At 40.8% G+C, this 144,179-nt stretch overlaps 6 protein-coding genes across 9 annotated transcripts; 2 read left to right on the top strand and 4 right to left on the bottom strand.

Moving 5' to 3' along the window:
* The first annotated feature begins 23,618 nt into the window (after positions 1-23,618).
* LOC132973793 (olfactomedin-like protein 2A) lies at positions 23,619-50,632 on the top strand. Its single transcript, XM_061037397.1, has 8 exons — positions 23,619-23,895; positions 35,955-36,218; positions 38,738-38,845; positions 38,966-39,142; positions 39,863-40,109; positions 43,640-43,933; positions 44,138-44,323; positions 47,558-50,632. The coding sequence occupies exons 1-8, from the start codon at positions 23,827-23,829 to the stop codon at positions 48,160-48,162; spliced, it is 1,950 nt and encodes a 649-aa protein (XP_060893380.1). The 5' UTR covers positions 23,619-23,826; the 3' UTR covers positions 48,163-50,632.
* Positions 50,633-76,264: 25,632 nt separating this feature from the next.
* LOC132973791 (uncharacterized) lies at positions 76,265-89,386 on the top strand. Of its 2 annotated transcripts, XM_061037393.1 has the most exons (6): positions 76,265-76,426; positions 80,671-80,743; positions 81,254-81,453; positions 82,447-82,695; positions 86,847-86,985; positions 89,262-89,386. In XM_061037393.1, exons 3-6 carry the CDS (start codon positions 81,273-81,275, stop codon positions 89,311-89,313), a joined length of 621 nt encoding a protein of 206 aa, XP_060893376.1. In that variant the 5' UTR covers positions 76,265-76,426; positions 80,671-80,743; positions 81,254-81,272; the 3' UTR covers positions 89,314-89,386. The 2 variants fall into 2 exon arrangements, with proteins under 2 accessions (XP_060893376.1, XP_060893378.1); XM_061037395.1 differs by lacking the exon at positions 80,671-80,743.
* Positions 89,387-91,383: 1,997 nt separating this feature from the next.
* LOC132973792 (uncharacterized) lies at positions 91,384-95,965 on the bottom strand. The gene is made up of 4 exons (XM_061037396.1): positions 95,043-95,965; positions 93,701-93,810; positions 93,357-93,575; positions 91,384-91,787 (listed from the first exon to the last, which is right to left on the bottom strand). Exons 1-4 carry the CDS (start codon positions 95,498-95,500, stop codon positions 91,582-91,584), a joined length of 993 nt encoding a protein of 330 aa, XP_060893379.1. The 5' UTR covers positions 95,501-95,965; the 3' UTR covers positions 91,384-91,581.
* Positions 95,966-101,199: 5,234 nt separating this feature from the next.
* On the bottom strand, positions 101,200-103,987 carry rpl35 (ribosomal protein L35). Its single transcript, XM_061037392.1, has 4 exons — positions 103,845-103,987; positions 103,223-103,359; positions 102,159-102,240; positions 101,200-101,386 (listed from the first exon to the last, which is right to left on the bottom strand). The coding sequence occupies exons 1-4, from the start codon at positions 103,845-103,847 to the stop codon at positions 101,237-101,239; spliced, it is 372 nt and encodes a 123-aa protein (XP_060893375.1). The 5' UTR covers positions 103,848-103,987; the 3' UTR covers positions 101,200-101,236.
* Positions 103,988-104,942: 955 nt separating this feature from the next.
* On the bottom strand, positions 104,943-132,473 carry golga1 (golgin A1). Of its 3 annotated transcripts, XM_061037389.1 has the most exons (24): positions 132,284-132,473; positions 129,882-130,186; positions 127,221-127,311; positions 125,385-125,459; positions 123,689-123,786; positions 123,568-123,600; positions 121,129-121,257; positions 120,254-120,423; positions 119,748-119,859; positions 119,544-119,627; positions 118,579-118,704; positions 117,220-117,315; positions 115,933-116,028; positions 115,430-115,525; positions 113,964-114,104; positions 113,734-113,808; positions 112,893-112,982; positions 112,605-112,707; positions 111,943-112,103; positions 110,021-110,179; positions 109,846-109,905; positions 109,190-109,414; positions 108,949-109,035; positions 104,943-107,620 (listed from the first exon to the last, which is right to left on the bottom strand). In XM_061037389.1, the coding sequence occupies exons 2-24, from the start codon at positions 130,008-130,010 to the stop codon at positions 107,540-107,542; spliced, it is 2,517 nt and encodes an 838-aa protein (XP_060893372.1). In that variant the 5' UTR covers positions 130,011-130,186; positions 132,284-132,473; the 3' UTR covers positions 104,943-107,539. The 3 variants fall into 3 exon arrangements, with proteins under 3 accessions (XP_060893372.1, XP_060893374.1, XP_060893373.1); XM_061037391.1 differs by lacking the exon at positions 121,129-121,257; XM_061037390.1 differs by lacking the exon at positions 125,385-125,459.
* A 2,238-nt stretch (positions 132,474-134,711) lies between these two features.
* Positions 134,712-141,937, bottom strand: LOC132973788 (serine/threonine-protein phosphatase 6 catalytic subunit). The gene is made up of 7 exons (XM_061037388.1): positions 141,809-141,937; positions 140,034-140,129; positions 139,831-139,896; positions 139,593-139,734; positions 139,401-139,480; positions 136,862-137,071; positions 134,712-135,653 (listed from the first exon to the last, which is right to left on the bottom strand). Exons 1-7 carry the CDS (start codon positions 141,881-141,883, stop codon positions 135,405-135,407), a joined length of 918 nt encoding a protein of 305 aa, XP_060893371.1. The 5' UTR covers positions 141,884-141,937; the 3' UTR covers positions 134,712-135,404.
* Between the last annotated feature and the right edge of the window lie 2,242 nt (positions 141,938-144,179).

The raw sequence follows: 144,179 nt of genomic DNA, 5'->3' as shown, positions 1-144,179 counted from the left end.
GGCACTAGAAGAAGAATGGAGCTCTCCAGTGTGTGGTCTCTGTTGCTAATCCTCATGACAGTTTATTGACCATTGTAGCCCGAGGCCGGGAAGGCTTCCAGCAAGCAGCCAATACAGCCGGAGCCCCAGCTCCGCTGAGGCCCCCATTGTGTGTTGACAAAGAAAGGCTGCATCTTTAACCCCCTCACCTCTAGAAAACCTCTGCAACCTCCGGCGCAGTCAGCTCCCAATCAAAATAACACACGGCCTCTTGTCTCCTCTGACTCCCTCCTCCTCCTCCTCCTCCTCCTCCTCCTCCTCCTCCTCCTCCTCCTCCTCCTCCTCCTCCGCACACAGAAACACTATGCATGCTCAATGTGTTATTTACCACAAGTGGCTCAGTACTGTATCAAGTAACAAAGCTGCGGCTCTTATACGAAGATTGAATGAAAGGTGAAGGTGGATGTAGGAAAACGTTTCTTTACTTCACGTGGTGATTTGAGCTCATGATTTTCTCCTCCATGACTCTGGTTCATTTAAAAAGACACTCACTGGCTGTCGAGCCAAGCAGAAATCCCTCCTCCTCAACGGATATATACCTGGAAATACAACTTTGTCCGATGCAGATGTTTTTCATTTTAGGTGTTCCTTTTATTCTGTTCAGCACCTCATCAGACTCCTTCAGTTTATCAGCCTGCTGCATGAGCCTGTCAAATGCACGTTTGAGTGCCAGCTGATGGTTTTACATTTAAATACTTTAATCTTATTTTTCTTTCTTTCTTCTACTGGTTCAAGGTAACAAATATGTTTATTTTGATCTTTGTGGACATTTCAAGTCCTAGAAAACAAGCGGAGCACCAACAAGTAAGCCTGCAGCAGCATGGCTCAAAGCACCCCCTGATAACTGATAGCACCCCACACTGAGCTTAAGAAGACAATCCAGACACCATCGTTTGTATTACCACACAGCAGAATTTACATTCCTAAGTCCTTAGAAAGTGCCATATGGTTGGACTTGTTGGTGCACACAAAGCCAAAACCCTCTGAAATCCTGATCCTGAAGCCACAGCTCTTGCCAAGGAATCCCACTTTATCATCCATCCAGCCCCCTATCTCAGTCCATCACTGTCCCTGCTCCTCTGTCCCAGATGGCCAGGGTTCCGCTTGGCCAGCGGAGGGCAACGCCAGCTTGTCATCCGAGTAGGTTGGCCTCTACCTGCCAGCCAGCTTGGCCGGCCATGGGCCCTGCTCTTATCTGAGAGCTATAGAGACCACACAGCGCCCGTCTCTCACGTGTCACTTTGACGCAGCACAGGATGGAAAGTGGAAACAGTGACAGAGACACAGAGAGGGAAATCAGTGAGTCTGTTTAGACGCAGAGTTCAGATGCCAGGGTCACCTGGATAATGTTCATGTGACAACTGAAGTCTGAATCAGGTCGAGCTTGTTCATTCAATCTCTCTTGTTTGCATAAATAAACATCTCAATACGCCTTCTCTGACCAAGAAACTCCTCTTCTCATCACAATGTTTTTTATGTCAACCTTCGCCTAGCTTTACCAACCACCACAGAAGTGAAATGAGAAGACGCTGGCCTAACAGTTACAGAGCTGAAACTTTGTTATAGAACTGCTGATTTACTGAACTTATATTGGAAAATGACAAATATCGTCTTACTGCGATATGAAAAACAGAGAACATCTAAGAAGATAAATGCAGTCTGAATATCTAAATATAGCAATTATTTAAGAGTGCATGTTATCAATAACTCTGAGTTTTGTTCTTTTATTTAAAAAAAACTCACTCCTAAACCCAAAAGAACAGGGGGGGGGGGCTTCAGACTGTATTTATTGCTTAAGCTTGTTTTGCCATAACCATGCTCATAACCAACTCAAAAACATATCCACTCTGTGATTTGTTAAAAATTAAGTTAAATACTTTACCAAAATGATTTCAGTTAAATGCCAATACATATAAATGTGACATAAATATACAAGTTTTAATTTGGTTTTATATTATTTATGTTCTTATCAATTCCTGTATTTCTTCAAGTTTCTGTTTGAAATTCCCATTTGTGTTTAATTTTACTATTTGTTGTTGTGGAGTCTTTATTGTATTTCTATTTATTGTTTCCTTGTAGTTCTTAAATGTATCAATTAATGTTGAAATATATACATTTTTGTGATATATTTATTAACATTTTAGCCTGAGTTTCCGCTTATTTATTTCTCAAATGTCTTTTCTATGCATGTCATTAACTCCTATTTAAATGTTTTGACGGCTTTAAACCACCACTTTAAGTCTTCACACATCTTGTGCTCTATTATTCATAGTTAAAGACATGTTCACAATCATTAAAGTATCAACACATTATCTAAAGGAAGGGACTGAACCTTAAGATAGACCCTGAGAACCTGTTGTCTGAAAGTTCAATTATCTGAGGTCAAAAAGAAATTTGTTTTATTTTTTGTTCATTCTGGAGAGTAACAGTCAACGTTAGTGAGCACCTAAATAGCTCTGCATCCTGAAGCTCGTTACAAATAACCAACAAATGAAGACAAAGGTTGAAGACGTCTCAAACTTCTTTTAAAGTGTTCTTTAAACCGTTCTCTGTATTTACAGATCGGCTGCTCCAGTGAGAACAGATGGGTAATGTTTTATAGGGTTACACTTGAACAATACAGTTGTGGGTTGTGTGATGTCAGCTCTTCACTCTCTCACTCACTCACTCACTCACTCAATCAATCAATCAATCCCCCCCCCCCCCCCCCCCCCACTGTAAGATGGATGAGAGGAAGCAGCAGCCACAGATACATCATTGTTTCCTCTCTGCAGCAGGACAGAATGAATCCTGTGCTGGCCGAGAGGTCAGAGCAGCAGAGAGGGCCGCTTTCCCCCCCGTGGGCACCACCCGATCCGACGGCCCCTCCAGCACAGACACCAGAGCATGACCGCAAGGAGTCTCGGTTTGCCTCAGACAGCCTTGGAGGAGCAGATGGGACTAGAACTAGAGTCATGAAACCACCTGGCTTTGGAGGGCGTAGACAACTCTATGGAGCCGGCTGCATTCAAAACAGTCAGAGTCAGGGCTGCTTCACGTGGCTGTGAGTTCACACCTGTCACTTTGAAAAGTCACAGTGAGGAGCTCAAACACTGTTCATATGTCGTACTGCTCTGCTCCAAGTTTTCAAATAGAGTTAAAGTAGGAGGTCTGATGGATTGTTCTCATTTCACAGCTTCAGGACTGATCGACTCAAAAAGGCTTATCACTGCTTATTTGAACGAAGCTAGGAGGCAACCAAAGTGTGCTAACATTAGCCTGCCAACACAACAAGGCAGGCCACAGGTGATTGCAGCTCGTGCCAAGGATGATTTATTCAGCCACTTGCGCTAAACTCCTTCATGCAAATGCGACTGGAGGCAGGTTGGAGGTGTGTCTCTGGAGGAGAGCGGAGGATTCAGAAGAGCGGAGGTGTGGCCAAATAGCAGTTTGTTTTGGTTTCATGCTGGAGCTCAAGGGCGACATCTACTGGATCATAAAGTCTCACATTCTTCTAATAGAAACTATTGGAAATGGCTGAAATCAATTTAAAAAATAACATCTATTTCAATATTTTAAACCCTGCCAATGTAGACGGTGTGCAGGAGATAGCCTGTAATTTTTGTTAATTAAAAACAAGAAATGACCCACTACTGTGTGCCTAGGACTTTTGTAGAAGTAACTAAATTGTTTGATTTTGACCAGAATCATATTGAAGTTTAATATTCTGGTATGGTACACAGTCTTTAATGCTCAGATCAGTCCAGGGAAGGTGTCCCAATAAGGATTTGTCAGATTCCCGACAGTCATCCAATAAGTATTCAAACCTGTGAAAGCAGTTGCACATGATTCCAGCATTCGAGCTCCCCATCCTCAGCAAGACACAAGAGGAGAATTGATCCTGTGTAAATCGAGTGAATGGCTTTTACCTGGTCCACCAGATGAACCCAGGTCCAAACTCTGTGGACCTCCCCCCCCCCCCCTTCAACATGTCAAACAGGCCCGGTCCTGATGAGCAGTCTGCGGCTCAGCGAGCGCTCCGTCATAGATATATGACAGATTGTGAAGGAACTCAAAGTGCTGGCTTCACGGGCGGCTCTGTGGTCATCCCTTTGACCTCTACACCTGACCTCTGACCACTGTGTGTAATGCAGCGCAGCACAATGTCTGCTCTGTCCTCCCCGCTGCTTTGGGCTGACAAAGCGCACGCCCCCCCGCGGTGCCGCCTCGCAGCGCCACTCAAGTTCACAGAGCACGATCAGAGCTCAGCGCGAGCAGGGAGCGACGGAGGGAACTGACTTTAGAAGGGTTTTATTTATTTAGGATTTTGAGACAACAAAATACTAAAACAGCTAAAACACAATCTTACATCCACATCAAACACAACTCGTGTTATTCTCTGCCCGATGCGTTACCACAAAGCATCCTCAGATCCTTTTAAGATGCAAGAAAAAGAGGACCTGATCTATGATACTTGACCTTTGAACCTTTGAAATACTAGTAGCATTTTGTCAACTTGAAAGCCTGTTTTTACCTTCATATACCTTTTTAATCTAGAAACATTGTTTTTTATATTTATTATTATACCATTCATTTCTATTTGAACTATGCTGCTAAGGGAGAAACTTCATTGTTTCTTTTTCTTGCACAATAAAATTAAAGACATAAATCTGAATCTAAAAATCTGAATTGTTTTTTTTTTCACTTGATGCAGAAATGTGAGACCCCCTCTTTTTTTGAACCAGGTCAAATGAAATGAGAAACATAAAGCTGCTACAGATTTATACATGCTGAGCAGACATTCAAAGATAAATATTGAACCTCACTTTTCAGCTGTTTGCGAAGAGAAAACAAAAATATTTTTTGCAATAATTCTTCACATAACACACCATCATCATCTACGCTGTTGAGACAAGATTATAAATATGTTCATCTTATAAATAAAAAGGTGTAAAAGTTAGGAAGTGGTCATTAATATGAGGAATGTTTGTTGCTATGGTTACTCCTGCACTTTCTTCTCTTTACTTATTTTAACATTTTATTTTACCTCTTGTCTTTTTTAATTAAGTGCCTTTTGTTAAAACACTTCATTGTAATGGTTTTCTTTGCCGTGTAAAACACCTTGAACTGTCTCTTTATTTAAAAAAATAAAAAATTCTATTCAGCTCCACCTGTAGCATCAGGTTTTCAGAAAACCACAGTACCACTATCAAAGGACAACCAGGGGACACTTCCTTACATTGGTATGACGCACGCACGCACGCACTGGAGGTGGAGATAAAAAAATGATTTATGTAAAAATCAAGATTCTTATCTTCTGAGATTTTAAATAGATTCATAACTTCCAAAAATCTTCTTTTTTTTTTTTTGGCTAATCAGTCACTCCATGCTAAGTGCTAATGCTAGCTCTTTAATGCAGTAGAATGCCAAACGGAGCAGCAAGAAATTCAGCCAGTCTCACAGATGACTGGAGTAGATCCTGAAGTTTGTACTAATTCAAAAACAGACTTTGAATCATGAATCCAGAATAGTTTTGATTCGAAAATAGATTCTGAATTGAAATCGAATCGTGAGACACTCATGGATTCCCAGCCCTGCTACATACATATCTGTTTTGCACTTGAATCATTTTTGAAAGCATGCATCTCATTCTGTATAAATGTGATGAATGGGTATTTGTATTTAATTGATAATAAACTTCAGGTTAACCCTTCTTCTTCTTCTTGGACGTCACAGCGTTTGGCCAGCCTTTCAAATCAAACAATGAGGTGAAGGCCACTTTTTACAGCCTCTGACTCTTCTCCATAGAGCAGCCATCAGAGTATGTTATATGTTAAACTAATGAATGTATGTCTTTATCTGTACTAATCCCGGCGGGCAGGACCAGGCCGAGGGTCAAACTGTGGTCAGGGGGAGGGGGGGGGGCTCCATCACCGCCGCTTGACACACTCAAAGGAGCAACTTCCCTTTCATCATACCAGGGGTCAGAGTTTTACTGCCTCATAGAGCCGAGCGGCGCACTGCACTGTGCAAACTCAGGCCTGCAGAGGCCATCTGATAATAATCATCTTACAACACAAGCAGCCGAGCCTGAAGCCAGAGGGATGTGACTGTGGAGGCACCACGTTACAAACATTACATGACAGGTCTGGATATATCAGACACAGGACGCTCAGAGTGCAACACTGCTGCTTCTGAACAGTCCGATCTCCGAGGGATCTCAGATTTGTAAAAAAAATAAATAAATTAAAACTGCCATGTCAGGTAGCGGCTCTTTAAATCTCTTGAACTTCATTGAAGCTTCGTACAGTATGCAAAGTAACTGCAGTCAGGGGCGATTAGAGTGTCCTGCAGCGTCCAGCAGGGCAATGAGACTGAGTTCAGTTGGGAACCCCTTAGGGAGGTTTCTTACCGTCATTGCAAAATGTGCACATTTTCGGCCGCTGCTCTGGGGCCCTCTAATGGTCTGGGGGGGGCCCCAAGACCGATACACGTACATGTACAGTTACTTTCCAGTTGAGTGACCATCCTGTCTTCATTATATATAATTTCCATAAGTGTTTGATAAGTGCATTCGAGGGATCAACACAATAAATGACTAAATCTATATCGATCTATCTCTACAGATCGAAGATAGATCTAAGAAAGATATCAGCCGATGTATCGTTATTGGATCCCACCCCCCCCAAAATTGATTTTGCCATCAGCCCCAAAAATCCCACATCAGTCGGGCCCTATAGTGTAAACTGGTACTCAACATTGGAGTGTACATGTGTCTATGCTGCAATGGATCAATCACATCCAATTTATCTAGTCTAAGAAAAATCATCATTAAAATAATGGTCAGGCCCTCAGTGAGGATCTGTTCCTTTGATTTGCTACTTTACTGTTTTTCTTTTGACATTTTACAATTGAACAGATAGATAGAGAGATAGATACTTTATTGACCCCGAGGGAAATTCAAACAAATAACCAACAAATGATCGAAATCGGAGAGAATGATCAGATACAGCCGCCTCCACGCTGCAGATCTTTACCACTGAACAGCACAGCAGTTAAAATATTGAGCAGGCAATCAGGGAATGTTTGCCCTCAACTGTGTGTGTGTGTGTGTGTGTGTGTGTGTGTTTCTGTGTGTGTGTGTGTGTGTGTGTGTGTGTGTGTGTGTGTTTCTGTGTGTGTGTGTGTGTGTATGTGTATTTAGGTAATGAGAACAGTCACTGTTTAGCAGATTCCTGTCGATGTGCACAGCTCTGTGTGTCTTTTCTGTTGACTGTTAAATGACTCGCGAGTATCAACAGGCAGGTATTAACAGATTCTCGTCTTCTCAGCATGAGGGGGCCTTCATGAGACACACAGATTGTATCAGCCTGTATGCTTCTGTCACAGATATATCCAGTTCTGCAAAGGTTTTCCAATGTGCACCAATATGAAAATATAAACAACATATCGGTATAAACGCAGTAAACAATGCTTGAGGTGAATTAAAAACTGCATTTTGCGTTAGATGGTCCAGCAGGGGGCGCTCTGACTCTATAGTTTACAGTAGTCTGCAGGATACGTCGCCGAGCAACACAGATAAGCAGACAGCTGTTCTGACTATAATGTCAGAAAGTCTTTTAAGACAGCGGTCTTCAGCATAGGAAAAATCCTCACATTTAAAGGCCTCATGCAGCCCTTCTAGCTAAAGAAAAAAAGTGTAAAAATTCACGAGCAGGGGATTTTTCTGCTCCATACACTGTGTTGGTCTCAAATGTTTAAAATCAGTCGGGCTCCACTTGCATTCAAACAGCTGCTTAAGGGTCGCTCTCCTCTCATTCTAATGTCTCAATAAGTGTCACCTACATGTAATGACTGCTGACAGGAGCCCCTGATCTTCCCTCTGAAATGGAAATAGTGTTTTCAAAACTGAAACTCCTCAGCTGCTCTTTTACAGCCCCCCCGACAACTGCGTCCTCTGGCTCTGCAGTTTTCACAGGAAAGCTACCTACATACCAAGTTCAGTGTTTTACAGCTGCCTGTAAACTCATCCTCCGCCCAAATTCAAACTCAAATTGAAGACGTTTACGGCCTCTGGCTATGCTATGTGTTGAATATCACAGAGCCTTGACAAAAGCTGAGCTCACAGAATGTCACCGGTGCACCAACTGTCCCCTGTGCTGATGAACGCGTCCTTTAAAAAATACAGTGTATAGCAGCTTCCTCCACCACACTCCCCTGCAGCTCATTAGCAGCTGTTAAGAGCCTCAGGTTGTGCCGGGATTCAGCCAGCCAACGCGTCAGGACTCACTGCCAGCCTCGGCCTGTAGCTCATGGATCAAGTGGAGGTTGTAAATACTTTCCCGGGTTACGTGGAGGTCAGCGGAGGAGCGGGCCATTAATGCTTCAAGAGCAACATCCCACTGACCCTGGTCACCGTTCCCATAGCGCTCACCGCCTCCTCCCCCCACGTGTCCTTCAGTCCACACACAACAACAAAATCACAAGCACAGCCTCGGGGGGAAGAGCTCCGAGATCAGCGAGAGCTGGAAGGTGTTTGTCGGCTGAAATGGAACGTTTAGGAGGAAGAAGAGATCTGATCAAAGTGATGGTTAGATTATCAATTCTTCCTTGAAACTCAGAGGAAGGATCAAAAGTCATAAATAGAGAATCGTTGTCGCATTTATTAACTGCATTGTTAGAGTAGGAGTGTGATACTTTCAAACCTGCACACACTTTTGCATACTAAGTCGCCTAAATGACGGAAAGGAGCCAACAGTTTCTACACTTCTCCAGTTTACTGCCTCTGATGGGTTACACCTACAAAAAATAATCTTTAAAGAGGACATATTAAACCCCTTTTCCACCTTTTCAAACAGTCCCCTGTGGTCTAAATGAAACATCTGTTCTGTGCTTTGGTCAAAATATAACATGAATCAAGCACCAGAGGAGGTTTGTGACCCTGTATAAACCAGCTCTCTCAGAACGCTCCGTTTTGGTGTGTGTGTCTCTTTAAATGAAATGACCCCCCCTGAGTTTTCCAGGTAGACATCACTCTAGAGAGAATAAAAATGGCGGACCTGCACAAATGTTTTGTTCTAGTCTGGGGGTGGAGTCCTGGGGTGGAGATATCAGATGAGGGGAGGGGATTTTTTTTACCAGAATCCCACTGTGACATCACAAGTTGAGCAAATTTGAAACAGAGCATTTTTCTCTGTGTTGTAAGACTTATGCAGACCACAAACAAAGGACTGGATGGGTTAATTTCAGATTTTGCGATAAACACTCAGGTTACCCAAATATATGTTCAAAAACACTGTAGAAGAGGATTTTTCATAACATGTCCCCTTTCATGTGCAAACAGCCAAATGTCTCAGCCCCGACTTTTTCCTGCAAGCCTCCTAGTAAAAATGTCAGTGTGACGTTCATGCAACACATGAGCGACTCTCTTTAATTTAATTATAAAATTAATTTTGTTTTTTACATACTTTAGGGAGCGCACCAGAGCTGTTGTTGGTTGGGTGCCTTGCTCTAGGGCAGATCAGCAGTGCTCTCCAGCTGCCAGACCAACTTCCATATTTTGGTCCTCATCGGGACTTGAACCTGTGACCTAAGTCCCTACAGACTGAACTACTACCGCCCAAGGGCTTCAGATGACTTGTAGAAAACTTAACTTAACTTTAAGGACAATTCTTAGAAAACGGCAAGAATCTAAGAGTGCTCTAAGAGTTTTTATCACTAGGAGTAACTCTTTATACTAGCTTTGTGAAAACGGCCCCAAGAGTGCATGCTTTTTTTTTACCAACACTGACGGTGCGTTCCATTTACCTCAGCCCTCAGAGCTAGGAATGGCGTTATACCCAAGTAAAGGGCATTGAGAACGCCTCCAGGAGTATCTTAGTTTTGTTAGCTAATACCAGGCGATAACAACTCACCAAGGCCCTGTGTCCACCTACAGTTTTTACCAGCATCTTTTTACAATTTTTTTTAAAATGAGGAGAGTGTTTGCAGCAGGAGGCAGCCGCCCAGATAAAAAAGCACAGTGTCCAGCGTCATGTATCCGAACGCTCAAGTTGAAAATCTTTCAACTTTTAAGAAAGGTGCTGTTGACGTCACCCGCACTCTTCTTTTAAACGTATGATATTCCCTGTAATTTAATAACATCCTCTGTGCTCCGTGTCAGCTGGAGTAAAAACGTATATATAAAATATACATGTAAAAAAAACATGCAGTAAAAAGTATCGGAGCAGTGGCTGTTGTCGACAGACTGTTGTCATAGAGACCGAATGGATATGCAGCACACTTCTTCTCAACGCACAAACGCTTCATACAAGAACTACCAAAGCGCACAGCCAGCGCTTTTCTGCCTGGAAAACATGCCAGGTGGACACTGGGCCTTACTATGACCACTGTTTAAATATGTCGTTCTAACTTAAATCATGGCCTGATGTTCCTCTAGATTTTTTTTTTCTATCCATTTTTTTAATGATGCTTACCAAAAAGGAAGCCATGAAATGATGATTTTTAAGATTTCCAACTTTAACACCTTGTAAGCTAGAACCCGCTGTTATCACATTATCCAGTTAATATGTGTGTTTGAGCTTTCCCCCCCTCCTCCACCAGAAGAAGACGGCCGCTGTGTGTTCCTGCAGAATGGTCACAGATTGATCTGAAGCGGCTGTGTTTATGAAGCGTTGCTGAGATGTGTGTTGTTGCTGTGGCATCACCCTCTGAACCTCTCCATCCTGACCGCACGCGTTGCCTGGAAACAGCAGCGTCAGGATGAAGGACGTTCAGCCGCTCAGGAGGACAGAGGACCCTCCTCGACATAACTGGCCTCATCCCTCACTGTTCACTGACCCCGTTATTTACACGTTATATTCATGTCTCTGGATCCTGTGTTCCCTCTTAAACCTGCAGCAGTCAATAAGAGAAAGTAGATCGTTCTGTCCTGTTCTGCATTTTTATTTTCTCATACGGCTAAATCCAAACACACGTTGTTTCAACTCAAAGTGACGACAACTACAACCAACGATAAAACCACATGTTGGACCAGCCAGACTAAAATTAAGAATTAGGAAAAAGAAAACTGGAAAAGAGGAAGAGATTTAAAAAAAAACTTTTTATCATGAAGGTACAAGTGGCTTTAAATGTATTTTCATGACTTATCTTTTGGCTCTGCAGGAGAGTTGGCTCTTATTCCTTTGAACGCTTCTCACTTCAACACATACATGTGTTTTATTGTGTTTTGATTTTACAGCACTTCAGTCAACTTTCTTCGTTTTTAAATCTACTTTATGAATATATTTGGATTGGATTTATGCTGATAGGTCCATTTTCTGTCATTCTCTGAGAATCATCAAGAAATCAAAACTCTATATATCAGTGTAGTTATATCACTTACATCTTTTAAAAATCGTACACTACCAACAGAAGGCTGATGCTTTTTATCTTTAAATAAATAAATAAATAAAAAGCCCCACAATGAATGTTTAAAAAACTGGATAAGGGACAATTTAAATTGATGAGTAAACCATACATTTCTTTATTTTTCAAAAGCAGAATGTAGCCTCTGCTCCTTTAAAAAAAAAAAAAAGAGTATCCCATTGTTTTCTTTTGTGTCGTCGATTCAAATCATCCCTTAGTTGTATCCATTTATGATCGTATCCCTCTGTATCAATTTATCCCTAATAAAAAAAACATCACTGAAAACTGAAATGTTCCTAAATGCTTAGACGTTCACAGAATACAAAAAGAAAATCCGTTCTTTAGAGACAGGCTCTGATTTGTTTAAAGATAAAACACATCAGCCTTCTGAAGATAGTGTTAGATAGAGTTGTTTTTTTACGGATTTATTTTGGGGCTTTTTGTTCCTTTATTCAGAGAGGGGGGGGGGATGATTGACAGGAAAGGAGCCACAGGTCGGATTTGAACCCAATCTGCCCGCTTGGAGGACTAAAGCCTCTGTGCACTGAGCACTAACCACTAAGCTAACGGCGCCCCTTAAATTGGAATTCTATAGAAAAATGAGAATGTAAAAAAAACTGTGATACAATCTGAAACACAGATCACTACACTGGGTTCAACATATTCTTTATGTTGAACCCAGTGTAGTGATCTGTGTCATATGAGAATCAGTCTCTCATCACTATGTTTTTATCGTAGTTTAAAAAGTGAAACCAACTCAAAGAAATCCGTCCAATCCTCGGGTTAGGTATGAATAAAGATTTGCTGAATTAACGATATAATTGCTTTAATTTAGATTGAAAAAAGAAGTCCACATTTAAAATGGTAAGTTGTTGATTTTGAACCTCTTCGCTGCTCCGTCACTCCTTACAGCACATACAGGAGCCGGCTGTGATAGCACATTTTAAGATCCCTCCATTCATCAAAACGTAGTCTTTAAATGGTTAACCATCTGCTGCGGAGCGTGCTGGGAGATAAATCACTTTGTTTGAAATGCTAATCAGCCTGGCGCAAGAATTTTCTCCAGTCTGCTGAAATTATCTAGTGAAGGGTGGAGTCCTCACGTTGGACTTCTTTGTTTCACTGTATGTGAAATCATCTAAAAGAACCTTTTCAGAACATTTCTCTTTTTCTTTGTTTCATGGCAACAAGGTTTCAAAACACCGTGTGAGGCCTGTTTCCAGATAACGAACCTGAGTGGTGTGAAGCAGAAAATAGAAACTGTAGAAGAGACGGTATTTACTGCTGGTTGTAGAGATGTAACGATGATTCAATTTAAATAAAAGTATGAGATTACTTCAGCTTTGTGTAGCCTTATAAAACCAACAACAATAACATGATTAGTTATGATGTTAAACATTTAAATCTTTTACACTAAAGGTGAAACGCTCAAAGCAAACCAGAAGAGTACACACTTTTAAATTGGATCTGAAATCTGTCATTTTAACTGTTTCTTTAGGACTCTGTATTGTTCTAAATGTATTTTAATGTATACTAATATAGTGTACTTTGGTTTTATGTGATTGAATGTTCTCTGTGTGTTTACCTGAAGGCCTTCACAGTATCTATAACGTCTGTGTGTGTGCAGCACATCAGTTTCATGCTCTGTGTTGAAAATATTTTAAATTGCATTGTCCCTATTTTTGAAATAAATAAAAATTCAAAATAACGGGGTCCCGGTTGCCTAGTGGTTAGTGTGTGCGCCCCATGTACGGAGGCTATAGTCCTCAAAGCGGGCGTCCCGGGTTTGAATCCGACCTGTGAATTATTTCCTACATGTCAAACCTCTCTCTCTCTCTCTCATTTCAGACTCCACTTTCCTGTCTCTATAGCCTCCCAAAAAAATCTTTAAAAAAAATAAAAAATAAAAATGATATTTTGGCCACAAGAGAACATTATCACTAGCTGAAAACACAGCTGGTTTGTTTTGATGTATTTTTTATTATTATTATTTATATTTTAATGATCTATTTTCATGTGTTTTTCAGTGTTCAGAGTATTAAAGTCATGACTGCATGTGGTGCAGATGTTGTAAAATCATTGAGTAATTGTGTTTAATAATCTTGATCTCAACATCTATTAAAATAATCCTGATTCTCATTTCCACCCTGATCAAGCAGCTGTACGTCAAAGTGTGAGCGTAATGTTACAAAGCTGAGGTGTTTGTGTTGTAACAAAGTCGCACATGGAGCCACAATCCTCAGAGTGGAATTAAGCCAATTGTGATTTCATCCTCTGCAACTCCAAACACTTCCCTCCACCTTCAGATATGTTAGCACAGAGTTCAAAATAAAGGTCAAGCTTTATATTTTACACCCAGTCAAATATTTGGAAATAGCCATTGTGTGTTTTTTTTTTAAATGAGGCTTCATCCATGTAGAGAAGATGACAACTGCTTTGGATTTGCATTTTCGGGTTGTGTGTGTGTGTGTGTGTGTGTGTGTGTGTGTGTGTGTGTGTGTGTGTGTGTGTGTGTGTGTGTGTGTGTGTGTGTGTGTGTGTGTGTGTGTGTGTGTGTGTGTGTGTGTGTGTGTGTGTGTGTGTGTGTGTCTCTTGTCACCTTGCTGCTGTTGACATAGATCCACTGATAGCTGACGGAGTCAAGTTAAGAGGAAGAAGACATGATGGATCACATCTGCCCCCCCTCCCTGCCTCCACCTTCCCCCAGCAGCCGCCCCTCCTCCTCCTCTACTGTACTCCTCCTGGCTCATCATTCAAGAATCACAGCAGGAGGGAGGGAGGGAGGGGGGGGGGGGTTATATCCTGTCCCTGCCCCACCCACTGCCAGCCGTCCCCTTCACCCCGAGGGACAGAAGTAACCCCTGCAGCACCAACCAGTGCTGGGGCTGACAAAGCACTTTCTTTCAGCTTAGCGGCCTCGCAGTGCCAGCCTGCAAACCCCCAAGGCCCAAACACGGCTCTACACAAACACTAACCCCCCCCCAGCCTGTCTTCAATCTGCTTTCTGCTCCTTCCTCTTCTGCGGACTTCAATTAGGTTAAAACAAGCACCAAGCACAGTATAGGGGGGGGGGGGGGAGCCAAATTCCTGGTCAATTCAAAGATCAATGGAAATTGAGTTTGTTCTTCAAATGTGGTTATGTGGAGGAGCCAGGGCTGAAGGAGGGTCAGGCTGCTTTGTCTTCTAAGCAACAATGTGAGGTGATAGAGAGGCTGTTACATCAACACTTCTCACTGCTCAGCGACGGCTTAACCAGCTGGACTTTAACATCTGTAACATCTGTCCGTCTTCACACAGAGTAACGGGCTTAAAATATTTTTACTGATTAATTAGGGCCTTGGTATTTCACTAAAAACACCTGCCCTCAACCCCCTTCAGGTTTCGTGGTTAGCCGGGATTCCATTTGAAAATTAAACAGACAAATAGAGAAAAGTGTTTGTCACAGATTCACAGAGCACATGTTGACGTCATTACGTTTCTGTCGACTTTTTCAACAAAATGGGGAAAAAAGCAAGAAAGAAAGTGTTGCGGTTTAAAGCATTTGAAGTGAACAAAATGAATGAAAATGATCACAAATAAAAATCTTGAACTCGAGGGAGTTTGGACTTTTTGAATGACAAATGATTCATGGATATAAACCGTAGATTGACAAATCATTTCAGCACTATAAGACGTACTGTATATTTCTCCATAGATATCAATGGATGGTGAGCCATTTTCTCTTTATTGAATTACACTTTTTAAATGACAGGTTAAATTAAAAGATCTTATTTCAGACTGGCTCACCTTAAAAGATGGATTTTTATTTTATTACTCTTTTATTTATTTAAAGAAATACAACATGCACTTTGTTATTCCAAGTCAGTGCTTAAAACCAAATCAGTATTTTTCTTTTCTTGAGAGAGATACAACTATTCTTGTAAAAACTGTAAAGATTGTATATTTCTAAAAATAAATTTTAAAAAACCCTTAATATTTTTTATTTCATCAGTCCTTTGTAAATGGTGAAAGAAAAACGAAAATGCACATTTATTTAGGTTGACTAATGATACAAATTAAATTCTTATTAAGGGCTGTTCTAATACTTTTTAAACGGATTGAGCCTTCTGTGGTTCATTTATTTAGCTTCCTTTACTTATTTGCCTTGATGAATAATGCACAAACAAAAATCAGTTTGTTCTGTTTCTTTTTTTTGTCTACATCAAATGTAAAAATACTTTTTTTTAAATGAATAAACATAACTCCCAACTCCAAAAATGATGAATAAATGAATGTTGAGACAGCCAGCAGCTGAGATCAAATGAGGTTTGAAGGCTGTCGCTCCATGACTGACTTTAAATGACACTTCTGTTTAATGCATCAGCTTTATTTACAGCAACTCAACAAGCTCTCTGTCTAATATCAGAATGAACAGTTTATATTAATTGACATTTATTTTTATTTAAATGCTATTTGAAAAGTCTTCAGACCCAATCTGAGATGTATTGGACACACTGCATGTAACTGACTCTCTGCAGGCCTTGATGCTTAATAATTATTCTCCATGAAGAGCCCACTGTTGTTCTGGAATCGACACACACACACACACACACACGCGCGCGCGCACACACACACACACAGTGTACATGCTCACGTAGGCCACGCTGGGTGTGCTCGGAGAAGGCAGAGTTAGAGGAATTTTAATCTTGGAAATGTCAATAAATCTTCAGTCACCCGCATGGGGGCACGATATGAGACTGGCGCCTATAGGACAGACGCTGCTGCAAGGCATTGTGGGCCTTATTTTTGGGCCTGGAACAGGTCGATATTAAACTTGTAAGAACATTTTTTAAAAAATCGTACAAACTGGATGTGAAGAGAGCTTTCTTCACAGATGTCATATATGTATTTTACTTCATAACAAGGTCGGTGTCATCGATGATATAGCCTACACAACGAGAATAAACCTGAAATTCTAATTAAGCAATCTTTTCTCAATCATCTGTGCATCTCTCCACACCTTCCTTCATGTGCATCTTTTTTTCCCCGTCCTGTGCAGCGCAGTAGCAGCTCCGGATTTTGGGGACTAAAAAGAGCTAAATGGCTCCAGGGCGTTCTCCAAGTTCAAAAGTTCACCTTTTACGATCTCCCCGAGCCTGACTGACCACCTCCAAATAAAAACATTCCGACCTCTGTTCCCAGCGAACCCAACTCCTGCTGCACACAGAGGAGAGAGCACGCCAACAAACAGAAATAATAAAAGCCAATTCATCCATTTCCACTCAAGAAAAAACACACTAAACAACCAAACCAAACTCATTTCCAGGACAAGTTAGGCGCTTTATCATCCGAAATGGAGCATTTCACCTCATGAAAATGAATTTAAAAGTTTCATTTCAGCTGATAAAAATGATTAAATGGTGTTTTCTCCTCTCGTCATGTCTCGTGTAGGCTGTGTCGTTAAGAAGGTGGCAGTGTCTGTGAAGTGATCAGGCAGCAGGGTGCTCAGATAAGACTAATTAAACAAATAGGGCAGCCACGCTGTCATGTCTGCAGGTGAGTGCGTGTGCGTGCATGTGTGTGTGACAGAAGGAGAGAACATGCAGACGCACGCTCCGGGTCGGGTTTGCCTACCGTTGACGGACTTGGCGTTGTTTGTCTCCGGGTAGTCGAACCCATTTGTCCTCTTCTCTATCTCCATCCTCCTGCATGGGCTGATCCCGAGTCAGCCCCACGAAGCCCCCTCACCGCCACGGAACACCCCGGCACGCTGCTGCTGATGGTGGGATGACAGTGCTGCTGCTGCGGGTCGTGGTCGTGGTCGTGGTCGTGGTTCAGGTGCAGTCTGAGGTGAATCACCGCTTTGTCCCTTCCCCTCAATCCTGCTAGGCTCACTGCTCGGACCGCCGTCCCATGATTTAGCCTCACACTCACTGCTCTCAGTCAGCAGGGAATAACTGGGTCCACACCCCCAGGGGTGGTGCGTTCACGGACTACAAAGGAGGCTGGAGGATAGCGGCGTCTTCTGTCCAAATAGATATCAGTCCAACAAGAAGCCTGAGCATTAGAAATGTTAAAGACCATGGGACATTTGAAGTAGGAAACACAAAAACTTCATTTCATTAGGATATTTAAAGGTTTATTTCCTAAGTGACGAGTTAACAACGAAGGCCTTGAATAATCACACAACCTACTTTACAGTTGTTCACATAAAAACGTGCCAAAGCCAAAAACAACAACAAAAAAATAAGCCAGAGAAACTTATTCTAAAGCATTTTAAAATTTTCTATATTAGACTAAATTCTCTGTAAGATGTTATTGTTTTATTTGAGCTCACAGGACAGTTTGCTGTATAACTAGCCTAATCCCGTGCGTCAGACAACACGCGTGAACTCACACTTTTTTATACACATTGAATTTAAAAGTTTTAAAGTTAAGAATCTATTAGAAGAAGAAATCAGTTTATTTCCCCGCACCGTGATGTAATATCATCTGGACATGATGTCCGGTCAATCCCACATGACTTGAAGGCAACACAAACCAACATACAGATTACGCAACAGATGGACTTCAGCGTGACGCGGATGCATTTTGGGATATGGAGTCACTTTCTGCATTTGAATCTGAGAGTTTTTTTTATTGAATATACACTAAAAATGAAAGTGTTCTTTTTTTCCTGGTACTCTTCCTGCTCTTTTGCTAGAACTTTAAATACGGAGCACACATTCAGCATGAGCAACAAGTTTCATACTGACTACAGAGAATCATTCTCACTGGCCTAGTTGAGGGGTTTGTAGCGCCGACTGGTGGAGAAACAAATAGTCCAGTTTGATAGTCTGAAGCAGGGAGGATTTATCCAGTCAACCACGCTCCTGTAAGAATAATAAATAGTTACAACAACCAGTAGTATTACAGCTATTCATTGTCCCTAAATTAAGTGAAAGTCTATATTCTTATTTTTGGGATATTTTGGGGGATACATTTGAATATTAGATTATGTTCGGGGTATTTTGATTATTATTGTTTACATTCATATGAGTTATTTCCATTCGTTTATTTTGCTACTTGGGGGATAAGGGTGGAGTCTGTACATGGGTGTGTCTATATAGCCAGGTAGCCAGGTGAGACTCAGGTAGGTACCTAATGGGTTAATGGTTTTTTACCAGGAAGCCAGGACACAATGGCAGGATGACAGAGCAAGAGAGACAGCAGTGTTTTTGTTGTTTGTTGCCTGCTTGATGTCTCTGGATAAAATGAACCACCCTAAAACCTTCAATCATCACCTGGACAATGGACTTATTAATATATCCTGCGTAAGATTCGCCATCTAGGTGCCTTATTATGAGTTTGTGTTAATATAGATTGTATTATTTATAGACTATAGATATCGCCACTACAAGTAGTGTAGTGGGTAGACTCTTACATTTTCCACAAATGTTTTATAAGTGTCTCATCCATCAGAGGATAAACAGCCTCTGTCATTAACAGTGACATTCAAGACTACTCTTGCATATGTAGTTAGTGTGTATTAGCCAATCAGAGACAGAGTAGGGAGGGTCATCCCTTCACCATACAGAAAGAAAAATGCAGCATAGTACTGAATATTGTGTGATATCAATCAATGGTGTGAATCAGAGGAGTTTTAGAAGTGGGTATTTACCATGTGGAGGCTGAAAAATAAGTTTCATGCATTAGGCATACTTACCCACACAGGAAACCAAAGAACACTAACTGTGGCATACATTTACTAAATGTTGAACATGTTTGAAGCTGGAGCTTTATATCACATATTAAAAAGTCAGCACACTAAATGTCCTTTCAGTGACGCTGATGAAGGCCTAGTGCTGAAACGCGTCCGTTGTTGTTTTGCTGATCTCACCCAGATAAAGGACTTAAAAGACATTTAGTGTGCTGACCTTCTGTCTCTTTTTTAGTCTTGTTGCAGTCGTGCACCTGAACCTGTGTTTACTGTCGAGTGTGCTCCTTTTTTTTTGCTGTTTTTGATATCAGGTATTGTCGTTTTATCAGAGCAGACTGACTGTCCCAACACCGTCTGTGACTGTAAGTGTAACAGTGAAGGTCAATCAAACACGATGCATATAATATATAGTGAAGCAGATTGATTTTATAGGTCTACTGTCCGGGTAGGAATACTTTACAACGACCTGTCTGAAGAGACGAGGAGAGAGCAGATTCAGGGATGATTTCACCTTCTTTAAATGCCTTTATTCATATATCCCTTCCTGTATGCTTTGCTCTAAATCTGTTTTAATCAATTTTAATCCTTATCTTAATGTTTTGGCTTCAGTCCTCTGATGCTTTTATTTATTAACCATCTATCTTTTATTCTTCCATTTTTATATTCAGTTTTTTTTCATTAACTGTGATGTGATGTCATCTCCCTCTTCTTCTTTGATTGTATTATATCATCACCTGTTGATGTTTCACCTTTTATGTAATGTTCTTTAATTGTAATGCTTTAAAGCTTTAACTGCCTTTTGAGTCCTGCATGTAGATTTCTTATTCCTGTTATTTGCATTTATATTATTTTTTTAGACCTCTCTCTGTTTGTTACACTGTTGGTGTTTGTTGTGTTATTGTTCTGACTTCCTGTCTTTGCTTTGTCTGTCAAACTGTTAAAACACTTTGTAAAGATCTGTTTTTAAAGGTGGTTTTAAAGGTTTTAAAGGTAAACCCCCTCCCCACCGGATTGCTGATGGACGGTCTACCTCCCCCCACCCCCTTGCTCCCTATCTCTCTTCCTGCATCTTATCCCATCTCTCCCCCTATCCCTTTCCAAGCCAGTCTAGGCCTGTGAAGGCTGTTTCGTCATGAGCCGGGGATCCGGCTGAAGATTTCTGCCTTTTAATAAGACAGTTTTTTTCTTACCACTGTAACTTTTGCTGCTTTGCTAAAGTGCTCATGATGGATAGGCCGGATCTTTGTAACATAGCAATAAGTAAGGTCTTTTACCTGCTCTTTGTAACATAGCAATAAGTAAGGTCTTTTTACCTGCTTTTTGTAACATAACAATGAGTAAGGTCTTTTACCTGCTCTTTGTAAAGTGTCTCGAGATAACACTTGTTATGAGTTGACGCTAGACAAATAAAAATTGATTGATTGATTGATTGATTGATTGATTGATGTATAAAAAAAATGCAATTTGTAAATTAGCTTTATAGCTCACTCTGGATCAAACAGTTGTGTTGTGTATGATCCCTGTTAAATAAAGTAATACAGTAAAGTCTTGATGCGTAGGCTTCTTGATCATTTGAGTTATTCCAGATGAGATGAGTAGGCCCTTTACAAAAAGGTTATTTTGGATCAAGAGCAGTTAGACCTAAAGGTACCTTGAGTCATATTAGATGTTAGGTCACATACAAGCTTCCAGGGGGATGAGAGTGTGCTACTTCACAGTGGCCTAAATCAAACAAATGTGTAATAGTTTGAAATCAGAGACAGCGCTGTTTGTCGGCTGACATGAAGCTACTCCAAAGAATATAAACCGTCTAATGGGTGATTTCTTTTTGGACACAGCCATGTTGTAGGAATACTGATGTGTGGGAAACATGTATAACTGACAGTCAGAGGTGCAAAGAGAACAAGTAAAAGTAAAAAGAAGCTTCTTTAAATTTTTGCCTAAAGTAACAGTTAAATTTTTAAAAAGGATCTTTCCTGTGTAGAGCGGACGACAGGATTGACATCTCAAAGTTATTTTTTTAATTAAAGGCAAATCTTTACAAATTAAAGTGCCATAACTAAATAAAACAAGTCGACACATGCAGGACATTTAAAACCTTTAGGGAGGTAGTGTGTCATTTTAGTCGAGACCATCCCATAAAACATTTTCAAACAATACAACCATTAAAGGAGGCATAAATTGTGGATTCTGTAGACCGTCCTTCTTTTCTTCACCAACAAACACCAGCAACAGTCATACTCCAAATATATCAATGCAAACAGGTCAAGGTCATACGTGTTGTGACTTTCCCTAAATGACCCAAAGAAGACCCAAATCTGAGTATCAGGGACATTCAAGATGTTTTAAGACAAGACTGCATGCACTGCAGTTGTTGATATTCTTCTTCTGTGGTGTTTTTTGGCGGTTGACACTGAGCACATGTTCCCAGAGAATCACCATGTACAGTGGTGTGTGTTAGCTTGTGTGTGCTCATGTTATTGGAAAAAATGTTTGACCACTAAAGCACAACACCAAATGACAATCACTTGGCTTCACCTGACCTAAAGACTTTTAAAGTGTCCAAATCTAAATGTAAGAACTAATCTGATAGACCGGGCTGCCAACAGAACACCAGATGTTTCCCTTTTGTTTTTATCTAAAAGGAACTGTATCCACTCAGTTCAACATTTCTCTTTTCTGCCAATCAGCTTGATCCCTATGACTAAATCTTTCTCATTCTGTATCAATTAGTCCATTTTAAAATATGTTAGGGATTATCGGGATTTCTACACATATTACAAATCATGCAATTGTCTTTCCTTAAATAATATAATATGTGTAGTTGTTTGTCCCCTAGATGCCACCCAGGGCATCTTTTAAACAAGAAAAGATTAGTTATTTTTCCCCCATAATAAATGATTAACCTTTTTGCCGTAAGTGAAGTTTTTTTATTACACTGCATTGATAGTGAATACAGAGTACCAGAGCACGCCTGACCCCCGAGAAGCAAAATCTGAATATAAAAAAAAATAAAAGAGAGAAAGGTGAAAAAAGGGAAATCAATCAACATCATAGGAAACAATCTCATATGACATTTTTTTTTTTTTTTTTACAAACAATCATGTGAAAATCTGCTTCATGCTTAAAAACGGCCCTTACGCCTGAAATGTTCTCATGTTACTGAGTGTAATTCCTCGTCGAGAGTGATTCAGAGACAGCAGAGTATGAAATGCTCTGTGAACATGAGTTATAGTTCTCTTGTTTTACATCATTTTCTCATAATTGACATGTGGTTATAGCGATTGTGCTGGGTTGATTTTGGAAGTGAGGAGTCCATTGTGATCATTTTTCCCACAAGTCCTGGCGCCGCCGCTGATGAGTCCTATGGCATGATGTTTTTTCAAAAGACCGCTACAGTGGTTGCTTGAGTTGTAAACAGTAGTTTATTCTTGGTGTACTCAGGGACCCTGGTGGGAACCTCTCAAAAATTCACCCCTTCTGCATTTTCTAAAACCCAAATGATGGAAACACTAACCACAGAAATGAAGAACAGAAAAACAACAACCAACAGGTATGTAGGTCAGGTCAGGTCTCACCATGATGTGCCACATTTTGAATAGTGATTTGTTTGGCATCCAGTTTCCATGAGTAAGTCTGTTGAGTTTCTTCAGGTGGACGTCTCTCCTCCTTCACAACCTGTGGAATAGGTTGGCATTGTTGACCTCGTCCAGCAGATGGCGCTAAAAGCTCATTGAATTGTGTCTCTGCTGTGTCCTCCAGCAGACTCTCCTCTCGTTACCACTATGAAACGTGCTATTAGGTTCACTTATCAATGAGGTTTAATGTAGGATATGTGTGCACTGAAATCTGTTTTTTAGTTAACTATAAAAAGATCAACAAAGAATATAGTAGTAAAAAAAATCTACTTTTTACACTTCCTAAAATCCTGCAGACAAGAAATAGACCATGTCTCTTTTAGAGACGCGAAGTAACAGCACTCAAGTAATTCACAGAGTTTGGATATGAATCTCCCATGTAACCGAGAGGCTGGAGACAGTTTGAAAAAAGCTACGTTGTAAAATCAAGAATGACATCTTGTTGAAAGGAAAGATGGGTTCTAATTTTATCTTCAGGGTTAAATGATATCAATGAGAGTGAGTTTGCAAATGGCTGATCATGAAAGTAATCACTGATCTGTTTCTTAAACATGTAATGATTATGATGACGTGTGCTGCTCACCGGGATAAATGCAGGTTAAATACCCGAATTGTTTATGCATATTATGTTCTGTGAAGGGTACAAACAGTGGGGATGTTGAAAAGTAGAAGTATAGCCTATGTATTATAAACGCAATAAAGTAGCCCAAAAAGGGAATTGGAAAATAATGTCTAATCTAAAGACACTGTGTAAATTATTATTATTATTATTTGTATTGTTATTATTATGTGTAAATATAAATATACACACAGAGACAGACTCCTCCCATCAGCGGAGGACAGCGGATGACAGATGATGCGCGCTGTGCGCCTGGCTGAAGACGGAGCGCACACTTCCATCCATACACACAGAGAGAGAGAGAGAGAGAGAGAGAGAGTCAGACTGACGCATATTGGATAATCCCCCCTGTGTGTGAAGAGAATGGAGCTTAAATAGTTGGACTAATTTTTTACCTTATGGACTGAATCCAGTAATTGCCTTTTTGGATTTCTTTGAACTTCACGCGCAGACACTCAAGAGAGAAAATGTGGAGATACACGAACTTGTTCGCGTGTGTGCTGGTTTTGTGTCAGGATGTGTCTTCACAGAGCAAGGTACGTACATGCAAACCAGTTCTATTCACTGTGTCTCGCCGTGCATTCATTCATTGTGCTGCACTGAAACAAGGGTTAGCCACTCATTCATGATGAATGTACATCCCAGCCTGTTAACCTCCACTCTTGTCCTGCTCCACCTCACTCCAGTATTTACCTGCTAAACGACCTGCGTTATGGTGCCTGTGCCTCAGACAAATTGCTGACCTGACCAGCACCCAACATTTTCCCCCTGCCAGACCTGGACATTTTCTGTCTAATGTCTGCAGATGGTTCAGGGTTACGTGTCATTTTTGATGCTTTAAGGGTAATCTTCCCAATGAGGGCTTTTGTGTGACACGACGAGTAACAATAGGTTCATGTAATGATAGCTCCAGGGTGAGCAGGCCTGATGCCAGCCGAGTGTGGGAGAGATGGCACTCAGTAATATCTGGCTGCTCTTGTTTGTACAGCTGCTGGACTGCAGTAACCCCTCACTCTCCCTCAGCCTAATCCTGCTCTACAATCACACACACAACCACACACCTACACACCTACACACACAAAGGCACACACACACACCAGAAGACAAAACACATGTACAGTATGCATTATGTATGAAGACCAGATGCACTGTCAAACATGTATGGCCAAGTATGGTGTGTGACTGCTAAACATGTGCTGATACAATCAGAGGTGAAATCAGGAGCAATGCAAAGAGTAGACGCCTCACACAGTAGTGGAGCAGTGATAATAAGTGGTATATACAAGTGGTTGTAGTATAGCAGTTATGGAATCAGCACATGGTTGTTTTGGTTGCAAAAAAATTATTGTGGAATAATATGTGGTCACAAGTGGGAGGGCACTGCCTGCTTGGTGCAATGAAGGGACATCTTAATGTTTCAACTTGTAAAGACATGTTTGACAAAAGTAGTACCATGCAAACTCTTGTGTTGTGGTTTTGTTGAGCGTGCTCCAGTGCACAAAGCACACTACAAAAAGAAATGTTTTATTGTTTGTTTATTAGAACCTGACTGGCACAAGCTCATTCAAAACCTTTGGGATCGAGTGCAAACCGGACCAAATCACAAACATCAGTGTTTGACCTCATTAATGCTCCACAGTGTCTGAATGGGAGAAACTCCCTACAGACGGGTTCCAACATCTGCTGGGGGAGCCTGAAACAAGTGGAGGCTGATTTAGTTGGGAATCTCGAGATGTTAAAACAAATCGTTTTATTCCCAATTTTGAATAAATATGTATATTTATGACCTTATTTGATTATGCTTCACATTTGAATATAAAAACCAGAAGGATATTTTATAACTTAACTTATCCATATGTTAAAAATTTGGGGCACTTGGTATCTCACCTGGTACATTTTGTGCCCCATGTAGTTGACGATGTGTCCTTATTGCAGCAGCCCTGTTTTGAGTCCAACTCATAGACTGTATAGAAATATGGACGTCATCTCTGGGACATTGGTTACTAGAGCGCAACTTTGAAGCCCAGTGAAGGAGGTCACCATGTTGAAAATATTGTCTCAAACTAACTTGTGATCAATCTAGAGACAGTGAATGTGGTGCAGCTGAGGCAGGCCTTTAGCCTCCTGGCTAACAGCTGTAATTCAGATCAGACACACTGATCTGCCACGCCCCACAGCCACGCCCCTAATCATAGTTTTTTGTATTTTTCCTTTCTATGGGCCAACTGTGGCTCGGTGGTGGAGTATGTCTTTTCCCAACTAGAAGGTCTGGGGCTCTATGCTCTGCACCATCATCCTCATGTCACATGTGTCCTTGGGTAAGACACTAAAGTTGATCCTGCTGCTTCGCTGGCATCATGTGAATGTGTTTGAATGGATTAGTTAATGCTGATGGACACTTTACAGAGCAGCCTCTGCCATCAGGGTGTGAATGGGTAGGTGTGACCTGCGGTGTAAAAGCACTTTGAATAGTCAAAAGACTAGAAAAGCTAAAGTCCATTTAATTTGAACCAGGCTTTAAACATGTTTTTATTTCTCCTTTTTTTGAATGGGTGTGTATGTGACTTCTAGGGTTTTGCAACCAGCCTCAAGTGGACACTTGAGGGACTGCAGTTTTTGCACTTTTGCTTTCAACCACAGAGGTTGCCGATGATTATAAACATGTTTAGCTTAACTTTTCTTATGCACCATATTAATCTCTATTGTTGTTCAAAATAAACACAAATATGTTCAATAAAACACCCAATAAAGCAGCACTCTGTCTAAAATCTGTGGCTTCTACACTCTTTAGGGGCTGCGGGACATCAGGGGGGCTGCAGGCTGAGCTGTTTACAGAGTTTATGTTCGGATTCCTTCAGGGATTATTGTTCACAAAGTTTCTCCTGGAATATTATAAACCTTTTGATTGTAAACAAGTAAAAAATCAAATATTTTTAGGTGGGACTGTGAGCCGAGCTGCTTCTTACGTTAGTTCAGCTGGTTTCTCTGTTAACTTTCAGATGTCTGAAATGTTGATGTAGAGTTAAAAATGACCAGAAAATATTAAGTAATGTTGACATGACTTGAACAGTAAAAAGTAACCATATGGAAATGTTTTAATGTTTGTCTTGTGAGTTAAGATCTGCAGACAAGAAGTTATTTTCCCTTTTACTTTCCCAGTATGATAGGCTGTTACCAACATAGCCAATGTCAAATGTACAGAGATACCGTTCAGATCATTTGATATGAGGGATATATTGATGCATATTTTTGAAGACTGGGATTTTTCCCAGTTGTAGTGATACGAGAGGAATTCGGTTGTCTTTGCATTGCATAGTTAGCACAGTATTAATCAGAAGTCATGATACATTTACAGTCTTTCTTAAAAATGTCTGTGAAATCCAAACAAATGTTTTGCGTGCTTGGCGTTGTTCTAAGTTGTTGTTCTTATCAATATTTTTGTTTTGTTTTATTTTTGTTTTTTATTAAACCCTTTCTGTTTCAATATACCATTCTGAACTCTAGGGTGCAAACACATCTATTAAATTAAACTCTTGGAGCCAAAATTTTTAACCCTTCATTTCTGACAACACTATATCTTGGGACGCAACACCTATTTTATTTTTATTTTTTTTTGGGGGGGGCTTTTGTTTTTTGGTGTTGCAGAGGTAATTTGAATGGTATCTTTCAAATGTTAAGGTGCTTAGAAATATCTCTTTAATTCCTTTTCTGTGTGCTGTTCATTGTTTACAGTCTTATGAGCGACTTCAAATGAAAGAATGGAGTGAGAGTGGAGAGACAGCATCTCACTGTTTGTTATCTGTACTTAAATATGCAGGTGTTTCTGTTATGTTACATTACATTATGTTTGATTAGGTTGGGTTGTATGTTATGATATGTTATGTTATGTTATTTTATTTTATGTTATAGAGATGAATAAAACGTTATTTTGTCATCACCAAATAGCAGATGTGATCTTGGATTGCATTATAGACGTTCCATCTTTCTTGATCGCCACCAGTGTGTCAGTGAGTTTGAATGCTTTTTACATTATACCCTACTGGCAACTGGCAATAAATTAATATTTACTACTAGTTCCTCACTGATTACCTTAAATATCAAGCTCACAGATTGTTTGGCCTCTGCTTTGGAAACAATTGGACATAAGCTGCTCATACGTGCACAAAACTCCTGAAAAACTCCAGAAGTGTTCATGGTGAGCTGCACATGTGTGAATGCAAACAGCCACATTTTTCCCATACAGACTTAATCCAGAGTTTTTCCTGCCAGCCCCCTAGTAAACATTCTGTATGAATTTGGGTTAGCTGATGATAGAACACAGCAGGAAATATATGTGAAAATTCACCCCGAGCGAGACAGGAGGGGGTGGTGACACTTGTATCCTGCGACCGGGGCATGGCCATAGACTGTTTGGACTGTTTCATCATGTTTTCTGTTCACCAGTACACTATGTTAATCTCTGCTCGGTTGTTGATTTTGCGAATGTGTTTCACTTCAGTAAGCATTGATAAAAAAGGCACAAATTGTCATTATAGCCTTGGACTCTGTTGCATCATCGGCCATTTCCGCCATGTTCATTTACATCATGTCTTGCGTCCTGAGGTACGTTCACTTCCTGGTACACTTCAACAGCCCTTATCTTGATTCTCATGTCCTTAAGTTGTTCTTAAGCTTTATTTGCCTCATTAACACGCCTCTTCTCACAACACCATTACACATCCTACAGGAACCCACACCCAGCCTCATGGCCACTGGAGACACCCAGTCATAGTCTCTGTAGCCAGGCTGGTTGCACTGGCATTGATGGGAGACAAAGCAGCCTCGGAAAGAGGGCATGAAGGGCACCAGAGGGTGGCGTGGGAACCAGCGTGTGCACCTGCTTCTTGTTTTGGTTGTAAACAAACCAGAGGACAATCAGTCCAAGGTCATACGGGGGCTAGAGAGACGCAGACTGCAGACTGGGATGCTCAGGAAATCAGCCAACAGTCGAGGGAAGGGGCTCCATGATAAATAGTCACTTACAGGCTCTTTACTGTGCTTTGTATGCATGGATGAATGGCACAATGACCATGAAATAACATTTTTATATGCTGTGTTATGCCAACATGACTTCATTTAATTAGGGAGGCTTGATGAGTGTGTAAACAGTATGAGAGTGCAGACAGTCAGATCTCCCTGTTTGTGGTTAAAACAAAGCTGCCTGCTGTTGGAAATGAGAGCGACTAACACCTCATTTAGCTGAAATACTAATGGCCTTGAAAAAAAAAAAGATTTTGAAAGGGGATGGTTTAATGCTTGCCATCTGACCTAGATGCACAGACATGCACATGACCAAGGTTTTACACAGTCTGACATCTCTTGGCTTTGATTCAAAAATCTCAATATGGATATTGTATTTAAGGCCGTTCTTCTTCACGTGAGGAGGACTTCTCGCTCCCTCATTCATGAGTTTAACGTTTTAAGTTTCGTAAAAGTACACAGAATCGAAGCTGGATCCAAAAGGTAACTGGACTTAGTTGAAGGTCTTAAATAGGTCCAGTTGTCTTTTGGGTCAAGCTTTGATTTACCATGACCTGTATGACTGAGAACCTACACAGGCAAGGACACAGAATTTGAACTACAGCCCAAGTACAGATATGTGTAAAAAAAAAAAAATGTTAAAGATAGAAATACTGATTTGACTTCTTCACTTGAGAGAAAGTGCAAAACTCCACAATCTGAAATGTCCTCACAGTATTCAAAGTAAACTGTGTCCCTCTGTAGGTCCTTTCTGCAAGCTGTCTAGGTGCAAAAATATCTGTAGTTGAAGTTATTTTGGTGGACTAATGGTGTCAAGTCATCCCTGGTTCAAATACAATACTAACAATGAGCCTCATTCACCAATATCTTCTGAAGAACTTTCCTAATTTTCATCTTTCTTGAGAGGGGGGGGGGGGGGGGATGAGACGAGGGCTGAAGGAACTTCCCATCTGCACAGCTCATCATGGAGAGGGTGAGAGGAGTTGTCCAGGATGGCTGGTTCCAGACCAACAACAGAGCGTGCCTTCCTCGCCCGCTTGTTGAGCCTGCTGACGCATGGGATGCAGTACACATAATTAATGCATGTGCCATGTGTATGTTATTTCTGATTTGTATGAACATAAATATTTTGATCAAATATTTTATTAATTATGAAACAAAATATTGTAATGCAAATCTTATAATAATATACATCTGTAGATTTAAATTAAATGCAATAACTCAAATGTGCATACGAGTGCTCATGAGTCTTTGTAACTTCTGTTCTTACCTAAGAACAAATCCCCCAGAAGAAAACATCGGGGGATCCCAGAATCTTCCTAAAAAGTTTGTAAGTAGGATTAAAGAACATTAAGAATGATTGGTGAATGAGGCCCAATGTACTGAAAGTAGTGAATATTCACCTTCACCAGTTGACGTATTGACCTTTGACCTTGTGTTGGTCACAGATGTTTTATTCATCAGACACCTGTTCTCCTCAAGGAAAAGTTTCCGTCTTTTGTTTAATCTTAAAACGTGTTTTTAGGCATGTTCGTGATGTTTCATCTTACAAACCTGATATTTGAAGGCTGTACCAGACAATTTCTTTCCGATAGGTTCAGGTTGGAATTGTTCTTAAAATGCATTTGAATTAAAGTATAGATAACGTTTTAAAATGATACATAACAGAGAGATATGTTTGTTAACATGTAGGGGCTGAAAAAGAAGCTAAAGTGAAAAGTTGTCAGAAACTTAAAAACTCTACGTTATCTATCGTTAAGTACATAACTGAAACATTTGTACTTTTGTGTACAATGTGAATACTCACTCAGCTGCTGTGAGTGAACTGAGAAGATGAATAGCACTCTCGTGTTTATACAGTTAAAAAGAACCTTCTGCCAGTAGATCCAAATCAACAGTGAAAACAAGAGAAACAGCTACAACAACAAAAACACAAAGTGTACAAACAGAAGTCTGTGGTTTGACGGGGGCTGGGGGCTGGGGGGGGGGGGGGTCTTGTTTTGTCTGAGAAAAGACACTTTGTGGAGTCTCTTACTTGTAAACCTCTCAGTGACAACAGTTCAGGAGGTCACAGCAACTGACCTGTTGCAAAAACAGAGAAGAACATGCTGGTGAACAGAAAACATAATGTGGCTGTTTCATTACACACATGGAGAGTGCACTGGTTGTTCACTACACTCTGTCATTGAGAGACATGCTACTCACACATAGGCCCGAAATACATTCATGTACAAGCAGGACCTGTGGACATACATTAGTGGAGAGATGCAGCTGCACAGGGCTATACTCTGATGGGGTTGCCTTGCTCAAGGGCACCTCGGCAGTACTTAGGAAGTTGGCTTGGCACCTCTCCAGCAACCAGAACAACTTCCACACATTGGTCCATACCAGGACCCGCAAACCATCTGATTCCCAACCCAAGTCCCTACAGACTGAGCTACTGAAGAAGGAGCCACAGGCCAGGCTTTTGCACAGATACCTCCTACATAACGTCGTAATACAACACATGAATGGCCTGAATGAAGCCTGCTCAGTTATAAGACAGGCGGACTCCAGAGAAATGTTTTAAAAAATGGACGAGCTGTTGGATCAACGTCCGTACATCAGAGAACATGACAACTACTTTACTGACTTTGTGGCCTATTCTGAGTCATGTTAGTCAGATACAGACAGAACACTCTGGATATCTCCATAATGAAGGCTGTCCATGTTGTGTGCCCGTGCTTGTGCTTGTGCATGAACTGTACCGTGCAGAAGCACACGTCTTTGAATTGGCCAGGGCCAAGGAAGTGTACAGATCGGAGCTGTCACACTAGTCAAAAGAACTGGACTTTAGGGGTGAGGCGTGATTGGGCAAGGTAAGGATTGCCTAGTTTGAGTGCACCCTTAATTCTCCGTACATGGGGTGGGATCTTACCGTTAGCCCTTCTGCACCCCTATGGCAGCATTTTTGACAAGGCCACACATCTCGACAGAACACCTGTCACAGGATAGAAAGGTCATGAACCCCTCCTACCGTGTTCTCACATCAGTTCACCTCAACTTCACACAGAAAAATATACAAAGGAGCTGGCAGGAAACACTCCAGGTAAAATCGCAGGAAAAAATGACAGCTGTTTGTGTTCATACAAAAACATCAAACTGCATGCCCATCCAAATCATTGAGTGCTGGATGCTAGACAAAATATATCCAAAGAGAGAAGGAAGACTAAGTCCACACACCAGAAGCTGCTCCACTTTACATTTTATGGAATTTAATCATCAGTTTCTGGTGTGCGGACTGAACCGTTTGTGTTCACACATGCTGCTCACCTCAAGTTTTGTGCAGGTATAAAAGCACAATGATTCATGTCCTCTGCAGATATTGGTTTGCAAATAAAGTACCTGCCACCTATGATTAGCATTTGTATTAATATCATTATCAAGTGTCATTTCTGTTGAAGTCTGGTTGCACAACCCGACTAATGGACCTTTTTCTGAAAGTTTCAATATTCACATAATGTCTGCTTAATGAAAGGAGGTCAGAGTCTCTCACTGAGCAGTGCAAGCATTAATAACCTCTGCAGCTTTTTAAACATCTCCCATAAACATCTGCAGAGAGTAATTGTCTGGAGAAAAGGCATTGGCAACAGCCGCCATTCCACTCGTAGTTGAGGTCGCCATGAAGACACACACTTATAATTGTGATTAATTAGAAGGTGCATCATTGTGCAGACGAATGGATTAGAATAGGAACTGGGTTTGATTATGGAAACAATAATGTGTTATTGTTTTCCGAGGAGTTTCACCCTCATAACAGATTTATTTCATTAAATGTAAAAATGTAAGAGTTTTTTCATTGAGAGGACATTTTCTGAATTTCTTAAGACATGGTCCCTATTTTCACACATTATAGGGTTTATGTAGAAGAAAAAGGTTTTGAATCATGCAAGTAAATGACACACACATCGCTCAGCTGAGCTGTGTGTTGCGGCTGCTTAGCTGTCCACACAGGCAGCATCTTTACTGCTGAGCTGCTGCATGCCCGGACTCTTTGCATTGAGCTTGAACTTTGCTGTAAAATAAATGAATATTACAGTTTGTTTCAGTTCATGTAATATTAGATTACACTGAAATTTGAAACTCACGCAGATAGATTTGAATAAAAAAAACACTTTCCACTGTAGATCTCCGGCTGAAGCAGTCTACTGCAGTCATTCCAAAACTTTTTTTATTCCAACCACCTGTGCAGACCCTTTGATATGTGGAGTGCTGATAGCCCAGGTTTAAAAATACTGTAATTCCTTTGACTTTTTTAAATGGTTCAAGAGGATAAGGGGGTGTTAGTCCTATGAGTGATTCTGCACTGACATGACTGAAAGCAGAGTATCAGGACACATAAACAGACCCAGCAGGAATGTAGATGTGTACCCCCAAAAGCAGCGAGTGCTTGATACACTTTGTGTTGAGCTAATTAACATCCCGGTGCTAATGCCGGTGTTTTTGTTTATAGTCTGAGCCCCCGACCTCCCGTTTCATCTCCAGTCAGACCGAAGGCTTTGATAGAATTTCTCTCTTTGTACCAAGTTAATCTTTACAGTGGCCAAGTAAGACTGTTTATCATAAGCACCGCTAATTAGATTAAAAAAATCAGGCGGACTCTTTGGACTGGAATGTGGACGGTGCTTTTGGTCTTGAGTACCCTTGACAGGAGATGATGTGGCTTTTAAAGGGATAGTCCATCCTCAGAGCTACAAGCCTGATGGGCTTAAGACTGATTAGAGCTGTTTTTTTTGTGTGTTAGATGTGGGAAAAATGGTTCAAAAAGCAAAGAGTGGAGGGTTGGATTAGCTGCAGGACAGAACAGGAATCACAGCACTAATGTTTGTGTTTGAAGGCTGGAACAGGCAGTGAAATGTTTGAGCTTTGCCACAGGATACCTGCACTGTCTGCCCTTTTCACCACACAGCTGTCGCCGCGATGGCCAGCTGGCAAGAGTACTAAAAAGCAGAGGATATCCTTGTTTATATTGAACTGGGGCTGCAGATATAACAGGCTGGTGCTACTGAAAAAACTGACTTGAACTCTGAGGCTAATGAACGCAGCAGCCATTGTGTAACACGTCTTGTGTTTTTAGCAATCTGGAGCACAACTGGGGTTTCACTTCATCACTGTCAGGGTGTGTTAGCTGTTAAAGGCTGCAGCGGTTGATCTAATAGAGCTCTCTGCGGCGCGCAAGCTCTTTTCCTCCCTTTGTGCAGACATGGGTTCATGCTTGAGCCGTGTTCTTTTTGACCCCGAAACTTGACTGCACTTGAGAGGTCAGCGGCAAAGACTCGAAGCTCAAAGCATGCGTTAAACAGTCCGAACTCTTAATTATTAGCACTCTTAATTGTGTTGCCTGTTCTCACGCTGGTAGGTCAGCTTGGCATGAGATGCTGGACGGTCAGTTGGACATACCAGCACATTCGATTTGACAGGAGGAGGAAGAAGCTGCTTGGAAACGTGGAGTGATTCAGATTTCCTTGATAAGGTGAAGCCAAATCTTTCTCCTGCAGAAAAAGCCTGCTACGATTCAGACCTTCTTGGCCAGACAAAAACCTGAAGCACCAAGAGTAAATCTTGATGGAATTTGTGACTTCTCCAACTCAAAAGCAACTTAAGCTGATGTTGCTATGCAGCAGCCGGAGTTTGACTGGGGTCGAACAATGCAGCTCAGCATGGCCGTAGGCATAGTCTCTAGCTAAAGAAGTTTAATCTGCTAATCCACTCTGTTTTCATGTGGCTGTAGGATTTGTCAACCTGCTGCCTTTTCGCTTGACATGGGTCAGGATTGGCCCGGCTGTGCACACAGGAGTCCTGCCCCGTATCAGACCCCCTCCCAGTGTGTCTGCGGTAATGGAAGGGGAAGCACAAACCCCTTTCACATCTTCCCCCATCAGTCAGCCTGCATTCTTTCACTAATGAGCCCCCCCCTATCCATCCACCCCACACAACATCTCCACCTCCACTTCCGCCTCCCCATTACCTTCCTCCTGCTGCTGCCCTGCTGAAAGATTTCTTGCATTGTTAAGATTTAAGTAATGTATCACCAACATGACCAAATCACCCCACCACACTCCCACACAATGTGACCACAGGTCGTACTTTTGGACTTGGACGACTCATAAGTATGTAACTAGATGAACGGGTGAAACAGACCTGAGGAAGAGAATATGTTTACTGACGAGCTAATGTTTCCAAGTATAATTTACATGACGTTTTTATGAAAGCAGCACAAACAGCAAAAGTATGGCGGCTTTCAGAAGCAGCTCCCGCCCGAAAAATATATAACATATGTTTAGTCCATTTTAAATGATTTTAGATATTTTAATGTAAATATTCTAATTAAATTCTACATTGTACGTTTAATCACTCAGCATGTATTTCACCTTTTGAACAGAGACAGAACAGTCTTACTTTCTCACCCGTTTGATGCAGATCAATGAAGCTAAACTAGCTTTTAGCTTCCCTCTGTTTACATTGGTATCATATTATTGAACAATGTTATCGCACATCCCATCTTTTTCTAATATTGCAGTAGTGCAGGCCCTTTGTACCTATTCATTCATGAAGGTTACATAACTTATATAGCGAAAGGGAAAAAGAACGATAATGACTTTTGGTTTCACTCAGAAATCAAACCCCAGTCTTCTGGATTAGAGTCTTGTTTGATTGAAAATACCTTTCTTCAGATAAATCAGCTGTTAGCTTTGACAGGCTGTTTGGACACAGTCATTTCAAATGATTTTAAAATGATTTTAAGTCTCTTGATCTAATTAATCTAATTAACCATAAATCCTCACTGCACTGATGGAAGATGGATTTTCATAGAAATAGTGAAGAAATTCACTGAGTTCTCACACCTCGCTGCCGTCTCACCATCCACACACAAACATGTCATAAAGTCTTTGAAGGTAAATTCTTGTGTTAGAGCCATCTTTTCTGCCAGCTTACACACATCTCTCATAGGAAGAGAGGGGAGTGTGTGCTCGGGCTGCCATGCATCGCTTCCTGTTTATTAAGTAAGCCATGACCGCGGCCCTGCCAAAGCTCTGTCATCATACATGGCAGCCAAAGGCCAGCTGGAGGTGTAGAAGTCTTTGTGAGTTATGTTTGTCTCTGAGGCTTTCCTCTGAGTCACACCGGCTAACATTCAAAAGAGGGGAAGCATGTGGTTATTCTTTAGGATCACTTTCCTTCCCTTTGTTTTGGTTTCCTACAATAAAAAGTGGATTTATTATTCATGGAAGAGGTGAGACAAATGGAAACGATGACTGAAAGAGGTCGGCATTGTGAAAGGAGAAACAGCACACCTCAGCATGTACGGATAAAAACTTCAAAAACAATCTCTTGGTTTTGGATAATTATATGGTGAGATCCAGAACATGCAGGTGTTCTGATCCTGCTCAGCCCTGAAACTTCTTGTTCACATTGCAGAGACAAGAAACATTTCCCTCTTATTCAGTTAAAATAAATAAAAAAGGGATTATAATGACGAGACTAAAAGGACTTAAAATACCTTTGAAAACTGAAAGATTCCCATCCTGACTTTCAGATCTTTGGGGAGACAGAGCCTGTCCGGATGACCTCAGAGGGCTCGGACTGCCGCTGTAAGTGCATCATGCGTCCTCTAAGTAAGGACGCATGCCTGCGGCTGCGGAGCGGCAGTGTACGTGTGGAGGATTTCTACACGGTGGAGACGGTCAGTTCTGGATCTGACTGTAAGTGCTCCTGCACGGCCCCGCCCTCCTCTCTCAACCCCTGTGAGAACGAGTGGAAGATGGAGAAGCTGAAGAAACAGGCCCCTGAGCTACTGAAGGTGAGCAAAGAGGGACTTAAAGCCAACGTAGAAAACATATATAATCATAGCATCTTTCAAATTGTTCTGTTGGTGTTTTTTTTCATTATAATTAGATGCATGTTTGCACAGTCCATTTGCAGAGCTGGGCTCACGATCATTCATCAGTTAAATGTTAATTATTGCCTGAATTCACTTTAGCAAACCCGGGTCAGCTGACCTCATTTTCTCCTGACTCTCCAAGGAGGTGAGACCTTTGACCCTGTTCTCCCTTTTTTCAACTGACACATCTGTATCATGTGTAATGCAGCCACGGAGGAGAGAAAGAAAGTCCTGTTTCTACTCGGGCTCTCATTGACTATAGTAGCCTAGAACAGTGAGGGTCCTGATTGGTCAAATGAGGTGTCAATCGAAAGGTCAGAGTGCATAAAGACTACAGTTGAACAGTGGCAGACATTTTGAAGCAATCTGTGGATTTTTTGTGGATCAGTTAAATATTAACAGAATTAGCTGAATCCCCATGCTTGGGGTACCCCCCTGTGTGCAGCCCAACATGCCCTGACGTTTCTCAATTAGTGCATGTGCAGGTTCTGTAAAACCCCGATTTCCAGCTCAAGATTAATAAAGTATATAAAACGCCTACATATAGGAACTTAAGTACATATCATCATGGCTTTCAAAAAGTTGAATACTTGAAATCCAACAGACTATATTAGCAGTGGCGATTATAGAGTCTGTTGGTGCCCTGGGTAAAGATTAATTGGGGGCCCCTCCAACCACCATTATGTTGCCAGCAGTGTCCTGACGCTCTTCCTCTTTCTTTTTTCACTCCCTGACAGATCATTCCTCTTCATTTTTCCCTCAGTGACTTTCATTGACGAACTTTGTTTTTCACAGGAATAATGCATGAGATGCTAAGCAGGGCAATAATAGTGAGAGCTGTCAGATGGGGGCCCCCTTAGGGAGGTTTCCTACTGTCATTGCAAAATTTGCACATTTTGCGCTACTGCTGCGGTTTCAAGTTTGTCAGCACTCAGGGGCCCCCCTACTGGTCTGGTGCCCCAAGCAGGTTCCTGACTTGCCTGTTGACAAGCAGCGCCGCTGTATATTAGCATGGTCAAGTTTTTCACCTTAAGCTTAATCTGCAGACATACCGATGAAAAATACTTGATCATAGTAAAGAAAAACGTCATTAAAATACCGCAGCTGTGCATTAGTGTACATTATGTTCTTGCACTAAGTCATGCATGAGATACTGTCATTTCGTTTTGCATTCCTGATTGTTATCCATTGATAATCAATGAATTCAGATTTTTTTTTTTCATGTAAAAAGTCTTTATGAGTTTGAGTTCTTGATAATTCATGCATCTTGGGGCATCAGTGGCCTAGTGGTTAGTGTGTGTTCCCCCATGTACTGTGGCTCCAACCAGAGGCTTCTTTGCCTCATGTCGTATCATCCCTCTTGCTCTCCCTGATTTCCAACTATATCCACTATCTCCAGAATGAAGGCATAAAAAAGCCAGAAAAAAGATAAATCATTCATGCTTGGGCACTAGTAGCCTAGCGAGAAGTGTGAGCGCCCCATGTACAGAGGCTATTGTCCTCCAAGCAGGCAGCCCGGGTTCAAATCCAAACCATGGCCCCTTTGCCTCATGTCGTATCACCCCTCTCTCTCTCTCTCTCTCTCTCTCTCTCTCCCTGATTTCCAACTATATCCACTTTCCTATCTCTAAAATAAAAGCATATAAAAAGCCAAAAATCATCATCATTCATGCATCCTTTTGATAACATGTTATCAAACCACACAAAAACAACTATTAATGAGAAAATCTGAAAGATCCTGGGGAATTGAAAAACCTTTATATCAGTGCTGCAGTAAAATAAGCTAAATTGAATCATCTATAATTCATATGTATGAGTAATTTTAAAAACTGGAAATGCATTACAAGTTTTGTCCTGTAAAGATATAAAATATGAAAAGAATAAAAGACAGAAGGATACCTGATAATGCAATAATGCTGAAACATTAAAAACACAACAGAACATAGAGAAATACACGAGAGTGTTGGAAAAGACGATCGGTTTAACAAAGAGTCCCGGCAGTTTTAACAGCATTAACAGATTGTTCTTCAACTCTCTGTGACCTTTAGTTTCATGTCATCTGACGTCTAATGCTGACACGTTAGCCCGTCTTTGCACAGACCTAAAGCACACTTTCATTTCTTACAGACATGCGAAGCACGCTATGCACCATGTTAAACAAAAGGCAGATGTTTGATCTGACTCCACTTTAAAAATATGGATTAACCCAATAAATCTCTGAGGGACATGATTTTATTCAAGAGGGAAGGCATAAATGAGTTAAGAGCAAGAGCACTCGCTGATAGAGTACGGACGTCAATATTGGAAATCACAGCACATTTTTCAAAGGGCACTTAAGCGTATTACTGCAGCTGAACAGAGGCTCATAAAACTGACAGGTTTGTATTCAGTGGAAAGTGAATAACAAGTTCTTCTCCTTTTATGGCTTTAATGATCAGCTGCAATCTATGGTGGACCTCCTCGAGGGAACCCTTTACAGCATGGATCTAATGAAAGTCCACTCCTACATCAACAAGGTGGTGTCTCAGATGAACACACTAGAAGAGGTACGCAATCAACCATGACTACAACGCATGTACTTCCACATTTCATTGTTGTTAAAGGATCGCCTTTTGGTCATACGATGGATAGTGTTAACTGCTTCAAAAAATGCTGTTATCTTGCAGACAATCAAGACAAACCTCACACGAGATAATGAGTTTGTTCGGGACAGTATGACGAGCCTCACCAACCAGTTCAAAAGATACGAGAACTACTCCAACGTTATGATGAGCATCAAGAAGGAGATCTCCAGCCTCAGCCTGCAGCTGCTCCAGAAAGACTCAGCCGAGAGCAAAGCTCAGGTTAGAAGAAACACGTTCTGTGGTTTTGTATACATGTGAAAGTACAATCTGATTGAAATACAGAAAATGCATCTTTATTATTTTCATGTATTGTATTAATTCATTATTAAGATAATGTTTTTTTTACCACTAAATATTCTAAAAATTGTTATAATGATGAACTGTATGGATACACTCACAAAAGAATAATTACAAGATAAGGTTCAAATCTGGCAACAAATGAAAGTCTTTTTGAGGGACCACAGGGTTAAAGATACAGGAAAAAAAAGATTGAAAAGTAAGCCGGGTGATCTTGCTCCAGATTGAAAAGTAAATGAGTATAGCTAAAGGGAACGGTAAAAATGTGAAATGTTTGATGTCACATGGTGCATATGACTTTTGACTCATCAGTTGAGGTGTCTAAGTGAAATGAGCCATTCAAAGGTGCAGGGGTGTCGTTATTTTCCATCACTGCTGCTGCAGGCGGACACTGTGGAGGCTTTATTACGGTGCAACAAAAGGGACAAAATAGTGTGTGATTAATGTGTGGGATTGAACTCATCAGGATAAACACATTGATGCTGACAGCCCTACTGATATTATTAGTTATGCTAATATCTTTTCATAGAACACAGGGAATCATTATCAACAGGGATGGTATACAACCTATAAAAATCTAAAATGTAAAAAACTAGAGGAAAATATGATGTCCTGACATAACCTAACTATCTTTGTCTGCAGGACACTAATGAGGAGAAAACCAAGGAGGCTGTAAAAACACCCAACAAAAAGAGCCCCGGAGCCAAACCCCAATCCAAGCCGCCCAAAGAAAAGGTCATAAAGCCCAAGAAAGAGGTCGTTAAACCTGGGAAGCCGGTCAAGCCTGACCCGACGGCCAAAGCCAAGGTGGTTGGCCACCAGCCTGGCGTGGTGCGGGGCATCACATACTACAAGGCAACAAAGCCCGATGAAGATGAGCACAGAGGAGGTGAGTGATCTCAGCCTGGCCAGGAAAATCTCCCGGCAGCCCACAGTGCTCATAGGAAGCCACCCTGTTTGTGCTTAAAAAAAACATTGTGCTTGCACTTTAGCCGAAGATGCACTCCCATCTGTGTGCGATCATGTGTTCATCCACTGTTGGGGTTGAAAATGATTCAAATTAGTTTCTCAGCAATCTGATCAGGATCAGCCAGCTGTTAGAGTCATTCAGCCAAAGTTAAGATCCCTTTTAGCTGGGTTTAGTTTCCCTATGGGGGCTTATGGGACAATGTTGTTTCACACAAGTGTGAGATAAGGCAGTGATTGTGTTGCAAACTTAACACTGGAGCGCAAAGCAATAGAAAGGGAATCAATCACCGTGGGGCACACAAGATCCCCTCAATACAAGATTTATTCCAGTGTTGTTTTAAACACAGCTGGTCTAGTCAGCGCCGGATTGGATAGCTGGTGCTCATTTAGCAAGCAGGAAATCCAAGTCTTTTATGACAAAATACATGGAGCTGATGGAATGCTGTCTCAATGGAGCGCTGCCATGTCCATGACATGCCTCAGCTTCACTCTTCACAACAATGTGTGGGGACCCTCACCAATGCAGAGAAAACATTTCCTGACTCCTTCCAATCCTCTTTAAGTCTAGTTGAGTGAATAGGTATGCTGTGTTTGCCCAGGGCACACGCACAATGCTGTCAGACCGTGTGTTCTGCCATGTACGTGACCTTCAGCAAGCCCGGCCGCCCTTGTCAAATCGCTGTAACCACTCAGCCGCATTTCCATAATCTCTGGCAAAGAGGAGGATGCTGAAACCTTTATTCATCCAGTGAAGGATGATACGACTCCTGACATGCCTTTCTTCAAATTTAGTTACAGTGACACACTTTTCACTGGGACCTGCCCAGCGTAACCACAGTTCAAGCCCTCTAAGAAGCTTTTCTATTGGAGAAAACTTGATAAAGTGCCCTTGAGGGAAGTCTTCCAGAAGAGGTTAGATGGTGAAGTGCCTTCTGAGGCCCCGTGTCCATCTAGCGTTTGCTGCCTACGGATCGTGTCTTGTACCCACATCCCTTTAGCTCTGTGTCTGAACGGGAAATAAATCTAAATTTACAGTAAAAAGTACAGGAGCTGTGTTGGTCATACAGCGCCGTTGTCAGCAGACGGTTGTCATAGAGACAGAGGGACGTGCAGTGCTTTCCTTCTCAGCGCACAAACGCTTCATGCAATTTCACCGAGCGTACAGCCAGCACGTTTCTGCCCGGAAAAAACACAGGGCCTAAGGCAGTGTTTCTCAACCTCCTTTTTTTTATCTCTGAAAAGCTGAGCTCCCCTCGATCCCACTCAAAAAAATGATACATTGCTGTCAGAAATTAACATACATTTTAATTTGTTTCATTAATAAATGTCTCTTCTTTTGGTTTAAACAAGATTTATTCTCTCAACATCCCAACAGAAAAGGTCTTCATAAAGTTGTTCTTTTCAAAAGACATTTGTATATTCATACAGTAATTGTGTTATCATGATCCTAGTAACGAGTGCAAATCTAATTTTTACAACCTCAGAGCAGACAAAGCCTTGCACCCCACTGAGATCTTTGGCACCAACTCTAGGGGGGCTCAGATCCCTGGTTGCGAACTAATGTCCTGAGGTACCCTCCCACTGGAGAAGATGTTGTAAAGTGCCCTCCAGTGTGACCTCTCAGTTATGGAAATGTAAGAAAGTGCCCGTTATGTGCACTTCTATTGGAGAAGAACGTAGTCATGTGCTTTTTCAAATCACCCTGTGTGGTGCCTGTCAAGTGGAGTAAAATGTGATGATGAACACTTACATGGTGACATTCCAGTAGAGATGACATGATATGCAGGATGCAGGGTGCAGAGTGCCTTTAAAATCAGGCTGTCCTATGCAAGAAAAGCATCTGTCCACTGGTGACATATTATTTGTCTTGCTCGTGCCCTTCACACATCCAGTGTCCATCATTGAGCCTTGACATGACTTAATCATTCAAAAAGCTGATATTTTCCACTTAAATATTTATTTAATTATCATCATGATTTAAAGGGGACTTTGATCTGTATAGTAGTGATGCAACAAAATTGGTACAATTTGATGTCCATCTGCTTTTCCAAACAACAATGTCATTTAAAATTTACGAGTGCTTAATCTGTATTATAATAAAGAAACAAAATCAGTACAATATGCATTACATCTGCTTTTCAAAACAAAGATGTCTTTTAACAATTAGCTGATGGCCTCCTTAATGTTCTCAGCACATAGAGCCAATAGTACACCAAATCAGAAATATAATGTTTTTTACTGATTTAAAATGTATCCTACATTTTAATCTAGTTACAATTTAAAGCTTCTCAATCCCTTCTAAACATAACTTTAGAGCTTTCTTATATCTCCATGCTGTTAAAAAGCACCATTATTCTTTGGTTTGTCCGGCCCTCATCGGGCCCATATGTTCAGAGTATGTGTGTCAGGAAGATGCAGTGCTTTGAACAACTGATGTAATATCCCCACATCTGTCTGGCAGCACAGGACGTCGGAGTATGAGGACCAGAAGGGGAGAAGACTCTTTCTCCTCTTAAGTTGTATTTGAGTGAGCCTGCCGTCTGTTTTTACAACAACCACAAGAGACTTTTGAAGTGTGAAACCAGAGCGCACAAGACGCAAGCATCTGACTAATTCAGGCTGTAAATTAAAAAGGAATTTTCACATGAAGTTTTTAACTGACTAAGTGCTTAAGGCTTTGACCATGATTCAAACTAATTTGTGAATAAAGTTAACTGTCTATCAGTCTGAAGGCAGAACCACTTGTGTTTTTTATCTGAGGTTATTGGAAACATGAAAGAAGCCTTGACGGTGCTACACTTCTAAATAATACACAGAAGAAAGTGAAGTACTAGCATTCATGGACTGTCAATGAAATTACAGAAAAACCAGATGGCCTTGTAGCTACTTGGCCTGCACTGACACCAATTACATACAGTGACAGAGAAAACTGCCTTTTGGGTTGTTGCCCAATTGTTGTTGGAACATTTGTCTGATAAGGGGTTGCACCTCTTCAGAACACATTTGTCTGATGATGTAGCCTGGATGTAGCCTTTTGGGAGCAACAGCAAATTTTAGGGGGCTTCTGGTGCAGAGGTTATTCTGGCTTAAATGCCATTTTCCATGTGGGGTTCATTGTTAAGAGCACAACTCGAAAACGTGGATGCAGATGTCAGTTTAAGAGAAATTACTATAAAGCTAACGTCTCATGATAATCAGTTGGTTCTGGGATTGCATGACAGCCTTGCTTTTGAATTGTCCCTTCACACAGCTGGATCATACTACCAAAATGTAACCATCACTTACAAGAACAAAATACAGCTTGTCGTCAACTGCTTCCCTCTACTACCACTCATCCCAAACACTGCCTAGCCAATCTCTACCATCGGCTGTGTTTTGAATGTAAACTAGCTTTGTAGAATTTTGTATCTGTTCTGCATCTCTTACTCTGTTTCCTCCGCTCTCTCCCAGACCAGCCTGCAAAAACATACACAGTCCATCACATCGCAGACAACCAGGCAGAGGATGGAGGAGCTGAAATGGTCCTCGAGGCCATGGATGCCACTGCAGCTGAACCCGTTGCCACCGAAGTCCCCACCACAACCACTACCACCACCACAAGGAGCACCACAACTGCCACCACGACAACTGCACCGACAACTATCACCACACAAGGCGCATCAGCACCCGAAAGACCAGCTCCGACTATTTTGCTAATGCTTGACAACTCCAACAACAACAGTCGTCCCACTCTGCACCGAGCAGGTACGTGATAAATACCCCTCTGTGGATAAGCTCAGTATTTGGTTACATGTCTGCCATCACAGAGGCACATTTAGCAGCAGAACAACATGTAGAGCCTGCCAAGAAGTGTTGGAGTGTGAAATCGATTTAAGCTGATGTGAATGCGAGTCTTTATAGCCAAGGCATTTTTGGCAAGTTTTTTGTTTGTTTGTTTGTTTCTTCCAGGAAAGATCCTTAACTGTGAAGGGACCCTGGCATCCATCGAACAGCCAGAGAAGCAGCACAGTTATGGACGCAATGAGGGAGCCTGGATGAAGGACCCCCTGGCTAAAGACTCCAAGATCTACGTCACTAACTACTACTACGGCAACAACTTGGTGGAATTCCGCAACCTGGACAACTTCAAGCAAGGTGGGCCTTACCTTGGTCTTTTGACATTGCCTTTGTCATCGACTTTAGCCAGACCAATTTAAGTGTAAAGGAGGAGGTTATAAGGAGTCCCATCACAGATAAACTCCTCAAAAAAAGTTTGGAAACGTTATTTCGGTCACTTATTTCGCCCCTTTAATAATACTAATTGGTGTTGTATTTTATATCGTTGGAAAGCCTGATTAGTCACCTTTACAATGAGGTACAACTTGTAAGGATTGTGCATTCGTGGAATGTGTAACACAGCTAAACGTGTGAGTAGAGCCCTAAAAGAATGTGCCAAAAATCCCCTGCAATGGGGCGCTGGTGGCGCAGTGGTTAGTGTGCGCGCCCCATGTATGGAGGCTGTGGTCCTTAAAGCGGGCGGCCCAGGTTCAAATCCAGCCTGTGGCTCCTTTCCCGCATGTCATTCCCCACTCTCTCTCTCCCTGATTTTCAGCTCTAGCCACTGTCCTATCTCTCCATTAAAGGAACAAAATTATTTTTTTAAAACCCTGCAATGTTCATCTGTTGGTATTCACTCCTGTTTTGAGCTTCAAGTGCTGCCAGGTGTGTGCCAGTTACAGGTGTATGACTGACACTTAATTGACAGCACTTGTGGGATCATCATGCTGTTCATGCCAGAGTGACCAACACAACCACGCTGGTTGACCTTCAACAAAGGAGGAGGAGGGCCAAGATGTTGTGGCCTCGTATGGATCATCCACACGCTACTGAGGTCCCTGACAGTGTAAAATGTATAATGTGTAAAAAAGGTATTACAGTGGGAGAGTGCAATCATCAATTCCCCCAAGCAACTCAAAACAGGAGTGAATACCAACAGAAGAACATTGCAGGGGATTTTGGCACATTTCTTTAGGGCTCTACCCACACGTTTAGCTGTGTTGCTCAATTCACGAATGCACGATCCTTACAAGTTATACCTCGTTGTAAAGGTGACTAATCAGGCTTTCCAACGATATAAAATACAACACCAATTAGTATTATTAAAGTGGCGAAATAATTGACCAAAATAATGTTTCCAAACTTTTTTTGAGGAGTTTACTTATGGCAGTTACAACATTATTAGTTCAACAAGTAAACAAATAAAGGCTGCAAATTAATCCAGTTCCAGCATTTCCCCTTGAACAAATGTGTTTTTTTATGGCTTGAAGTTACCAAGGCTCGGCCACAGAGCATCCAGGAACCAAATTTTATCATCTATCTTTCTAAGATTGCTCTAATCTGTGTTTTCGTATTTTCTCGTGTTCTCTTTGTCGTTCTTTTTCATGTGTAACATTGGCACCAGAAATAGAAGCATTTTGGTTGTGTGGGCCATGTGGTACTGTAGGTAGTACCAGCATTGTGACTACCCAGATAGCTAGCATAAACAGAGTATGGATCTGTTGTTTTGGTTGCAATGGCAACTAAGTGCCATGTAGTAGGTTCTGTAATTCATCAGTTGGGCGTAGGGGCATAATTGGGACGGGGGGTGTCTTCACTGAGACCTTATCCTTTGTTTGGGCGCAAGTGTCTTGTGAAACTGCATTATTCAACGTTTTCAATCATGCCAAGGGGATGAAGTGGCCTTTCTGATCCAGAGTTTACATGTCTTTTATATATCATGAAGACACATTAAACACGGCTTCAAAGGAGGTTTCATTTCAGTGTCAACACATTAATATATACCCTCACTTTCACCTGATATCTTTCAACTTAGTACTCTACAATCTTTCAACCATATTTCTCTAACTTCATCACCTTGATCCAGTGATGGAGCTGTGTGTTTTCTCTCATAACATCATTGACATTGATTCATGTTGATTATCCTATGAGCTCTGTGAGACTGATGAGATCTGAGGAATGTAGGTTTGGGTTGTTTCACGGCTCCATTGGGTGGGAAAATCAACTCCTTCCACATCCAAATCAACTGAGGAATTGGATTACACTCTCTAAGAGAGTTAAGATGATCTCCGCTCACAGGACTGGGCTTGTTGATCTAGATGTGTTTGGACAATGGGCTTTCTAAATGCACTTACATGTGAAGCATCCTGCAGTGTGGTGAGCTCACAGCTGTGTGCGGATGACTAGGTATTTGGAGTTGCAGTGATGCCCGCTGCGCCCTGACATGTGCTCTGGTCTTTCCTTTGAACTGGGCACAGCGGAGAGGGATTAGGAGTGTGGGCTGGACTTTGGGGATGGGGATGGAGAGGGGGTGCTCTACAGCCCGTTGTTTTTGTCCTTCACTGGGCTTTCCATTTATTATCATTATCTAAATCGCACTTCCTGAGGTTGGAGGTTAGGACAGCAGATAGGATGTGATTAGAAAGTGACACCTACAGTACACAACGTGTTTGCTCAGGAGTGAACTGCTAAAAAAAACTGTGTCATTCTCACATGAAGGCAGTGTGTTCACAGTCTGGCTTTGTAAAAACATTGACATTGGCTCTTTGAAGGGCATAATATCAGCAAAGCACCCACACTGTTGGATGTATCCCACTGATCTAAAAGATACTATATAGATAAGCACAAAATCACAGCAGATGGATCTTGAACATTAAAGGGGTTTCCTTTATGCTGCCATAATAACCAGCTAGCTACATCAATCCATCCATAACAAATGTTATCACAGGACACTTTACAAAAGGAGCAGGTCTAGACCGTACTCTTTGTTATATTATTTACAGAGACCCAACATGAATCTACCATGAGCAAATCACTTGGCAGCTTTACACAAAATTGCATACTAAGAACTGTAGCACACGACATACTGAGTATGATTTATACGAAAGTATGGGATTTTGTACACAGTAAGTGTATCAGAACTGCATCTTTCTGGGAAGTCTAAATTAATCAAATAAACCCAAATGTGTTGTTTGCTTAGCTGTTTGTACAGGAAAACCTGGATTTTGTTTGCTGCCCTATGCAGACATGGCAGATACTTGAGCCCTAAAATGTATCAGTATGGGAACATCCCTTTTGACATGGAATGACAAGGCTTTTTGGATATGTCTAATCCCAGTCTTGCCGTTGTTGGAGCTACACTGGAGCAGCCATTTTTTTAAATAGAAAATCTCCACTTGGGCAGCTGTGGATGGTGATTGAGGGAGATGCATCAGGGGTGAAATGCTGTCTCTTTTGTGAAACAGAATGTGCTTATTAGCCAATGAGAATAGAGTATTTTACCCCTCTTTATAAAACAAACAGATATAGCTAACATATTCTTGTTTCTTGTAGGCCGATGGAGCAACCTCTTCAAACTGCCCTACAACTGGATTGGCACAGGACATGTGGTTTATAACGGAGCCTTCTACTACAACAGAGCCTTCACCAAAAACATCATCAAGTATGACCTGAGGATGCGATATGTGGCTGCCTGGACTCTGCTGCATGACGTGGTTTACGAGGACACCACCCCCTGGAAATGGAGGGGCCACTCAGACATTGACTTTGCAGTGGATGAAAGCGGCCTGTGGGTTATCTACCCTTCTATGGACTACGATTACAACCAACAGGAGGTGATTGTCATCAGTAAACTGGATCCTGGAGACCTGTCATTGAAAAAGGACACAACCTGGAGGACAGGTCTCAAGCGGAACTCCTACGGGAACTGCTTCATCATCTGTGGTGTCTTGTACGCTGTTGATGTGTATAACCAAAAGGAAGGTGAGGTGAACTATGCTTATGACACCCATACCAACACTGAAGCCATCCCACGCCTGCCCTTCACCAATGAGTACTCCTTCACCACCCAGATTGACTACAATCCCAAGGAGAAGGTTCTGTACGCCTGGGACAATGGCCATCAGCTCACTTATCAAGTGAACTTTCTTGAACAGTGAGGTACAGATACACTACAGATATGCTCCGAGTAGGTCTGCCGGTATGGCACCTAAAGTAAAAGAACATACTCAGACTTGACAGCCTAGAAGCAGCCATATTGGACTCAACAGGACAAAGGATGAACCTACACCAGCCTTCCACAACCAATGCGTGCTATTTAAACAACTGACCTCACCGAGTACTGCTCATACATACATTTAAATGTGTTATGGGATGTGACTGTACAATTTGTCTAGAAAGGACAGCAGACGATAAAAACAATCTCACAGGTTGAGTCAAACTTCATGAAAGAAGAAGCAGAACTTAGGGATGCAGAGAGATTTCTTTGTTCATTAATATTGTTGGCCAACTGGCCAACATATTGATAGCTATTAAAAGTTAGTGTCAAATGGAAAAAATATATTTAACATCCGTTGTTGATTTCTGTCAGGGCACTCTGAAGCTTGCGTTTTGGATTTTTCTCTTAATATCATATTAGTAGTTTTTTAAATCAGAAAGATCATCGAGTCAAAAAAACAACTAACCCCCAACCCAAAATAGGGTGTTAGACATCAAAACACTAATAAAAGTGAGTGAATGCAAAGTGCAACTTCAGTGCTCTACTGGAATCTGTGCTCTATTTTAAGTTCTATTGCTCTATTTGGTTTGTACTCTGAAGTCCTAAGTAACGATGACCTCACTAGCTAGACTTCTGGTTAATGTAGCACAGCTAGCATTTGCGAGAATCATTAGGTTTTCACATTTTGGATTCCCTCCTTTTTTATCTTTTGCCTTTTAAATCGACACAGCTTGCAATATTTGGCTCCGCTCCCAACATTTAACTCAGCCAATAAAGCCCTGTTTCCACCAAGTGGTCAGGTTTGGTTCAGTACGGTTTGGTACCGTAAACCACAATCTTGTTTGTGTTTCAACAGCCAACCGTATCCTTACACATCACTAAATCACAGCGGCGCAACATAGTGTAAAGAAGAAGAACGTGACACAGTAAAGAATTGATCAATAATTCCTAGGAAGGTCTGCATATCCGAGGTCGCCCACGGGGCGGTGCTATGCGCCGACAGTGGAAACGCCAATAAATGTGTACCAAACTGAACCAGACTGCTTGGTGGAAACGGGGTTTAAGATTATTTCTGCTTGCAGAGTAATTCTCTTTTTGAGAAATATTTGTAAACTCAAGTATCTGCTTTTGTTTCACTTGCTCATCTATACTCCATCCTATCACCAAGCACTTTGATCATGAATCTGCATTCATTATTATTCCGGCCTCATGATGCTTGCCTGTTTCTGTACCATTGATCATTTTGGAGGGATTTGTAGAGGGATGTAAAATAAACTCCAAAAAACAATAGTACACACCTTTCTATGCTCAATATTTTATATTTACCTGAATTCATTGACCATACCATATTCCTTTTTTTCTAATTTTCATGCTTCTTGTAAAGTTTCTTTGTTGTTGTATAAAGTATTCAGCTTTTGTTTTGTTAATAGCATTTGCATAACCACTAAATTTGTTGTAATTCTTGAGTATTTGAACACTTTAACCTTTGGAAATGGAAATGAAAAACGGGATAAGTCATGCTAATACAAAAACTACCCTGTATCATTAGCCATGCTTTTTTCAGTAATGAACATTATAAATCGTGGATCTCATTATTTTGATAATTACTGAGAGTAATGTGTAAGACTTAGTTTTTGGAAAGGGCTACCTTGCCCAAGACCAGGTCATGAGTAAGACCAAGACTAGTGTGAGTCCAAGAGAGTCTGTAACACCAACAGTAAAATAGAAAACATGAGTATGATTATGATTAAAGATCCAGAAACCCATTAATACATTTAGCTTAGTAGCATTAGCTGCTTTAGCTTCCTCCACCTTCACCTCTTTTATTGCCGTATATAGTTGTCTTTACAGTATGTTTGTGTACATTAGTTTACCTTGACAAATTTCTTGGTGTTGGGATTTTCCTTTGTTCTCTAAGAGCAAACAAATTAAAACAAAGTCTAGCTGATATCAGCTTCACTGTCTTTAATCGGCTAAATGTACATTAGCTACATAGCTTTTTGTCCTATCTCGTTATTGTTTAACAAAAGTTACTGATTCCACTTAAAGTGGAACAGATGCATCAATTCACAGAAATAATGTTATAAATCAGACATATTGGTCATGCGATTTAGTGATGTTTAACATTTGTGATCCTGACATAGCAGCCAGAGTTCTGTTTGTCTGTGCTCAAGACAAGACCAAGTAAAAATGCAATCGACTCAAAGACGTAAGCTTTAAGACACATGAGGTAACTCTTAGAGCAATTTATACGATGTTTTGGTCTTGCACACCATTCAGGATTTACAGTTATATTATTAAGCTTGTTCACAAATAATAAATAATCAGGAGTGTTTTGTTTATTCATAACTGTTTTCTGATTTCAATAAAAGTTATTTGTGAAGTTCAAATAAAACTCATGAAATGTAACACAGCTAACACTTGAAAGCAGCTGTGTCTGTGTTATGAAATAAAATTTCCAGTGTAAAAGTCTGTTGTGAGTTTTATAACTCAGCCCCCTATGTCCCAATAGATGCCAGGGGATAGCCGTACTCGCCTTGCACTTCTCATGTTGACGGGATAATGAACAGTGACTCAGATCTTCTGATTTCTGGATAACAAAGCTTGCATGAGCTGTGTTTAGTTCTGGTGCAAAGGTCACCATGCTCTGCTTAATTTCAATCTCAAAGTACACAAAAAGGAGCAGCTCGGGTCATGGTAACAAGGGCATGGCTGCCTGATTTCTTGGCTGTGGATTTGAAAATCTTGGACTTCAGATCCAAGTCGTGCAATTCTGGAGGGAGACATTGAAAGAGCAGAATGGTGGGTGTGGTAGGTCCTCGAATGTGGTCCTCATTTAGGGGAAGTAACTCCCCACTTCTATTTAAAGAAGCATTGCGTTCACTTTGTTCTTTTTGACACCCAGATAATGATGTTCATTAATGAGTGCAAGGCAAGGCCGTAAGTCTTACGAGGGCCACACTAATGGTGTGTTCAATCATGAACTCTGTCACGAAATGTTGACATGTTGTTGTAATGGAACAATGATGTCCATGCTAGCTGTGGTGATGAACACTGACAATTCACATGACCTATGCTGCTTCAGTCTCAGGGCCTCATGGCAAACACAAAGGCTGTCCTGTCGCTAAATCAGCGCTCAACTTGATCCTGTTCACATCAGCAGGGCCTCTTCTTTATCACCAGCATCATGTACCATCATGTCCTCACGGGGCCTGGATGTAAAGCCTTTGTCCCTACATTATATGCCACTGTGAAGCCAGGAACTGCACTGTTGAGCCATATCATTAATGTTCAAGAGGTCATTGGTTTAACATAGGAAGAGGCTCATGTCCAGACAACCAAAGCAGCAAGGATACATTGGATTAGTCTGTACGTCCGTCTACATGCACCGTTAAGTCGAGCTATGGTTGTAGCTCTGATTAGGACATTGAAATGGAATATTGTCTTTCTCCTGGTATACAAGCACAGAGGGAGAATCGTTTAATGGACAAATGTCTGACTTTCAACGAGTTACTTCTGACCTCCTTGTGGTTGACCTTGCTAACAAGTTAGCAAACCGCAAAGTGGTGGTTGTATGTCGAATGATAAAAAAAACATGGTTCAAATGCAATGCACGCCATCCCACTAGCTTTTGGTGGTATCCGAAAGCAGACAAATGTGACTTCTGCTGTGCCACATTATTATGCTGTTTGACTTTGACCGGGTCAAAGCTCGGTGAGGGAACGGGATATTCATGCTTAAGGCCAGTACAGGACAGCTTTGCCTAGTGTGATTGTGCCCTAAATCGACTTTTCTAACTTCATAAAAACTTACTGATTGACATCCCTTGCCTTGTCTTAATTAGTTGAACTAGAAGCGATTCTTCTGTTGATGAAGATCCTTGGATTGGCTGAAACACTCTGAAGTTTGACCAAAACATATCACGTCCACTTCAAGTCTTTTGGGCTGCAGGAGGGTAAGTTGTCATCGGTGTCTTTGCAAAAAGAAAGTCAAACTTTTGGATTATCTTTTAACCTTTTTATAGTTAAAGTCATCAGTTTGTAAATGTACCATTACACACCTATACACTGAATAATTAGACACCATTCTCTGATGTAGACAAAATCGTCAATATCACAAATAATACAGGTAGTCAAAAAATGAAATGTTGATTCATTTCTGTAATGTTTATATTTCTCACTATATTCAGTCAATTTAAAATGGCATCATATTTGGTAGGGAGGCATACAGACCTGTTTACAAGTTTAGGACTCGATTCAGCTCCTCTTGGTCCTGATTCTAGGACTTGACAGCCCAGACATACCTGTGGTTCCAAGATACTGACTCTGAACCTCATCTGCCAGAATTGTTCTGAAGGTTTGAACACATGACAAGAAATGAAAAAAAATGATTGATGCGGCATCTGATTTCCTGCAACTCTGTATTAACAAAGCTTTTAAAAATGTAACAGCTTTCAGAAAAACAGTCATTAGCACTCTGCCGAGTGACACATTCCTCATGTGGCTCTTGTAAAGATAAGCAGGATGTGCTGAGGGATTTACATTTTGAACTCCTCCATGACATATTGCAAACACATTAGTGCTCACGTGTGTGAGTGTTAAAGGAAATGGGACAAGTGACAAGTCAAGTTTTGTTCTGAACATAATGTAGAAAACTTCAGCGTGACTTTAATTAAGACCCATTGGGCTATTTCCTGAAACAGTCAGTAAGGACAGAGAGTTGGCTGAACAGGATGTAAGAGCAGAGCAGACACTGCACATGCATCACAATCCTTTTCAAAGCTGCATGGAAACTTCTGCTTGGTCAACCTTCTGTCAATCTCCTGAGCTTTATGAAAGCTCATGTGTAAAATACAGCCTGAGGGTCTGATAGTCAATAACAATCCCATTATGAAGTGCTTTATTCCTAGCTTTGTCTATGGGAGCTGGCACACGCTCAATAATGTCTCATGGTCTTTGCAGAGGGGGCTTTCCTGAGGTCGAGGCGAGTGACCGAGGAGCACACCAAAGAAGGCCTTTGTATCGGAGACAATGGATGCCTTTGGAAATGATGGAGGAGGAGTGGTTGTGTCAGGACCTCACATTTTGTTGCGAAGGCGCAGACAAAGACGTCCAAAAACACCCACCGATTTTTGACTGCAGGGCATAAACAAATCTAAACAAGGATCAGTCACAATAAGGTGGAATATTCTTGCACATACATCCATTAATCATCCTGATGAAGTGTTGAACTCTCTGCCATCTGCTTCATGTCGATCTAAATATAAGATAGTTCAGATGAGATGAAGAGATATAGAGTCTTAAATAATATCACAAATGGAATTTGATAGATCTTTCCAAAATAGATAAAAGATACGTCTTAACGTCTTGGCAAGCGTCTGAGCCCCATCTGTTCACTATGGTGACAGGGAAATAAATCAGTCAACAAACAGGAACAATAGAGCCGCTGCATCTGGATGATAGACTGTGGTGCTGCGTCGTATAAAGATACAATGGAGCAATACCAAAATAGATCGAGGCTATGTCTCGCTGTATACTCAGTGCCATTCAATCGTTGTTATACAGAGTCAGTGTGCTGCCAGAGCGAGGTTAAGCTGATGCTGATACGAGGTGAGGTGAGGGCGTCTGTCCACCAGACTTTCCCCAGCAGACATTAAGTGAAAAATTCATCATCTAGACATCCATAAGAGGTGTTTATAACGTTCAGGATATACCTATGTGGTCCACCGTTTTGGCCATCGCCTTATGATCTTCCTTTTTCTGGACACAGCGTTTTGATGAGCGAGTGGAGCTAGAAGGCACTAACGGGACCGAAAAGTTAGAGAGGTGCGTCAGTAATTAACAGAAACTATCTCGGAAGTTGTTTTACCATGCAAGGTACAAACATCAACTGTCAGTTCCTCAGAGGTTTTTCACCTCGATAATACCCTGAATAAGGCTCTTTTTGGGTCGCCATGGTAATGATTTGTCAGTCACAGGTAGTCATTCCCTAAATCATATCCTGCTTTATCTATTCCACTCAAAATGGGACCATTTTTTTAAAAAAAAAATTAAAAAAAAGGTCATAAGGTAAGGTAACTTTATTGGCGATGCAGCCCATGCTGAGTTGAAGAAGGCCTGAAAAGCAATGGAGACATAAACACAGTTAACCTGTTAGAATAAGACGTACATATTTTGTATAGACTTTTAAACAATCACATTTGACAGAAGACACACTAAAGAGAACCAGAGGGATGAATTATTTTCAACAGTTAAAAAAAAAAAATGTTCAACACCCATGCAGCACTCTATGCATCTGCTTTTTGACTGACAATCAAATTTTTATTTGTAACAAATGGAGGCACATCCTGCAGGCTAATAGAAGGAATGCAGGTATAAGTTACTTCAACATGGGCGACATCACCGCTAATCGTATACAATCTTTGGTCTACACTAAAGGCAAAGGTTAATTTCACAAAGAGCAATCTTACCCATGCAAGAGATTAATGAGGTCAGTATGAGGCCTGTGGCAGCTTTAAAGAACTTGACGGCAGTAGCTCAGTCCATAGGGACTTGGATTGGGAAATGGAGGGTCACAGGTTCAAGGCCTGATGCGGACCATAACATGGAAGTTGTTCTGGTAGCTGGAGAGGTGCCAGGCCACTTCTTGACTTCTGCCGAGGTGCTCTTGAGCAAGGCGCTGAACCCCTGTGTAGCAGTGTGTAGCAGCCCCACTCTGACATCTCTCCACTAATGCATGTCCACCGGTCCTGTTTGTGCATGTGTGTGATTCTGGCCTACAGTATGTGTGTCTCTCAATAACAGAGTCTAAAGCCAGAAAGTCCTTCAGGGATGAATGAAGTATATACAATTCAAAAAGACAGAAATTAAATCAACAGCATATTTCCTGATTAATCTGCAATTTTGGGATTTATGAAGTCCCAATTTTAGCTTTTCTTCTCTGCATATGAACTGTCCGACAGCAGAAAATAAGTAGAAAAAAGAGGAAATTGGTGGGGAAAAGAAAGAGAGAACTTCAATAAAGCTTGTGGTAATGTATACTATGATAAACAAAAACAATGTCAGATTAAGAGGGAATGATGTTGTACTGAATATCAACACTGCTGGCCTGCATCCAGTGCTGATATTCAATCACTCCCTCTTGTGTGTTATAACTTATGTATATAATTTTAGTCGTACATTCCCTTGTGTTTTTCTCAACTTCTTTGTAAGGTTACTCATGTATTTCTTTATATGTGGAACATTAAATACCCCCCTATGTGATCTGTTATTACTGTTATGTTTTTGTTCTGCCTCAGCAATAGCATCCCCACAGCAAGGGTTCAGGTTTCACTCCACATTTCCCATCTATAACTCCAGGTCACTGCAAAGCTTTATCCATATAAAAACTGTCAGTAGGTCTATCTCAGTGACACACACAGTAACTCAGTGACTCAGAGTGAACAAAACGGTCTGCATGCATGTACAGTAATCACGTCATCGGACTCTTCTTTTCTCTCCAGGAGCACGGAAGAAACTGTGATGACTCTTTAACAAGCCAGGCCCATAGAAACACAAACATGGAGCGAAACCAGAGAGAAATCCCCCAGAAAAAAAAAAAGCTTCCAGATTACTTCCAGACCACGTTAGTGTGGCCAACACCTTTTGTTCTTAGTTGGTAGAGACAAAACAAATAGAAAGTTGTCTTTCTAAGAAGTGAAATGTTGTCAGGGTGGGATACCTTGAAGGTGGGTGTTAATGACGGTGCAGCAGTTTCCTGGGCTTTCCTTTATGCCAACAACAATGTACCACAGGGTTCATACTGTAGACACACCACCCACCAGAGGGTCTAGTGTAATCCACACAGCCACACAGTCCATCCCAACAGCTGCCCTCAGCTGGCAGCAGAGCGACTTCAGCCTCAGTAAGCCCTGCCATCCGTCACGCTGCCCCACCCAGCTCCTCTGAGGCCAAATATCAACAGCACTCTGCAGCTGTTTGGGGGGTAAAGGAGTGCTGAGGTGTTGCCTCATTGGAAACAGGACTGATTTGCTCCAAAAGTCAGAAAAATCTTCTCAAACATTACTTCTGGTGAACAGGGGGTTTCTGAGACACCAAGAACAACAACAACAAAGCAAGGCTTAGTCAACTAATTCAGTTTCAAAGCCTTTCTCCACACACAAAACAAACAACAACAAAAACTAAGGGATCATCAGATCAGTATCAGCTTGTTCTAAGGAGTCAAGCCTAAACAGCTTCCATCCACAATGAGTCACAGGGAGGATGTTTTCAAGACTCAGCTTTCATGATCAAAGCTACAGATCATATACAGACAAATAAAATTACTGCAAAAAAAAAAAAAAAAAAACAGCATCACAAACTAAAAATGAATCGATTAGACTGAACAACAAGACTAAAGTCTTATGTGTGTTTAAGTTTTAAATTCTTTATTTCAGGCTAAAAGCAGTGCTGTAGTACTGATTATAGCTACTATAGCCCTTGTTTTTAGGACTTGTGATAGGAACCCTTCTTATGGAGTCGAGACACCTGTGGTAAAGGTGGTGGTGAAGGAAGGATGCAGGATATGATAAGATGAGATGCATCATTAGAGATGGGCCTGGACACTGGTGAGCTGGATTGGAGGTGACTGGGGGTGGAGGAGGGTCCCAGATGCAAAAGTTTGGCAACAGCAGGACCATTGGTTGATAGAGGTCATAGCTAGATCTGGTACCTAAGTGTAAACGTCCATAATCAGCTGATCACTGGAGCAGAAATATTTGAAAGAATGCATTTGGAACAGTCTTCCTGTTTGAACTTGTGCTGAGCTTCATATCATTACATTTATAGGCTACCACAGCTGCTGTACTGTAAGACTTCAATTCCTGTGATGATTTAAATACATTTGTAAAGCATTTTTAAAACTGCTTGCTGCTTTACAACATACATGGATTCCTTATTCCCTCATATTATCTTTTGCTCCATAATATGGTTATAATGTCTTAATATCTCACTGCTCAATGCTGTCTCATGACTCTAAAATTCCAATGACAGTTTTTTTTAAAGTTGTTTTTTGGGCTTTTTGCTTTCATTGGAAAAAGGACAGCTGAAGGGAGACAGGAAATATTAGGAGGAGAGAGCGGGGGATGATATGCATCAAAGAGCAGAGGTCAGATTCGAACCCACAGGCACTGCCACAAGGACTACAGCCGCTGTTCATGGGGTGTGCAATATAGCCGCTTTTATAAACTTTATTCAACCAACAACCTGGTCGAAATCCCCCCACAAATGGAAGAAATAAATTAAATCATGACTGATGAAATTATCCCTAATTGTAACAAGCACTTCACTTTTATTTAAGAGCAGTGAACAGTCTTACAAAGGCTTCAGCAGACTTTACAAGAGCCCACTGTGGCAGCCCCAATGCGTTTCAGCACAACAGAGCATGCAGGGATAAATTGAGTATGAAGGTAAGGCAAGTATGAGGGGGAAGCATTACACAATTTGATCATGAAATCAATAAATCATAAACTCTAAGTGGAAGACCTTGCTCTTGAATAAAATCCCCTTAAAAGTCAGAATACTTTAAGCACCTCTTGAGTGAAAGTGTAGGTTTATTTGTTACCAGTGCTGAAAGTAGAAGTCGTTTTTTTTTGTAGATTCTCTGATGAAGGCTTTTGTTGGTGGTTCCGTGCAATCGCAGACATACTTGACATTTAGTACAAAGCCAGCTTCTCCCCTGGTCTTGAGGAATGCTGGCTGGGTGACAGCAGCCTGAATCTGGGCTAATAAAGAATGTGACCATTGTGGTGACAGTCAGATCTTCTTTTTCTGTCCACTGCACTAACCACAGGCAGCTGTTGTCTGGAGGCTAAAGGCTGTGACACATATTTGTCCTGCATTCACACACTCACACACGCTTTATTCATGCACAATACTCGAGGGGGATTTCTGGAAGTGATTCGATGCCTTTCGGAATCATTAATGGAGATGAAAAGAAAATCTTAGAAGATAAAAGAGAATTCTCTCAAAGTGTTAAAGGATTTAGAGGATGTTCTGTGTGCACCCGTAAAAAAGATATCCCACAACATGAACGCCTACATTCACACACTCATCAACCAGGTCTCCTCTCATGTGTCCTCTGACCTCTGCCTGCTGTGTTCTGGCGTTAGTCCTGGCTGGTGATCGAGTTCCTCATTTGCACATTTTGAGAGGAGAATGAAGCTATTATCATGTCTGCCACCAGAGAGGGACCAGCATGACTGGAGTCATGTGGCTGCTTCAAACCCAGCAGCAGAACCAAAACACAACTTTTTTATAAATAAAAACCAATAAACCATGATGCATGCAGAATGTTTCTGTGGATCTCAAATGATAATAACATTCAATTTCCGTCTTCCGTTTGACAGAATGAATAGTGATCACAAACTCTTAGCCTTATTTATAAAGTCTGTGTGAAAAATGATCCAAAGTCCAGCAGATGCTCCTGCTGATGGCAGTTTCTCACAGACCTCACAGTCCCAGTCCTCATACACATGATGTCTAGAAAGAGCAGGCAGCTGATCTCAGCCCATAAAGTTCTGATGAATACACTGTTCACTACTGTCCAACAGAGAGCACTTTAAAAACTTAACATTTTTAAGGTAAAATATCTCAACTGATGTAACGACAATGATGCTTATTTTCATTGTGTCAAGATTTTCCTCTGTTATCCAAAAGATTTATTAGTGTTATCTTAAATTAGTCACTGACTTACAGTGGCAGAAACATAAATATGATGCTTCATCTTTTTATTCAGGTCATGAGAGACGGTCAAAGTGCATCTCTGCACTAAACTTTCTCATCGAAGGCTTTTTTTTTTGTAGTTGCAGGAGCCGATAATTAAGGCTCTACTTGAATTTTGTAAGTAAGTAAGTAAACACAGTGTTGGGCCTCAGCCATGTGTGCTGGACAAAGGACACACGTCTTCAATTTATTAAATATAGTTATTAATTATCAATAATATTAGTAATTAAGTAACTAATTTGAGACTGATTTTAGCAATATTTTGATAATATTTCCCTGATTTCAGGGTGGTGCCCCCGAGTTGATTAAACATAGTTTCATGATATTGTTATTTATATTAATAATACTTAAATATAATTATTAAAGAATATAACCAAATTTGACTAGGTAAAACCCCAACAACAGACAAAGGTCACAAAATGTTTTTACATCAACAAAAAACGTATTATACGAACAGGAACAAATACTAATACCAGAGTACTTCATTGACCGACATTATAAAATCCTGCTATAACCAGGAACAATAATTTGCACAGTAAAACATAGATCAGTGGGTAGACTGGGTGGACCTGATTACCCACAGGACTGTCTAAAAATCAATGTCTGAAACTGCTTTTAAAGAATCAACAGAGTCAGAAAGCCGTAACGAGATGGGCAGGGAATTCCAGAGGATTGGTGCTATGGCCTCAAACGCACAAGAAATGTGTCTGTGGGACAGCAGATGTAGAGTGTTTGACCTTAGTGAACGGGAAGGTGAATGAGTTCGTCATACTTGAGTCTTATTTGGCTGTTTGGAAGTATTTTCTATTTCAGCATCACAACACACTCCTTTATTTATGAGTCTTGTGTTTAATGAGAGCTTTCTATAATCGTCCGTCATTGGCAGGACGCTGAACATTTCAGGCTGATTTCCGTCTTGGTGCATGAAGACATGTTACCCTCTTTTTATTCACTAAGTCAGATTATTAGTGTGAAACTGCTCTGTTCAAAGACACTCCTGTTCATCATTGAATCTGTTTGTTTTGGAGACCTATGTGGAATATTCTGCTCCCTGTGAGCTAGGGGCTTGACCCCCCCTTGAAGTGTAATCGGCCAACCCATAATCCAAATCTATGATTGGCTTTTTGCCTAATTAGAGGCGGGACTTAAGTACAAATCGACTATTCAGGCCGAGGAAAAACGTATGCACATTGTTTATCCTCCAATGGACTTAATGGTCAATAAATGTGTTGTTGAAAGTTAGACAGAGTACAAGAGTTTGCATGCAATCTTCTTAGTACTTTAAATTGTGATTTTTTTTTTTGACTCCCTAAAGAATAAAGCTAAGAAGATGTATCATTTATGTTGCCAAATTGTGTTAATCACACATCAATAATGGGGATAGAAAAGGTTCAAACAAATTAAATTAATTTGCGTGCTTGTGCCCACAAACGTCATGCCAGTCCTCCATAAGTCCGTGCCCCAGGTGGACCACCCCAGTTTAAAAAAAAGTCTGGACACACCCCTGCTGTGAGCACAACCACAGATGGATGGGTGGGCCTTTATTGTAATTGCAGTGCACAAGTACATTACAACAACATTTGATGGCTGTCTTTGCCAATGCATTTGTCATGAAAATCATTTTTGGATAAATAATTCTGAGACAGTGGTTGTATAGTTCACAGCTTGCCCTGCTATTGCTTCTCTAATTCTCTTTGTAGAATGACATAACCACAAACAGAAAGCTGAGGGTATACATGTTGAGTTGACTCAGATCCTCCAGACTTATTACTATGATTGTCAACTTTAAAGGGGCAGCCTCAAAGATAACACATTGTGACGACCAAACCCGATGGGCATTTTCCAGAGCTTTTGGTAAACCTAACGTTGCCTATCTTTGCACTTTGACAGGGTACTTATGGAGACTTGGACAAAACAGGCATAAACAGAGCACCTTCCAGTCAAACACCATATGGTCACCATGTCCGCCTTGAAGTGGCAAGAATGACCCGCATATGAAGAGTGCCACTTCTCCGTAATGAGCACGGTCACACTCTTTGACAGCGAACTTGATGCATTGAGGCCAACTGCTGCTTAAATCAATTCCACCCTGGTGTCAGAAAGGAAAAACCCTGGTCTGAGTAATCCCCTCTGGCGGCTTCACACCGACACTCATCCAGCGGTGCAGATCATTTTCACCGCTGGACGTTTTTCAGATTTGGCGTTCTTAATACACTTAATGCCTGCAGAGCCATGGGGACGTGTCAAATATTCAACACCTATGCTGCCTCTCACAGATGTCAAATTACCAGCCCTTAAATGAGCGGAGCTGACAGAAGACAGCTTGGGGAAGTGACCGTGTTGTGAAATATGAGGTGAGGTGCACTTCAGCCTTACAATGACTCATGCTTTGTTTAATGAACAACGTCGGCTGATGTATCTCACATGCCTCATGTTCTACAGCGTTTTAATTTGTCTTCATCTGCGTTCAAGATGTGGTTAATCTAATTAGTCGGGAATGTTTTGTGTGACACCCTTAACTCGTATGGAGCACAAGAAAAACAAAAGGGGATCATATCTTTGCCATTTTACAGGTGGCCTTGTGCACTGACCTAAGAGAACAAGCATTTAGAACAAAAGAAAGCAGGGCCGTGGTCATTGTAATGTGCAGGCCTTGAAGCATACACAGCAGACATACCCGCTGTCAGCTCATACACAGAGCTCCAGTTCTTTGGATTAAAGTAAGCAGTAAATTCTTCCTCTAGAGACGATGGGACGGGAACAAAGACGTCCGGCGTGGCAGTGATTTCACCCATTCGGTCGCCCGTGCCAAGCATATCAACGAAAAGGAGTCCAGTTTCTGTATCCTGTCGTCCTCGGGAACGGAGATCATGTGGCGGAACCCAGCACGCTGAATGATAAAGAGTCAAATATGAAAGTGGATTTACTGCCAGATGTTGGCAGAGCGTGCTTCATTTCACTTGTAAAACAGAGAGGGAAGCAGAGTGAGCATGAAAGCATGAATAATTCCAGGGCGTACTTTCTGGGGGAAATTGTCTGAGTTGTCTGATGGAGGAAATGGCAGCAGAAGCAGACTGAGGCGTCTGCAGAGGACAGACAACTCCACAGATACAAAGTTAAAGGATTAGTCCAACTTTTTTTATATTGTACTGCTTTTTTTTTTTTTAAATGTTTGTTGCCTTTCATCGTGACAGTACTCCTATTTGGAAAAAGTATCATCACTGCACGATATCATTTTCCTGACCCATGAGATACAATTATTGAATCGCAAGTGCCAAATATGGATATTCAAAAAGACATTACTCAATTGCGTGCAAATTTGACTCACTGCAACATTACTTCACGACTTCTAGCAGTGGCACTTTTTGTTTTTTTAAAGGTTCATTTTGGGGATTTTATGCCCTTATTTGGAGTGGATAGTGTCAGAAATATGGGAGAAAGAGAGAGTGACATGTGGGAAAGGAGCCTCAGGCCAGATTCAAACATGGGCCACACACTTGGAGGACTGTAGCCTCTGTATATGGGGCACACACACTATCCACTAGGCGACAGACACAGAGTCTTGTTCATGAGCGAGGGTATGATGGACCGTTAGATTGACAGGCAGATTGGCTCAATTTTGAGGAGTGTAGTACCGAATCATTGTAGGGAGGTGAGCTTGAAGGCAAAGCTCTCTATTTACAGATTGATCTTCGTTCCAACCCTTACCTGGTGCAGATTCCTCCCCAAACTTTGGCACGGCAGAAACACCTCTAAAACCTCAAATTCACCAATTGACCTTTCGGACCTAAATTTCAGACGTTTCAGATCAACCTTTCTCTTAGACCAAAACCTAACAAAGCTGCTTAACCGTCAGATTTGAGCTCCTCAGCCTATCTCTAAGGATGAGCCCAACCCTCCATCCTCAAAACCTGTCAGGGTCTTGGACTAATAAACTAAGCCGTGTTTCAAAGATAATAGAGCTGCACCATCCAAAGTGGGATAGATGTTGTCTCAGGTTTTTTTCCCAGAAAGACTTCCAGCTATCTATGAAGCCCATATCCTTTGCTGGACACCACCTCGACAGCTAGTGGTTAAATGAAGACATGCTGCTATACATGTGGTCATCACTGGTCTGATTGTGGAGGGGTCCAGAGATCACTACTCAGTCTGACATTTTCTCAGTGTAAAATGTGTTTTTGCACATTTTTGGATGTTTGTATATGCCAGTTGTATTTATTCAGGTTCAGAAATCCAGAGAGGGTGTTGTTAAGAGTAAGAATAAGGGTAACATATGTGATGTAAAATGTGACTGCTAACACAGATGTGTGTGATTTTCTGATTCTTCATTCTTTCGGTGAAATGAGGGAATGAACGCTTTGTTTGTTTTTTAATGTTCTGTGGAAGCTTTTCTTTGCATGGTGTCGAAAAACATACTTGATTGCTCTATGCGTGTCAAGAGGCACAACACACACACACACACACACACACACACACACACACACACACACACACACACACACACACACACACACACACACACACACACACACACACACACACACACACACACACACACACACACACACACACACACACACACACACACACACACACACACACACACACACACACACACACACACACACACACACACACACACACACACACACACACACACTGAGCTTTTTCCAGAGAACTTCAGGCGGGATTGGTTAACAGTAATGGGATTCTATTGAGAGTTTTTGGAGTGGTTTTAAAGTTATTTATTGGGAAACTCTAAATGATGTGTATGTTAACCCAACGCATGAGCCAATAATGAGACAGGAATGTTACAGAGTCATCTGGTCTGCATGCAAATGCCCTCGACCCAGCCACGCAAAGCTCTTTCGATGAACTGGCTCACACACTACAATCCCCCAAACTCATATTTTCTGTGTAAGGGTGAAAGACACAACGCAGGTTAGACAACTTTGGCTCCACAGCCTGTGAGTTTTAACATGAAATATTAACATTTCATTCAATTCATAACAACAGGCTTGTAAACACCAGTTGTGTTTGTTTATATCCAATGGCAGCATAACACCACACTCAAATATTAGCAGAAGCTACTGTGAGCCACTATCAATAATAAGATATAACAGCACCAAAGTAACAGCTGACGTGATTAATATGCCTTGTAATGTCTCTATACAGAGGTATTAATACAGGAGAAGAGGGTCCAGAAGTCAGGAAGTGTTGATCCTTCAGTATCTACAGTGTAGACTAACATTAATATCTCACAACTAATATAAATCAGGTTTACATCCAGTCCTCCCTTTTTCTCTTTACTATAGCCTGGTCATCACCAACAGACAAGGGCAACAGGATGAATAACTCAGATAAATGTTGGAGGGCCTGACAATACGGGGGCCCCTCGCTCTGACATCTCCCATATGTTGATGCACGTTAATGGAGTTAGAGAATGTGTGTATTTCTAGTTTGTGTATGTGTGTAAAAAAACAACAACTGTGAAAAAGATGAATACCTCCCTAGAGGAAGCATGTCTTCTTGTCTTCTGAAATGCTTGTCTGTGTTCACCAGTAGATTGTTTTCTTTGAGAGATCTTGTGCAGTGTGTTTATTTGTCTACGGCTGCTGGAGACTATACGATTATGAAAGCTGCAAAATTAAATCAAAGCAGTGAATTTGCAGACAGTAAAGTTTAAAGTTCAAAGAAACTGAAGTGCTCCAAAGGGTCATAGTCTGTTCCAGAGTCAGTGATAACTCTACAAGTGACAAAGACTGTAGCTGGATCATACCTTCATCCGTTATTTGGGGTAATGTGACGTGGATTGGGATGTTGATTTTGGTTTAATAAAAGTTTGTCTTTCAGGAAAAACCTTCAGAAAAAAAGAACTGCCAACTTCTAAGAGCTTCGTAGAACGAGGACTTCCGGTGAAAGCGGAGGATGTGGGATGTGTTTTGCGGCAGCTCCTCGGCGATATGATATATATATTTTTTTCTTACTTTATCTGTCCACCGCTTATTCTTGTTAGTGCCAAGCTTGGGCTGTTTTCCCTACGCTACACATATTTGAGGCCATATCCAGATTAATAGCGAGTCTTTGAGTAAAGAATAAGTCTGCTAAATCCAGCCACAGTAGGCTGCACCACCAGTCCCCAGAGCCTGATTCTGCAGAGAAGCCCAATGCTAACGCAGATATGCTATGCTGCATTAAAGTCATGATGGACGGCCTGTGGACCGAAATGATTACAAAATTTGAGTCCATGGTATCGGAGTCTGTTAAGAGAGAAATGACGGCCGCCCTGAGACAGCTGGTGGAAAATATAGCTGCACAAATCCGACCTGCAGGGTTCAGCTAACGAGCATGACGCCCAGCTAACTAGCCTGCTGGCTAATGTTGCTAAGCTCTCTGCTACGACTGCCAACTCCTCAGAGTTAGGGTTTTACCTTCTCCACAAGACATTTTTCAAGTTCCTGTATAAATCATGGCCTGTTTTATCTATTATGTTCCAGAAAGAGACCTTATTTAAAAAATGAACATCATACTGTATACCAACTAAAAACTACAGATTGTGACCAGAAACTCATTGGGAAAATTGTTAAGTGTTCTTTGTTGAGTCGGGTTTTATTTTATATCTTTCATCACTGTTATGTGAGACTGGAAATGTGTGACTAGCTTAATCTGGTGCAACTCTCTTTTCATTTTTTTAATTATATGATAGGTGTCAGTACACACTGTCCCCTGATTAATAATGTGATGTAATGGGACTTGTCTTGTCGCAGCGGCTGCCATGACAGACACAAGTTGTTTATCATTGAAGCAGGAACTGCTAAGCTGAAAGCTGCCTTACTGTCGCTGTATGGTTTGCTTTGATAAAAACATCATGTATACTTGGCTACATTACCTCCATTATCAAATCGGTAAACATATTCACATCCGTTTCGCCCGTTCTTCTTGACTACGGTCAAATCGGAGTTCGTTTCATCGGGGGGTGGAGTAGCAGAGAGAATAACTCCCATGATTCTCCGCCAGCCTCAACGTCATCATTTGTCATTGTTTTGATTAAGAGCCCCCTGGAGGTGGAATTTACATACGTTTAAAGCATTTGTGTGTCGTTTTCATTTCTACAGACCAGGAGGCCATGTCCGTTTGTTCTATGAAGTCAACGGTTCATGGCATAAAATATGTATGTAAAATATGTATAATAACTAAAGCGCTCAGAATAATGTAATAATTGAATTTCTAAGACAAATGGGTGACTCTGTATGTCAGGGGAAATCATTTCATTGAATACTGTCATATTTCTTAACCAACATGTCTCAGTATGTAAAGGAGCACATGCTGTCTTTAGTGAATCAAAATATGAAGGGAAGATAAGGAATCAAGCTAAGAATATGCCAAAGTGTGCATGTGTGTGTGTTTTTAGACCACAGCAGTGGTTCGCTGGAATATGAGTTGTTTGTTTTGGATTCCCGCTCAGTTACAGACACAAACACACATTCCTCTATGGCTTTCTTTTGGCACATTGTCAGAAATCCAGACCCCTACTCTCCCAGCAGAACTGACCTCGCAATAAGACATAAATCAAGGATCTGGAACAAAGTCCTGCACTTTGTTAAAGGTTATTTTCTCAGAGATGGCGCATCATGGCCAAAAGAATGGCTTGCTCTTATAAAAGCTCTACATGGAAACACAGTTTTTTTTTGTGAAATTCATCCGGGATCAGAAAACGTCAGGGGGTTTTTATAACACTCGTGATGTTCTGTTCACACTGACAGAATGTGTGGAAATCCCTGCTTGCTACGCTCCTCGCAGGAGAAGAGTCCTTCTCCACTGACAATCTGTCCTCAGTGAGTGCAGGGAACACCGAGAGGCCCGAACAATCTCTCATTCCCACAGCCTCCATCAACATCCCGCCTCCCGACTGCTCTGAAACACAGCCAACAATCACTCTGACTTTCATGTGAGATGCTGATTATGAAACCAAACACTCCAAAATTAACTTCATTAATTATTCCTCTGCTGCATTTCCTGCTTCATGTCCACACAATCGACTTACACCTTACTGAAGGTAACATACACACTGTGCTGTGAAGAGTATAGAACATGAATAAATGTAATTAAACTAGTAAATTGTTGTGTGGGGTACTTTGTTCTAGTTTGGCATTAAGTAATTTTGCAATGAAATGTCAGTGGATCCAAAAACGAAATCACTGTTGGACTGCGAGCAGCAGACATACCAGACACATTTAACATTGTGAAACCTGGTGTGTTGTTGCAGTTTCATTGTTTTTTTAGGCTCTTAAATAACTGATTAGGTAAGAAAAAAAAAGGTTTGGATTGAATAAGCACAGGGCGTCTGTTGCTTCAGTTTGCATGCTGAGGTGTTGGTAAAGATATTTAAACTGCTGTTTCTGTGCTCTGTGAGTGAGCATTGTTGTGTGTGTAAAAATGGGAATGGTGTGACGCTGGGTGGATAGAAGACTAGAGAGGTTCAATATGACTGCAGCCCATTTACCAATTTTACAATTTACATAAATCAAATCAGTGGCTTTAAATAAGGAGTGACTGGCAGTTTGCACAGGATCCGATGTCTAGTCTTGAGACCAAGACATACCCACCAGGCGGAAAAAATCCAACTACAAATGAATTTAGTTATTTGTTAGTTTAAAAAAAGCTTCTTATTACAGTGATGACGTGGAAAAATAGCCTTTCAGATGTGGTCTTTAAAATCCGGAGTTCACCCAGTGTGAGACCGAAACAAGACAGAGAAAAATTATTTTGATTTCAAGACGAGACTGAGACCTTCAAAAAGTGGTATAGAGATTTTGAATAACACTACCTACCGCTCTGCTCTACAAATACCCGCTGAGTCTATATTTGACAAAGTCCGCTGCAAGCATGTCAAGCTGAACAGAGCAGATCGAACTGGACAGGAAGACAGACAAGGGAAGACCCTGATGTTTTTTGTGTTTCTAATACGTGGGCCAGATGTGGCCATACAACAGGCCAAGGGGGTCTGGCACCGTGTAGTTCCTATAGAGCAATTTCAAAATAAAACACAATTCAGATTCCCAGTCGTATACCCCATCACTTTATCAACATTACAGGTCTAAAAAAGGCTCTAAATGAACAGCGACTCATACTCAGAGAGACAAAGTAAAGCACGTTGTTCTTTTTATTTGGTGTCATCTTGTAGTTCTCCTGTGAGCTTGTGAATCTTGGAGTTCAGCTTCGCTTCAGAAACTGACCCAGTGAGGAAGGGGGCACGCCATCAGATGGAGCAAAACCACCAGAAAAAGTTTCTTAATTCTATGGCTGGTAGTAGCATTTTACAGAATGAATAAATAAAACCATAGAAATTGACTGCCCAGATTATGATGTCAATGTAAAAAGCCAATCACATTGTGTTTATGAAATACTATATGGGCAACACACAAATCTGGTTTATAATTTATTGGCTTGGGAAGAAGGAAGTTGGTCCCTTGGCCTTTCTGACACTCTGGTAATAATACACTTAATAATGTGCAACAAAGTACATTTAAGTGTTTTTGTGTAAAACTGTTGCCCAATTTTATGACTTTGTTGTTTGGCACACAGTTAAGAGTAACCCATGCCCACAGCAGATCATGTGTCTCTCATCACACACACAGCTTCAGGCTAACAGTGGATTTCATGCTTCTGCTTCATTTCCCAACACCTGCAGCAGCTGAGAGGGTGTAACAGAGAAACCGTTCTCCCTGCTGAAGTCACACCAGAGGTGTAATGAAACACCTCGTCAGTGCTGTGGAGATCCAAGAGGGATGGGTGGGAGTCTTGACCCAGTGAAGCTTCATTAGCCCCCACCCACTGAGAACAACGTGTCCAACATGCTGAGTGTGAGGAAACCACAATGATATCATGGTTTCAGAGCAGGAAAACCCCCCAATATGATGTTGAGAGGGGAATAGCATGAAGATCATTTGGACAAGGGCATGCAGTGTGGTGAAACATTTCCACATTCACACGTCAGTTCACACTGGTTCTTTTCACTGAGGGGACCTCTCTGAACAGGGAAGACTGAGATGATGGAGGATTGTAGTGACCTAATGTGCTCCGAGTGTTTGCCGCTGGATCATTGGTACAGGATTATGCAATAACACAAATCAGAGGAAGTGCAAGAAAAAATAACACAACTTGTCAAGTCCAATAAAACCTGAAGAAGACAAACTAAAAGGAAAAATTATTCCAGCATTGCAGATGACGCAGGGCATTGTGTCACAGATCTGTTTTGGGAAGAGTTTTGTTGCCAAGCATCTTTGTGTTGGAGGGGAAATGGTGACATTGTACAAACACCAAGCGCTACGAGCAGCCATTAAGGGGTTCAGGAACCCTATGGATGACCTCAGTGCCCCCCTGCTGCTGCACTTTGTACCATCACATCCTCTCCAGTTACACTAATATACAATATGCACCAACGGATTAGTCCAACTCAGCAATGTATTAGTAATTAAGATGCATTGTAATCCAAAATGTTCATATTAAAAGACGTTTACAACTCAGTGTAATTTGTCTGACCTCCTACTGGTCCATGCAAGAGTATGAGGACAGCTGATGTACCTTAGGAGAGGCTGGCCTAGAGGAGCAGATTAAGATCATCAAATGTCATTTAGCATTATTGCTTCATAACATACTGTCAAGTCAAGTTTATTAATAAAGAACATTTAAAACATCTCACATTGACCAAAGTGCTGTTCAATCAAGGGAAGCACTGGAATTGAACTAAAATCACAATGTAGGATGACTGTTCCAAAGCTTACATTTTCAATACACACACACACACACACACACGTAATGTTGAGTTATGTAAGTCATTATGGCCTCTTGTAGGAGGGGAAGAACTGCAGCTTGTTAATGAGTGTAAGTACCTGGGGGTCATCCTGGATTCTTCACTCTCTTTCAAGAGCCATGTTAAAAAAATGTCAAATACGGTCAAATTTAACCTTTACAATTATAAACAAATCAGGACGTCCCTGACTGATTGTGCTGCCTTGATGTACCTTCACTCCATGATACTCTCTCATATCGACTACTGTATAACCAGTTGGTCTCTTACTGGAGCAGCAACTTTGAAACCTGCTGAATCTCTGTATAAAAAAACAAGTGTCCACAGCAGTAGGTCATCTGATCCAGAGGAACCTAGGAGGCAGGAAGATATACGGTTAATGTAATGTTGCCATACTATAGTGCCTCAGAGGTTTGTATAAGAGGAAGACTCTGCAGCAAGCAAAGTGAACTCAAGAGATCCTTCAAGCACATCATGTTTAACTTTACAGTATTCATCCCACAGACAATGGGTGGGTCCACAATATGTCATACAGTTAAGAGGTGAGTAGATTTAAAAGAGGGGGTTTCACCTCTCAAAGCTCCCGTACTTCTGGCTGAAATGTATTCAACATGAAATTCAATTGCTTCATTCTTTTAGTCGATTCAAGTCATAAAATGACGAGAAAGAGCAACCAGAGGACCTGTAGTTATGAAAGTAATACATTGTGGATATCATTTAAAGGAGGCATAATGAAAATGTTTTTGTGTTTTTGAACATATTTGGGTAACCTGAGTGTCTACTGACCAACAAAATGTGAAATAAATCCATCCAGTCCTTTGTTTGTTGTCTTCATGAGTCTGACAACACATAGAAAGATGCTCTGTTTCAAATGTGCTCTCCTTGTGATGTCACAGTGGGATTCTGGTAAAAAAAAAAAAAACCTCTCCCCTCCCCTGATATCTCCACCCCTGGACTCCACCCCCAGCATAAAACAAAACTTTTGCGCAGGTCTGCCATTTGTATTCTCGCTACAGAGGAGTGATGTCTATGGGGAAAACTCAGGGGGGGTCATTACATTTAAAGAGACACACACACCAAAACGGAGCGTTCTGAGAGAGCTGGTTTATACAGGGTCACAAACCTCCTCTGGTGCTTGATTCATGTTATATTTTGACCAAAGCACAGCACAGATGTTTCATTTAGACCACAGGGGACTGTTTGAAAAGGGGGATATTATGTCCTCTTTAAGGGTGCACTATGGAGTTTTGGTAGAGAAATGTGAGAAGTATATATATTCTGTTCTGTGGTATATATTAATAACGCCATACACAAACTGTCCTCAGAGGAAAATTGGGTCCTTTAACACTGTTTGAAGATAAAATGCTACTGGAGAAGTTGTGGTGGTGGGCCCTCAACAGTGACACCATAACTCTCCTGGTAGCTTTTTAGCTCCAAACAGTGATCCAGGGACCCATTTTTTTTTTCTTTGAGTAAAGTTTGTGTATTTAGTTCAGAAAATATAACAGAATTGTTTAACTTCTCCAACTTTTAAATTTAACTACCAAATCTCCATAGTGCACCTTTAAGTGACACAGAGAAGATGTGGAAGATTTGTGGAAGCCTGTGGGTTGACACAGGGAAAGAAAGGGGAAACTATATTTTGATACAGCTTATTACTGTAGCAACAGTATTTTCCCACAGGGACAATTAGAGATTCCTCTTACATCACTATATGAAATTGTTGTACCAAAGATGGATGGTTTGAAAACCCTCTCATCCCTCAATCTGTTACTGACCTCCCTCACACAGGACATTTATCTCTGCCGTTCCTCCGGTGGAGCTGCACATCATCCAACTGCCTGAACCAGTTAAGAGCAGGTAAGAAGTACTGCAGAGCTTTATTTGTGTGGCAGCAGTGGTGAAAGGTCATGTGAAACATTGTCCCCAAAGGCCCACGGAGAGCACGCACACATGCTTTCTATTACGACCATGTCGACAAGGCTGATTTTATAATGTGCGAAACATAAACATCCTCATTGAATAACTTCCAAAGCCGAGTGCCCTAAAAAAAAGTTTACAGGCTGAAGACAAGCTACTACGGCCAAGAGGCTGCAGTGTTTAATAAAGACCACAAACCAGTGTGTAAATACTGATCATTTTATTGTTATAAGGGTCTGACAAGTAGTGGAGCTGTGGGAAGAAGAAATATCACCATGTAAAACTGAACTGTATTAAGGGCCCTATTCTGACGGCGTAAAGCGGCAAGTTGGGCGTCTATCTATATCTCAGTATTTACATGGTGCACAATCTGGGCGCAGAGCCAGGTACAGAGTGCAAAGGGGTTGGATTAAGTCGCTTGGTTATACATAGGTACGTTTTGGCTGATTCAAACCAATCAGAGTGTCTGCTCTCATTACATTTAAAAAAAGGAAAAAAAACGAAAGCAGCTCCCGTGGTAGATGCGCATGTGTCTCCTGCTCAGTCAACCGTCTGTAGTTTAACAAAGGTCCAAATGTGACCTCAGCCCTGGGATGATGATGGCTTTCCTGTCAGCTCAGCTTCTGTGTCCTGCATCAGATCTCACCTGGAGACCATCAGACGGGGAGCTCTGTGCTGCTAGTCTACATGGTGGGTAAATGAAAACAGACAACAGCCCCTGAAAGCCACAAAAAAAACTCCTCTCCTGGACTCAGTCCCAAAAGTGAAGGTGAAAGTGAAGACAGACACGCCGCAGACTGTTTGAATTCCTTCTGCACCTGTCCTCCTTTTAAGTTAAATCAGTATGACGTGGTGATAAAAGCATCGCCGAGGAGCCCCAAATCCACTGAGTAATGTTAATCTGACTCCTCACGCATGACCTTTTATTTAAGACTCTCACCTTTTGAATTATTACCCACGGCTGACAACAGCCTGGCTTCATGAGACAGCCTCTTGTCACTGTGCACAGAACAATAAAGTCCACGTGGATCAGTCAATAAACAAACTCTAAAACTGCAGCAGCTTTGCAGTTGCTTTACACGTGATGACAACAGCTGGAGCCACTGTGGAGCCTGCTGCTCCGCTGGAGATTAGGTTATCAGAAATAGAATAGTGGATTAATAAGGTTAAGAATTCAGATATGAGCAGGGACGTGTCCAGAGGGTGGCATGGACCCCCTATGAAATCTAATCGGCCACCCCAAAATCTAAATATATGATTGGCTATTTGTCTAATCAGAGGTTGGACTTAAGTACAACTCAACTTTTCTGGCTGTTTTCAACAATTAATCAATCAAATTGTATTTGTATAACACTTTTCATACGGTGAAGTATTGGATTGGATTGGATTGGATTGGAAAATCCTTATTGTCCCAGAGGGGCAATTTGGTTTGCAACAGAGGTCCATACAGGCAATACACATCCTAGAAACAGCAACACAAAGGGTGACTTGACATGACCCCCACCCCAACCCCTGCCCCACAATCCATAAACAAGGAAATAAATAACTAATTTAGATAAAAACAGGTACTGACAGACGGAGGAAACACTACCATGAATTCTTAATGAGGAAACTGGCTACAGGCTAATGGTAGTACTTTCAGTTTTAAACAAATACTTTGCTCTTTCCATTAAAAATTCTAAGTAAAAACTTGTGCACACTGTCTGACTTGAAATGGATTTATTTGCAAATAAATGTATCGTTGCAAGTTAGACAGTGTACACAAATGTTCATGCAGTCTCCTAAGTACTTAAAACTACGACTTTTTAACATAAGTTGTTGTTTATGACTCCCTAAAGAATCGAGATTAGAATATTTATATGTTTATTTAAACTATGTCACTTAAATATCATTAGTGGGATAAAAAAAAAATTAAATACATTTATCGTCCATGTGCCCACAGACGTCAGGCCACTGCTACATAAGTCTTTGCCCCAGGTGCCCCCCCGAGTTAAAAAAAAGTCAGGACACGCCCCTGGATATGAGTATCACTCACCACATTCACACCACGGTTATTTTCCTCTGACATCAAGTGAAGCTCAAGCGATGTTAATAAAGATGCTGTCAAAACACCTTACTCCAGGTTGCAAATAGTACAAACCATCAGCAGCTCACTGGAACACATTAATCTGTTCATTAATGTTCACCTGTGAGATCATACTTTGTGACACGTTTAAAAGGTTTTGTTTGCCTGTTCACTAACTGCCTTATACCATTTTCTGAACTGGATACAAAATGCTTGTATGATCCTTAACCACCTTCATTACATGTCTGGTCAGACATTTTCAACACACTCTCATACATGTGTGAAAGGAAAGTTGATCCAGACCCTGTCATCGCAACTTTTGGGGTTGCCCCTAGCAACACAGTGAGATATCTCAGGCATCAATCAGATTTAAGAGCATTCTCAACATTTTTAGCCCGCAGGCATATTCTACCTAACTGGAAAACACCAACACCTCCGTCTCACTCACGCTGGGTTCACAAGTCAGTTCTCAAACTAAAACAAAATCAGACGCAAGGTTCGGGGTTCAATGAAAAGATTTCATAAAAACTTGGCACCCCTTCTTAGACTATTATGCAAACAAATGTGATGCCGACACTCTGGCTCAGTAGCCCTCCTTATCTCTCCCCTATCTTCTCTCCCGTATTCTCCATTTGCTCATCGCTCTTTCCTGCCAATCGTATTACTAAATGTGCCTCCATTTGTTCATCCTGCTGCGATTACAAATAAGAGGTATTTCATGTGCAACGGAAGATAGTACAGCACACACACAGCAAAGCTCTTCTGTTACTTTGATTTGTTATCTTATTTCTTCTTTTCTGTTGATTATTTTCACTCTTAAACTTCTGATTTTCCTCGGCATTATTCTTCTGAAAACTCGTTTTGAAGTCAAATAAAATATTGAAAAAAAAGAAACAAACAAAAAACCACATGTGAAATAGCATCAGCCAACAACCACAGGAGGATGATCCTCGTCTATTGGGCTCATTAATTATAAATTAGCTTATTTACTTTAGTCAAAGGTTATCATTATTATGGTTATGTCTACCTATTCATTAAACAAATCAATCCCAGCTGCTGTCATGCCACATCTTCTCTGATGAAGAAAAAACATCCAGACTTTATTCCAGACACATTTCACAAACACTGGCTTGCTTCTTATTGTCCGTCTCGTTATTAACCATGGGGCCTATAATTTGAGGCTAGTTTACTGCTGTTGGTTTGGATTTCATTTTCACTCTTTAGCAACTTGTACCACAGCTCTATTGGCAGAGCACTGACAGGCATTTCAATGTGTTTATTTACTGCGGCCTTGTTCCAACAACACAGTTCCCACTAAATGACCCAGACAGGGCTTTCACACTTGCAGACAACTCCTGATATTTCCAGGAGGAGCTGTATCTGTGAACGCAAAGAGTCAAATTTTTCACTTCGACTGCACCTGGAGTTTCTCCTGCCAGACCCTGAATGTTTTTTCTGCAGTAAGTCCGAGTGAGCTGATGTGAGGACGCCACAGGAGAATTCACCTTGAGCCAATAGGAGGGGAGAGACGTTCCTTTGACTGCAGCAAGGTGCATGTAGGGTGGCTGTGGCTCAGTTGGTAGAGTCGTTGTCTCTCAACTGGAAGGTTGAGGGTTCATTCCCCAGCTCCTGCAGCAACATGTCCGGTGTGTCCTTGGGCAAGACACTTAACAACAGCCGCATTAACTTTTGTGTTTGTCAGTATGTTGTTCTCCGATCTTTTGTTGATAGTGTGATTCCATCAAACTACATGAAGCATTAATATAAAGGCAAATATTCTCATTAGTGTTGTCCGCTACTTCCACATCTTTTTTTACTTCACGTCTTACCTTGGGAGACCCCCCCCCCCCCCCCCCCCCCCCCCTCCAGTCTGACCAGAATTGTCTCCCACTGTGAGGAGCATATGTGAACAGTCAGGTCAGGAGAACATCTGGAGCAGTCCTCCTTAAGGCCCTAACACCAAGCAGACAGCAAAGCACTAGTGGCAACGAAGGCTGTCTGTGGCGTCGCCTCACGTTGTGCCCAAAAAGTTGTGCTAGAACACACCGCAAAGACTACAACTGACGGCCAAACGCCACGTATACGTTCTGCGCATGCGTGAGAGGAAATCACTCTCCGTGCCAGCAGGCGGCAGTAGTCCGTTGTTATGATACGAGAAGACCATCTTCACACCGCTGTCGGTCACCACTCGTAATATAGATACTTCTAATCGAGAATAATGTCTGATAAAAAGTTGAAAATGGCACTGGTGTTGTCAGATAAACCACTCATGCTGAGTGCAAGTCCACACAGACTCACTCCTCGAGCTGTTTTTAGCTGGAACTGTGGAGAGCAGGATACAACTCCTGAGAGACTTGTTCAAATATCAACCAAAAATGCCATTGTGTCATACAAACCAGGGCTTGTAACTATGATACCGTACCCCCTCCCAACCCCCACCTAAACCCCCCCTACCAACCACAAACAAACCCAGAGAGTTAGGTCACTGTTCCCATAGCAACAGCAGAGAGGACCTGCAGTAAAATCAGTGTTTTCGGGTGTGGATCCATATTCTTAGAGGAACATTACAAAAAGGGGATTTCCTTCAACTCTGTGTGAACGACTCCTCGGGGAGTTTTGTTGAGAGATTTAAAAGTGTGAATGAGAGCAGGTAAGAGCAGAGACAGATCTTTAATCACTGTGGGAGAGTTGCTGAAAGGCTGTGTAATGAACTGTAACCCTAACCCTAACCACACACACTTGTTTTCTGTTAAATTGCGGTTGATAACCTCGCTTGTCCAAGCGGCTGAAAGGTAACGACCTGAATCAGTTCCAGAGCTGTGTGCCCTCAGTTTTTCTTTTAAATGTGTCAGGCTGTTAAAATGGACTTGTAAAAAGTGATGGTTGTGAGAACTGTTGGACAGTATCGTCTCAGGAGAAGGAAACATCTGCCTTTTCTTTAGACCATTGAGTGTATAGAAAATGTACGGCACGTCTTAGTACAAAAATGAAGCTTAAAAACCCCAAACCGAGAAGCACTGCTTGTTTCAATCACAGAGTTATAATCTGTTTTATAGCATCAAATAACAGATTTACACTACTCTTAAATAAATCAACAAGCTAAAAGCTAACTGACCCCCACCATGTTTGAGAACATTGTATTTGACGTGTTAGTTTCATAGTTTCATCATATCCCATCTGACCTTAATATGACATATACAATTCAATTCACTTAGCAGATGCTTTTATCCACAGCGATGTACATCAGAGAGTAAGTACAACACTAATCCATTCATACTCCATTGTGAGCACTACAAACTTGTGCGTTGGTGTGTCTGCATTGCTGTGTAATACTCCGCCTACAAACATACAGTCATTGGCAGTACAATTTCTATGCTGTATTTACTGTATATCGCTAGTTTTCAGTTCTGCCACATTCTCTGCCTGACTGTGTTCAGGAAACCAGGGCGACTAAAACCGAGCATATTTAGAGCTGATAAATATTGAGTAGCAGTTGACGTCTGCAGCCATTTATCTCACACCAGAGTTCACACACAATATGCCTGTGGGCAATATGATGCTACCCAGTGGACCAATCACAGGGCTTGCAGTCTTTTTTTGTCTTTTTGACGGTTAGATTTTTGCGGAGGTGCAAGTCAAGCTGCAAACGTAGGCTTCTGCATACGTACAGGGCTACACTATAGGGCGTAGATTTGACAAAGAAGGAGAAATCAGGCTTCATACTTTACACAGAGAGGTTCCCAAATGAGTCAATCAATCAAAGAAGGATAAACAAAACTCTGTTAGTTGGGGATGTACAAAGAGGCTTTAATCTCAAGACTTTTGCAGGGAGCTTTGTGACAATGCATGCTTATGTTTCTTTTTTTTTGTTAAAACAGGGGTATGTGTTCCTCTATTTGCAACGGGATAGCACAGCCTGGTCTGATGTTGGAACATAGTTTCAAACCAGAGAGAGCATTATTTATGAAAGGATCAACTTTAAACATCCCTGAAATTCATTACAAGTAGATAAGTGGGAAGTAAAAACAATATTAAAGAAGATAATAAGTAAAGTAAAAATAAAAGTAAAAAAACAAGTAGCCAAAGGTTAGCAGATTATTGCAGATTATCAGGAGAGAATCAGGAGGGCAGTCCTTACTCTGTTTTGTCCTTTTGAGCTGAGTGCACTGATTTAAGGAAAACACACAGAGAAATAGACTAAAACACCAAAACAAATGGAGAACATCTTCATTAATTTGAAAGTAGCATTTAGCAAATCTGCTCCACACAGACAACATCATTTAAAACCAGAGCTGTTGTCTGCTGCTGTTTGTGTTTGTGGTTGTGAGGTCGTATTTGGTTGTGTTCGTTTATTTGCAGCAGGTTTTTTGTTGTCAAAGTAATGAAGATGTTTTCTACATTTGTTCATGATTTGTCTGTCCACTTCTGTGTTTCAAACTGAACCCTGTTCAGCACACGGGGCCACCGTGAAGGGTAAAATGTTTTTCTTTTCCTTGTTGTGCAAATGTACAGACTTTAAGACAAACGTTCATGTTGAATTAATTATTACAGAATGCCTGTGAGAAACTGCGTTTGTTTAGATGTTCAAACTAACCACTTCAAACATGGATTCACAACCAAAACCAGACATGAATTTGATGTTCTTGTGGTATGCACAAAAGACAACGCATTGTCAGCTACATATTGCAAATATCCTCCAGTCTGCACAACCAGTCCATGTTCATAAGACCTCGTTGACTCCTGCTAAACCTGCTGCAATTAAAAAATGTTTTGCTGCCTTCAGAATTATGTGGTGTGGCAATAATTTTCTTGGACCATTTAGTCGATTTAACAGCCTTTTTTAAGCAACAATCCACTATTCAGAAACTCAGATAAACAGCCACATACTGTAAACGTACCACTAAAGCATAAACTGTAGTCCTAAGAGCTACTAGAGAGCAAAAATACCATCAGTATTGATTCAAAGATGCCCAGTCGCATTGGGGAGAGATGGCAGAATTTGTCAGAGTCCTTAATGCAAAGAAGGGGAAAAGTGTTTCAAAGGGAATTATTTGGTTTGAAGAAATTTAGAGCGCCTCCTTTATTGTCCCTGCAATTAAAATTACCTGAATATAATAAAGACCATGATCTTCACAGATACAAAGCTGTTTCATTATTTGAGACAGAATTGTAGAGTGCTGCTTCTGACTTTGCTCTCTCTCCACCATCATCACCGCAAAAAGGATTAAAGGTCCAATATCTAAGATATCTACTGAATTAAATCATAAAATTATCTTACTATATGATCAGACATTAAGGAAACATGCTATGTTGAAGTGCTGTCTTCTCTGACAACAATGCAGCAGCCAGTATGTCCTCCTTCTAACTTTAGATTCTGCTCCTGAATGCTCTGGATTTGTTTTGAACAGAGAAGGGAGGCGCTTTTAAGGTGCCCCCACACGGTTTTCTAGGCAAACGGTAAACCAACAGGTGTTGCAGCGATGGAAGCAGCAAGAGAAGTGGTTCAGATAGAAGTGATTGTACCCGACCTAAAAAGCCTCTGCATGTTTCTAATAAGCTCCACGAGCAGAAACGTGCTCAAACTAGGATCAATGTTGGAGATGCTTTTGAAAAATGGAGAGAGGTTAGAACACAGAAAGGTTTACAGACCCATACAGAGCTGGATAAACACTGAAGCTACAGTGTTGTTGGTGGGCGTTTTGCGTGTGATCTACTAAGAAAATTTGCATGAATGACAACAGGTGCAAACCTTGTGGAGGCGGTACTATTGAAGTTAGGTTTTTGCATGTTCTACTGGTTTACATCATGGAGAGTTTGGACAGAAAGCAGGATGACTGCAAGCGCAACATAGGTATTAGTGGGAGAGGCAAATAAACACACAATACTTTCGAGTTATGAGATAAATCTGAATATTACAAAAAAAATTTGGTTATAAGAAAACATCGGCATTAAACAGGGCATCTCTTTTCTTCCCTTAATCTTAAGAATGAAGTGTCATACATTGTGCAGGAGGTGTGAGCTGTGTCCTCTGTGGACCGGGCGCTCTACACTCGCCGTTGTTGTGCACCAGACAGCTGGCCAGTGCTGTGTCTGATCGGACATAAAATGCCCTGGAAAGAGGCATCGAAGACGGGGGTACAAACAGTGGTGAGGTACCCCAATCCAAGCGTCCTACAGAGTAGCAGCAGCGGGCTTTAGAGGGAGGAGACGAGCGCACCGGAGGGGGCGAGCTGGGGGAGAGACGCGCGACCCGATTTAAAATATAATGTTGGCGAAAAGAGGGAAATAAGAAGACATAAATATCAATGTTGAAATTCTATAGAATGCAGAGGCTGTGGATGTTCAGTTTTGTTTGGATATATGGCAACAATAGCCTGTAGTTTAATCATGGTGCTTCTCTTCCTTAACGATTAGAATATTGAATCAAATTTAAAAAAACAAATGCATGCCATTTGAAACATGTAAAAACGCGAACTTTATGCCTTCTTTTGTTGTGACTATGTCTCCTCCTAACTACAATAACAGCAGTCTGTTGTGTGTAACACTGGTCTCCTGGATTAGCACGTTCTTTATAAAGGTGATAAATACAGACACCGTCACAATCACCGCAATTTTTGTCAGGTTTGGTAAATCACAATGCGTGTACTAACTTAACTTGTTTGCATTTTCTACTCCCAGTATTTTGCACGTTAGGTCAGAAACGCCCCATGTTGCATATTCATTTTGCTCATTTGAAAGACACAATCCTCACTGCGCGCTGTTAGTAGATCAGATAGCACATTTTTTTGCTGGTGGTATAAAGTTTGCACACGTTTTAAGACACGCAAACCTTTAGTAAATCTGGCCCTAGGTGTCGGAGTTACATATGGCTCCTTTATAATTTGTCTTTCACAGTTGCCTCTCATCCCTCTATGGAGATGTTGGTAACTAATGACAACCAGCACTAAAGCTGCTCTGAAGTATTACGGTAACACAGAAACCTTACTGATTTACCTTTCATCCTCTGTCACCCATCTCTGTTTGTAAAAGGGCTACAGATTGCAGATTTACCATGAAGGTCTTCATGCAGACTAAGGAATACTCAGGCCAGACCATGTGCCTGACACATTACAAGAACATATTGAATCCAGTGTAAACGCTGGTTTCACTTAGTGGATGCAAACAATGGAGCCACATTTTATTCAAGAATGTTTCATCTCCGTGACATTAAATTCAACGCAGATTCTGGAGAGAAACTTTGATGTGATTTTCTTTATGTAATACATTCATCCCAAACTGAAATCCTAAAACACAAGGGGGAACACCCATTTTAAAGATGTCATCATCTGAAGCGTAATAATCCATGACATGGCTATAAAAGAGGTTAATTTATTGGCTCTAAACTCTCAGATACAAACAGACTCATTACACTGAATGTATGGTGAGTCATGAAGGTATAACTGGCTGAACGCTGAGTGTGTACATTGTGTCTTTTCAGAATAACATGGTGTGTGTGTATGACGCATGAGAGGAGAGATGCAGATGAAAGCATGATGTCGCTCCACAGCGTGCCAAGGAGGAACTCTCAGTCTGAACCCTTTCGTGACAGCACAGAGTTCTCTTTGCTTCCAACAAGACCCCGGTCCTCTGGAAACACGGGGCGTTCCTCCACAGCCTCTGAGCTCCTGGGTCTGCAAGGTGACTACATGATGTTTGTTGAATGATGACACGCTGTTGCAAACAATCATGATGTGCCATGATGTAAATATATATAGGCCAACACACAGCCATGACATTATAGAATGACTGTGTCATAAAGTCTTTATCAGGCTATTAATATGAAAGGAAGAAGCCTGAGTTTAGTGATGTCACCAATCTGTTCCTGCAGGGGGCTCTGGAGCAGCCACCAAGCTGGAAATCCTGTCTCAGTCTAACTCTCAGTCAACCTAACGACAGGCTGAGAGCTGGAGCTGAGGCGGGTTTTAAGCCTCTGACAAACAGCTACACCTCGCCCAATGTGCCTAACTATGGATGACACTATCAGATACATTATTAAAAAATTCACCCCTGTACAGTGTGTGCCCATGATGACAATACCTAATCAGACCTATTTGTTTTTTTTAAACCAGGCTTTAAACGTGTCTATTTATGCTGTAAAAACTGCTTTTATGCCTGTGGTGTGTATGTGACTTCCTGTGTTCCTGGAGCCTCAAGCTGACACTTGACGGACTGCAGGAGTTTGCACTTCCGCATCGGCTTCATTTTTTAACACCGGCGGTTGCCGCTTGGTCTTTATAGAGTTTAGTTAGTAGTCCCTGTGATGTTTGGAAACCAATTATCCTGTCCTGAATCAGATCCTGATACAGAGCAATAATCTAAAACATATACATGTTACTGAAGGTTTGAGAAATGAGGGTGTCTGATCCCATAAAATAATCAGCACACTAATAAATTGGCTGTAATTGGGGTAAAATGTCATGTCAAGTTATTTTCTTATGTTTTGTTATTTTATTCAATGCTTAACTGTGTCAGGATATTGATTATGCTTTTTAGTTATTAAATTATTAACCATTAAAGGGTCTTTCAATTTCATTTCATTTTATATTATTTTAGCGTTCCATTTTTATTTGTTATTATTATTTATCATCATGTTCTGTAATCCCTTGTCCTTGTCTTGTTCCGGTCATATAGTGCGAGGGTTCTGCTGTCCCCTGCAGCAGAGGCCCAGCAGTGGGAGGACGACACACAGGGTGAGTACACAAAGCAGAAGGGGAGGAGGGGGCAGCCGGACTCTGCTAAACGGTCTGAAGGGAAGGTTGGACGTCAGAGAAGAACCAGCGTCCAGGTCCAGGTCCAGGAGTTGGAGCAGACCGGAGATGACCGCAGGAGGCGGAGCTCCCAGCGTGTGCCATCACAGAGATCCAATCAGTGAATCAGCAGGTGAATAAATCACAATTATGTTTCTTTGTTATCACTGCTTCAACTATGCTGACTGAATCAGTTTCACTAAACAGCATTTTTTGCTTTGAGCTGCACACACACTTTCCAATAAAGATATAAAACTCTCTCTCACAAACATTTACAATCACAGAAGAGAACAACAAGCGTGGGAACTTCCTAAAACTGATAATCCAAAACTGTTTGTCAAATAGTTCTGTAAAGCCTCCAACAGACTGTGGGCTTTTTGTAATCTTATAAATGTATTCCAAGCCACACTGTGGGACACTCATCTGATAATGTGGGTTACGACATGCATGTACACTATGTGATGAGGTACTTAGTGAACCGTAGACTGTGAGGTTAGTCAACATGCAGCGTCATTAGCTTAATCAGTGTGCGTCAACCTGAGGTTTCCATGGCCTCTTGCCATAGTGGCGTTCATGTGCATAGAAAAAAATAAGAAAAGAAGGAATAGAAAAATGTGGACACGGTCGTGGCTAGAGAAAAGTGGATGTCAATGATGCAAGGACAGCTTGAAATTAGTCATGTTATTGTTAGCATACGCTTTGGACAGCTCTGGCGCCTGTGTGGGTCCGCTGATTAGAGTGTCGTTTTACGCTGCATTTCAATTGGTTGGCAGAAGATCTTAGAAGCATTCACGATGTGAGATGTTCGTTCTATCACTATCAGATATTTGTCGCAGGCTGTCTTTTGCTCCATAGACCGGGACATCGGTCATCTTTGATCACAGTGCAACACAGCACCACTGTTCTGGAGCCACGACCACCAGTATGGTCAGGATTGATCCTCTTTCACCTGGGACAGCCAAAAACTGTTCAGTCTGTACCCAACTCAATACATCTAAAACAGACCATGTTTATCCTAAAACAGCTTAGACTCCACAGATTTGTCCTCGGTTGTCCTTTCCTAACTCATCATTGTACAACGTACATGGTGCATTTAAATGAAAATCTCTTAGCCAAAGAAGATAAATTCACTTGATCCAGTGTCTATTCAAATGTATGTATTTCTATTATTCTCCTTATTAACAGTATTTTGTAGCATTTGCCTCAAATCATCACCCAAGGAACCAGGGGTGGAGCAGTGATTTAAAAAGTGTGGGTGTGGGCACGCGATCATGAAATAATGGAAGTGAATATGTTTGACGTCTTAGACACCTGCGATTCTTATTTTGTTTTCGGATGTGAAATAAATCATGAAAACATGAGTTTAAGAGACTTGAACATCTTTTTGTCTGAGCTCTAACCAGGCCAGAAACGCTCAAAACTTCAACATGATCCAACTGTAAACTCTTCACTGGCCTGGTGGGTTGGTCAAATGGCTGTGATTGGCCGAATCGTCATTCAATCAATGACTCAACCAATGTTCATCAGTGTCTCCTCTGTAAAAAAGAGTGGGGCATGATATTACATTACACACCTGCTGAACTCTTGTCAGATTGATCTATTTTGTCCCTCAGGTTAATTAAACACAGGCTTTATAGGTTTGAAGCTCCTGTTGACTGGAACATTTTACGTTCATGTTAGATCGGTTTCATCATTAAGTATATTTAAGAATCATCCTGCTATGCTCTCACTGTTTCCATTTCTATTTACATCTGGTTGTATTTGGTGATCTGGTAACACTCTTCTCCACATTCCTGCACTCTGCCCATCCTGTGGTTGTAATGTGTTTCATCTACTTTTTATCTAGATGTTGTTGTTCTATGTTGTCTTTTTGTGTTCTAATAAAAATGTCCTCATGTTTTTCATTTTTATATTCAACTTTGATGCCCTGCTGTTCATGTGTTCTCTACTGTGACCCCCTTGACAGATGTTGATAATCATAATAATGCATTAGACTTGTATAGCGCTTTTCTGAGTGGTCAAAGATGCTTAACAAAGAACGACAAAACAAAACAGTGATGACAAATCTGATGATTTTTGGGACTGAGTTCCAGAGGGTCAGAGTGGTAATGGAGAAGGCCCTGACCCCCCAGGCCCGATGGTTGATCCTGCAGAGGGGGGACAGGAGGTTTGTGTCGGCAGACCTGAGAGTGATGGTGGTATTGTGCCGGTGGAAGAGGACAGACAGGTAGGGGGAGCCAGGTTGTGGAGGGCTTTATAGGTGATGATGAGGAGTTTGAGTTAAAGTAATTAAAGAGTACTCTAGACCTGTTGTACTTCTGAGAAATAAAGGATCACTGTAAATCTGTCATGAAGTGTTGATATTTTTGTCTCTAATTGGCCAGTATACTCTTTCAGGATTCAAAAGATCAGACAGGTGATTCTTTTTTCATCTCTTGTTAGGTCCTAAAAACACGAGACAAAACAATTAAAATGAGACTCTAAAAGAGAATTACCTGATTTTTTTTTTTCTTCTCGTCTGCCTCTCAGGGCTTCTGTGTCAAAGTGGTAGACAAACAAGGGTGAAGACCCACTTGCATCCAAACAAAAAGTAATATAAAGAAAAAATGTCAAAAAGGCAAATTTGAAGCTTCAGTTTCCAAGTCCAAACATCCAGAATGTCCGAGTAAAAGGAAAAACACAAAATAAACACAAATACCCTGAGGAAAAACTGGTTACATGACAAAAATCCAGGAGTAAGACAGAGAGGTTGACATATGACTAACTGAGCAGGAAGGGAAAGCACACAGACACTAAATAGACCAGGAGTGATTGGACACAGATGAGACAAACAAGACACAGGTGAAACTAGTTAAGGTAATCAGAGTGGAGGGAAACACCAGGGAAGGAAGCTAAACTCAAAATGAAACACGTCAATCTAACTTACAAGTGCTTCCATGGCCAGGCTCCTCTGGTTCTCTGTGACATGGTGAGACCCTTAAAGGCCCTTGGATTTAAAACCAGGAATACCACAGCAGGGAACTGTAAAGGACCATGCCGGAGTACCTGCTTTTGCTATAAAGGGAGCTAACTGATGGAGTATACTTCCTGCTCAACTTTTAAAAAATCAGAGCTGTCTAAATTAAAAAAATTTAATTGAAAGAAATCCTAAAAATTAACAAATCATGAAGTCATTGGCGGGGATTGAAAGAACAGTGTGTGTGTGTGTGTGTGTGTGTGTGTGTGTGTGTGTGTGTGTGTGTGTGTGTGTGTGTGTGTGTGTGTGTGTGTGTGTGTGTGTGTGTGTGTGTGTGTGTGTGTGTGTGTGTGTGTGTGTGTGTGTGTGTGTGTGTGTGTGTGTGTGTGTATTATGTGTATGCATGCATGCACAGTATGTAGGCCTATGGGCATTTGTGTGGGGTTTGTATATGTGCATGCTGACAAGCCTTGAAAGTTTAATATAACTGTCAACCAAACACAGATTAGCTCTTTCTGTAAACATGCTCTATACATTTTTATCATATATTTATTTTCTATGTATTTCATATTGAAGGCCCTTTCAGGGACAGACATTGGCATGGTAGCTATACATAGGAACAATACACACATGGAGAGGAAAAGACAAAATAAAACAGGAAGCAATAACAGAATCACAAACAAAAATACAAAACCAAACTACACATTATAAACTGATACATGTTAAAGTTATAATCAATATACAGCCAATCTTTTTCTGATTAAAAGAAACAACATCATCTTTATTGTCTCATATCTGGTACTCACATGGGCTCCTTCCTTTCATAATGAGGACTAAAGCTGCTGTTTACGCACACTGCTCACCACTTTAAAGGCCTCTTTGAGAAACACACAAACATGACAGCTTCCATCTGCCTGCAGATCTCCATAATCACACCCAGACGACATGAATTACTCTTCTTCTTCTTCTGGCTCCAGGCTGTAACAGCTGTGCTTGTTTTCTGATGACTCAGAAAAAAACAATCCAATTTTAACGCCAATTTACATGAAAGTTTCTCTGTTTTGGATTCTTTCTCAATTATTTGGATTGAGGGCGGTGAATTGGTTTTTTTTTTTGTGCAGTCTGGGGAATTGCCTTTTGGATGTCCACTCGTGAAAAGCTGACACAGTTGTTCAGATGTTGTAATGCTCAATCTTTTTTTTTTTTTTCCAGTCCCAGATCGTACTGGTTGGATTATTTGGCACGCTGTAAATGACATCTGCAGCATGAATGTGTGTGAATTCAAGGCTGCATCTCTGACCAAGGCTCACATTCCTCTCTCCTCTTAGAAACTCCCACAACCCCCAGCGATGAGAGGCGGACTCTTCACGCACTGACCGGAGCCACAAAAGTTTCAGAGCTCCATCTGTATCTGCCTTCATCGCTCTGTGATGATGAGGAGCAGGACGCAGAGACGGCAGACATGAGGTATGAGTTGTCAGAGGGGTGTGTTTGGGGCGTGGAGGTCGTAGCACGCCAAAGGAAAGCAGCCATCTGAATAAACTGCTCCTTGGATAATCTTTTACGTCACATCAGGGGTTTTCACCCTATTTTCCAAAATCTGGACCAGTGCTACAGAAACCCGCTCTCAGAGGTGATGTCAGTTTAAGGGTGGGGGGGGGGGGGACAAAAAATATTTTCCCAAGCAATTAGAACAACTGCAGAGCATGAAAAGGGAATGCCCACATGGAGTAAAAGAGATCTGTTTAATCCATGGAGTCATTCAGAAACCTAAGAGGATGCGGTTACAGAAAAACCTGTGAAGAAGAGTCCTGTGAAACATCAGAGCTCGGTGGTGACACGGAGATGCTATGGAAGAGGGAACAAATAGAGTCACCACGTTGTCTAACAAAGCTGTGCTGTAGTAGATGCAGCAAAAGCGCAGCCATTTATTGCCTAGTGTCACTTTCTCATTTTTGTCGTTTGAACACAATATTCACCCCTCAAGATAATTCTGAACTAAAACTCATCCAAGTCATTTCTCTGCCCTCTTGTCTGGATTTGCCTCTTTTCAGAAACAACATGTAACTTTTCCTACTTTAAACAGTCACTCAAAGCATGATTTAAAAGCACAGTGGAATGGCGTCTCTCTCATGTCCACGGCACGGCCCGATCGCCCGTTTACTGCACTATGTGACTTTTTTGCAGCAGATCGAGGTCATCTAGTGAAAAGTGTGTACGGCTTTACGGCAATAGTTCAACCACAAGCGTTCAGTTATAAAAAACAGCCAGTTAGCCCGTTGAAACAAAGGCTGAGGCTAAGAGGAAGAGGAAGAGGACGATGACGGATGAAGCTAAGAAGAGAAAAAGAGAGAGAGAGAGTGACCGAGCATGAAGCAGAGAGTACGTCCCTGCTGGGACACAAGTCAGGGCTTGATGGACCTCGGCTGGGTCGCCTGGGCGAGGGTGTATGATTTTGCGAGTCCCGAAACACTCAATGAACCCAGGAAACATCACTAATGATGCGTCTCATCTTTTATCTATCATCCCTGCAGATATTATTCATGACAGATTGAGATGTAACGTTATCTGTGTCATCGCTGTCTTATGTTCAGCAGCCTTAACGGGTGCAGAAAGTGATCCAACACAAGTTATGACTCAAGCTTGCATATAAAAAAATAAATCCATCTTACGCCAAGAAAGTTGTCTCTTTCCTTGTTACCGTTATAAGTTTGGAACCTTACAAACAAATCTATCTCAACTAACATGTAATATACAGCCACAGGCTATACAGACATCATGGCAACAAGTGAATACACATGCACATACTCCACATGCAGTTTGCAAACAACAGACTGAAGAGGCTTGCAGAGTCATATTTGTGCATAATCAGGTAATATTTCTGTACATCGTCAGTCGACATGGTTGTTTAGCTTCTCACAATGTCTTTGTCGTTTTGCACCATCTGCTCATAAACAAACTCTTGTTGTCTAAGAGGGGGGAACCAAAATTCCTACATATTGTTGCTTTAAGCACTGCTTGAGACTGGACCACTGCCCAGTTTGGTGACTTGTTAAGCAGGTCAGGCTGAGCTCGGCTCGATGCCAAGATCCCTCTGATGTTTTTTTAACTAGTGTTGTTGTTCTGTTTCAGCTGTGCAGCGCCTTGTCCATCTGTCTCTGCTAGTTTGAATGTTCCCGAGTCCCACAACAGCTGCAACCTGTTTCACTTCAGGAATATGACTCTAAAGTCAATGATTTCATTACCGTAGCCGGGTCTTAATCATGATGCTATTGAGGTCTGTGAGCTTTTTCACATAAAAACTTTTAAAATGCTTCAGAATAGTCAGCAGAATAGTAACAATCACAAGCTTATGCAACACATTTTTAGAAGAATTTATCGATTCTTAGTCAGCAAATGTGTGTTTTAAAGTGATTCATGTTGTTAGATTCACGTGGTTTGTGGCTCCTGGTGCAGGTTTTGTGTATTTACACATCTTTGCATTGACTTTGTTTGTACTGCATCGTGTTAAAAACTTGCTTTGTTGAATGTCTGACGCATTTTAAGGCTATTGTCACTCGCTGACAGTTTGGTCTTTTCTTTGACGACAGATCTGTAGGACACAAATAAATATCTCACGTCTTTTGTTTAGATTTGAATTTTGCAGTTTGTGCACATGCAGAGGTGGGTGGGTGGGGAATTCATGACTTCAAAATATAAAGTTTAACTTGTCACTGCAAGTGATGTTTCTGTGCTCATTGCAGGGCTACAGCAGAGGACACTCAGGGATCTGAGCTCAATATGACCCAATGCTAATCCTCTGGTGTTCCTCAACTCTCCAGACAAGACCAACACACTACCTGTACTCCACAGAGCATCTTCTGAAGACCAACACACTACCTGTACTCCACAGAGCATCTTCTGAAGACCAACACACTACCTGTACTCCACAGAGCATCTTCTGAAGACCATCACACAGGAGGACTCTGAGCACAGCTGAGGTGTGAAGGACGGAGGACAGCAGAGCTTCCACCCTTAAGAACCTTCACATAGACCGGACAGAAAAGAGCGATGTGACACCTGCAGGCCTTTTTCTCAAGGGGTCTGCAGCTGTCCACAGATGGATATCCTACACATGTCTGAAAAACACAAGTTCCAAAATGAAAATAAAAACTGTACCACACTGTCGGGAAAAATAAGAGAAGAAACAGAAAAGACTAAAAGGGGAACAGTGCTTCAAAAATATTCTGAAAAAAGAGAAGGAGCCACACAGACAAAAACAAGGTTTACTTTAAATTTACTTCAAAGATCAAAACTGTTACATACAGCAACCAGAAAGAAATCTATAAAGACCAAATGTTTGCTATTTGTCCAAAGAGATACATTAAATTATATATCATCCATCCATTATCTACAACACTTCTCACGTTCGCAGGGGGAGTGGAGCTGTCATTGGGTGAGAGGCAGGGTTACATCCTGGACTGTTCACCCGTCAATCACAGGGCTGACATATAGAGATCACATTCACACCTACGGGTAATTTAGAGTCAACAATTAACCTAACAAGCATGTCCTTGGACTGTGGGAGGAAGCTGGAGTAGCCAGAGAGAACCAATGCATGCACAGGGAGAACATGCAAACTCCACACAGAGAGACTCTGTCCATTGGGACTGTGAAACTCCTTGCTGTGAGGCAACAGCACTAACCACTGTCACCATGCAGCCATTAAGATGTCATGTGTTTGAACATATTAAGACTGTAGATACCAAGACAATGACATCATGCCACTATAACAAGCAACTCTCCAGCAACATTTATTCCCAAAATGTAGAGACCTCTGTTTGTCTGATTCTGTGACACTTACAACTATATTTACACTTCATAAACAATATTTTATCTGCTATGTCATGTTTGAAAAAAAAATCAACAATGAAAAATTAGTAGCTGGAAAATTTAAACAGGTCTGTCTAAAAGTCCTAGATAATGAATATCAGAATTCTGCAAGGTGAGGTATTACAATTAAAAGGTATTTAAATTTAAGCACAATCACTGAATAATGAATGTAGCACAAGTGTTGTCTACAAACTATAATAAAGTTTGCAACGTGAAACAATCGCTCCAAATACTCTCCATGTCAGGTATAACTCAGTTAAAGGTCACATATTCTCCTCTTTTTCATCAAGTTTAAATAAGTCTCAGAGCTCCTCAAAACATGTGTGTGAAGTTTCTTGTTCTAAATCCACTCTGATCCTGTATTTGATCATGTCTATAAACCCCTCTATTTCAGCCCTGCTCAGAACAGACTGTTTCTGTGTCTGTACCTTTAAATATGTAAATGAGCTGTGTCTGACCACGCCCCCTATCTGGAAGGGCTTTCTCCCTCCATGTCCTATTGTTTACGGTGAGAAGGCAGACTCAGAGGGCAGAACAAACACCTAGCTGTGGGAGTGTCACCGACCTGGGGGAGGGGTTACTGCCCTTTGTGATGTCATGAAGGGAAAATCTCCAAACAGCCTGTTTGAGCACACATTTTCTGAAAAGTGGAGCAGACAACAGATGGAGAGAATGGACTTTTCTCATCATTGGGGGGTTTGTAGACAGACTGGGGACACATATTAGACTTAGAAAAACATAATATAGCAAAATAACCTTTAATGCATTGGAATCTTCTAATATCTGAATTACTAAAAGGATCCTGATTGTTTTTTTACTTTTCAATGTACTCATTGCTTTGGCTTTTTTTAAATTTAATTACATGTTTTCTTTCCTTATATTTTGACATTTTATTCCGCTTGGATGGTTATGCATGTTGTTGTTTGATGTGGTGATTTTGTCTTTTTAAAGGCGATTCACATCATGCATACAAAGCCTCTTTCCCCAAACCAATATTTTTGTATTTTACAAGTAAATGTAAGATATCAAAGAGAATTAATTTTTAAGCAATAAAAACAAATGAAAAGAGGCTTATTGTTAACTTATAATTCCTCACCATACTGAGTGAAGGTATTGAGCCTGTCACTCTGAGCTGAACTGTAAAACACTTACACCATTCTGACTGCGGGCCGTCAGCGGGACACAACACCTTCAGGTCAAAACATTTGACACACTGAGACTTCCTGTAGCGTTGCAGAGGGTTGCAGCTGCTTGTCGTTCGCTGTGTGTCATGTCTGCATAGTGTCCTCTTGCTGGCCTTCTCTCAGTGCAGAGGTAGCAGATCATACACCACACACTGTGCTCGGGAGAGATCTGAACTCCACTGCTGCTCCGAAAAGGCCTCAGGGCGCAGGAGCCTGTAGACAGAAAGCAGGGAAAAACAACACTGCTTCACTTTGACTTTTGTGGCAGAGCATAAAGAACATAGGCTACACTTTATTTATTATATAATGGTTATTCACAGATGCAATGTATCAGTATGTAAACTTTGAATGGATTACAGTTAAGATCATTTAACTATGCAGTTAGAATCACTGTAAATGATAAGCAGGGGATGAATCCAAACTGTAATTCATAATCTAACTGAAAGCCATCAGATAGTGATGTGCACAAAACCATCATGAAGTCAATCACTGATTTCTGATTTACAGTTCCAAAGCCTCAACTTTTAAACAAAAAATGAGAGATTATACTTTGCTTTATTGATATTTTACTCGAAACAGGACGATAGCTTACAGGAATAAAACATCATGCTTAAAATATTTTTATTTATTTTTTGAAAGGCAGCTCGCGACCTCCCGCGGGGCTCCCGACCCCCACTTTTGGGGGTAAATTACTTTACAAAAACGATTATCTTGGTTATTAAATCAGACAGAAGCTGTGGGTTATTTTCTCATCTGCTTTCATACACTCACAAGCACTGAACAGTTCTAAAACTGCCCCCTGCAGGCCATCAGACAGAATGCAGGTCAAAGGCACTTGAATTTGAACTTGTAAAAGAAAGATCCAGTTCTGATACATGTTATTCTTTGACCCACCCTTCCCTTCCTCTCATCCATTCACCCTTCTTCGTCATCCCTTCATTTTAAACTCAACCTATGCCTCTCCTTTGTGTTTCAGCTCAGGTGGAATTACACCTGAGACAGAATCCCCATCCTGAATCTCCCTCTCTCTCAATAGTGAAATACATTTAAATAAGCTGCATCGTCTTCAACTTGCTGTAAATAAAAACACACTATCATCTCACGAGCATTCCTTCACTCACTGCACCACTCTCCCACCTGTCCACCATGGGGTCCAGGGCCTTCAGCCGCTCTGCCCCCCGCCTCTGGAACTCCCTCCCACCACACATCCGTAATATTGACTCTCTCTCTCTCTCCATTTTTAAATCACATCTGAAAAACGCATCTTTTTAAACTGGCATATTCAGTCTGATCATTCCCCTTCCGGTCTCATAAATCCTCTACATAATGATTTCTTACATCCTGTAAAATTGTCTTTTTAATGTTAATTTTTTCATGTTAATTTGTTGTTTTTATCTCTGCTTGGTAAGGTGACCTTGAGTGCTTTGAAGGGCGCCTTTAAATAAAATGTATTATTATTATGTTATTTACTTTATCGACTTTAACAGATTCGTCTTTTCCTGACTCTGTATTATGGTAGGTGATCTTTTTGTGTCGCTTTATTCTCTCCAGGACTTAAAATATGAATATATACCGACTAACTCACTCACTGTTTAAGCCTGACTATTGACCTTCAAAATAAACCCTTCACTATACGGACCATGCAACAGTATGGACCTGCGTAATCAAAATATGAATATGTAGATTGAAGGGATCAGGGGAGGGCATTTCAGTCATGTTCTTGTAATTGTTTTTTGTTTTGTAATCAATATTGGGGCTATCTCGTTGAAGTAAAATAAATACCAAGGATGAAGTATGCAGCTGCACTGACGCAGAGGATGATGAGGAAGATGGTACCCACGCCCAGATCTCCCATGGCGCAGGCATTCTGACATGCACAGGGGCTCTCCACCCAGATCTGCAGGGGCTCCTCTGTGCCGAGACTCAGGTCCTGGATGTAAGAAGCGGGTTCATCGGGGTTACAGTGATAATGCACCACTGTGAGCAGCTTCTGCTCATGAGCTGGGACACGAGAAGAAGAAAAAGAAGAAGAAGACGATGATTTAGGGAGCGGGACATCATAATAAAAACGGGTGCAAATGAGCAGTGTCAAAAAAAACAAATGTCATGTTTGTGTCGAAGCTTACAAAAGTATGAGACAGACAGCGTCTTCAGGGTGTCGTTGTAGTGGAACTCATTCCCTTCATGTCTACCATAGCTGAAATAGCGGTTAATGAATCTGTTGATCTCGTGATACCTGTTGATAAGGAAACATACCTGCAGTTAGCGTTCTCAAACCTAAAGGTCACAGCCCCCTTATAAACATTTAACAGACAGCCATGTATTTAATCATGTCTGAAGGAGAAACGACATCATTCCCACATGTAAAACACTGTAGTATAGTTTTATAACATTTTTGCAGACTTATCTAGCCCCTTAATAAAAGGCGTGTGGGATCCATGTTTTTAAACAGCAAGTACTGTCTGTGTATTTAAAGTCTGATGGATTCTATTCCCCTGTGCCAAGAAGTAAAAGTTGTCCAAAAGCCCTTCATTACATCAGTGAGACATTCTGTTGACCCTGGAAACATGAACACACATAATGTTGTTTATTTACACTACAGCCCACATATCCTCATCCTGCTGCCTCAAACATTTACTTTAGTGACCAATGTGAATGAATCCACTGCTGAGGAGGAAGATATACCTGCTCACTTTTGGTATTTGAGCAAGTGTGTGGTCATCTCTTCTTCCTCAGTCTGCCCTGCACCTACATGATGTGCTTATAACAACCTCCTTTTTCTAAACTCATCCACTGCTAAAAATAGTCCCTAACATGTGAACAGCTGCCTCCTGTTTACCAATGTTTGATAAATGTTTACCAGAAGCCCATCTCTGCTCTTTGCAAAGATTTACAGCAGCAACCAATGGGATTGTGGCAGAGTGTTGAGAAGTGGACTGGCACGTTTTTTTGTGGATTTTTCATGGAACTTATATTGACATCAATAAAATGATAGTTTACCAACCACATCCCATAACTACATGCTATGGCAGTGATACGGCAGTGATGTAGTAAATGTATTCATGAGTTATTAAAGCATTTTGCAGAGAATAAAGCACAATAATAACTTTCATGATATGTTCCTATAGAGTGAATATTAATGTCAAATGGTCAGAACCATTTCAAAAGTTAAGAAAAATAAGAGCAGTCTTTAGAAGTTGGTTTGCGAGCTGAGAAAAAAAAGTCAAAGTGTTGAGATTAAGGTCAAAATGTTGAGACTGGAAGACCCTCAAACCTTCATCTTGTTAGAGCAAGATGAAGGTTTGCATTTTTTCATTCCTACTTTATTTTAATGTTGTTTTTAAATCCTACACTTATTTTTTTAACAAGTGTTCCTAACACTTATGATTCACAACGTCTTGCCTTAGTGTAAAAGCTGAAAACCAACACAATGATTTATTGTGGGTCTCAGCTCTGACTCTGGTCTACCTGACGACGAGGCATGCAGCAACGTTGGTGCACTCCGTTCCTGTCGAGTCCTCTGGCTGTGAGAAGGGTTGGCAGGGGCTGAAGGACAGGAGGAGCTCCACACTGACGGGCAGGTTCTCTGCGGACACAGGCCTCAAGCGCCCCAGGAAACCGTCTGCATCTCCCATAGCTTTCAGGTTAATCACGCCGCTGCCGTCCTTCATGATGCATTTGCAGTTGTTGACTTTGAAGCAGCCTGACTTCTTTTTCGCAGAGTCAGGATGAGGGGAGAGAGCCGGGGGAAACATGTAAAAACAAACTGAGAGCATGAGGAGGACGGTCTGAAGGCTCATGGTGACAGTGTGCAGCGGTGCAGAGGAAAGTGACACGTTGTGTGTTGAGAGGGAGCCACAGAGCAGCTGACAGCATGGTGATGGTGGGAAAGTAATTAGAATAAAGGTGATTGCCATTCCGGGCATTCCTGAGGCCCACCGTGCTCAGATCAACATCTTTCCAAATGCAGCAAAACACAGGCGTGCAACCTCTGCAGCCTGGTGTAGCCTACAGAGGGACTGTGGATTACCCAGACTAACCAGGGCAATGTTTCCTGAAGATCTGATGCTCTTTTGTTTTATCAACATGCAGTTTCTGAAAACCAAAAAATGCATTCATTCATCTCTACTGTAGAGGAGTAGAGGTCATAGAGTTAATGAGAAGTGAAGGTCTCCTCGGATTTCAAAGGGGAAGAAGAGGTGGAAGAGTCTTGAACCTGCATTCTTTATAAAAGCCAGCAGGGGGCGACGTCAATGGTTACAAAAATAAGTCTGATTGTTTAAAGAGATGCACAGATCCTCTTTTTTTCAGTTCCGATCTGATTCCGATACATATGTACTGATACTGATTTCTATATTTTTATCATTATAACTAATCATGTTATTGTTGTTGGTATTATGTGTAAGGCTTCACATACAAACAGGAAGCAGCGACAACTGTCAGGTTTTTCAAATTAAATCTTTTAAACTGAGGTGTAAGAATCTGCTCTTCTATCTCGTCTGAACGTCTTGATGTTGATGATTTGTGACTTTGTACAGTTCAGTCTGAACGTCTTCAAAGTGAGACTGTGTGAGTTCAGAAGGTTTTAAGTGTCCAACCATCTTTCTTTATCAGTGAGGTGGATCAATCCATAAATGATGTCAATATCGGAACTGATGCCAATCCACGATTAAGGATCGGATTGGTCTCATCTCTAATTGTTTATAAACCCGTGCAAAAATGACCTCACCTTTCAGTTAATTTATCAGTACAGGGATTTATAATCTTCAATCCCAGGAGCGTTTCTTTCTATTCCAAAAGTCAGAACTGAACTGTGGAACAAAGGCGTTTTAAGTTTGCTGCTTCCTTTACTTTGAACGACTTACAAAGAGAGCTGAGCTGTCTTAACGAGCTGCTCTCATTGGATGATTTGAACAGGATGTTAAAGGACTTAAGAGGTGGACACATCTGGCTGTCGATGTTCGCCCTGATGTGGTTGTGGAGGATCTTGTCGAACAGTTGCTGTTTAAATGTGTTATTTGTGTCTTTTAATGTCTAATGATGTATTTTGTGTATTTGTAATGGATCATGTGTAAACTGGTTGGAAGGGATGATTAAGATGAAGTAGATGTATTTGTTTGTATTGATGTATTGTGTTGTGGGGGCTGTGTTGGTTGTATATTTACCTTTTGGAGTGTTATTGTTTGGAGGAAGGTTCATGTCAGTGGTGCTGTTGGGATGTTAGCTAAATGACACGCTTAAACATTTGATTGACTCTCAGCTATTGTGTCAGAATGATTCCATGTGGGATGGGTCATGTAAATGACATTCATTCATGTATGTGTGGCTGCTCATTGTTTGTTTGAAACTCTGTAAATTGTGCTGCCGCCTGTCTCAGCCAGGACGCTCTCGAAAACGTAATTGTTAATCTCAACGAGTTTCTTTCCTGGTTTAATAAAAATAAAATGTAAAAATGACTCAGTTAACATTTGTTCAATGAGGTCATGGTCTAGTTTGAACTTTCTCCAATAAAACATGATGTTTATTTTAGAATAGAAACCTTGTTAATGATGAGCCCATTCAGAGTCGAACAGACCATGAAGCAGATTATGCTAACAAAAGAAATCAGGCTTTAAATAAAAAATGTTATTACTGATATATGACTCATCAGATTGTTTTTTAGTACAGCTGAACACTAGAGAATGTCTTTTTTAGCCTGAATAATTAAATCAGATCCATGATGCAGCACACATAATGGACCAGAGGACAGAGAGCATGCTCCATAGGACATCTGCACAGTTGCATCTCTTACGCCTTTAATATCATTATGTTACAATGTTACAATACACTTAGCAGGCGCTTTTCTCTTATCTTTTGTTTTCTTCATTGCATTATACTTCTTGATTGCATTATATTTCATTATGTGTGTCTACCTCTGATGGTTTGGTGTGGGTGCTGTGTATGTGGATTTGCAGGAGGGATGTGTGGGCTGACGGCCTTTATGTGTGTTGACTGTGTCTGTATCACACTGTACTGTTTTGTGTTTTTTTGTGTTGGACCCCCTCAAAAAACAAGAAGGTTCATCTCAAGGGGCTTTCCATCAATAAACTGAATTTTCTCGAACATCAGGTATCTTGGTTTTTAATCGGCACCAAATTAAAAAAGATAAAAGAAAAAACAGTTTAAATTGTGACTGACACTTCTTAGTGATATTTACTGAATTGGGGCAACATATAATGAACTTATATTTTGGCATACTTTATATTACAATCCTGTTGAAAATGTATCAAAGCAGGTATTAAAGGTCAGAAATGTGTATATGGAATATGATTCTTCAGGTATTAAAGGTACACTTTATGCCTAATGCATTAAATACAGCAATGTTTTCTCTTTTGTACATTATATTTAATGAGTTAAAGACTTAAATGGCATCATTTAATATATTTAGAGTGGAGACGGGATACTTATGGTCTCTATTGGGTTGTACATGTTTATATTCAATCTGTTTTAACTCAACTGTAGATGAGTTATTGAAGGTTTTTCTTGGTCATTCGCTCATCATTTTCTTTCCCCAGTTAATATTACATCAAAAACTGATCAATTAAAAAATAATATAGACAATCACACTGTGGTTTTGGTACATCTTAAGATTGCAAACATGTTAAACATGAAAGGTGTAAACAACACAAACAGCCAATTAAGCCATTGCTGCCCCCACCCTCTACACCTGACCCCCAAAGACCAGCAGAGACCTCCTCTCACCCTCCACCTTCAAGAGATCCATAAAAACTCACCTCCTTTGAATTTGAAATTTCCCTCGGGATCAATAAAGTATCTATCTATCTATCCTCATCATCACCTAGTAACACCAACAAGCTCTGTTGTCATCCTCCTCCTCTGCTTTGTTCCCCTTCTCTTGAGTATTTCTTCTTTTTATTCTTCTAGTTCTGTTTTTGATGTTTCAGAAAAGAGCTAGATACGTCCAATGCTTTATTATTTTTATTATCAAAAAATAAAAGGAGAGTCTGAGAGGGGGAATAAATAGTTCTTAATAGATCTTCAAGTAGGAATCAAACATAAAATAAAATGCACTCTAGCCTATTTTTTTTTTTTTTTTAGAAAATAGATTCAAATAATTTCATTTTTACCACAGTTATTTGATGGTTTACGGAGCCCCTGAAGTAAAAAAAACAAAACAAAAAACATTGTGCACACAATATTTGTATTTTTTTTACTTTTTGGGACATCAGAGGATCCATAGTTTCAGTCTAAATCATGGGGTTTATACGGTTTATATATTGATATTTACAGTCTATGGTTTACACCAGGGATGGGCAACTTTGGTCACAGCAAGGGACACATTCATTTAATTCTCACTGCCAGAGGGCCAAATTGTAGGATACAAAAACAATTACAGTCGATTACGTCTCAATTTTAACTCAACATATACCAGTGATCAAATATTATGGATATATTTCTGGTTTTCATGATTTCATAGCAGATTTTGTCATGTTTTCTTCATGTTTCCAATTAACTGAAATGTAAAAATTGACCTGAGGGCCACGTTGGGGGTTGATGGGGTCTGCATGTGGCCCCCGAGCCGCCAGTTGCCCACCCCTGGTTTACACCAAGGGTTTATACATACATTAGTTAAAAAGTCTTGAAACTAGAACGATTAAGATCAGGCGTTCATGTGTTTATATTTTATATAAATCAAGGTGTATGTCACGAGGATAAGTTCAGATTTAAAGGACTTCCATGTTGGCTTCTTTCTTCAGACTCAGAGGATACGTACATGAATATTTACAGTCTATGATACGTACACACGCTTTGCTTCACAGGATATTAATCAAAGTGTAAACCTTCTTAACACTTGAAATGGTTTCCTCCGTGTGTGTTTTCCACATTAAAGTAGAGATCATGAGAAAAGGCTGAGAGTCCATTCAGACATCCCGGTTTTAAACTCAAGGAAACGTTCAGTCAGTTTTACTTACAGATTGAAAACATGGATTTTCGAACAATGTATAAATGTGCTGCCCTCTTCTGGAGGTTTGACTTCATTAACGACTAAAAGACACTCAGGATTTAAACAGCTACTGGTGGGATCAGTCCCACCACCGTAATTATCTCCTCGTATATCATTTTCTTCATATCAAAACCACTGCTTTGTGCAAGAACTGCTACCCCTGTTTAACTAACTCTGGCCTGGTCGAGACAGCCTGCAGCTGAATGTTGTAATCTTTACTCTGCTCATAGAAGAAGACTCATTACATAGATAGAAAGCACTATCCAAACACACACAGGTCTTTGTTACTCTGCCTCCCTGGTTTCAAGAGGAAATCTGTTACAGTAACAGTTTAATGGGTCAGACACATTCTCTGATATACAGATCTGTCTGAAAATCTTTGCCGTCTGGAAACCTCAAAACAGACTATATATGGAAAATTAAATTTCAAAGTAGCACCCAAAAATGTCCTGTGAAGAGATTTTAAAGACAACTCAAAAAGACAGCAGGATGCTCATGCATCGATTCTCAACCACCAAAATAAATTAAAGTGATTGAAATATCAAAATATGTTCAGCCAGTCTTTAGGCCCAACCTGATTTTTTCTGGAACTAAATACACTGTAGAACAAAAGCATACTATAGAGCAACTCACCTGCTTTATGTTTTGATACTCGTGTTAAGACTAGAGAAATCCAACCTGAATGTAACATTTAACATAAAGGTGTGTTGAGCCGTTTAAGTTACCAAAAAATAGTTTCTCTTAAAGAACAGCAGGGGGTTCTTCATTAGCCCACTACCTTTTATAACATGCAAGCTTTATATTTAGTCTATGCATGAAAGTCAACTTTTATTGTTGCTATTTTAACAGTCTACTTGCTGCCACATTAGCAGGTTTTGCAAGAATCAGTTTAGAACTTTTATGCAACCATTTTTAAATCAGAAGTTTCAAATGACACCAAGAACCAGAGTTCTATACAAAAAGCCACATTAAGAGCAGGATGATGGGGAACATTAAGGTAAGCTCAAGTCTCAGTCTTTTGGTAAGCATTGTGAAAAGCTTCAGCAAAACATCAGCTCACAAGTATCATCTTTGACGAGAGCACCTTTTAGTGTAAGGTTATGTGGACTTAAGGTAGGTGTTATCTATCTCATTAATACTGGTCTGAAAATGTAACATATTGGGTAGGGGTGGACCAGTTTAACATCTGTATCGGCCTTGTTGAGACCCCTGTTGCCAATGGGCATATCGGGTGACTTCAATCGAAGTCAAGAGGTGATGTTTGTCGTGTCGTATCAATTTAGTGTTGCTACGTAGTACATCAAAATACTAATTCAGAGTAGTTATTCGTTGGACGAAGTCAGATTTGTTTACACGGTCAAACGTGAAAGAGAATGTTGCCACTGTGGACATTTTGCACCAAAAGTTATGAAATCCTGTTTTTTTTTTTTTAAATAATCGTGTCCCACATACTACAGGAGGGATATACATCATGAAGAATCATCTGAAAACATGGAGAACCACATTCATTTACATAAAAACACAAATATTCAACATTTCCTTTCTGAAGCTGCAGCTCCATGTGGGACTTCTGAGTGTGTTGTTGACCGAGGAAACTGGAAAAAGTTCACAACACATATCTGGTGTTTTACAGATTTTATTTTAACAGAAAAAGCCTCTAAGCTTTGACAGCAAATTTGCGGATGGAGTAGAGGAGGTCTTTCCTCTGCTGTTTCTTGGTGCGCAGACCCTCTTCGTACTTGTTGAGCTGGCGGCGGATAGCTCTGGTCTTCTTGGGTCTCAGATCCAGGGGCTTGTACTTCTTACCCTGTAAGATACGACATTTACTTTTTAGTAAAGGAAAACTGACGACAGAAAGAAGGAAAAGGTCTGCAACTACTGCACTTCAAAATCGTACCACTAAAAAGAACAAGGATATTTAATATTTAAGTCTTTAGTTTTTCCAAAGCAGTGAGCACAGTGCAACACTGTAATATTTTAACTTTATCATGAATCTGCATTCACTATATGTAATTCTGGAAAAATCACTTGTTTAAGTTAGGGATCAGCTGAGGCACACATGGCATGTACTGCAAGAAAAGGAGATAATATCACAGTGCTATGTTTGTTACGTTCACACTGACTGCAGTTTACAAACACTTGACTTTGAACAGAGCAGGTACAATACAGGATCAAACATGTACAGATGAAAAGACTGCTTCACTTTATAAAAAAAAATAGAGGACAGCAACATTACTGCTGTGACAGACGTTGCATTTTTGAAAAGGAATTATCATTGGTCGCCATTGAGACTTCCTTCTTCATAGTAGTACTAAAAATGTTACTCAAATAGTTAAATGACAAGTCCATGTGTAAAATAGTGAGTCTTGATGAGGGAACATGCAGACCAGGTGAACATAGTCTGTGATGATGGGGAACATTAAGGTAAGCTCAAGTCTCAGTCTTTTGGTAAGCATTGTGAAAAGCTTCAGCAAAACATCAGCTCACAAGTATCATCTTTGACGAGAGCACCAAGTCCCAGGAAGCCGTGTGTGTTCATAGAGAAGCTTTGTCAGTACGAGCCAAAAAGGTAATCTCACCTTGTAGAACTTCCTCAGGTTCTCCTTCTGTGTCTGGTTGATTACAGTCAGGACTCTGGCGATGGATTTGCGGACAACACGGCTGAAATGACAAACGGCAGAGTCAATAACTGTTTTAGTCCTTGTGTTCCGGTTTACTGCTCAAATTGATTCAGGAAATATAAATGTATATGGGTTGATCAGCTCATAACTTCAGCTGTGAACTCAAAGTTTAAGGTTGAAATGACACCAAGAACCAGAGTTCTATACAAAAAGCCACATTAAGAGCAGGATGATGGGGAACATTAAGGTAAGCTCAAGTCTCAGTCTTTTGGTAAGCATTGTGAAAAGCTTCAGCAAAACATCAGCTCACAGGTATCATCTTTGACGAGAGCACCTTTTAGTGTAAGGGTTATGTTGTAAATTAGTTTCCTTGAGCAGTCTTGAACATATCTCGTCTTAAAATGTAACATATCGTGTAGGTGGACCAGTTTAACATCTGCAGCGGCCTTGTTGAGACCCCTGATGCCAATGGGCATATTAGGTGACTTCAATCACCAATATGAAGGAAACAGTCTACTTTTTAGATTTAGAATTGGTATTAAAAGTGCATCTTACACAGCTCACTCTAGAGTAAGTGAGTCTAATACATGACAGCAAAGCATACAAATACAAAAAGTACAGTCAAGTCCTGACTATTCACAAAGGATTTTAAATATATATCCACAGAGGCGCTGGTAGCCTAGTGGGTAGTGTGTACACGCCATGTAAGGAGGCTGCGGCTCCTTTCCTGCCTGTCATTTCACACACCAATCTCTGACTTTATCCACTGTCCTACCTATGCAATAAAGACATTAAAGGGCCCCAAAAAATAAACCACTAAAATATACATTTGAGGTGAAATTTCAGCTTCCACTAACAGTATGTGTGTATCCTCAGGTGACAGACTGTATTAAAGGATGCTTTTCTTCACCTGGATATCAAACATCAAGGCTCTCTGTACAAGCACAGTCGTGGTAAACCCGAGCCAACCATAATCAGAATGACAGTAGTGATAATGTTGATCGTGTTCAGACAGTACGTACATCTTGGAGAGCTTGGAGGCAGCTCCTCCGGTCACTTTGGCCACACGGAGTTGAGACAGCTCATTTTTCAGGTCGTCGAGCTGCTTGAGCAGCTCCTCCTTCTTCTTACCCCGAAGATCTCGTGCCTTGATCTTAGCCTGGACCACGACAACATAAAATAAACAAGTATTCACTGTAAATAAGTAATAAATAAATAAGACCACGTTTATATCGATCAGCAGCGATATACACCTCCGCTTCTTCCCGACACGCGTTAATAAAGCCAGCATAGCTCTGTCAAGTTTATATACATAATACTACCTATTTATTTATAATCCGCATGTTAAATCACAATTACATGAGATACGAGCTGCCAGCAGTAATAACACGGACAAGCACGCTGTTAACATGTTAGCATTTAGAGCTAGCAGGCCACACACAGTCACACAGCATCGCGTTACGAGCCCGTACCATCGCTACAAGATATAACATTTTAATGCATTAATGTAGCAGCTTACTTATCAACACACGTACGAACAACAACATAAGAACCTTATCTTAACGTAGACACCAAATTATCCGTGTTAAGATGAGTTAAACACGGATAAAAAACAGAATTAAGACAGGAGAGCGGGCTGCTCACCATGTTCCCTCTCGCTGCCCTGTTGGAAAGGCCGGACGCACCGCGTGCAGCAGAAAAGTAGCTTCCGGTGAATTTCTTCTTCTTCTGTTTTCTCTCCTTCTGGCGGATCGCAAACGACTTAAAGGTGCATACCGCCACCTACTGTACAAGAGTGTGTAACATCACGTCATTTACTTTTCATTCACAAGCAAAAGTTTGTAGACTGCAAACGATCCTTTTCATCTTTTCTTGATCTTCATACCGCCATGATCCTGATAGAGAAAAAGTAAAAGGTTTTTAGAAAAGTACCAAACTGTATTTGCTGAACGGCCTGAGAATAAATGAATTATATATTTTTAATACATAATTATAACATTTTATTAGAGTTATTACATATTTGTACAACCACAGAGATATATATTTGTTTAATTTATGTCTATACTTTTCTTGGTATATTTTTATGTTTTTATAATTATTTTACAATTTCTATTTCATTTCATCGTTCATGTATGTGACAAAATTACATTTTCATTTGTTGAACAGCTCTCACGTACTATTGGTTGTTTGACATCATGTGTAAATTGTGCATTTTTAAATTAAGTTAATTCAAGAAAATAGATACATTACCAGGAAAAACATTAAACTATGAATAAACGCAGTATTTAATATATATATATACATATATATATATATAAGTAACAAAAGGAGGCATCTTTTGCATTTAAAAAAAAGGGTTAAAAAGAGGAAAAATATGTTCCTACCCCAACCAAAAATGCCGGATGTGGAGCTAGGTCAACATGATTTTAGGATTTGAGCTTTATTATAAATAAATGAGGGACAAGGAGACATTTGTACTTGCAGGCGTTTTAAAATCATAAACAGCAAAAAGAATCATGTAGTAATTGTACAGGGGTGAAAAGTGCGTTCACAATTTCCTCTCGTTTCTCACAGAGACAGAATTCAACAGATTCCTGGCAACTTCACCGGCCTGCTACCGCTCATTAGTGACACACTGAACATGACGAGCTCTGCATTCAAAGACAGACTCCCACATCCTGACACACAAATCATGTATTCAGCTGATGAAACTGCACATGGCAGAAAGACAACGATCACACCCTCGATGCAGGTTTCCTTTATGTGACTGATTATGCTATGCAGACTGCATATATGCTTCACATTGTGTGCATATTTCTGGAATACATACAATTTCAGAAATTAAAACATAATGCAACAAAAACTGACCAACTGCTTCAGAAATTCAACAATGCAGTTTGACAGCAGGCATGCAGATTCCCTGCCCCCCCCATCAAAATGAACTTTATTAAGTATGTTAGGACTTTCATCACACTGAGGGGGGAAAAAAGGACCAACTAGGGACAAGCCGAGGCGGAAACAAGTAAGGGTTATGCACTATGACGATGATCATAAATACTGCAAACTGGTCACATCAAACCATTTACATCCACTGATTTATAAAGTTCTCAAAGCATACAGTATGTACATACTTCTATGTATAAATAGACATGTGGAATGTACTTTCATTTACATATAAGCAAAGGCAGGTAAAGGTACAGAGATGTCCTCCAGTCACTAACAGAGGATTCACTTCTTTCTTCACATTGTTATTGTTGTACTCCAAGTGGACAAACACAGCGTGGATCATTCTCATGGGGGGTAAAGAAACCAAAACAACAGAGAAATTGAAACAGTAGTAAAAAGATTTTTTTTTTTTTAAACCATGAGCGGAGCCCCCCCAGAGGTAGCCCTTCCTCTGCATATATATGATAAGGTCTACTGGTCAAGTGTTTTGGGATACACATGGTTAGAGGGGGTGAGGGCTGCTGGGAGAGGCTTGATTCATATCTATTATAACAGTCAAATGGCCAAGCAGGAAGTATTTCATTTCTGTTTTTTTTTACATGTGCTGTTGAACCAAAGCCAGGTCAATTTTAAGAATCCAAGTTGTCGTACTCTTTCTGCATTTACAACAACAGTACAGTGTCACCATTACATAAAGCATCCACCAGAGAGAGCACCGATGAGTGTTATTACATGATCTGTCCAGCAGGTGTCTTGGTCCCAGTTTCTTATTAACCACATTTGAGAGACCCTTTAGCCTTAAGGGTGAATGTAAAATAAAGAAAAATGAAACACCGATCATCACTGGTGTTGACCTCAAAGCTCAGAGCTCAGATCATGATATAAGGTGAGGAAACATGATGAAAATGTAACTTATCAATAGAAAAGAATGAGAGAAATGAAGTTCTCTTGAGTCACTTGATTGGTTGATAATTATGTGTTTTTAACTGTGTTTAAGTTCACATAATCACTGTGGGATGGGGGGTTGGAGGTGAACAGAAAGGCCAACTTGGATTCCTTAAACTGTAAGAAACGCTTAATTGTTACACTGATTTCTTTACCAACAAAGTGATGTGGTCATGAATTTCTCTCTCGGGATTAAGGAAGTGACAGATGACACTTTTATGACAAATTCAGAAAAAATGGTTTTAAATCTGCAATAAATTGAGACAAATTCAGAGCCTTGGACACAAATGTGTGGTACTTATGTCTATTTAGCACAGCTTCATTAAAATGCTCTCAGTGGTTTATAATTAAAGGTTACCAAAACTAACCGCTTTCAAAGCCTATGTCCCATGATGACTGTCAGACCAGGTCATAAGGAAAACAAATGTGATTTAATTGTTGGTAGAAATGAGGCAATTCCTTAAAGGTCACATATTATTCTCCTTTTCAACCAGTTTAAATAAGTCTCAGAGCTCCCCAAAGCATGTGTGTGAAGTTTCTTGTTCTAAATCCACTCTGATCCTGTATTTGATCATGTCTATAAACCCCTCTATTTCAGCCCTGCTCAGAACAGGCTGTTTCTGTGTCTGTACCTTTAAATATGTAAATGAGCTGTGTCTGACCAAGCCCCCTCTCTGGAAGGTCTTGGTGGCTCTGGCTTTCTCGCTCCATGCACTATTGTTTACGGTGAGAAGGCAGACTCAGAGGGCAGAACAAACACCTAGCTGTGGGAGTGTCACCCACCTGGGGGAGGGGTTACTGCCCTTTGTGATGTCATAAAGGGAAAATCTCCAAACGGCCTGTTTGAGCGACACATTTTCTGAAAAGTGGAGCAGGCAAAAGACGGAGAGGATGGACTTTTCTCATCATTGGGGGGTTTGAAGACAGACTAGAGACACATATTAGTGCCAGAGAAACATGGTGAAGTGAATTGTGCACAATATGTGACCTTTAAATTAAAAATAAAGTGACTGTTTTTTTTTTCTAAACATTTTGTTGGTTCATTACTGGGACTACAAAACATCTGAATCTGTGTCTTAGGTCTGGGAGGAAAAGTGATACTTGAGTATCGATGATGTGCGTGTCTGTTGACCATCTTTACCATGTGTTTTAAAAGTCCATCTACCTTCACTATTAAAGAGAAAACATCTTCAATTTTAAAACCCACAACTGATTATGAATAGGCCTTTATGCCTACTTCCCACTGTGTGCAGTTCTTCTCTGTCCGCAGAGAGCAGAAAACAACAGTCCCTCCCACACACGGAGTCCGAGTCAACAGTGGAGGCCTGTTTAAAGTTTAAAGCTAGAATCCGGCTCAGTGAAGGGATCCACAGAAGAAGGACCCCAGGACTCCTGGAGGCGGTCTTTAGTTCCTGTCTCTCCATCACCTGAGCTCTTTGTGCTGCTCATCAGCTCCAGTGAGTGGAAGAGCCTGAGACTGAAGGCCGGATGGCACCCTTTGGAGAAGGTTTGGATCCAAACCAGGACATCTAGAGCAGTAAACATACCAGTAGTAAAGTTAGTTGACAGTAAAAACTAGCTCTAAAATGACTTTACTATATGATCAGACATTAATGAAACATGCTATGTTGAAGTGCTGTCTTCTCTGACAACAATGCAGCAGACAGTATGTCCTCCTTCTAACTTTAGATTCTGGTCCTGAATGATCTGGATTTGTTTAGACCAGAGAAGGTAGATGGTTTAAAGGCACCACCCCCCACCACCTTTCTGGATGCTCCTCAGTTTGCCAGATATGAGAGCAGTTATCAGGTCAAACCAACAGGTGTTGCAGTGATGGAAGCAGCAAGAGAAGTGGTTCAGATAGAAGTGATTGTACCCGACCTAAAAAGCCTCTGCATGTTTCTAATAAGCTCCACAAGCAGAAACGTGCTCAAACTAGGATCAATATTGGAGAAGCTTTTGAAAAATGGAGAGAGGTTAGAACACAGAAAGGTTTACAGACCGATGCAGAGCTGGATAAACACTGAAGCTACAGGGTCCACCACATGGTGACCTGTGTGAACATGGACTCTAGAGAGGAGGGGGAGGGGGAAGACAGCTCTCTACAATGTTTTGAATCTAGACTGCAGTAATCATTTTAAACACTACATATATACAGTATATATTTACTTGCGAGTTTTACGAAAAATGTTTGAAGCTGAAGACAGAATCATCGTGAGATAGACGGTGTATGCCTCTGGGAACGGATTTGGGTTCCTCAATAATTCCAGTGAGGCCAGAGGGTAGTGTTAATTGACCTCCAGGCAAGACCTTCTTTTTCATGCAGCGCTCATACCCGTTCATCTGTTGAGCCTCAGTGCAACAATACACTACAAGTTACACAGCGGCTTCACTCAGCAACATCGTGATGCAGATTTGTAAAAAGTAGAAGTCAAGCTTTGTCAGGTCTGTCATCAAGAGAATGAAGGTTGAATCGATTCTTTCTGATGCATTTCTGATAATTGGGCAATCTAATCACTGATGCACTTTGTGACACAGGGTCCCGCAGATTTGTGGCTCAAAGTAAAATGATTGATCTGTAATTAATTGTTAGCTGTGCTTTTATGCAGATGTCCGTTTGTAAAGATAAATAAATTACTGTGAGGATAAAGACGATGGGAGCCGGTATGTTAAAGCACAGATAAAAGTTCTGCCTGTTTTTTGCTGTCCACACACACTTTGTTTCCTGCACTCACAGAAGCCTGCTGATATGTAATCAATGAATACAGGTCAGACTTTAAATATACTACGAAGAGAAACAAACACACTTCTTCATGTCTATGTAGAATCTGTAGAAAGAGATGAATGAAACACAAACCTTGTACTCAAGAGTTTGTTTCAGCATGTCCTCTTCCTCCCGAGAGAAGTTCAGCAGCACAGACACAGCTCGTATCAGCTGGAACGCCTGACAGTGACAGAGACACACTCACATTCAGACTGGTTTTGTGACAAAGCTAGGCTCGGCCATTTAGTGAATACATACGAGACCAAACAACAGAGCTGCACACAAAGATTATATCGACGTCTTTTAGCCCGGTGAGGAGCTGGACCGGACTTACCTCAGCCTCCCTGGATGACATAAACTTGAGGACCACGTGTTTGAGATACTCAAAGTTGATTTCCCGTGAGTCGTTGAGGTCCGATGTGTTGGTCACTGTGGTGTTGGAGGTCGGGGGGCTCGGCGACGATGCTGGCGGCGGGTCCGAAAAAACCCTCTCTTGTCTTTCCGCTCTGCTTTCTGGCAACTTCTCCTTTCCTTCAGCTTCTGGTTCAGGTTTCAGCTTCTGCGGAGCACAACAATAACGAACCCAGCTCAGCGTAGGACAATCACATTCAATATTCCTGCAGTGGTTTGTATAATTAGGCACTCATTCCTCTCTTATTATGTGCAAATCTCTTTTTATGAACATAGCCTGCTAAGGAACAGGATAGGTGTGCAGCATCTTTATGTTGTTTTTTATAATAATCTATTATTTTATTTAGCCTTGTACATATTAGTCTTTGCTTATTTGTTTATTTTTGTGTTTATTGTTGATATTTAATGTTATACCTTTGTACAAAGAGAGCACAGTTTACCAAAGTAAAATTCATTGTGTGTTTAAGCATACCTGGCCAATAAAGCTGATTCTGATTCTTTAACCAAGTTTAATAATGGTGAGTGGATGCCTTTTCTGGCTTAAAAAGAAAACCCTTCATGAGAGTCACAGCGTCTCACCAGTTCCTTTTGCAGGGTCCTCTTCAGTTCTGCAAGTCTCTGTTGCAGCTGCTTGATGGTCTGCAAAACAACAGCAATGTGCATTTGTCACGCGTGATGCCTGGTGTCTCTGCATAATGTGTCTGCTTGTGTGGCTTTTAGGGAAACTTCAACATCTGCTCCAAACATCACTGACCCTGTTCTTGTCGCTCAGCTGCTGCTCCAGCTCTCTGTTGACTTTCTGAAGGTGATCCAGATCGTCCACCGTCACAGTGCCGTTCTGATCCTCCTCACACACTTCAGGAGTGTTTAGCTGCTCCGTGAGAGTTTCCACCTCCACCTCCAGGTACGAGATCTGGAGAACAAATATCAAGCAAAACACTAATTTAGAAAACACTCTTGGACAATATTTTGAATGAAAAAGTTTAAATATTTGAGAAAATCAGAGTATGAACAATGTTTAAGAAGACCGATGATGGCAGACACACAAAAACTAAAGTTATAAACAAATAACTACAACTGACTTTAAAATTCAGAAAAATAAAGCATATAATGATCTTTTAAAGATACAATATGTAGATTTGGCAGACAGGGGGCTCACAATCAATACAAAAACAAAAAGATGCTGCGAGGCTAGGCTGGGGAATCATGGGATTTCTCTCTGCTACTCATAACATCTCCACATTTTATGCTGTGTTGACAAATTTATGTGTCAATTCATTGATTCTGAAAATTTGAAATCATACTGTCTCTCACTGAGCACACACCAAGAGACACTAAGTATCCCACATGTTTCTGGAAACACTGCTGCAAATGTCTCAAATGTAGTGATTTGACCCCCTCGTTAAAGTGCTGTGTTTATATTGTTTTTTGCTTTTTTATGATGATATGGACCTGTGTCTGAAATAAAGTATGAGTTAGTATAAAGCATTGTTATTAAATTATTATTAAACTTCCGTCACCAAATAAAGAAAAACGGTCTTTCCTGGGTGACGTTCTTTATCATATTCTGTTATAAAGAAATGGACATAAGAGACGAGCGTGTCTTCAGACTTAAACTTTGAGCCAGTACAGTCGTGTACAGTCAAGTACATCTGCGTTCTTTCTAATGACCAGCAGGGGGCGTCTCCACTGGTTGCAGAAACATGAATGACATGTCATCTTTTGAGAAGATGAGGCAACCTCTCAGGTCTTTTTTTTATGGTCTCGACTACAGTATAATAGATGATAAAACAGGATATAGATTAGAGCACAGCTGCTGTATGACTGACTAGTACAACAATAAACCTGCACAAGGCCTCATTCATCAGTCTGTTATATTCAAATATAGTCCTGGATCTTATGAATAAATAACAAGATGGGACAACCAAAGTGCAAAACTTGATGCTTCAAAACAGCTGTGAACTTGACTGTCCACTTCTTATATATACAGTCTCTCAAAGTGGTTTGGTGTGTGCAGTAAACTAAAGACTATTTTCTACGACTCCATGGTGGAGTCAGTCCTCACTTTTGGCTTTATTACCTTCATCTGGTTTGGTAATCTCTCCATGGAGACAAAAATAGGCTGCAACATATCATTAAAGTTTCAAGAAAGATCATTGGGATCAAATGACCTGATCTGTCTCTCATCTTTAGTGAAAGAGCTGCAGCTAAAGGCTCAAACATCCTACAGTGACCATGACATCCTTCGTTTGGTGAGTTTGAGCTTCTGCCCTCAGGCAGGAGATAAAGATCAGAGACCAGACGGCCAATAATATTGGCCGATATTAGCATATCAAATGAAAATCGGTATTGGCTAATTCGGCTTTTCATTTGAGTTTCATTGTATTACACTAGTAGTTCTCTTTCTGGCTGTCATCAGCAGAGTGCGCTATTTGGATTACAAAGAACATTGTCACCTGCACAGTGTCAAGCGGTGATATGTCATATCAATATCGGTATCAGCCCCAAAAATACCATATCGGTCAGGCCCTAATACAGATCATCAAAAGCCAAGTCCAGCAGGATGAAAAATATGCCTTTGCGTTCACACATATTTCCTCCTGGAGATATCAGGAGTTTTTCAGGAGTCTTGTGCAAGTGTAGAAAAGCTAATAGTGTGTCGGTGCTGCTGCTTACCCTCGCCTGGTAGCCATCGAGCTGCTGTGTCTGGCTGTGCAGCTCCTCCCTCAGGCCGACCAGCTGAGAGTCTTTGTCCAGCTCCATATGCTCCATCTGAGCCCGCTGCCGCTCCACCTCCTCCTGCAGCTGGACCAGAGACTCCTGCCGATGCTGCACCTCTGTGACACACATAACACAAAAACGTCAAAGACTGATTCCACCCAAAAACAGTACAGTATGAGGTAGACAAAAAAAATTAATGGAGAATGGTCAATATTAGGCAAATACTGACAAATTCTTTACAGTTCTTTCACGTCAATGTCTAAACGTCATTACATCATTTTGGTCTCTGCGTGAGACCAGAGAAAAGTTACAGATCTGACAACCAAGACAAAATTATGTTGAGGAATCCTTTCTGTGATGTTGAGAACAGAGCGTTACTACATCAATGCCTTTACAGCCGTTTCATTTTGCTGCCAACTGAAGTTAACTCCTACACCCAAATATACAGGCCCAGGTTAAAAAACACCAGAATGCTCCTTTAAACGGCATCAAATTACTTCTGACAGAGGTGAACCACACTTTACGGACCACATGTGGTTTGCAATTAAATGATTTAGTCTTGAAGCGGCACTTAAAGTGTTTCTTTCGGGGTCTCATGTGTGCGTGTGTTTATGTACCATGCTGAAGTTTTTTGATGCTTTTCTCTCTCTCAGCGAGCTTCTCATTGACAGAGGACAGTTCCTGCTGCGACGTCTGAAGAGATGAGGTCATCTCGGCAACCTGACGACAAGCAAAGGTACACACTTTTTAATCACATGGTTCATGCTGTGATACTCACACACTACAAGCTCTGATTTATAATCTACAAGTGATCAATGAAAGGAACCTTCCTTTCCTAAGCTACTCCAGAGGAACACTTCCACATCATCTTAAATCATTGCTGGTATGATGTTCAGTACACAGACCTGTGTTTGTAGCTCCTCCTTCTGTCTTCTGGAGTCCTCTAGAGCTTTGGCTATTTCTGTGCTCACTGTCTGCCGGCTGATCAGCTCCGTCTGGAGGAACACACAACAACACAGAGACAATAGAATTAGGAGAATTAGGACAAATACAGGCTACTGGCCGTCGTGGTTTGTTCTAAGTCTTTGTACTATGGCAGTCTGTAAAGCTTATAGTCACCTAGCCAGGACATACAGTACAAGTTAAAGTCCCCAAGAAACAGACCTTTAAGAGCATCTAACTGACGTGTTGTGACGTCCAATACTTTGTATTTATACTTTGTACCGAGCAGGATATACTTGTCGTTTTGTATAGTGTTAACAGCATTTATTATGTACTTTGTGCTGTCAGGTGTGTTTCTTTACTCTCCTCTGTTAAGTTTCATAAAGTGTCTTGTGTCACGTTTATTTGAGACTACAGATTATTATGTGATGCTCATTTTATGTCTTGTTCTGCTGTAAAGCACTTTGAGCTGCAATACTTGTATGAAAGGTGCTACACAAATAAAGTTTATTATTATTATATTACTACAGATGGAAATCAGCAACTCGCTAAATCTGGTGCAACCTTCTTTTCTGTTTGTCTTTGTATAAATGATCAGTGTCATCACACACTGTCTCCTGACAGATAAAATACATGAAAGGAAAATGAAATATAACATAATTAACTTAAACTGAGATGTGAAAAAAAACAATCCCAAAGCAGCCGCCTGCAGGAGGTCCCAATATATGGGATAAAAGAAAAAGAACACCAGCAGCAAGTTCTCAGTTTTAAAAGTCAATTAAATGTTAATGTGTGTAAATGTACCCTGCACTGTTCCAGCTCTTCTGACTGCGTCCTCAGATTTGAGTTTGCCTCGTCCATCTGTTTGTTCAGATCAGCCTGACACACAAGAGCAGGGAGAGCAAAGAGTTAGTGAACACAGGGCACATTTTCCTTCACTGTCCTATAACAGCACAGCTCTTGAGAATAACAGAAAGACTTCTGCACAGTGTTAAAGATTACTGATATAAATCACTGAAAACATCACAACATACCAGCCTGTCCTGTAGCATCTGTCTCTCTGTGTGTAGAGAAGCAATGCTTTCCTCCAGCCGGCTGCTCTTTTCCTGATTCTGTTGCTCTAACAAACACACCTGCTGATCGAGGAAGGCTTTCTCTGCAACCCACTCTCCTTCCTGATCAAATCACACACACAAACACAAAGAAGCACATACAACCACACACACACAAACACGTGGTTTAACAAAAGCAGACACACATCCATTATGTCTAGAAGCTAACTACAATCTAGGCAGTTTAACACAAACATATATTTATTTTAATTGCTTGATGCAAGATAATTAGGTTTAAGACATATACAGCTTACTTTATCAAAGGAAGAACGTGTGAATATTTGATCCAAAACAAACTGCTGTTTGGCGACACCTCCACTATTCTAAAGCCTCCACTCTCCTCCAGAGACACACCTCCAACCCCTCTGCACTCGCGTTCGCACAATGGAGTTATCAATTAGAACACACCATGATTACTGGTAAGCACCATTTAGGCAACCAGCAGACCTGGAGTTCTATCCAAAAGCTCGCCCAAAACAGACAGGAGTGGAGATCCTTTGTTGCTGCCCTACATGCCATTAGGCATAAAGGGCAGTAAGTACCATTTAGGCAAGCGGTGGGCACAATTGTCCTTTGCTCGAGCTGCAATTGCCTGTGGTCTGCATTGTTGTGTTAACAGGCTAATGTTAGCACACTTTAGTTAGCTAACAGCGTCATATTACACATAAATTGACACAGAATGATCGAGATCTAAACACACTAACGTTACATCCAAATAAGCAGTGAGTATGTTCTTCTTCTTTTCTCTAGTTCTTGACTAAAACAGCTTTTATACACAAGGCCGTTCCGTCCATGTAAACATGATGTAAACATGGCGCTGACAACAGTACAGCTGGTGAGACTCGCACTTCTCACTCATTGTAGACAGTCATGACTCAGAGACATTTACAGAGGATATACTTGATATCTGCTGTATTTATGTGTAAGATGTCGCACATTCTTCCAAAATATGTTTACTCTAGACAGAAGTTATATTTCCAACAGAAAAAGCATCAAACTATCTTCAAAAGTGTTTGAAGATCCTTTGACCAGCTGACTTTGCTGTTAACAGGATTCAGTTGTCATACGAGGTGTTTCTGAACAGGAGGGTCGGGGAAATGAAGTCGCGCACAGAAGTCCAAAAACAAGTCCGGACATGCTCTTAGTTAATGACCTACCAGCCATAGACTATGGTTATGTAGCATAAGGTACTTATAAGCACTTAATAATGACTAATAAGCAGCCAGAGTGTTACTTATTAGCATTCTGATTAGCAACTAGATAATGGTGAATATTGTGATGTTCATTTTAAAGTGTCACCATGAATTATTTCTGGGTTTTGATGTATGTTCACCTACACTGGACTGAATTATACACACTGTTCTATAAATGAGACCGCCGGTACTCACCATCTTATCCACCTGCTGCTGTTTCTCTGTAATCTGCTGCTCCGCGCTCTTCAGTCTCTCTCCACACTCTGACACTTGCTGCTCCAGATCAGCTATCTGCACCAGAAAAGAATAAGATGATGGACTGTAAGTACACCTTCACTCTGTAGACATGAGTATATTGTTAGGTTGATGATAATAGGATCTTTTACTTGATGAAAACAAAGAGTAGAGTGGGGAAGTTTACTTTGTTTATAGTAAAACATCAACTTCAATGAACATGTCAAATAAAGGCATTTAGGTATAACCGTTGAAAATATGAATCACATGACTTTAAAGAAAGAGGGGCATAGACTCTATATAAGAAGTGGATGTTAAGACGATGACATCACCCAACAAACTATCACCGTTCTCTTTCAGGGAAGACTTCAAACCAGCATCTGAAGCTTCAAACTCATTAGCATAATGTATGTAAGGTAAAACTTGTGCTGGTGAATCTGCTGGTAGAATGTTTTCCTGCTTACCTGAGTGTCTGTTCGCTCTCTGTAGGCTCTGGAGGAGTCGTCTTTATGTCGGAGAAGAGTCTGCAGCTCAGTGATGCTGCAGCTCATTCTTGAAACCTAAAACAAACACAGAGGAGACAAAGCTGGAGGAGCATTCGGCAACACTCATTTTAAACCCTCACAAATAATTTCTGTCCACCAGAGCATTTTTCTCTGAGGCCAGTTTAATTTTCTTAGGGCGCTTTCCCACCTATAGTTTTTTTTGCTTTGGTCTTAATCATGGACCAATGTGGTACGCCATTGCATAATAACCTTAAGTTTGGTCTGTGTTCACACAGGGACTTTTACAAGCAAAACAAAATGTTTTATGTGTGAGGGAAATGGTCTAATTGGTCACTTTCCCCAAAATCCAGGAAGTAAACAAAGACTAGTTGACTCCTACCTGGCTGTGGCTGCTCAAAAGACACTTTCCATTTTTAAAAAATGACTGATGTTCGTTCTACTCATCGGTTTTAATATGAAGCGCAACTGCAGCTTGAAAATAATATGTTCATGTTGTTGAATGCGCTTATCACGACATTTAAAGGAGAAGGAGCACGTTAATCCTCCTGAACTATGACCTGCTCATCTAACATAATAGTTTCTGAAGATCCGTCACATGTGCCTGTGGTCTTAAACACATGTTCAGCAATAATGAATAGAGAAGGCCCACACTACAGTAGCTGGTTCAATTTAAAAAAAGGGCAATGCTTCCTACAGTTAGGTCGGATTGAGCTCAGTTCATGTTCTTTCTACAATCAAACCACACCAGAGTCCAAAAAACAGAGGACAGAGATCTACTTTTTCAAGCAATCTTGGTACAGTTGCTTCTGTATCAAAGCATCTCAGCTGAGAAACCGCTGCTCTAAAAAAATCCTCAAAGCGTTCTCCACTGTTTTCAGGAGAGCTCCTGATGTTTTCATCTGGAGGAAATGCTCCGATGGTCACAAAGCCTAGGAGGTTTTTGTCTTTTCCTTTTCCTAGTATGAAGGTATAAATGAGTGGAATTAAAATGACCAATGACCCGACTTGAAATGACAACAGTAATATTGAAAATAAAGGAGCTCTCTTCTCATTCTCCTGAAACTGCATCATAATCAACTATTTATTATTCAGTGACCTCAGCAAAAATAAGTGAATTATCAGCAATGATCAGTCCACTTACACTACAGAAGTGATCAAATCTATCATTAGGGGTCTGCAGATTTGGTGAAATATCACAGTAGGTAAGAGCAGGTAGTGTGGCAGAGACGAGGGGTTTCAGTTTACCTGAGTCTCCAGGGAGGATACAGTATCGGCATGATTTGTCCGGACTGCGAGCAGCTCTGCTCTGGTCTCTTCCAGGCTTTGCTCCACACTGGACTTCTACAAAAAGGAACATTTGCACTGATAAATAAGACGTTAGACCCCTCAATAACTTTCCTGAGAATAGACTTAAATAAATACATGTAAACAGATGTTTAACACACTTTCTAAAAGCTTCAATTTGTATTAACCAACTAATGCTTGAAACTGATCAAATAAAATGGATTGAACGTTTTTAATGACATGATTGATAACTGGAACGCCCTGAAACATACCATTTAATATTATATATGCAGTTTTGCATAAAGTTAGTAAACCACTTCTCCTCTTAAGAGACAACAGAAACCTCTCAGAAACCAAAACAGCTGAGGTAGGTTATCATCTTACCCCAGAAAAAGATCACTTCCCCAACATAACCAAAACTGTGACAGTTTTACAAAACTGAAAGTCAAAGTTATTTGAAAATCTGCAGGATGTCTAGTCACTGTTTCAGCAGTGCTAGCAGTGATGATATGATATGACTAGATATGATGCAAAAAATTTAAATAACACATTGTATTAATAGGAAGCTTTTCAAACACTCAAGGTCGCCTTACAAATGAAAGTCACATCTTAATGAAGTGACAGTTGGCCTCAGGGTATCCCGTAGGTTGTTGCTAGGTTTCGTCAAAAGTATCGAGAAAACCTCGCGTGAGCAATCGAGAACACGCATCAAATATTTAACGTCTTCTCACCATTACCCAAAATGAATTCCAGATCAGCTCAGGTATTGTTTTCAGTTATCAAGATCCAACTCTCTGGAAGTCTTTACCACATGAACTCAGGTCGGCTACCACTGTGTCTTCTTTTTAAAGCACACTTTAAACATGTCTTTGCACACGCTTTAGCCTGAATCATAAAAGATATCATAGATAAGATATAAAAGATATGGAGTATATCTTTGCACTTTATCAGGGACATTTGATTTCTCTTTAAATATGTTCTCCTACTCTTTTTTTTATAGGGTTGCTGTTTCATTTTATGCATTTTTTATTGTGTATTTTTATTGTTTCATGTTTTAATCCTTTATGTCCTCTTCTTTTACTTCTAAGCACATCGAGTCTATGCTGGTCATATGAAATAAACTTGACATCAGGCACACACCAGAATGTGTTACACTGGATGTAAAGCTGCACACAACCTGAGAAAGAAACTGATTTTAAAGGGTCCAATAGACAACTGTTTGAACCTACAGAACTAAAACATCTTTTAGTCTAATGCTTAAATACTTTCTGATGAAATTGAAGATATTCTGAACATTGCCCTCCTGTGACTGTTCCCCACCTCCTGCAGAAGCTCCTGTAGATGTTCATCCTGACTCAGGTTCCCCTGCAGCCGCCTCTCCAGAGACGTCACTTTCTTCTGAAGGTCCGCTAACAAGCGCTCTTTGTCCTCCTCCATGACAGCAGCCTGATGACGGCAAGAGAAAACATGAAAAAGCTTTACAGCAATGTTACAACTATCTATCTATCTATCTATCCATCATCCATCCATCAGTCCATCCATCTGTAGGGCTGCTTGTATTTTGTGACTGCTGCAGAAACATTGTAAAACTCCCAGAATTTCCCTTCTCCCTTCTAGGCTTAGACTACCGGGGGAACTGGCACCCTGAGCTCCTCTCTCCCTCTCTCTCTCTCTCTCTGCATATACAGTACATCATATTACTGCATGTATCTATCTATAAATCTCAGTCACTAACCACCTACTTTCCTGGGAGCTCTTGAGCTCTCTTAGGCTCCTCAAGATCGTGGGTTGGCGGCCTGCCAGAACAACCCCCCCACACCCCCTCCCCTCCCCACCGGATTGCTGATGGACGGTCTATCTCCCCCCACCCCCTTGCTCTCTCTTCCTGCATCTTATCCCATCTCTCCCCCTATCCCTTTCCAAGCCCAGCGCAGTCTAGGCCTGTGAAGACTGTTTCTTCATGAGCCGGGGATCCGGCCGAAGATTTCTTCCTTTTAATAAGGCAGTTTTTTCTTACCACTGTAACTTTTACTGCTTTGCTAAAGTGCTCATGATGTATAGGCCGGATCTTTGTAACATAACAATGAGTAAGGTATTTTACCTGCTTCTTGTAAAGTGTCTCGAGATAACACTTGTTATGAGTTGATGCTATACAAATAAAAGTTGATTGATTGATTGATTGATTCTTTGAATACATTCTCATTCTTCATGATTTGATGCAAAAAGAGTTCTGAAATGATGTTGATTACTTTATATATTATTACAAATATTACCACTACTATTACCTTTTGTTGTTGTAACTTCAGGGCGTCGTGTTCAGTCTGTAAATCGTGGAGGGACCTCTCTAAAGTCGACACCATACTCTGAGACTGAAAAACAAAGGTTTTGTAAACTTCCTTAATCGCAGACCTTTAATGATGATTTTTGAAAGAATAGTGATGAAGAAGAGACACACTGAGTAGTTTGTACAACTTTTGTTGAGCTCTGACCTTCTGGAAGTCTTCAGAGACCTGTTGGATTACTGACTGTAACTCCTGGCATCGTCCCTCCAGCTCACTGACCTTCTTGTCTGCCTCCTCTCGGAGCAGCAGCAGCTCCTCTCTGCAAAAATCCAGTGACATACACAAACATGTTTTGAAAAGTTTGAATCTTAATCCATTATAGGGCTTTCACACTTGCAGAAAACTACTGAAAAACTCCTGATATTTCCAAGAGAAGCTGATGAGTGAATGCAAACAGTTGACGGTCGACTGTTCGCGTTCACATATATACAGTCCCTCTGAATAATCTCCTGACTTTTTCAGGAGATTTCCGTATGTGTGAAAAGGGTTTATGTGAATAGTCAGGTCAGGAGAATATCCAGAGCAAAGGGGCATATGTGAAAACGGCTCTAGACACTCAAAATGATTTAGTCCCAAAAACCTTTTCTTTCTTTTGCAGACTATTAAAAAAGAGCATGACATTAAATGTGGCCTTCTGTTGCATGACTTCTTACCGTTCTATTTCAAACTCAGAGTTCAGTCTGCTGCTCTCCTCATGCTGCTGCTCCAGAGATCTGAGTTTCCCGCGAGCCTCAGACAGCCCTCGCTTTGCTGACTGAACCTCGGCCTCCTTCTGTTGGAGCTCCTGCTCCCGCTGGCTCAGCTGCTCCTCCTTCTTTAGCAGCTGACGAACGGGGAAGAAAATACATCAAAGTTTAAGAAAATGCCTTTCACTAAAGTGCTGCTATGGACCGAGGTGAAATAAAATCACATCTCAATAAAGCAACTGCTCTGAAAAATGATTCATTGTTTAAAGGAGATCTATTATGCTGATCCATATTTACATACAAATAATGCTATGACGTTGGATGTCCATACTAAACCACGGCAAAGTTTTTTTAAACCCAAGATACACAGTTGTTGGTGTAATCCCCGGACGTGGTTTCCAGCTGCTCTAAACGAGACGTTACAAGAACTTAATGAGGCTCTGCTGAAGGTGTAGAACATGCCCACCCCGGCAGCTCTTTAAAGGACACGCCCAACCGGACGCTCACTCAAATATCCCTGTGACTTCAAACAGAGCTGAACAATCAGAGGAAAGTGGGCACATGAGGAGAGGGGCCTTAAAGAGACAGCAGTTGAAATGAACCGTTTCAGGCTGGGGTTGAAATGAGGGATTTTATTGAGGCCAGTATCGGATCAATGAGGAGGTTTTTGAGCTGCACATCTCGCAACACTACTCTATAGGTGTCCCAGACTGACGGATAATAGATCTCCTTTAAAGCAAATCTCCTATACTGCACTGAGGTTCAGTTGGAAAATGCAAAAAAGGAAGTTTGAAAACTACATTTCTGTGTGGAGTAATGCAGTAAATCCAACATGTACGCACCATGTGTTTAACTTTAGCGAGCTCCTGCTGCTGAAAACCCTCCAGTTCATCCAAGTCATCTCTTTTCTGGAAGAGTGCTAAGCTTTGCTCCATCATCTCTTCTAGTCGGGCTGACAGAGCAGCCTTCTCCTACACAAACACAACAGTGTCATTAAACCAGTGCACACATGCACAGGATGTGTGCACGTTTCAAGAAGCTGTATTTAAAAATGCAATCTTAAAGAGCTCTGCTTTTTCTCTTTGGTGGCACCTGAGCTAAAAGTATGTATCTTTACCCTGACTCTAACAGAGATTCAAACAGTGTCCACTCTGATAGAGTGCCATTTGCACTTGTTTTTTATTGCCTGTTGTCATCAATCTTTTTTTTACACTTGTTTGGCCAAATCCTCAGTCTACTCGAAACTCAAAAAACACTCTACCATCCATCTTCTGTCTCTGTGTCACCAAGTACTGCTATGTCTCAAAAAGGTTCATAATAACAAAGAATACTGCAAACGGAGGTGGTAGTACTCGGACCTAGAGGGCAGTTCAAGTCTCGTTGTGGACCATATCTGGAAATTGGTCTGGTAGCTGGAGAGGTGTCAGTTTACTTCCTGAGTACTTCCAAGGTGCCCTTGAGCAAGGCTCCGAACCCCCCCCCCCCCCCCCCCCCCCCCCACCAGCTCAAATCAGAAGTGCTTTCTGTGGGCCCCCTCACTCTGTCATCTCTCCTTTAGTTCAGGTCCATAGGAACCTGTTTGTGCGTGTGTGTATTTCAGCCTGTTTGTGTGTAGCATGTCTCAACAACAGAGTGTAAAATTGAATTTCCCTTCGCGGGATTAATAAAGGATATCTTCTTCAAATGTAAAGGCAGGAACAATTACCATTGAGTTTACTCCATTGGTTAAAGTGAGTGACTTGGGGGAGGTGAATTCAGTGTAGTAGGTAACAGGTGAATCTAATTTCTAGAGCTATCATCCCATAACATATCATGGAAAAGTTCTGCAATCATGTGGCACCACACAAACACAAAACTTGTAGAAATTAAATCTATGTGTGGCTTAAAGCAGAGATTACTGCCGATTACTTTCACGCTAACATCACATGTCTACCATGAAATCATGTGGTTTCCTGACTTTTCTTATACTCCACAAACACACAGCACTAAAGCTTGATTGAAACAAGACACAGACAGATGTCATATGTTGCTACATATCTGTCCAGATGGACTCTATTATTTCCTCCTCACTATAATTTGTAAAGCTGGACTGTTAATGAAAGTGTTGGGGAAAGAAATGCAGAAATTGTTATAACTGCTTCAACAGAATTTTGCCTGGCGCTCATCGGTGGTGACATTTTTTTTTTAAAGGTCACATATTGTGCAAAATCCACTTTACCATGTTTTCTAACACTAATATGTGTCCCTGGTCTGTTTACAAACCCCCAAATTATGAGAAGAATCCATCCTCTCCGTTTTTTACCTGCTCTACTTTTCAGAAAATGTGTGTTCAAACAGGCTGTTTGGAGATTTTCCCTTCATGACATCACAAAGGGCAATAACCCCTCCCCCAGGTGGGTGACACTCCCACAGCTAGGTGTTTGTTCTGCCCTCTGAGTCTGCCTTCTCACCGTAAACAATAGGACATGGAGCGAGAAAGCCCAAGACACCCAAGCCCTTCCAGAGAGGGTCAGACACAGCTCATTTACATATTTAAAGGTAGAAACAGAAACAGCCTGTTCTGAGCTGTTTTGTGCTTTTATTGTAGAGATAGGACAGTGGATAGAGTTGGAAATCAGAGAAAGGGAGTGGGGAATGACATGCGGGAAAGGAGCCACGGGTCAGATTTGAACCCGGGCTGCCCGCTTGAAGTGCTATAGCCTCCGTACATGGGGTGTGCGCACTAACCACTGCACCACCAGCACCCCATCAGAGTGGATTTTTAACAAGAAACTTAACAGACATATTTTGGGGACCTCTGAGGCTTATTTAAACTGGTTGAAAATGAGAAGAATAACAACGTTATCTTGAAGCATGTTACAACTTCAAAATTGCGATTTTCTAAAAATGTTTTCTCTGACCTTTTCTGCTCCACCTTTGCTTGCCAAGCCTTGATTATTCATTCCATTTGTAATTTTATTTAACTGTACTCCTCTGTCTGTCTTTCATTTGATTATTCTCTATCTGTAATTTGATATGACATGGACTGATATACGGTAAGTACATCTTATCTTATTTTACCACTCCACCTGTCTACAGAATAGATGTCCTGTTGATATTAAGTGGGCGGTGTCCAGCAGGTTAACTTTTTCCCCAAGATGGTTTTATTGTAGTTGTTTAGTCCACACTTGACTTTAACAGGCAACATCCCCAGCAGCCAGAGTAAATTAAACTAAAGAGGCACACCAAACATGTGGATGGACAAGTATTCAATGTCACCAGAGACTGATATAAAGACTAACCTGTTCGACAGCAGCAACTTTTTCCATCCACTCCTGTGGATGAAGGACAGACATGAATCAGAACACAGTCTATAAAGATGAACACATGATGTAGGATAATCAAAGACACAGCGTCTTTTACCTGATCCTTCTTCTCCAGTGCTACAGCCATCCCCTCTGTTAATTTGGCCCTGCTAGCTTGGTGGGACTCATTCTGGTCTTGTAGTTTCTTGATGGACACTGGGCAGTGAAAGTGAGAGAGGGAAGGAAAAAAAGGGGGAAAGATGGAAACCATACAGAGAGGTTTCAATGCATCCAATAAGAACAGAACTATTAACAAGCAGAGAGCGTTGAGCCGTTAGTAGCTGTGAAACGTTAAGAGTCTGAATTAGGAGTGTGATCATCCCAAAAGGTAGAGCGAGGCAAAAACAAGCGATGCACGGCGATTGGCAACAACTACAGGTTGTGAAAGCTAGATCATCGCTGCAGGGTCATAGTGAATAAAAGAAAAAAAATCCACCCTGAAGTCTTTCATCTACTTTTTTCTATCCTGTCCATTAAAGGCTGTGATTTTAAAGTGCATGACAGAATCAACAACAAAATGAGGATTTCACCATTCCTACAACCTGAATATTACGAGGGATTAAACCTCAATAATGAGTAGATCTTTGGGTTAAACCTAACCCTTAAAGTCTGCTCCAAGGCGCCTTCGGGAAAGCTCATGGTGTCATCACAATCAAAAGACCTGTGCCAAAAAAAATCTGTAGATATTTGGAGAATATTGTCGTCCCCTGATTGTAGCACTAGAGACGTATTTACTGCCTCAATTCATGGAATGCAGAGCCTGGATATGAGTTAACTCATAACTTCAGATAGATGTAGCTGTTCCACTCTCCTGCTGTAATATCGCTCTGTTCTTACAATGAGCACCAGCTGCATTTCAGAGGGATGAACCTTCAAGCAGTTTATCAGACTGAGATCTACAGCTGATGTGTTTTCATATAAATGGAATCTCACCGCTGCTTATTTGTAGTACTCGTAAAATGTACCATGTACTTATTGTTCATATCAAATGCATGGATTACATGCACCTGCTATAACACTATCACTTGATGTTCAGAACCTACAAAGTACATCCATCCTTCTCTTGTCTCCTTTAAAGTGCTTTGTACATCGTTTATAACTATCAGATTCTGTTCACATTCCCACAGTGGATTTTATACTTGTTCAAATCACACAGCCTCGTCCTAAAGACAATGGATTTCATATTGTGACATATCTTATGCGTCACCTTAAAGATCAAGCCAAGCAAATAATATATCGAGTATTGGACTGACAAAACCATCACGAGCCAGATAAACCAGTTTCTCCCCTGTCAGCCAACAGTCCAGACTGCATCACAGCTGTAAGCCGTGCTGCTGTTCAAATAAAGGGTGTGGCACTAAACCTAGTGTGCAACACTACAACAGGATTTACGACATTTCATACACAGGTATGAGTTTCAAATGCACAGCCCTCTCAGCTAAAAGGTTGTTGTGCTGGGCAAATCGAAGGAGAATGAGCACACCAACAACACAACAGAAAACATAGACACAACTGTACAACAAATAAGCCGGGGGTTGAAACAAACTGAGTGAAATATCTGAGGGTGGATTTTTAGATTAAAGTAAAAAGCATAGAGCTCCCCAAAGCTAAGCTCTAAAACCCATCATATTAGCAACTAGGGTAAGAGATTATCTCGATAGAAGGAAGCAATGGCACGCCGGATGATGCTACTAGAGCTGACAGACAGATGAGAGGAAAAAGAAGCTAATTGGGAGGAGAGTAAAGGTACGTACAATCCTGATGCTTTTCTAATGCAATTTCAAGCTTGTCCTTGGTCTTCTGCATAATTCGTAGCTGCTCAGCGTAGTCTAGTGTCGGGAAGTAGGGCGATAGGACGGGGGGTATCAACAGTACATACACACACAAAAACACACACACACCCACACACACACACACACACACACACACACACACACACACACACACAGAAAAACAAACAGGAAGGAGGGACAGACAGACAGGTGATGGTAAAGGGAGGCAGGGGAGAAAGTGAACAAAGAAGAGGGAGAAAGCAAAAGGGAAAACATGATTGAGAAATAATGGAAGGTAAAACTAGTCAATGGTTTTCTTTGCTCAGAAAACCATACTGGTTCGAAGGCTGCAGGAAGACCAGCCACCTGAAACCTGATCAAGGGCTGCAAAGTCACCTACGCCACCTGAAGAAGGTTTGATACTGAGTAGAGAAAAAGAGAGAAAGCTATTAATATTCTAAGAATATTAATATATATTCAGAAGTTGTCCCTCTGATTAGACATCTAGACAGCACACGGCAATGTTCTCTTTTTGTATCCTGAAATATGTATTTCTGTTTTAATCACCCTTTATGAGACAAATAACTCTTAAAAAGGTTTACATCCTTGGTGCTGCACTTTGCAACACACACGTACATCTTCACTCCTCTTCTGCTACACCGTCTCGTCCAAGTATGGTCAAGTCTTGCTCCAACAAACACATTTAAAAGCATTGTTAAAAAGGAAGTTTACAGACTAATTGGTCATTAGGGCTGGGTATTTCCCACAACCCCATGATACCATACATATTGTGATATACATTGATTTTGGATAATCACCATGTCCTACTCAGGATTCACTAGAACAGCTGTTCTTTATTGTTGAGGCATATTAAGGATCCTACAATTTAAAACACTTCAATCGGTCCTCAGAGATCCTAGAGATACATTCAAATATTTGAATCCCAGAGCTTTGCAAGGAGCACATGACCATGTATTGCCATGTTGATTTTTTTGGAGCACAGCCCTTTGGGTCATCATGGCTGTGTTCACCTTTTCTATACATTGTTTGGATCACAGAGAAATCAAAGTTCCTGCTTTTAAAGGAAACAGAGCCTTAGTTAGAGCTTCAGATTCTAAACTTAAATGAGGGAAAAGAAAACTTAAATTAGGATGGTTGAGGAAGTGATACATTTATTTATGAGTTATAACATTTGATGATATTATTATATGATATTTTTAGCTCCTCACAGCAGACTTGACTTTCTCTACATCATCATCTGGATCGCTTGTCAAAACCCGGTATCATGTTTAAACTTTAAACTGAATTGGTGAGTGAGAACTTAACGCAGAAATGTAACACTGACACGGACTGATGAGATGTGAACTGCTTTACACTTCAATAGGGTTTTCACACTTTCAGGAAACTCCTGTATGAGTGAACGCAAACAGCCACATTCTTCGCTCTGACTTCACCTAGTGTTTCTCCTGCCAGGCCCTGTGGATTTTTTCCACAATAAGTCCGACTGAGCTGATGTGAGGACGCAGCAGGACATTATCCGGAGAATTCACCTCGAGCCAATGGGAGGGGGGAGTGACTGCTGAATAGAGTGTATACAAGCGACCGCTACGATCTCTATGTTGATAAATAACATTTGTGATTAAGGATTGAGTATATGATTGATGTGATTGTTTGGAGTGTATGATTCTGATGGTATTTGATAAACCAGCTGTCATGGCCCATCAGACATACACTACTTGTAAAAGCTGGACCTGTGTTTAAATGTCTCTGGTCGTGTGATCCTATCTCTTGGCTCCACCTTAGTCTGACATGTCATACCTGTTAGTTTGGCCTCCAGCTTCCGTATCTGATCGTTCCTCCTGATCAGCTGGGCCGGCAGGTCGTCCCTGGAGCTGCTGCCATCCGATGCCTGATGACACAAACACAGTAATAAACAAATTCAGTATTGACACAATTCAAAGTGGAACTTAAAGGAAATCTCCTCCAAATGCTGCTCTTTTGCAGTCAAAAATGGAAGTTGTTTGGTTTTTTATACTGCAGGAAACATGACTGTAGTGTCTATTTTTCTAATTTGGTAAGGAGTCAAACACTTTTCATATATTCTTGAAAAGCAAGATGAGAGATAAGTACATTCCTGATGTTTTAAATCTCAGTAAGAATATCTGTAATTACACGTCATAGCTGTTGTGCTATGAAAGTATATAAACTATAAAGTCAGGATGGAAAAGCGGTCTAAGATGCTGCGTTCAGGTCACGGTCTCCCCTGGAGGTGTGGGTTCAAATCCCACTTCTGACACACTTGTGCTTTCGGGGTCTGCTCAGTCTGTAGGGACTTGAGTTGGGAACCAGAGGCCTGCAAATTTAATTCCTGGTTTGGGTTAGGGGTTAGGGATTTGGACCAAATCTGGAAATTGGTCTAGTAGCTGGAGAGGTGCCAATTCACTTCCTAAGCACTGCCAGGGTGCCCTAGGCACCGAACCCCCCACCAGCTCAAATCAAAGTACTTGCTGTGGACAGCCCCCTCACTCTGTCAACTCTCCATTAGTGCGTGTCCATAGGATTCTGTTTGTGCATTTGTGTGTAGCATGTCTCAACAACTGTAAAATTAAATTTCCCCTCATGTGATTAATAAAGTATATCTTCTATCTTCTTATCTAATCAGATGCTGGAGTATTTATAAACATATAACAAGGAGGCAGAGAGTACAGCTTATACCAATCTGGTGCTAGGAAAACAAAGTGCTCATGGTAGCAGATTCACAATGTTACATATCAGCTGGCAGTATTGCTGTTCAGCAACTTCACTAAATTATTTAGCCAAGTGCAACTGAGACATCAGGACAGCCTCGGGAGCTTGGCTGCCCCTGTGAAGGATTCCAGGGCTACCCGGCTAGCTTCACTGAACTGAGCTTTACCACAGATATTGATTTGCTTTAACAGCTAGGACAAAACATTTCTGTTGGAAACAATACGGCAAAGATCGACATAAAAATACTAAAAATATCGCTGCATGCTGTGCAGAACTCATTATAAAAATGAGCAGCAACAACCAAGGGGTGAACAGAATGACACACTAAGTTTGCAAGAGAATAAATAGAGTGTTATGTTTCACTGGGGAATCTAAAGACTGTAACACAGTATCCTTTCTATATGCAGTCTATACAACACAGAGGCCAAACCCACCTACAGCACCATCCCCACTTTGTAGTGTCCAAGCCCTGTTAGCTAAAGCTGCCTGACTGATGATTATTTCATGACCCAGCCAAAGGTTTCACTCATAGCCATCTCAATCTTAACAGCTATTTACACTGAAACAAAACAGATTGAAATGCAATCCAAGCATGCACATCATTAAATTAAAACCAGAATGACCTGTTTAGAAAATACTGATGAGTTCATGGAGAGTATTAATACAAATCCCTGACTCTCTTTATGCACCATTCATATTAAAATTGAATTTGTAAACAATCTCTTAAACACTGTAATCAATTCTGAATATCATCAAGCAGCGATTTTTACTTCTGTACTCTTTAAGCGAGTGGAGACGTGTGATACTGCTGACATCTATTCATTTGGTAGAGATGCTGCCCACTGGGATGTGCCACAGAGGGGATTACTAATGAAGCTGAGGCAAAGCCATCAGCATCAACAGAAGCTGCCAAAGAGTTTCTCCGAGTACGTGATCAACATAGTGTGGACTTACACAGCATTTACAAACATTAAGAGGTTTACTGTTAAATCAAACTGAGCACGTTCTCTCCATCCCCTCTCAGAAGAACTTCTGAGCACATTTACAAAGTTTGTATAGATGCAAACTTGAAACACATCGGCATAGAAGGGGGTTATTTTCAGTCCAGTTCATTAGCTATTTTAGATTAGCCTCCCTATCTTTAATTAATGAGCATCATTAAAACTCTATTTTGGTCAGGCTGTTGTGAAACTGTTCCCCGAGTTGAGAACAAGCTTTTCTCTTTTTATATTGATTACTTATCAAAGCTGCTCTTGTGGGGTGGGGTCATGGGAGGTGACTTTTTTAAAAAACTCCTCTGTTTTTATGAACGCCGTTATTCACAATAAGGTGGGTAGCTGACCTATTGATGCAGGTAAACACTATGTAAACACGGCTCCGACAACAGTACATCTGGCGAGACTCAGGCTTCTCACTCGTTGTTGAGTAGTGTTGACTCAGAGAGATATTTACAGAAGGTAGGGCTGGGAGATATGGACCAAAACTCATATCTTGATATTAATTAGCAGAATGGCGATACTTTATTATATATATTTTATTAACATGGAAAATAAACTACCTGTTTGTGAATTTAAAAAGTAATATTAAAAAAAAAAATTATATCTTGTTTGAAAATATATCAATATATCTTAAAAACTCGATATATTTCCCAGCCCTAACAGAAGGTATACTGGACTTCTGCTGGACTTCATTCTGTGTAAAGATTGGAGATGATTTTGAAGGAGTACTCACAAAGTCATCCCCTGAGTCTGCTCCCACTGAGGTTATGGACTCCTTGCTGATAGTGCGTGGTATACGAACACCGCTCCTCGGTGCTGTGGCCGCCTCCTCGGCGATCTTCTTCTTCAACTTGGCAAACATGTCTTTCCTTTTAGCGTCTCTTTATGAGTGCAATTTGCAGTTTCTGGAGAGAAAGTGACTTCATCCGATGCATTGAGTTTAACGCTCCATGCTTTCAGGACGTGTCAGAACAGACCCACGTCCTTATGCGGTAACCGTCAAAACACGTTTGTGCTGGTAGTTCCATCATGTGATATCTAGAAGAGAAAGAGAGTTAAAGAGTTAATTTGCAGAGCTGACACCAGCAGTCACATTTTTTAGAATGAGCCCAACAAAAGATAATCAATAACAGCATCTATCATTTAACACACAGGATGTTTGGACACATCAGTGGCAGATAAGTACACATTATTTATGGTGGTTTATTCTGTAGGGTCGACAATTCTACAATTCATTTAGCAGACGCTTTAATAGAAAAGTGACGGACATCAGAGAGTAAGTACAACACAAGCAAGGATCTAGAGAGGAGGAAACAACGTCAGGAAGTGCAAACAGCTTTAAGTCCAATCGGACACACAGGTGCTGACAGGCTGTGTGGAGCACTTTTTTATATTACAGTTAATATATCGTCATCAACAACAACATGGACAGCTGTTCTTGTGATTTCTAATCAGCATCGAAAACCATCCCAAACATCGTCGTTGTGTTCATCAAAATCCTCATAACCAATATCATTAAGTGCGTAGGTGTTCATTAAAGAGCTGGGTCTCTATCTTTTTCTTAAAGGTGCAGAGGGTCTAAACCCCTTCTAGCACATAACCTCACACATATTCAGGAATATCTCACTGACGGATAAAGGAAGTTGCATTGTAAAAAGAAACTGAAACATTTTTTTAAAGAGGATTCAGTCTTGTGGTCATGGTTGATCAGCTCTTCCTGTTTTACTTTGTTTTATTGTATGTTAGTTTGTATCCTGTACTGTTCTGTCTTCTATTGTTGTGCTTGTTTGGTTCGGTTTTGATGCTTCGATTGTTGAGTTTTATGTATTTTAAAGGCTCATCTTGGGACGGGAAAACTAGCTTAAAGTAGTGTAGTGCATGGCTTCAGTTTACTTCCTCCATACAAATAAACTTTAAATCAATAAAACAGTCAACCTGGTAGGTAACTAAAAGACTAAATGTTTCCCAAAATATTCCAACATTTAGATGATAAACTGTGCTGCTCAAAGCTGATGAAAACTAGAGATGGGACCGATCCGATCTTATATCGGTATCAGGTCTGATATAGACGTAACTTACAGATCAGATATCAGACTGACAGCGCAGATCCACAAGAAAGATCTTCTCACTTTGAAGACATTCAGTCTGAACTGTACGAAGTGTCCACAAATCATCAACATCAAGAAGTTCAGACAAGATGGAACAACAAATTCTTACACTTCAGTTTAAAAGATAACCTAAGGTCCCTCTGCACCTTTAAGAAAAAGCTAAAGACCCAGCTCTTTCATGAATACCTACTAACTTAATGATGATGGTCTCCATATTATTGATGATGATAATGGTTGTGACGATGTTTTTGTTTGATAACGATGACTTATAAGATGGTTTCTATACTGATTAGAGCTCTCAAGAACTGCCCTCAATGTTGTGCTTTGTCTCTGGTCACTTCCTGTCAGCACCTGTGTGTCCAATCAGACTCAAAGCTGATCGTTTGCTCTTACTGACATTGTTCCCTTTTTTCTAGATCCTTGCTTGTGTTGTTCTTACTCTCTGATGTACATCGCTTTGGATAAAAGTGTCTGATAAGTGAATTGTAGAATTGAAGAGTTGTCGGTGCTTCCTGTTTGTATGTGAAGCCAGCACAACACAATGCAATGCCAGGTTTACTACAGCTTTGTGAAGCCTTACAGCTTATACCAACAACTACAATAGTTATAACAATAGTTGTGAAAAAATACAAAATATCGGAATATGTATCGGATCGGAATTGAAAAAAAAGTAGATCTCTAATGAAAACTTCTAAAAGCTTCTTGGACTTTAACTCATCCAGACCTGTAAATGCGTGACATCCCGGCATGCTTCTCTTAGAGCTGTGTAAGTCTAAAACATAAGTAGTTTAATACATCATTCATAACATTTGATTTAAAGGCAGAGCAGCAGTGTGTCCCTCTGAAGCTAAGGAGTGAGTAAGTTAGTTCACAAACTGCTACCAGGTTACAGTCTGTTGTGTCTTCATTGTTAATAAATGTACAATCACCCTGTCAGATTATGTTTTGACCTCTTCTAGTCATAACAATGAGCCGGGTGATGCTAGCTGTCGTTAGCTCCTTCACTAAAGTCGTCTGTTTCCCTTACCGTCTTAACTTCGATTAAATATCGGACGTGGCATTTTCAGGTGCTCAACATCTGGACGTTCACCTTTCCTCTGAGCACAGAGCAGCTGTTGTTGTTGTTGTTGTTATTGTGGTGGCAGTCGATATTATTTCGCTGAGTACTGTCTTCTCGTCTGACAAGCTAGCTCCTGCTAGTTGGTGAGCTACACGTAATCACCCCCAACACAGATGACTGATGACGTCACGGCAGCGTGCATGTTCATTGGAAGAAGAACTGAGAGGGGATGACCGGTGTGTTAGTCCGAGCCGACAACATGCGCCACCTACAGGCGTGAAGAGCAATAGCAGCAGCTGCAGTCGACATATATCAAATGTATGAAATCTTAAAGTACATAGATGTGTTTTTTGATGTAAAAATGACTTGAGTGTCTGCAATGTTCATCTGAACTACATCAGAATCAGAACTGGTTTTTATTGCCAAGTGCATTTACACATCAAAGGAAAGTGACTTTTTGGTGCAAAAACAATTAGCAAAGGCTAAACAAAAAATAGTAAGAAGCTATAAACAGCAGTGCTCCTGCTGACAGGGAACTTTAACAGAATAAAATAATATAGAAAAAAGCAATAGTCTAAAATATATTTAATAGAATATAGAAATATAAAAACACAAAATAGATTTAAAACAGTTCAAATTACACCTGTACAAATTAGAGTAAACCTACAGCAGCAGAGTATCATTTATGCTGCAAGGTACAGCAGTGTCTGGAAAGAGGGACTGCAGTTCTTCAATGAGTCTGTGCATATTATCTGAAAAGAAAGAAAGTGTCCACAAAAGAGCTGCACAGCTAAAAAATGAAAACTGCTTTAGTCCTCAGAGTCACAGTGCTTTCCGCTTTCCCCATGTCATAACAGTGAGGTGTTAAACAGTATGTACAAAAAGGTGCAAAGATAGAGCTTTGCAGTTGTGCAGGTACATGTCATTTAAGATCTTTTTGATGACAGTGGAGTTCCATTAAAGTTATTCAAGTGGTTACATTTCTTTTTGGCTATAATTACAGGATGTGAAGTAAACTACATGAAAACTACAATTTCAGGCTATAGAAGGAAAGGAGGGCACAACATTTTTTTTTCTGTCCTTCGAGTCAGGAAACACAAAATCCTGATTTGTTAAAGACAAGAAATACAACCTCCACTGAAATGTACTTTTGACGAGTGAAGGACAGACATGTTTAGTTATGGACAGGTTTAGACCTCTGGGGAACTCAAGAAGGTTTGAATGTCAGCTGTCCTGAGAAAATGTATAATGTTGAAGTCTAAATTTGTCAAACTTATCTTGAATAAATAAGGGCAAATTATTCTCAGTCATTTTATCACTATTAACTCAGAGATGCTGTTTGCTATTTTAGAAGTCACCTGGTGCAATATCCAAACCTTGACTCTTTCTGGAGGGCAGATGTGACGCAGTACAAAAAAACAAATCTGATTTCTGTTGTACTTTTCTATGAAAAAATGTTTTGATTATGTGTTTGGTTTATGAATGATCGGTGAACAGGGGGTCACTTTTTGTTAGCATGTGAATTTCATGCAAAATGTTTTTAATACTTACATTTTTGTTTCACATGTATAAGAAAGTACTTTTTACAAAGTAGATTGAACTGAACTCCTTCAAATTATTTATAGTAAACCAAACTAGTAATGGAGCCTAGCTATAGATCAGTTAAAGTACACCTTCATTGTTATTTTGCACAGCTTTTCTTACAAGAGCACAACTGGAATGTGAAATAGTAAAACTGATATGTCCCTACCCCTTTCCTCACTTGTCTTCTATTAGTTTATATATTATTACTAAGCATTATAAAGAGAAGCTCTAGATGTATGAAGTCATGAAATCACTTTAGCTTCACTTTGTCTTTGGTGTAACTCAAATTAAGATGCCTTTTGCTCCATGAATGCTCCTGAATAATTAAGATTTATGACCGTTATTATAAATGTAATAATGGCTTTATTTAGCTGTCGGTATGGACTTGGACTACAGGTCACACCTACACATTCACACTCTGATGGCAGTGGTTGCTATTCTACCCACTCTACCAACTGAGCCACAGCTGCCCCCATTTCCCCTTGTACTTGTTTGCAAAGTAAGTGTGCATATTTCTTCATTTCTGAGGCTGACATGGCCACACCTGCTGTACCTTCTCCCTGTTCTGAATGCAATGCTGTACCATCGCTCTTCCTCTATATTCATGACATGTTCAGACTGTTGGTTGCTTGCTCAGCTGTCTTGTCTGTAGCATGTACGTAGTAGCAGGATTATTTTTCAACTGGTTCTTTCAGATAAGAGGGGAGAACTCCCGGCCATAATGTGATAATGATCATGTTTTTTTTTTACCACTAAATATTCTAATTTATTTATAATAATGAAGTAAGAAAAGCGTCCTTTCAAACAAACATTTAGACTTTTGGTATTTCTTTATTTAAAAACTGTATGGACACACACACACACACACAGGAATAATTACAAGAAAAGGTTCAAATCTGGCAACAACAGAAAGTCTTTTTTAGGTACCACAGGGTTAACAATACTGAAAAAAAGGTAAGTGTCTGTACATCAACTCTCAGGTTTTCATCATGTGGAATACCATAATAACAGTAAGTCTGTAAGTCGATTGAAGTGTGTACGGACAGGTGGGATTCTTGTTTTTTGTACAGTGCTTTGTTATTATACACCTAAATGTAATACATCAATATAACAAAATAAAATGAAACATTTTATACAGCACTGCAGGTTTCATTTTTCTCTGCAGTGGTTCTTAATTGTAAGGTAGAATTCTGATTCATTATAACAAACCACTTTTTAAGGGTCTGCTGACTTCAATGTCATTTCAATCCTTCCTCTCAAACATTCAGTAACAGCAACAATACTGCTGAGCAAACTTCCTTCGCTGCAAATAAATCTGTGATTGAAGCTGCAGAACCGCAGCCTTTAATACCTGCAGTGTGGGAATAACAATTGACAGTTGGCACTAATAAACACACTGTAAACAATCTAAATGTCCTATACAAAATTTATATGAGTTCACAAGTGCTAATGCTGCTGTCGCACGCGGCGTCTGTGCAATGAACAAAAATGCTGCCTTGTTGTTTTACAGGAAATAAGGTGTCGTCGTTCGGGGTGGGATGACCCTCTCCGAGTCAGGCACTGCTCTGAACAGCTTTGGCTCTCTTGTGTTTGCATCTTTGAAGACCATAATGGAGGCGATGTTGCCGCAGCGATAGCAGTAGTTGGGAGCCGACCACACCGTGACCAGCTTCTCGTCAAACATGAACTTGTAGCCTTCGTGCACGAGTTGATGCGCTCTGCAGATCAGCTTCAGGTTGTTGATGTGAACAAACTGGAGGATGTTTTTGAAGACAGAGGTGAAGCAGAGAAAAAGAGGAAGAAGGCAAATATTTTAAGAAACGTTTGGGATGAACGCACTCAAAGAGAACACAAATGATTTTTCTTTTCTTTTGTGACCCCAGAGGGTGCATTGAACTGGTCATGTACTGTAATAGGAGGCTGCGGTCAAAAGGCTCTGTGGCCTGCATGCAAATATCAAGATCAGTGTCAACACGCTGCCTTTGTTTTTTTAATTGCACTGGCAGCAACCTCGACCTCTGTTTCAGAGCGCTTCTCACCGGCGCTTAAAGTTACTGCTACTTTCACTTCCCTCTGTAGTGAACCCAGGTGTCTTTGGAAACCTGGCATAAAGCAGCAGCTCTAGACCTGGATATAGTAACCTCAAAAAGTTGTGTCAGATTAGATTCTTCTCCACCGTATTTGACATAAGAAGTCCATCGCCCATTCTGTACTGTGACTGGTCAGTGAGGGAGAAGTGACAATGATGAGGATGGCAGTGTAACAGAAGTTGAACTGTTTGCAATTTAGAGCTGTGAGCGCAGCGACAAAAACTGCTGACGCAGAAGGCGTTGTGCTGAAACGATAAAATTGCACAGATTTTAATTTGGATAGAAAATGGATGCTGCCAGTGCAAAAAAAAAAAAAGCATAAGTGGACACAGGCCCTAATGTAGTCTGAAGTCAAAGAACCCAGACAGAGGCTGTGGACCAGTTTTGAAAACAACAATCAACACGGGGGCGCCCTTAGTCTAGTAGTTATCGCGCGCACCTCATGTACAGTGGCTATGGCTCTCCAAGTGGGCGGCCTGGGTTCAAATCCGACTTATGGCTCCTTTCCTGCATGTCATGCCCCGCTGTCTGTGTCCCTGATTTCTGACTCTATCCACTGTCCTAGCTCAAAATACAGGCATAAAAAGCCAGATTCAGGACTGTTAGAATCTGAATCTATCTAAACACGTGTTATAATTTGACTTTGTTTGAGTGGACAGTATCTGAGGGTGTTTGTAGAGGCTTTATCAAAGAGTGCCACCTGCTGGGGGAATCTGCAAATGCTGATATGTAGGCATGTAGCTGTGATATCATTAGTGAAACTGCGTATGGTAATACTGTGCTTCAGAGAATTATGTGGATTCTTATGTACGACTTTAATATAAATGTGAAATGGCATGGAGTTGGACTAAATGACAGTAGTGCGCTGTACCTCATTTGTGACCTTTGCACCGAACAGCCAGCCGGCTCCTCTGGGACTGATGGCCCAGGTGTCCACATCTTCGGGGTCTGACCACACCAGATCACAAAATGCTCCTTTGTGGGGGATCTCTTGGTTCCGTTCAATGGTTCGGATTTGGTCGAGCGTCTTAATGTCTGGGGAGAGGCCTCCGTGGACACACAGGATCTGCTCATCCATCAGCTGACAGAAGATAAACAACAAGAGTTAGGAAACCACACTCGTATGACAGGTGGAACATGGTGACCATATAAACCACATGTTACATAACAGCAGCAAATGAGGACTGTGAGATACCTAATGATGAGGTCAGAGATATGCACGGATACTATACACTTCACTCATCCTTAAAATCTAATGGAAAATGTACTGAAGGAACATATTGCAACAGGAAAAACCAGTCTGAATATGTAATTACATACATGTGATGTAAGCCCTATGGTATTAGAAACTATTCGATGTTGGATTATTTATGAGAGCAAGAAATTGTGATCACTGTTGATATATATTTCTGCTGAGTGCTCTCGTGATTTCTCATATTTCTGTCATGGCTGCACGGTGGTTACTGATTCACAGATCATGGTGGAACTGGATCATGTTTTATTGATACATATTTTCAGTTTTTTCTCATGATGTCCTCCAGCTGCTCTGCCTGAACTCTCTGTGACTTTCAGAGTTTGCTGATGGAAGATGGAGAGGCAGGTGACGCGTGAGAGGGAGGAGGACGGACATCAGTCCGACCTCTTTAGTACTGAGGAGGAGTTGTGACCTCTTCAGCCAATGGAAGGATCCAGGAGCTCATATTGTCCTTTTAAACTACTTCATTTAAACATACATAAGAGTGAGCTCATGCTAGAACAGCGATACTGTCTCCACGGTGATAGATTAGCCACACTATTAACCACATCCTATTCTCTGTGGGAACGTTAAAGCTAAATCAGATAGAAACACTGGCTGGGGTTGAACTCTGAAAGGTTTGTCCTGTCCTCTTCAAGCCATGCAGGACACATTCATCTCAGGAAGCAGAGTCCAAACAAGATCTAGTCAAGTTTTAACAAAAAATCAAACAGATAATGTGAGATGAAGTATAGGGCTGTAGAAGCTCTGACTGTAGGGACTTGGGTCAGGCACCTCTTGGTCGTAGATTTAAGTAGCTAACTGGAGAGGTGCCAGTTCATATCCTGAATACTGCCGAGATACCCTCAAGGCATCAAACCCCCAACTGCTCAGGGTACAAATCCCTTCTGCAGCCCTCTCACTCTGACATTTCTCAATTAATGCATGTCTATAGGTGTACTGTTTGTGTTTTGGGCCTATGAGTGTGTAGCATGTCCCACAATAACAAAGTGATAAGTTGTGATTTCCCACAGGATTAATGAAGTATATATAGAATCAATTAAAGTAGCAAGTGGATACAGTTCATATCTATCACTGCTCAGCCTGTATGTGTGTGCGCGCTCCCACTGTGTGTGTGTCTCTCTCTCACGCGCAAGCTGGAGGGGTGCAGCATGTTAACATATTTAATAAATATCCCCGTAATATAATTTGGTCGGGAGGGGAAAATTATATGATGGAACCTCAGTGCATGAGCGCGTTATTAAAAAGTCTGACCCGATGCGAGAAGAATCACTTGCAGGAAATATTATAGATCAATATCGATAATTAACGGATATCAACATGACTCTTTGCAAACGCAAATAGCGTTCACGGAGGCAGAGAGAGACAGAGGCAATCAGGTGAGAGTCTGTAATCATCATTTCAGTGAGAGTCAGGGAGAATTCAGCTGAACAGAGAGAAGCAGTAAGCTTTAAAAAATATCGTAATATATATCGCAGGAAACAAAAATATTGCAATGTCATTTTTACCCAATATCGTGCAGCCCTACTACACGGTAAACTGAAATTGCAGTGCTAAAAGGCAGGGTTGGTCATTTTAGAAAACTAGCATGATTTTGAAAGTAGCATTCCCTCAGTGCTCCGTCTACACACACCCCCTCCCCTCTGTGCTCCCTCAAATGCCACGCCCCTCACTTACATGCATTAAGTGCTGTAGTTCCAGAAGTGGACCTCAGCTCATCGCTTGCATTGTGTAGAAACTACGTCGTCTCATGTCTCATTCAGCGGTAAGTAAACTCACAGTATAAACTTCGTCATCAGTGACACACTTTGAGTGTTGGCTAGTGCAGGGAGACAGGGAGGTTCATGATTGGTTCATCAGATTGGTACCTCGAGGCAGACATTGGTCAAAGTATTTACAGGCTTACAAACTGATACAGATGACAGATTTTCTTTGTTCCTTTTTCAGAGCACATGAGTTATTAATTTACTGTCAGGGCCTAAAGACAATTTCAACCAAAATCTTAAAAAATGGATCTGGAGAAGATTACCAACCCTGTCTTTAGGTGTGTCAACTTTAGAAATAAGTAAACTGAATTACTGTCTTTTATCAGGTTACATAATTGATGTTCTTGCATCTTTACAGAAAGCACATTGACGCTGTACACAATACTCACAGCTGCAACTGTTAACATGTCAAACACTTTGGTGCAATAGCGCCAGGCATTTGCATTCCCATACTTGGTCTGGCACTCATCTGTAAAACAAAAAAAAGCAGGGTGTGATTACTGTGCAGTGTGCAGGAAGTGAGATTCATGACAATGCAGTTTGCAGCTGCTCTAAAGCATAGTGCTTAAATCAGTTCTCACCATAAAAGCCATAGACCTGGGTGATCTGTCTGCTCTCATGGTTTCCACGTAGAAGCGTAATGCGGTCAGGCCATTTGGCTTTCAGCACCAGCAGATAGGTGAACGTCTCCAAACTGTAATATCCTCGATCAACAAAATCTCCCTACGGACGACACAGGTTATTAACCAACACTGTGGAAACACATCAGTCACACGGTATGCATTAAAATGAAGTTCAAACTTAATTGGATATACAAACCATAAATATGTAATTTGTGTCGGGAACCTGGCCACCGGTTCGGAAGAGTTCACAAAGATCGTAGAACTAAGACACAAACAGATAAAAACACGTGCTGGATGTTGGTATCATTTATTTGGGTATAACAGACCAATCTAAAATCATTCTGATAGAGCTCTCTCGCCATACTGCAAACCAAATGATTGTGATTGAAGAGTTTTTACCTGTCCATGAATGTCGCCACATACTGTTACAGGAGTAGAAACGGGCTGCACGTTGGACTCCTCCAGCAGGAGGTCACATACGTAGTCACATAACCTCTGTTAACAGACATAAGGCACAGGGGTTCAGAGACTAAATCTAGAGCTGGTATGCAATACTCTTCAATATAACCTTAAAGGCTTTATATGCGATTTTTTTGATCCAGCAGATGTCGCCCTTGAGCACCAGCATGAAACCAAAACAACTTGTGCTGCATTGTTGTGTTAGCATGCTAATGCTAGTGATCTTTATTATGCTCGTATCTTCACACTGCATGTAAATTTACCTGAAATGAGCGTGATCTAGAAACACAGTTAAACAGTGAGTACAGTATGTTATTCTTCTTTTCTCTAGTCCCTCAATTAAACAACTTTTATACACGAGGGGAGGAGTCAGCCGGCCGTCCTGGCAATGTAAACAAACTGAAGATAGGACTATGAAAACTCTGAAAACATCACAGACAGTGGGACTCAGGTGTTACACCCATTGTAGACAGTCATGACTCACAGAGTTATTTTCAGAGGATATACTTGATTTCTATTTAAGTGTGAAAAATCACATATAAAGACTTTAAACACAGAATCATCAGATTTTAGTCAATTAAGAGAATCCTGTCTTTCAAGGAGAATTCTCTGAAACATCGTTCAGTTTGAATGGAGACATGTCAGAGTGAGGGGGCTGCCCACAGTGAGTGCTCCTGGGCTGGTGGGGTGGGGGGGTGTGGTTTGGTTTGGTTTGGTGGCTCAGTCTGTAAGGACTTGGATTTGGGAACCGGATGGTCGCCAGTTCAGTTGTTCAGTTTAAGTTGGTCTGGTTGCTGAAGTGGTGCCAGGTCACTTCCAGATTACTGCTGAGGGTCTCATGGGCAAGGCACCGTACCCCCCAACAGCTCTGGTGCGCTCCCTGTTTAGCAATGTGTAGCAGCCTCACTCTGACATCCCTCCATTAAGGCACAGAGTACACAGAGTGTAAAGACAACTCTGCCCTCCAGTTAAGGAATCATTTTACTGATTTGAATAATATTCAAATTTAGAAGCAATTGGTCAAATTAACGCCATCACAATTCTGACTACTAAAATTTGGTGTTGAAAACTTGAAGAGTCGACCTGGATCTACCAAAACAACCTGAATCAAGCTACTCACAGTGTGGTGCAAATATTGTTTTTCTCAAACTGTGTCTTAAGCAACGCAAAACTATCACAAATCTGTCCATAAGAAAACATTCACATCATGCATTGACTATGTTTCAAACAGTAAATATGTGAAGACTTGTCCATGACCCCCTGAGCTTCTTCTGTCAATGTGCAATGTTTACATCAGGAAATAAATATATGTGTCTTCAAATCGGTCTAATTCTCATAAATATCCTACATTTCGTGTTTTAATGTAGCTCATTAGATCGTTTTCAGTCCTGATTGTTTACATAAATCAGCTGTCATCATAACAGTCAGTTATCTTGTCTCTATGGTTTTTATACAGTCACTTTAACGTCACATAACAAGGCCAGTCTCAATCCTGATTCATTCAGAATTCATAAATTCTGTCTTGTTTATAGATGTTGTTGACATTTTAAGAAACGCTATGATAGGATGAGGTCAGGACAGCTAACATCACAAGCTAGCCAAGGCTATCGTTAGCTAATTACGTCGTTACAACTTAAAACAGCTAGGAGCTAGCTCTAAGGTTATCACACGCACAAATAGAAACAACACAAACATTTCTTTATAGTCACAGTTACCTTGAGGTCATTTTCTGGGAGGTATTTACACTGCTTTGCGATCTCAGCATATTTATCCAAATCAAGAGGCGCCATTATTCTCCTGTCGTCATGAGCAACTTCCTGCAACACGCTTCAGATCGTGGTGCGTTCACGTACCCTCGGACGGTCTCATTTCAAAACTTTGGAAAAGTCATTCTCCCCCCGAACTCTGCTGCGTGTTTATCAACTTCAACTCGTAAATCGTGTAGAAAAGAAAAAATCAGAGAAAAGTTGTGTTGTGTTTTATTGCTCAGATAGTTTAAGCTACAAGAGCGAGAGTTTAAGCTGATGTCATGATTGTATATCCAATACGTTGTGTTGCTTGACAGGTGAACTCCCATCAGCCACACACGCGTACTGCTTAACCTGAATTGATCAATAGTTAAATAAAGGGGTGGGCAACTGGCGCCGCCCCCCCCCCCCCCCCCCCCCCCCCCCCAATCAAAGCCCCCCCGTCAATATCATATCATATATCAATCAATCAATCAATCAATCAATCAATCAATCAATCAATCAATCAATCAATCAATCAATCAATCAATCAATCAATCGATCGATCAATCTCTGTTTGTATAGCGCCATTCATAACGAATGTTATATCAAGACAAAAAATAGCAAGAGATGTTACTCTTTCTTATTTTGTGTTAAAAAAAGAAGCAGCAAAATTGAGCAAAGTTACAGTGAAAAAATATGGTAGACTCTGCCCTGTTGAATTTAATATTAAACTAAAAAGACAATATGTAGGCTACAAAGATCAAATGTATAACAACATGAAAAACATAAATATTTCTGGGATTAGGGCAAGACATTAGAAGACAAAATTGGCTGTTATTGTTTCTGTTCAACTTTATTAGGATGCATAACTAAATACATTTCAAAATAACATTAGAGATAATCGCGAAATATGCTTTAATAAAAAAAAAATACTCTGGCTGTATAGCCCCGAATAATAAGTTAAAATTAAAAAAAGATAGTTCTTATATTGTCATGCCCTCAATGGCTGCACATTTTGTCAATGATTGCAAAAACTAAACAATTAGGCTACTATTAACTGGATAAGCCTAATTCACTCGGCCACCATGTTTGCTAATGCAGGTGTATGCGTCACGGTCACATATGAATAATTATGGGTATTGAACGTACATAGCCTATACCTATGTGTGAATAAATGTAGGTCCTGTATAATTGTAAGTACCTTATGTGCCCAACCTCAAGGTGGCGCTGTTCTTTTTGTAACTGTTAATTGCCTGTTATTTTGAAACAGTGGCAATACAGTTTTACAAACAATGTATTATATTATCTATACTGTAATGTAAAAGGTATTTGTAGTCTACAGAAATTAAACTGGTTCTTGTTGTTATTTTTAAGATGATGCTATGATTATTTTCTTAAATTCTTATCAGTGTTTTTTAATCTAAGCTATAGTAGGCTATTCTTTTTCAATTAAGGTGTCTATGTTGCTCTACCATGCATTTCATGTTCCCGGGATTAATAATGCACATCTTTCTATCTGCCTGCCTACCTGCCTTCCCTTCCTGCCTATCTGTAAACATTAAGTAACTTCTCCTCCATCCTGGAAATAATGCAGATAAGACTTCATTGATGTCCAAGAATAAATGCAGAATTGAGTAGGATTAAAATCAAGAAAAATGTAAATATAAAAATACCTTTTTGTTGGATAAATTAAAAAAACATGAACTGAAATGCAGTAGCACAATGTCATAACCTGAGGGCGGTAGAGTAATATTAAACGAAATAGATATTTATAAACACTTCCATTCTCACTCTTAAAGTCCTGTTAGAAAGATTTTACTGAGAGAAACATGAACCCTTTTATTATTACATTTACCCTGTAAGTGCAGCTGACTGAGTTTGGTTTTGATTAGATATTCATGACAAGCCTCTCAAATGTCAAGGCAGACGAAAAAGAATACTACCACTTCCTGTGAAAACCTTCAAAATAAAAGATTTAAAAACAAGCGCAGCTCATTGGTGCAACGTGTCGTAACATGTTGTAGCCAACGGACATACATTCATAGATGATTAAAATGCTGTCAAGATTTGAGTACTGACGTAGAAGAACTGGTTTTGTGAGCATATAAATGTTCTGCTGTGTCTTGCAAAAATAAATAGTAGACATCTATTCACAGCTGAGGGTTTTATAAGGCTATTCAAACACACCTTCAATCTAGAATTTTTTTCAACATGAATTATTCCAGAAATGATCACACTGATGTGAAACGATGGACAAACTCTAGCCATTCGTATTTGAAGCTTAATAAATCAAATTCCCACGACAAAGGAGGTGCGAGCCTGTCCATAATAAACCTAGCAGGGAATTGGTGTACAG

This window comes from Labrus mixtus, chromosome 5 (assembly GCF_963584025.1).
Source record: "Labrus mixtus chromosome 5, fLabMix1.1, whole genome shotgun sequence".
Taxonomy (NCBI): domain Eukaryota; kingdom Metazoa; phylum Chordata; class Actinopteri; order Labriformes; family Labridae; genus Labrus; species Labrus mixtus.
The sequence above is the reverse complement of the archived record's forward strand: the minus strand, read 5'-3'. Positions and strand labels throughout refer to the sequence as shown.

Bases quoted from the DNA above. Each gene is read 5' to 3' on its own strand.
- rpl35 (XM_061037392.1), bottom strand. The intron at 102,241-103,222 runs GTACGTACTGTC...TTGTCATTTCAG, and splicing joins GCCTCCAAGCTCTCCAAGAT to CCGTGTTGTCCGCAAATCCA. The intron at 101,387-102,158 runs GTGAGATTACCT...CGTATCTTACAG, and splicing joins ACCTGAGGAAGTTCTACAAG to GGTAAGAAGTACAAGCCCCT.
- LOC132973793 (XM_061037397.1), top strand. From the start codon at position 23,827: ATGTGGAGATACACGAACTTGTTCGCGTGTGTGCTGGTTTTGTGTCAG. The intron at 39,143-39,862 runs GTTAGAAGAAAC...CTTTGTCTGCAG, and splicing joins CAGCCGAGAGCAAAGCTCAG to GACACTAATGAGGAGAAAAC. The intron at 40,110-43,639 runs GTGAGTGATCTC...GCTCTCTCCCAG, and splicing joins TGAAGATGAGCACAGAGGAG to ACCAGCCTGCAAAAACATAC.
- LOC132973791 (XM_061037395.1), top strand. From the start codon at position 81,273: ATGACGCATGAGAGGAGAGATGCAGATGAAAGCATGATGTCGCTCCAC. The intron at 81,454-82,446 runs GTGACTACATGA...CCGGTCATATAG, and splicing joins TGAGCTCCTGGGTCTGCAAG to TGCGAGGGTTCTGCTGTCCC. The intron at 82,696-86,846 runs GTGAATAAATCA...CTCTCCTCTTAG, and splicing joins TCCAATCAGTGAATCAGCAG to AAACTCCCACAACCCCCAGC.
- golga1 (XM_061037389.1), bottom strand. From the start codon at position 130,010: ATGTTTGCCAAGTTGAAGAAGAAGATCGCCGAGGAGGCGGCCACAGCA. The intron at 119,628-119,747 runs GTCAGAGCTCAA...TTTGTTTTTCAG, and splicing joins TCTCTGAAGACTTCCAGAAG to TCTCAGAGTATGGTGTCGAC. The intron at 113,809-113,963 runs GTATGTTGTGAT...CTTGTGTGTCAG, and splicing joins AGATGCTACAGGACAGGCTG to GCTGATCTGAACAAACAGAT.
- LOC132973792 (XM_061037396.1), bottom strand. From the start codon at position 95,500: ATGCCCGGAATGGCAATCACCTTTATTCTAATTACTTTCCCACCATCA. The intron at 93,576-93,700 runs GTAAGCTTCGAC...CTCGTGTCCCAG, and splicing joins GCTGTCTGTCTCATACTTTT to CTCATGAGCAGAAGCTGCTC. The intron at 91,788-93,356 runs GTATTTATTTTA...TTCTGTCTACAG, and splicing joins AGCTGCATACTTCATCCTTG to GCTCCTGCGCCCTGAGGCCT.
- LOC132973788 (XM_061037388.1), bottom strand. From the start codon at position 141,883: ATGGCGCCTCTTGATTTGGATAAATATGCTGAGATCGCAAAGCAGTGT. The intron at 139,735-139,830 runs GTTTGTATATCC...TGTCGTCCGTAG, and splicing joins ACACAAATTACATATTTATG to GGAGATTTTGTTGATCGAGG. The intron at 137,072-139,400 runs GTGAGTATTGTG...ATCTTCTGTCAG, and splicing joins ACATGTTAACAGTTGCAGCT to CTGATGGATGAGCAGATCCT.